Source organism: Varanus komodoensis, unplaced genomic scaffold, assembly GCF_004798865.1.
Source record: "Varanus komodoensis strain SLA01 unplaced genomic scaffold, ASM479886v1 scaffold206, whole genome shotgun sequence".
Classification (NCBI taxonomy): Eukaryota; Metazoa; Chordata; class Lepidosauria; order Squamata; family Varanidae; genus Varanus; species Varanus komodoensis.
Window position 1 is genome coordinate 1 of NW_025335581.1, and position 132,203 is coordinate 132,203.

The following is a 132,203-nucleotide window of genomic DNA, read 5'->3' on the forward strand; positions in this document are numbered from 1 at the left end:
CCCCGATGAGCAAAAGCCCTGCTGGGAGTCCAGAGGAAGGCTGGAAAGGAAAGAGCCACAAATGCTTGGTGGGCGGAAAGAGATTCAGGTGGCACTCACACCTACTATACCATCAACGAGGGCACTCAGGAGAGAAATCTTATCAGTGTGATGTTTGTGGAAAGAGTTTTAGGTATATTTCCAATCTTGCACATCATAAATACCTGCACTCAGGAGAGAAGCCGTATAAATGTAATGAATGTGGAAAGAGCTTCAAGACGGGCGCACACCTGACACAACATCAGCAAATTCACTCAGAAGAGAGGCCTTTTTCATGTAATGTTTGTGGAAAGAGCTTCAGAAGGCTTTCTGTTCAAATACAACATCAATACCTGCACTCAGGAGAGAAGCCGTATAAGTGTAACGAATGTGGAAAGAGCTTTGCTTGGAGTTCTAATCTTAGTAAACATAAATACTTTCACTCAGAAGAGATGCCATATAAATGCAATGAATGTGGAAAGGGTTTCAAGAGGAGCTCATCCCTCACCAAACATCAGCGAATTCACTCAGGGGAGAGGCCCTTTCAGTGTAACATTTGTGGAAAGAGCTTCAGGTGGGCCAGCAATCTGAGGGAACATGAGCTCTTGCACTCCCAGGAGAAACTATGCAAGTGTGAAGAATGTGGGAAGAGCTTTGCTCAGAAGAATGGCCTTGCACAGCATCGGCTAATTCACTCAGGGAAGAAACCCTTTGAGTGCAACGTTTGTGGGAAAAGATTCCGACAGGGTAACCTCCTTAGAAAACATCAGGCCCTGCACTCAAGTGAGAAACTGTACAAGTGTAAAGAGCGTGGAAAGAGCTTTGCACAGAATGCAGGCCTTGCACGGCACCAGCGAATTCACACAGGGGAGAAGCCCCATAAGTGCAATGAATGTGGAAAGAGCTTCAGTCACAGGACAGACCTGGAACAACATCAGCAAGTTCATGCAGGGGAGAAGCCTCATGAGGTGAGTAATGCAGAAAGGACTTAAGTCATTGCTCCAAACTGCCTGAAATTCAGTGAATTTACCCTAATGTGGAAAGCGGTACAGTCTGGTCTTCAAACTTCCTCAGGATGAACAATTTCACCCAGGAGAAACACCTTTTCTATCCTCTTCTAATTAGCTTTGGCATCCCTTTAATCACTGCATTAGGACAAATCGCAGTATTTGAAAAGAGGAGGCTTCATATACACACTGAGGGCCAGAGAAGATGTTCATCCACTAGCAAAGCTTCCAACCCGTAACATAAAGATTGGAGATCCAACACAGGCACAGCCTGAAGGGCGTGTTTGGCCGGGGAATCAGGCCTCCATGGACGTGAGAATGCACACTGCAGGGAAACCTCCGGGCTGCCTGGAATGTGGTCCAGCATTCGGCCCCTGTACACTCTTCCATGCCATGTGAGGATGCATTTTCCCCAATTTTGGTCTTCCAAGATCCAGAGGGTACCTGCTTAGGCCATGCGAAAGTGTCTGTGTTTGAGTTGGAAAGTGACCTCATGAAGGGGGGCTCTTGGACTGGACGTGTGCTGTGGAGCTCCCTGAATTGGGTGCTGAGGCTCATTGACTGGACTGATTGAATGTTTTACCAGGATGGTTTTAATGCTACCGTTTTATGAAGGCTGCATCAAAGAATAGGCCATACGAATTCACTGTGTGCAGGGACAAATATAGCGCTTACTGCAAATCAGAGAATTTACGCAAGGACAATTCTGGGACCAGGATTTGGGGAGGCCAGATGTGACATGTGCATTCCTGCTTCAGGCTTTGTGTCCTGTTGTCTCTTTTAAGCATTTTAGGGGAGCTGATTTTAACAGTTGTGGGGCAACCCTTTTTATATGGCGGACTGGTGCTATTAATTGCATGTTTTACCTGGATGTTCCTAATTGCTTTATTGGACTTGTCCCAGTGCATGGACATTGTCTTTGGGAAAATCGGGAGAGGGGGATTCCTGTCTGCCAAAGGCCTCTGTATTCTTTTTATATGGGGCATCTCTGCAGCTGCAGTTGTATCAAGATATGCCAGGCTTGTGCTGAGGGGTCCTTTGAACTTTAGGCGAGTTGCAGAAATTGGACATGAACCCAAAGGATCTTGATCCACCCAGAAGACAGACAACGAAGCAAAAATCTCTAAGGCCTGCAGAGCTTTCTCCTGAATGGATTACAAGAACGTAATTGGTGAAGTTCCTGTTGCTACTTTTTCAGTATCTCGTGTAACTGTCAGTGCATTTGTTGAGTAATAAAACCACGTATGTTTTCATCTTATATCCTGTATTTGCTCCTCAGAACAAGATGAATCACAGGTGGGAAACTGAGGCTGTAGCACCCCCACCCCCGGTGACTGTCAGAGGCATTTGGACCCCACTTCCAGAATTTCCATCCAGCAGGGCCATTGACTGTGTATTTAGGGTGTTGCAGTCCAAACTTGTCTGGAAGGCACGAGGGGTGGGGAAGGCTGGGCTGGAGGCTTCCTGGGGTTCGCCAGGCCATTCGGCACATGGGACAGGGTGGGAGTGGATTCTGGGACTGGAGTGCCAGCACACGTCTCTCATTGAAGGATCCTCCCTGCGTGGAATGAGGAGGCCATCGCCCGGCCGTGCCATGTCAAGAGTGCAAGGGAGGCCAGCCGGCCAGCCCACTCTCCCGCAGGGTCTCTCTGTTTGCCTGCACCAGAATATTCTTAATCCCTTCTCCCCCCGACCCCCCATGTCTGCATTCCAGGCTATATGGGGCTGCCCGTAAGCAGAAGTCTGAATGTACAAGCAGAAAAGACAAAACACCCAAAGGGTTCTTGATGCTCAGCTGAGGTCCCAACCAGGGATCTGTGCATCCAGACAAACCAGGTGAACCATGTCTGTTTTTCTGCATGTAATGTCACCAGTCTGGCTTTGCCAATCAGTTCCCCCTCCCTTTTCTCCCTCTTTTTCTCATGCCTTCATCTCCTGCATCTTTCTACTTGTTCTCTCCCTTAGGATTTTCCCTTCTAACTATATTCTCCTTTCTCCCCAACTTCTTGCCCTCCATTTTCTAGATAAGCATTTGACTTCTAAACTCTTCCTATTTATACTGAATTTCTTCATCTATTTCTTCCTCCCTTCCCTCCTGTTACTCATTCACACACATGATGACCTGAATGCCTGAACTGGGGGAGAGCTTTCTTGCTTCACAAGTACAAATCGGAAAATAGAGATGAGGTTTTTCTTGCAATGTCTTTGTGTGTGCGTTCATGCACAGACCTAAAGAGAGCACCTCCCGGAGCAAGTCCTTCGGGGAGCTTTTCCCCCATTTCAGTTTTAAGCAGAAACTTCAGGATACCCACAGTGGATGTTGATCAGGAATATTTGCTGGGGGCAGCAATTCAAAGTGGAGGGACTGGGAGGAAAAACAGCCCTTTCAGCTTTTCTCTCTCATGATTCATCCAGCTACTCCTACCTGTGCCTTACCTGGAAATCCAGCTGAGGCAGGAGGGCAGAGAGTATTAAACCAATGAGATAAATGCACCTGCATCTCATCTCTTGTCTATTTCTCAGGCTGTCTCCACGAAACCAGCCTTTCGATCAATCAAGGTTTCCTGCAACCCCATTCAGATATGGGGAAGTTGCCACATGGGATGGATGACCCAACCAGCTGTGAAAGTATCAGTGATAGCAAAAGAGTTTTATACTTGGACAGATTCAACACAAACACATACCAGTATTAAACCAATGAGATAAATGCACCTGATTTAAATGTACCCAGCCAGCCTAGAAAAGCTGTGTCCCTACTCTATCCAAGTTCCTGAAAGATCGGGTGAAGCCTGAGCAGCAAAATGAATACAAGCAAAACCAAAAAGATGTACGTCCCTTGTTGTGGATCAGGCATCTCCCCCACTGTTATCCTCCTGCTGTGAACTACAGTTCACAACATGCCTTGCAAATCCCACTCAAATGTCCCACAGCTGGGCCTGCTTCACCCAGCCTAAAGCACAGCTGGAAGGGAGAAGGGGATTGGGAGGCAGAAGGGAGGGAAGGAGCAAATCCCCCTTCTTCAGATCTTCCCTCGCATCTTGCAGGGCCTCCCAGAGAAACAAGGCTTTGGGTTCCTGGAACAAGTGGAGCTGGCAGAATTGCTGGCAAAATTCTGGAACACACAATTGTGAGCCTCCAGAAAATAATGTATTGCTTACTGGAAATCAACAGGGATTGTCAGGAAATCATGGCAAAAATATCTTACCTCCATCTTCAATGGTTTCAGTAGATTGTGGGAATGCTGTGTACATAGTATATCTTGTTTTCAACAAGGAATTTGAAATCTATCCTTGTTGCTGTGAAGAACAGTGCTGTAATTGCATGGATCCACAGTAGGTTATCAACAGCATGCAAGTGATAATCAGCAAGATGTTTTGTGTGGAGTGCCACAAAGCTCTGCCCTAAGTCCTGAGATATTGAATACACATATAGATAAGGGAGCAGAGTGTTGCTTATATTTGCAGATGAAACAAGGCTAGAACAATACTCACTGCTGCGGGAGAGAAAATCAGGATTCATAACTTTCTAAGTGGGATGGAATCCTGGGCTGCATCTGACAGGATGAGAGTCAGCAGAGATAACGGTAAAGCTTTACATTTAATGCAAAAAAGTCAAAGACACAGTCACTGGACGGGGAGAGCTGGTTTGACAAGGTCAAATGTGAAAAGGTCCTCAGCCTTCTGCAGTGCCCAGAGAAGGGTTTTAGGCAACATGATTTCCCAGCTGCCCTCCAGTTCTGTGGTTTCATGATGATGGGAAAGAGACTAAATGGAATCAGTTATTGTGAAGAAGCACAATGGAAACCTCCAAGCTGCCAATACATTTTACTATATTTTTGTCTGTAAGGGAGGAACTGTTCTACCTTCTATGCTTAGCCAACAACTAGAGCCGAATTGGATATCTGAACAGGAGCTGGCAGTGTGATGTAATGGTTAAGAAGGCAAACACCATCCTTGGATGTACAGTTGAAGCTTGGCTTCCAGATCTAGGGACGTGTTGATACTGCTTTACAGGACTGTGGTGCTTCCAAAGCTAGAGTCCTGCATCCACTTCTGGGATCCACATTATAGGAGAGACTTAGTTAGGTTAGAATTGGTTCAGTGCAGGGTCACAAGAATGGTAGTCTGGTCAGGAGGGATGGTGTATGAGGAGAGATTGAGGCAACTGGGTCTTTTCAGCCTAGAGAGGAGGAAACTCTGAAGGGATCTTTTAGTGACTTATCAGTATGTGATGAGATGACATGTGGAAGAGGGTCATGACCTGTTCTCCCCTGTGGTGGAAGAAAGGACATGCTCCAATGGGGCAAAGCTCAAGAAACTGGGATTCAGGGTGGATGTCAGGAAGTACTTCCTGAAAGTTAGGACCACTAGGAGATGGAATGGGCTTCCAAGGGTGGTGGTGGAGGCCCCATCAGTGAGGATGTTCAAGGAAAGATTGGACAACCACATGTTGGGGATTGCATGAGTGGAGCCAGCTGGAGCTGTGGGTCAGACTAGATGGCCTGGGTGGCCCAGGGGACCCCTTATGACTTGCTTTGTTTTTATGTCTGTGTTTGATCTGCTAAATAAATAATAGTGTCCCTTTTCTAAAAGAGCCACAGCTCAGGAGGGGTTGCAGGTTTCCCAGATATCACGCATAAGCAGTATATCCCTCCTTATCCAGGAGGATAACTCTCCCATCATCCCCTTCCTGGCAGAATCTGTTAGAGAGCAGCTGATCCTCGGTGACAGACAGGGGCTGGTCTGCCTCTCCAGAAAGTTCACGGCCTGCCTCAGACTCCACCTGCCATGGCAAACAGGGAGGCCTTCCAGATGGATCCGCAGCACTGCAGTGGGGAGGGCCCAAATTAAGGACTGGCCCCTTTTTTCCCCCACATATGGAGCAGCCCCGTAACTCTCACAATGGAGAAAACAGGCTGTGTTCCCTTAGAAATCCCCATGCCATGGCAGCTCTGGATCTTCGAGGGCCCTTGGGCAAGACCACCTCACTGTGCCCCCTTCCTCAGCACGTCTGAGGTTTCCCCACCACTGTCTAGTACTGTTTTCGAATACTCCTCATCACCATTCATATCATGGCTACTATGTGCCCACTAGAAACCAGAAGCTGGCAGAAACCAGGGAGCAAGTAGGCTGTGGTATCCACTCTTTCGCCTCCTCCTGAATGTCACAAGTATTCAGATAAGAGCAAATGAGCAGGTTCCATTGGTGAAGAGGTGGAGGAAACCTACAGGGTATTCCAAGTGGGCCTTGCTGTGGGGTGGGCCTTAGCATCAACTATCCTTGATGCTGGAGCTCTCCAGAAGCATCTTTTTTTTTTTTTTTTTAGAAATTTTATTAGGATTTTAAACTAATACTACAAACATCAATCATCGCACACATTGGGTTTACTGGGTCAACCCCCTACTACCTATCTTTTAACATTCTATGATCATACTAAAATCCATATATAATAACTTGAAAACATCTTTAGATCAAAACCAAGTCCCGTTTCTCCAGCCAATAAAAAAAAAAGTAATTCCAAATTTGATAGAAGTCACTATCTTCCTTCTTTTTCATCAGTGAAATCAGTCCCATCATTTCTTGCAAAGTCCTGTTTCTCTTGACCAATGTTAAAGGGAAGCATCTCCAAGTTGAGTAAAATTGCAATAGACAGATGACTTCCTCATTACCAGTTACAAATAACATCAAAAACAACCATTTAACATCTCTAAAGGCATCTTAACTACTCTGTTTGGTGGTAACTAATACTCACAATATCTTTTAAACCAATTTTCTTTAAGCTAAATTACTAATGTTTCATTTCCTTAAACACCATTTAATCAAATACAGTTAACTCCATACAAAAGCCCAGCTGTTTACAGTCTTCAACATACCTCATTTATATCCATCCCTTATATCCCCAACAACAGTAGCTTAACCTTCCCATATCACGTATAGACTTGCCAACCCATTTAAATCATTACTTTTTAAGATAGTAAGTTCTCCTATTTTCAATTACAGATAAAGTCAGAGACAGCCATTTAACAGTATTTCATTAAGCTAGGTTGCTAAAGTTTCACCAGCCATACTAATTATAATATCTTTTAAACAGATTTTCAAAATAATAAATTCTCTTATTTTCAGATACAAATAAAGTCAGAAACATTCACATAATATCTTTAAAAACGTCTTAACTCATCTATTTAGTGGCAACTGATACCTATAGCACCTTTTAGACAGAATTTCATTAAGCTAAATTACTAATGTTTCACCAGCAATAATAGCTTAGCCTTGCTGCATCACATATGAACATACCAACCTATCTGGATCATCCCTTTTTGGAATAAAAAGAAAGTTCTCTTATTTTTTCTTTGCACCTCTGCCATATTTTTCATTTTCTTTACACCTCTATCGAATCTTTCCTCTCTTTTTTCATTAAAACATCGTAATATCTGTAATGGAATCTTCAATTGTAGCCACATAAACAAAACCTCTCTTAAATGGTTAACTGTTTTCTCCTTCTCCAACATAACAAGCAAATCCCATGAAGGCTTGCTTATTAGATTCACTGGTTGTGTTAATTTTTCCACTGTTTTGAACTTTCCATCTATTTGTTGCTTATTTACAAGCCAATCCCATGGTAGCTTGCTTATTGTCTTTCCTGTTTCGGATTTTCCTTCTGCTTGTTGAGTATTTTGTATATTCTGCTCAGGTACCAATCGCTTGCCCAAAGCCTTATTAAGGGAAGTGTCCAATTTGTCAAAGCGACCTTTTCGTTCAATTAAAAAATGATCAAATTGTTCAATTAAAATAGTCTTCTACTGTATTATTATCACCTGTTGGGATAATTGCAAAGTTGTTAAAGAAGTCTGAATCTCAGAGAGTGTCTTCTGTAATTCTTCCATAATAATAGCAATTAACTTGAGAAGAAAGCCTTGGCACGTGTCCAGATATTTTTGGCAGGATTCCCAAGAGCAAGAAGTGAAATGGCAGCTTCTATAATCAAGTTATGTCCTTCTTGGCAATAGTCCAACATACACGAAAAATCCTTCTATCTTTCAATTCCACAATTATTTATTTTAATTCTTCGGCCCAAAAAATCATCACAGTAGAAAGAAAAACATCACTCAGCATCTAAGTTTTCTGGCAGGTAACCAATTAATTTTCACAAAGATCCAACATACAAGAAAGATCCTTCTATCATTCAATTCCACAATAATTATTATTTTGATTCTTCGCCCTTGGAGAGATTAAAGAAGAAAAGTCTTTTCCTTACTTACAAAGAGCTCTGTCTCTCTCTTCTCATGTAATTTGCCACTTTCCAACTTCTCCATCCGAAGGGCTTTTTTCTTTTTCTTTTGTATCACTTAGCAACGAGTACAGCTTTTTCCATGGGTAGCATTGCAAAAAAGCAATAAAAATATTTCCCAATGAATCCGATGTGCTTATAGCTAAGTCTAATCTAAACGGTGGTATGTCGAGGACTTGCAGAGCGCTAATTTTTCCCTCCTGTGTTGCCCAGCTGAGAAATGCTTGATTTTCTCCCAGTAGATGTGGGATTGCTGTTCCACATCATCTAGGAGATTCCCCAAGCACTCTATCTTTGCACCGACAGGGCTTAGATTGAGCCCCCACAGCCCACCACTGGGCAATTACCAGCGTGATAATGAAGTCTCGTTAATCATGTCTGTGTTGTCCCAACACCATACCGGAAGTCTCCCAAGCTCTCCAGAAGTATCTGAGGGCCTCCATTTGGAGACACCATTTCTTCTAAAAATAATTTGAATCAACCTTTTGGTCATGAAGCTGACCAAGCTGGAGGGTGGGTGGAGAGACATCCTCATGGGATGGTTGGTTAAGTAAAATTTAAAAATCTGAAAGACAGATCCCACAAAATAAATACAGGTAGAAAGTTCCTTGGTGCCTGCTTTAGATTGCTAGGTAGACCTTGGGGGAAGGATGGAGACTTCCCTACCATATAGAAATGTGTGGAAAAAATAATGCACTAATGTCAAGATGAAACTTTTCTTCCCAAGGCGATAACCCTAGGCTTTGTAGAAGTACAAGACCTCAGAGGCGGAGAAGCTCCATGCGTTGGACTTTCTCCAGCCAGGCTCATTTAGAGAAGCCCAGTCTCAACATGAGAGGAAGAATCTTCCCCTCCAAGCCCAGCAACACATGGAGGTCCCCAGCTTGCCATATCAAGAGCATAAATCAAATCCCCTGTCTCACCAGAGTAACCAAGGTGTCACCTGGAGGACATGAGGTCTCTTGTTTCTTCTACTCCTCCCTCCAAACTGCTGCTTGTAGGATTGGGCTTCTCCAGAGGCAGCATTATGGGAAAATTTCACTGAAGAATAAACATGAATGATTTAGTAGATTATGTGGGGTCAAAAAGATTGGAAAGAAGAATGGGAAGGAACACTGTAAAGTGGACTACTTATTATTATTGATAATAAATATTAATTATGCACACATGCACATAACTGTTATTATATTACATTTCTATACCACCCCACAGCTGGAGCTCTGTATGAGAGGCATCACTTATTTTTTAGAAAAATGGGTGTATATTTTCAATATTATACAATTATATGTAAACTTTAATCTGTAGTCATTTATTATTTTTATTCCTTACATTTCTAACCAGCCCAGTAACACATATTGTCAGATTTTGCTTATGGCCAGAGCATGGTTCCCATAGGCAACCGGTCGGCCACCGTGTGAACAGATGCTTGCTAGGGAAGCCTCGGTCCGATTCAGCAGGGCTCTTCTCAGGCCGTGGCCAGTGACAGGGAGAGCCCTGTCTCTGCACATTCTCTGGGGAGGAAACGTCTTCACCTGCCTTTTCCTAGGATCTATTGGGTGACCCTGAGAGTCTAGGACTAGACAACATTGTGCCTGACATTTGTTTGGGACCACAACTCCCATAATCCCCACCCACTGGTCATTCTGCTTGGTACTGATGGGAGTTGTAGTTCAACACTGTGGGGGCACCAGTTATCCTGCTCCAGCTTTAGATGACACCTGGATGGGGGAACAGCTGGGAAACTGTGGCTCCATCACTATTCTAAATACTTGGTTTGCCTTCTTGTCTGGAGAGTCCTGGGGAATTCAAAAGCTTGCACAATATTTGGTGACTTTCCAGATGTACTCACAAAGGTATTGTGAGGATTTTGGAGGAATTGTGCTTGTCCAATACAGCTGCCTAAGCTTTTGATAAAAATCATCTGCTTTAAAACATCCACAAGGAAACTCAATTAATCAAATAACTGCATATCTTTCAATTAATCCTGAGCAAACTGGAATATGGTGGCAACCGATGTCAAGTGAAGCATACTGCGGAGAAAAAGCCCCACTTCAAGCATGAAGTGGTCTCGCAGGGCCCGTTATTGGGGCTAGGCCAACAGAGCGTCTATGCACAGGGGGCACACCAAATCCTGGCCCATACACAAGAGAAGTCCTGCATGAACTCTGCACTGGATTACCTGCAGGACGTCTCTAGCTGGTCCCTCCTGGACCCAGAGATTGGTGGACTTTGGCCTGATCCAGCAGGGCTCCTCTCACCTCCTTCATCTTTGTACAAGCATCTGCAAACAACATGGGAGAGCATGAAGAAGCAAGAGATGTTGGGAATTGATCTAGGGAAGAATGGGGAGAAATAACAACCCCTGTCCCTTTATCTGACCTTTTTCCTTTCCCAGATTCAAGAGGAATGAGCAACACCTGATCCCACTGCAGGGAACAAGGTGGAGTAAAGGTGTGCAAAGGGCAGCACTTAAATCCCTCTTGGTAGGCAGCAGGACCCAAGCAGCCACACAGCCAGGGAGAGCCCCAAGGTTGGACTTCCCCACCCCAGACTGAAGTTGCTGCTGCTTTTCTGCACCTCTTCAGCCTGCCCAGTTACAGCTCCATCTGGTGTCTGCCTTTGCTTTGCAGAGACCCTGGTGAGTTGGAGGAAGGCTACACCTCAGAGTAGAAAGAAGCAGAGATAGAGAAGGGATGCAGATGACTTAGCAAGGTGAGGAAATGTAGGAGAAAGCCTGCAAGGGATTGGGGGTGGGGGTGGGGGAGTGTATTTCTTGCCCAGCTGGAAGGTGTGGGGGATCCAGCACACGGGCAGACATGTGGAAGTGCTGTGCCTCATGGGCCAAATTGCCTCCATGTTGGAATGCACAGACTGCATTTGGTTTGGGGCCGTGGGGATTCAGCAGTGGGGCTTTTGGCTGCCCCTCTCATTCCTGTGTCAAAATGCCAATTCTTCTGTCTCCTGCAGGCATTGAGAGCTACAGAAAGGGGGCAGGTGTGCTTACACACAGGTAGAGAAGCCACTTAAAATGATGCAAAATGTTTCTCACCTGCCTAAATGGGAGGGATTTTAGCTGCTTTAGCATGCAGAATAGAAAGAGAAAGGAAATAATTGTAGAGTTTGTATTTTTAGTTATTCAATGCCAGCACTGTTTTGTTCATCCTCTGCCATCCTCTTCTTTTGCCATCTATTGTTCCCAGCATTAGACTCTTCTCCAGGGAGTCCTTTCTCCTCATTAGGTGGCCAAAGTATTTGAGTTTCATCTTCAGGATCTGGCCTTCTAAAGAGCAGTCAGGGTTGATCTCCTCTAGGACTGACCAGTTTGATCGCCTTGCTGTCCAAGGGACTCGCAGGAGTCTCCACCAGCACCACAATTCAAAGGCCTCAATTCTTCGGCGCTCAGTCTTCCTTATGGTCCAACTTTCACAACCATACATTGCAACTGGGAAAACCATAGCCTTGACTATACACACTTTTGTTAGCAGGGTGATGTCTCTGCTTTTTAGTATGCTATCTAGATTTGCCATAGCTTTCCTCCCAAGGAGCAAGAGTCTTTTAATTTCTTGGCTGCAGTCCCCATCTGCAGTGATCATGGAGCCCAGGAAAATAAAAGCTGTCTCTACCTCCATTTCTTCCCCATCTATGTGCCAGGAAGTGATAGCACTGGTTGCCATGATCTTAGTTTTCTTTATGTTGAGTTTCAAACCAACTTTTGCACTCTCTTCCTTCACCCACATCAAGAGGCTCTTTAGTTCCTCTTCACTTTCTGCCATTAGAGTGGTATCATCTGCATATCTGAGGTTGTTGCTATTTCTCCCAGCAATCTTAATTCCAACTGGTGATTCATCTAGGCCCACCTTTCTCATGATGTGCTCTGCTTATAAGTTAAATAGGCTGGGTGACAGTATACAGCCTTGCCGAACTCCTTTCTCAATTTTGAGTCTATGAAGCAGAAGTGCATGTTTTTCTGGAACTTCCTAGCTTTCTCCATGATCCAGCGCATGTTGGCAATTTGATCTCTAGTTCCTCTCCCTCTTCGAAACCTTGCCTGTACTTCTGGTAGTTCTCGGTTCACATACTGCTGGAGCCTAGCTTGTAGGATTTTGAGCATCACTTTGCTAGCATGTGAAATGAGTGCAATGATGCGGTAGTTTGAACATTCTTAGCATTGCCCTTCTTTGGGATTGGAATGTAAACTGACTTTTCCAATCCTGTGGCCACTGTTGAGTTTTCCAAATTTGCTGGCATAATGAGTATAGCACTTTTACTGCATCATCTTTTAAGATTTTGAATAGCTCAGCTGGAATACTGTCATCTCCACTAGCTTTGTTGTTGCTCAGACTTCCTGAGGCCCATTTGACTTCACATTCCAGGATGTCTGGCTCAAGGTCAGTGACCACCCCATCGTAGTTATCAGGGATGTTAAGCTCTTTCTTGTATAGTTCCTCTGTGCAATCTTGCCATCTCTTCTTAATCTCTTCTGCCTCTGTTAGGTCCTTGCCATTTTGGTCTTTTATCATGCCCATCTTTGCATGAAACATTCCCTTCATAGCTCCAATTTTCTTGAAGAGATCTCTGGTCCTCCCTATTCTATCGTTTTATTCTATTTCTTTGCACTGTTCATTGAAGAAGGCATTATTATCTCTTCTAACTATTCTCTGGAATTCTGCATTCAATTGGGTGTATCTTTCTCTTTCTCCCTTGCCTTTCACTTCCCTTCTTTCCTCAGCTATTTGTAAAGCTTCCTCAGACAGTCATTTTGCTTTCTTGCATTTCTTTTTCTTTGGGATGGTTCTAGTTGCTACCTTTTGTACAATGTTGCGAACCTCCATCCATAGTTCTTCAGGCACTCCGTCTATCAGATCTAATTCCTTAAATCTATTTGTCACCTCTATATCAGGAATATTATTTAGGTCATACCTGAGTGGCCTAGTGCTTTTTCCTACTTTCTTCAATTTAAGCCTAAATTTTGCAACGAGAAGCTCATGATCTGAGCCACAGTCAGCTCCTGGTCTAGTTTTTACTGACTGTATAGAGCTTTTCCATCTTTGGCTGCAGAGCACATAGTCAATCTGATTTCTGTGTTGACCATCTGGTGATGTCCATGTGTAGAATCGTCTCTTGGGTTGTTGGAAAAGAATGTTTGCTATGACCATCGTATTCTCTTGACAAAATTCTTCCAGCCTGTGCCCTGCTTCATTTTGGCCACTCCAAGGCCAAACTTGCCTGTTATTCCAGTTATCTTTTGGCTTCCTACTTTAGCATTCCAATCCCCCATGATGATAAGGACATCATTTTTTGGTGTTATTTCTAGAAGGTGTTATAGGCCTTCATAGAACCGGTCAGCTTCAGCCTCTTCAGCACCAGTGGTTGGGGCATAGACTTGGACTACTGTGATGTTGAATGGCTTGCCTTGGATTCAAACTGAGATCATTCTGTCATTTTGGAGATTGTATCCCAGTACTGCTTTTCCCACTCTTTAATTGACTATGAAGGCTCCTCCATTTCTTCTGAGGGATTCTTGCCCGCAGTAGTATACCTGATGACCATCTGAATTAAATTCAGCCATTCCTGTCCATTTTAGTTCACTGATTCCTAAGATGTCGATGTTCAGTCTTGTCATCTCTTGTTTGACCACATCCAGCTTGCCTTGATTCATGGATCTTATACTCCATGTTCCTATGGAGTATAGATCTTTACAGCATCGGACTTTCCTTTCCCCACCAGATACAACTGCAACTGAGTGTCCTTTCGGCTTTGACCCAGTTGCTTCTTTCTTTCTGGCACTACTAGTACTAGCTTTCCGCTCTTCCCCAGTAGCATATTGGACACCTTCCGACCTGAGGGGCTCATCTTCTGCTGTCATATCTTTTTGCCTTTTGGTACTGTCCATGGGGTTTTCATGGCAAAGACACTGGGGTGGGTTGCCATTACCTTCTCCAGTAGATCACGTTTTGTCAGAGCTCTCTGCTATGACCTGTCCATCTTCAGTGGCCCTGCACGGCATAGCACATAGCTTCATTGTGCAAACAGTGACTTGTTCGGAATTAGGTGTAGAGATTTTCCAAATTGCCCCACATGATTGGTAGGAGAAAACTTCCTGCAGAACCCCATTCTTACATGGCCCCTAGGACAAAAATGGTGTCCCTTCCCTGGTTCATCTTCTGTATTCCTCCAGTGCAGGTGCTGAGTTCCTTGGAGGCTCTTTTCTCTCCCACAAAGCAGTATTCGATGAGTGGAGATGAGCAGAAGAAACATCTGGCAAAGCAAGCGCTGGCGGGACCCCCTCAGTCACTCTTGGGAGTGCGAGGGAAGGTCTGCCGGCGTGGGCAGCAGGGAACATCATCAAATTCGGAGGGAGCAGAGCCGCAGCGTGAGATCCAGCCCATGGAGGAAGGAGGAGATCCTGTTCCTGCTGGCAAAGGTCAGGAAGCCCCCTGTGAAAGCCCCACCAGGAACATGGACTAGAAAAAGCGGGCACTGAGACGCCTTCTCCCTGGGCACCTTCCCCAGCAGATTGAAGGGTGTCTCCATTTTGTCTTTCTTCAGTTTGGCTGGTCTTTAGGTCCATTCAGTGTGCAGCACACACACGATTGTGTTGCCCAATAATTAGGATAAGTTTTTCTGTCTCCCACTTTGCCTCCTCTTTCTGCCCAGAATAAGGGCTCCCAAGGGTATTAGGCATCCTAAATCAGGTTTGGTTAAGACAGTGCGCAAATGAGACCTCAGCCCACACCGCTGGGGACCTCCCCCGGCTTCCCAGGCAGGTCTTAAGCAGCATGGGGGTTCAGAGGGAGCTCTGTGGGACTCTGTGGCATCACTGCCATTGCGCAAAGCAAGAATTCCCCATAACCACCTTCTGGACCTGGCTGGCCAAGTCGGAGCAGAACCGCTGCAAAGCAGTGCCTGCAACCTGACCATCCTGTCCAGAAGGACACTGGGGTTGATGACACTGAAAGCCACTGGTAGTGATGCTGCTTGTGACCTGGAATGAGGTTCCTGGTTGCACAAGCAGAGTTCCATGAGCGTTTGTGGACCTCCCCTCAGCCCAGGTGCCTTCTAAAAGGGGTTTGTACATGAGAGGAATCCTAGGAACTGGGAAGAGAGGGATTCTGGGGTGCTTTGTCACAATACTACCCACAGGATCTGAAATTGGTCCCTGCAGGATCTGAAGACTCCCCCACATGCTCAGAGAGAGCGGGACAGCAGCAGGAAATCTGCCCCTTGGAGGAAGGAGGAGACCCAGTTCCCGCCAGCAAAGGTCACAAAGCACCCCGTCAAAGTCTCATCAGAAATGTCCACTGGAGGAAGACGATGCTGGGACGCTCTCACTGTGGTCGCCCTTCCCACCACTTTCACGGTAAAGTTGCTCGGTTGTATCCTCTTCATATTGCACAATCTTAGCTTGAGTTCAGCTCCATTCACTGTGCTGTATACATAATGTTGCATTGCACAATGAACCCAACCAATGCAATTATAAACCAGACAGTGGGAGAATAAAACTGTCTCCACCCCAACAAAGCTGCTCACAAATTGAACACCTGCTTGGAACAATTACAATGGTAGCAGAGTGGGACAGAGGGAAAGGAGCCCCTCTTAATCCAGCAGGACTGGGAAAGGGTCAGGAGCATGGCCTGTCTCAATGGCCCCTGGATTTTCTCCAGAATTTGAGTGTCGTCAGTCCTGGGCATCGGGTGGGGGGAAAGAGGCAGCCAGTCCTCAACTGCAGAACTGGAGAACGTGCAGGAGAAGCTGTCTGCAGCTGCCGTTCCTTTCTTTGGTGTTCGTGTCCTGGAAAGGAGCGAGGCCAGGAACATGCTGTGAGGTGGAGAACAGTTTTGTAGGGGGAGATGATGGTGAGAGGAGCCTATGCCATGGAGGAGGGAATGCCAACACGCTTGGGGGCCAACAGAGGTTGGTCATGAGGGGCTCCCCAGGGCAGACGCACCACATGGCCACTGGCTCCCCTCTCACATGTCAAGCGCTGTTACTGCTTAGGGGGCTGCCCACAAAGTCACAGATTAGTAGAGGTGGAGGAGCCAAAAGGCCCTCAGGTCACCAGTTTGCACCATCCCAGTCAGATGAATGTCCAGTTTAACTTCCAATGTCTCCAGTGTGGGAGAGGCAGCTGGTTCCACTGTTGTATTGCTCTGACAGTGTAGAAACTTTCCTGATATCTAATCTGAATCTGGGTTTTTGCAACCTGATCTGATTCTTTCATGTCCTACACTTTGGTCTCAGCAAGAGGAGACCTTGACCTTCCTCTCTGTGGCAGCTCTTGAGGTACTTCCAGAGGGACACCATGTCCCCCCCCCCCCCAGTCTTCCCTTCTCAAGGCTGAACATGCCCAGTTCCCTCAGTCCCTCCTCAATCATAGGGCAGTGTTTGCAATCCCTGGATCATTTTTTTGTTGCCTTACTCTGGAACTTTTCTAAATTTTCTGCATTTTTCCTAAATCTTGGTGCCCAGAACTGGACAGTATCCCAGATGTGGTTTTACTAGTTAGGAGTACAGAGGATCTACTACTTCTCGTGATAAGGGAGTAATACGTCTATTAATGCATTCCAAAATAGCATTTGCTCTTTTTATAGCTGCATCCCCCTGTTGGCTCATATTGAGAATTGTTCAGAATAACTCCAAGGTCTTTTTCCTTCTCAGTTATGTTGAGCCACATATTCTCCATCTTTTATTGATGCATTTCATTTCTTTTTCCTAGATGGAGGACTTGTCCTTTGTCTCCATTGGATCTCATTCTGTTGCTTTCAACCCAGTGTTCAAGCTTTCTCAAGATCGCCCTGCATCTTCATTCTGCCTTCCAGGCTGTTTGCTCTTCCATCCATTTTTGTATCGTCTTCAAGTCTGATTATCTTTCCTTGTACTTCCTTATCTGAACCATGAATGATGTTGAAGAGCATTGGGCCCAGGACTGAACTCTGTTGCACCCCCTAGATACCTCCCTCCAGTTTGAGAAGGGGCCATTGATGAACACTCTGTGTCCAATTTAGCAGCCAATTCTGGATCCACCTCATAGGGTTTCTATCTAGTCCAGTTTTTCCCAATGCCGTGAGCTATCCAGTTTTTCAGAATGCCCTGGGTCTCTATGTCAAAAACTTTGCTAAAGTCCAGGTAGATTATGTCCACAGTGGTCTCTCTGTCCGTTGGGAGGATACCCAACCAAAAAAGGAGATATTAATCTGACAGGATTTATTTTTGATAAATCCATGATGCATTTTCTTTGAGGAGCTGGCATTCTGATTTTTAAATAATTTGCTCCGGAGCAGCAGCGGGCACAGGACAGTGAAGCTTCTGCAGTGCGGGGCTTTGCATTCTGGTGAGTGGCCTCAAATACAGGGAGCTCCTGCCAGGACCTTGGATTCTGTGCCACTATAAATGGTCCAGAAGCTGGAAAGCCAAAGCTAGGAAAACTGGCAGAGCTTGTGCACAAAAGTGATTCCTTGCAGGTCCCCCACTTGGGAGACTGCACAGAATTTCTGGAGCCTTCCTGCAAGCAGTGACCCTGCACAGGCTGGGATGATGGCCAGCAAGGGCAGGGCTTTCTTTGTGGTGGTCCCTCTTTGGAATGGCCTGCCCACTGTGGCCCACCTGGCACCCACCCTGGCTTCTTTTTGGCACCCCAATAAGATAGCTCTTTAAGCTGAGACCATTCAAGATTTCCTTAGATATTCAGGGGATTCAGAGGATGCCACATCCCAGGTAGTTTTTTTCTTTTCTTTTTACAAGGTAATTTTACTGCATATTTTAGTTATTTCAAAATCTTGTAATGCTGCTTTGCTTTGACAGGTGTAATGTTGTTTTATTGCTTTGTGTTTCTCAATTCTTCTTAACCACCCAGGGAGTTTCAGCCATGAGGTGGTATGGAAATGAAATTATTTTGATCATCTGCATGTGAGACGCTTCTCTTGTCTTGTAGATGCAAGCTTGCATTACGTGTGGACCAGGCCAATGTCATATGCCAATCCAATGGACCCTGAAATTGCCTTTGGAGAGCTCATTCTCTCCTGTCTATTTCTATTAAATGTCAAATACAGGATGTTGGTTTATCCATCAGGCTGCTGAACAGACATAGACTTAGGACATCCAGGTTTTCAGGCTACATTGTAACTGGTGGTTGGAAAATGGCAGTTTTGTTGCAAAACGACAGTTTTGTTAACTGCCCCATGACACCAGTAGATGGATGGTCTAGAAAAGCAGGAAGGAAGGAAGGAAGGAAGGAAGGAAGGAAGGAAGGAAGGAAGGAAGGGAGACCAAATGATTCCAGGATTTGAGGTGGGCAAGTTCAGGAATTGAATGAACAAATGAAACCTTGTTTGCGCATTGATACTTTTCTGTCATTCATCTACCAAGTTTTCAACCCATGTTTCTACTATCTTTTCTTTGTTCCATCAGATGCATGGGTGAGGCAGGTCAAGGAAAAACACCGGACATCAGTGACAAGATTGCAGGACAGAGAAGGGAAAGAGGTGCCACGACTTCAGGAGTCATCAAAGAGGCGGGATGGAAACCGAAAATGTGATAAGAAGGCTGGCTCCACTCCAGTTCTGCGTCGGGTCCTCCCTGAACAAAGTCAACGAGCAGGAGAGAGTGATAGGAAGAACCTTGAAGGTAATTTGAGAAGCCACACAGAGGAGGGAGCCAGTCAAAGCTCAGCATCTGTGAAAAGCGCTCACCTGAGGAAGAGCCCTGCTGAGCATTCACAGGTGGACTGGAGAAGAAAAAGGTTTAAATGCATCAAGTGTGGAAAGAGGTTCAGGTGGTATTCACGCCTTCTATACCATCAACGAGCGCATTCAGGGGCGAGACCTTACCCATGTACTGAGTGTGGAAAGAGCTTCAAATTGAGATTCCATCTTAAACAACATCAGCAAATCCACTCAGGGGAGAAATCCTATGAGTGTAATGTTTGCAGAAAGAGCTTCAGACAGAGGGCCCACCTGACACAGCATCAATTCCTGCACTCAGAGGAGAAACAGTACAAGTGTGATGAATGCGGAAAGAGCTTCAGCCAGCGTGCGATCCTGTGGAACCATCAGAAAATTCACTCAGGGAAGTCCTATCTGTGTAAGGAATGCGGAAAGAGCTTCGCTCAGAGAGCAGGCCTTAGATGTCACCAGCAAATTCACTCACGAGAGAAAGCCATTCAACAAGAAGTTAGTGGGAAAAGCTTAGGAGAGAGTTCCCATCTTCCACGGCATAAGGACCAGCACTCAGGTGAGAGATCCTGTCATTGCCATGAATGTGATTCCGGTTGAGTGTAAACAGCACGGCAGGTGTGTTTCCTGCTGGATGTGCCTGAAGCAGCCATTGAGATTGTCTTGTGCATGTGTGTGACCCTCGCAGTACGAAGAACTTGAAGCCATTCAGAAATGTGGCTGTGCTTTGTCATGACCTGCATATTCTGCAGACAGATCCTTGAAAACGAGGCCTGGATGGAGCAGAGGGGAGAGAGGAGGCAGGCTGCCATGGGGAAGAGGAGGAGGAGGTCTGGCGGGCTCTTGCTAGTGGGTGTCCCCACCAGGCCTGCCTTTGGAGCCCCTTCTGTCCAAGGGGTGTGACACAGTTGCTTGAAGCCCCTGGAAGAAAAGGAACGGCTCTCTCTGGGTCCGTCGGGCATTCCTGAAGGGCTGGTGTGTGAAGTCTGTCTCAACATGGTTTTCACAGCCTGTCTCTTCCCATCCTGCCACTGGGAGCCCCCAGTTGCCAGCAGGCTGGTTTTTCCATGCATTGGCCTAAAGAAGTGGGGAAATAGGGGCAAACGGCTGTGGGATCCCCGAGGACACTGTGGGACTGCTTTGTGCAGACCTTCTCGTCCTCAAGGGGCAGGAAAACTTGAGAAGAGCCAGGGCAGTGTTACGAGTCTCCAGTCCTCGCTGGTAAAATCCAGCTTACTCTTGGCTCATTCCTGGTCAGCTTCCCCTTAGAGAGCTCCTTGCTCTCTAAGGGGAAGTGTGGTTCCTAGCAGCGTGTCCTGCAGAATCAAAGCAATTCTATCATGGAATTTGGCCAGTGCACATGGATGTCAAATTGGTGGGGTTCAGCTTCCATAAAACTCCATGAAATTTCCCCCATCTTCCTAAATGGGATGGAAACTGTCTGAGATTAATGAGTGTTAAACCTGGAAGTCTAAAAGTGGCAGATACATCCATCTCTGCAGATGAGTGATCGACAGTGCAAAACAACTATTGGAGCCCAGACTTTTCCCTGTGCATGGGACCAGAAGGAAAAGAACTCACTCCTGTAATATTTTAACCCCCTGTCAGTACTTAACCCAGACATTAAATGAGCAGAGATTATTTTTGTTGCATAAGCTTAGGCCCGAGATGTTTTCATGGCCCCAGTGATGACCCTCCAGCAGCCAGTTCAGTGCGGGCTGCAGAAACTCTGTCCTGTTTAGGGGAAATGCACAAACATGCTGGGGGTTGGGGGACATGCTGGGGCTTCCCCATCTTCAGCCATGACTGCTCTGTCCTGGAAGGGCTCCTTTCTCCCATCGCAGGGGAAAGCTGCAGGTGTGGGGAGGGGGAAGCCATGGCAGGTCGGGCAGTGCCTGAAGTGGGAGAGGGAGCCTATTTGCAAATTGATACCTACTTTCCTGTCATTCATCCTCCATGTTCTCAACTCAGTTTCTTTTATATTTTTTCTTTTTCATTCTGCCAGATGCACAGGTGAGTCCAGACAAGGAAAGACAACACCAGGCATCAGTGACAAGAGTAAAGGATGAAGAGGAGAAAGAAGTGTTGTGCCTTCGGGATTCATCAGGAAGGCAGGATGGAAACCAACCACAAGAGATAAAGGATGAACCCAGCCAAGTTCTGTATGAGGTCCTCCTTGTACAAGTAGGAGAGAGTCCTACAAAGATCCCTGAAGGTGATTTGAGAAGCTACACAGAGGAGGAGCCTGGTCAAAGCTCAGCATCTGAGCTAAGCGCCCACCTGAGGAAAAGCTCTGCTGAGTGTTCAGAGGATGGACAGGAAGGAAAAAGGCATGAATGCTTGGATTGTGGAAAAACATTTGGCTGGTATTCAAAGCTTCTGCTCCATAAACGAATTCACTCTAGGGAGAAACCCCACCAGTGTAAGCAATGCGGAAAGGGCTTCAGATGGAGTTCCAATCTTAAAAAACATCAGCGACTTCACTCAGAGAAAAGCTATGAGTGTAAAATTTGTGGAAAAAGCTTTGCTCAGGACTCGGGACTTAAACAACATGAGCAAATCCACTCAGGAGAGAAACCGTATCAGTGCAATGTTTGTGGAAAGAGTTTCAACCGGGCTTCCAATCTTGAACAACATCAAAGAATTCATTCAGGTGAGAAATTGTATGAGTGTAAAGAATGTGGAAAGAGCTTTGTTCAGAGCTCGAGCCTTTCACGTCATCAGCGAATTCACTTGGAGGAGAAGCCCCATAAGTGTGACAAATGCGGGAAGAGCTTCAGTCACAAGTCATACCTGAAAAGACATCAACAAATTCATGACAAGGAGAAACCTCATAAAGGAGAAGAATGTAGAAAGGACTTAAGTCAGAGCTTGGACTTGACTGAAAGTCAGTGAATTCACCGTATGTTGAAGGTATCACAGGGGAGAAAGAGTAGAGAACCAACAATGGCACTGTCTGAAGGACATGTTCGGCTGAGGAATCTGGCTTCCATGAACATGAGCATGCACACAGCAGGGAAACCTCCGGGCTGCCTGGAATGTGGTCCAACTTTCTGTCCTTGCACACACTTCAGTGTAATGTAAGAATGCATTTTTCTCCATTTGGTTCTCACAAGATCTGGAAGTTACCAGCTTGAGCTGTGCTTAAGCAATGCTTTTGTGTCTTGGAAGGAAAGCTTTTTGAGGGGAGATGACTTGCAGAGCTCCCTAAATTGTGTGCCATTGTTTATTAACTGTACTGATTAGAAGTTTTACCAGGATGGTTTTAATTGCTTAATATGTTACTGTTTGCTGAAGATTGCATCAAAGGATAGGCAATAGGAATAGTCTGTGTGCAGAGATACGTGGGGAACTTAATAGAAGTCAAAGAATTCACACAGGGAAGATTCTGTATAAATAATTATTACCCTATGCACCACTATTGTAATCTGAATGATGCATCTACAGGGAAAGATGAAAGAAATACACTGTGGAAGAGTTTGAAGCCTTCATGAACTAGAGAATGCACATGGGAGGGAATTCTCATGAGTCACTGGCAGGCCACAACAGTGAGCCTCTGCACACAGACTGGCCACTGTGTGGATGCTTTGATGAGAAACAGAGTCCCATTACATATTTCAAAGAAAAAGAAGTGATCTGTGATCACGATTTTGGGAGGGCAGATGTGGCGTGTGCATTCTTGCACCAGGCTTTGTGTCCTGTTGTCTCTTTTAAGCAGTTTAGGGGAGTTGATTTTAATACTTGGGGGTCAACCCTTTCCTATATGGTGGATTGATGCGATTACTTGCATGTTTTACCTGGATGCTTTTATTATCTTTATTGTACTTTTTATTACCTTCATTGTGGATGGACATTGTCTTTTTAAAAACCTGGTGGGGGGACGTGGGGAGAACCTTTCCTGTCTGCCAAGGCCCCCCTTTATTCTCTTGATATAGGGCAGCCCCAGAGCAGCAGCCCCATCAGGAACTGCTGGGCTTGTGGTGAGGGGTCTTCAGAACATTAGGTGAGTTGCAGAAATTGGACAAGAAACTAGAGGATCTTGTACCACCCAGATGACAAAGAAGCAAAAATTTCCAGGGTCTGTTCTCCTGGATAGATTGTAAAAGCATAATTGGTGAAGTTCCTGTTGCTGCTTTTTTGATGGCTCCTGTAACTGTCAGCGCATTTATTGACTAATAAAACCATGTGTGTTTCTGTTTTATTTTCTGCATTGTATCTGCTCAGAACAAGATGCATCACAGGTGGGAAACTGAGGCTGTAGCATCCTTTTCCAACCAGGCATCCGTCAGAGGTATTTGGACCACAACTCCCAGAATTCCCATCCAGCAGGGCCATCACCTGGGAATGTTGGGTGTTGCAGTCCAAACTCATCTAGAAGGCACAAGGGGGGGGGGAGGCTGGGCTGGAGGCTTCCAGAGGTTTGCCAGGCCCTTTGGCACATGGCACAGGGTGGGAGCGGATTCTGGGACTGGAGCGCCAGTCTTGTCGAAGGATCCTCCCTGTGTGGAGCGAGGCCATCGCCTGGCCATGCCACGCCAGGAGTGCAAGGGAGGCCGACCGGCCCTCTCCCCACCAGGAGCCTCTCCTGCTTTCCTGCACAGGAATATTCTTAAGCCTTCCTGCCTCCCATGTCTGCACCCCAGGCTATGTGGGGCTGCCTGTAAGCAGAGGCTGGCCGTACACACACAAAAGACAAAACACCCAAAGGGTTCTTGCCGCTCAGCGGATGCACCATGCAGGGATCTGTGCATCCAGATCATCTGACCATGTCTGTTTTTCTCCAGGTAATGTTGTGGTCCAGCTTTGTCCATCAGTTCTCCCTCCCTTTCCGTTATCCCTCTCATTTGCATGCCTTCATCTCCTGCATCTTTCTGCTCATTCTCCCCCTCAGGATTTCCCTTTCTGATCATGTTTTCCTTTCTCCCCAACTGCTTGCCCTCCATTTTCTAGCTAACCATTTGACTTCTACACTTTTCCTATTTAGACTAAATCTCTTGCCTCCTCTCCTCCGTCTGTCACCCATTCACACACACGCTGACCTGAATGCTGAACTGGGGGAGAGCTTCCTTCCTTCGCAGGTGCAGCTTGGAAGAGCTCTGCTGGGAGCAGCGTGGCAAAGTGGGGGGCCTGCCAGGAACGGGACCGTCACTCAGCTTTTCTCTCCCCACTCAACAAACCTCCTCCAAGGCTCCTCCCTGCACCTTAGGCCAAAATGCGGCCGGGGCAGGGTGTCCAGGGGCGGCTGCTGTCCTTGTTTCTCAGGACTCCTCCACCAGGCCCGCATTTATGAAAACTACAAGTCTGTGTGTCTTGTCAGCACTTTAAAGGGGAGAAGGGGCTATGAGACAGGGGGTGGGTAGCCCAACAAGCAAAGGGATTGGAAACCTTTCAAGAGGACAGTGGAAACATACGCCGGAAACAATTGGTAATCGCAAAAGCGGTTTATAGCTGGACAGATTCAACCCACAAACACATGCCCACAACCACTGGGGCAATGGGGGGAATTTGAATGCCCTATTTGAATGCCCCCAGGCAGCCTATCTGCATGGTATCCCCCCACTATCAAGGTTTCTTCCCAGGAGTATCCTTCAAGGACACCAAGGAAACATCCATGACCCTCCAACATTGTATAATCAAAGCAACAGCCCTGTAAGGTAGAGCAGGTAAAGCCCCACCAAGAGCTTCATGGTCAGGAGTGCATTTGAACTCAGCCTCCCCAGTTCTCGTCCAGCTCTTACTTCACGGGACGCTCAAGGCATGGAAGCTGCAGCACTTTGGAGAGGCAAACGCCAAGCCACAATACGAAATGGGGTGCCGTGCTCTGCATCGTCGCGGCATTTCCAGTCCCACTTTCCACACCAAGCATGGCCTCTGAACTCAAGACCCAGTAGGAGGCCCTGGCCCAGAGCTGCTTCTTGAAGGGGGACCGTGTAGGAAGGCTGGAGGAAACGTAGAAACAGAATGGGTCAGAAGGGGTCTCCTGGGTCATCTAGTCTGACCCCCGGCTCCGCTCATGACATGCCTACCATGTGCATGTCCAGCCTCTCCTTGTCCATCACCCTCACCAATGGGGCTTCAGCCAACCCCCCATGGAAGCCCGTTCCATACCCTATGGGTCCTGACTGTCAGGAAGTTCCTCCTGGTGTCCAAATTGAACCTTGGTTCCCTGAGCTTTGCTCTGTTGGAGCATGTCCTGCCTTCCCCTGCAGGGGAGAACAGGTCTCTACCCACCTCCGTGTGACACCCCTTCACAAACCTGTATGTCGCCAACAGATCCCCTTAGAGTCTCCTCTTCTCCAGGCTGAAAAGACCCAGTTCCCTCAGTCCTGCCTCATACGGCTTTCCCTGCAATCGGGCCACCATCCTTGTGGAAAGCCCCAAGGGAAACCTGTCCCGGATTCAGAGCACAACGAGAAAGAGGGTTTGGGCCGTGAGGGCCTTGGGAGGACCCGTGTTCATGGCTGACCAGATACAGAAGGGCAGGTGAAGCCTGGGCAGCAAAATGACTGCAGCAAGACTGAAGGGGGAGCCTTCCTTGTTCTAGTCTAGTCGTAGTTGACTTTGGAAGCTCAAATGTTGGCAGTGGCAAGGAGCGCTTTCCATCAGCTTCAGCTAATCCTTCAGCTGCGTCCCTACCTGGAGGACGACTGCCTAGCGACAGTGATGCATGCATTGGTTACTTCCCAGTTAGACTTCTGCAACGTGCTCTATGTGGGGCTGCCCTTAAAGACGGTCTGGATACTTCAGATGGTGCAAAATAGAGCTGCCAGGTTGCTGACGGGGACTGGGCATTGTTCTCATATAACCCCAGTCCTTCGTCAGCTTCACTGGCTCCCCATTGAAGTCCGGGCCCAATTCAAGGTGCTGGTGATTACCTATAAAGCCCTAAATGGCTTGGTACCTGGGTATCTAAAGGAGCTCCTGCGTCCATACTTGCTCTCCCATCCTCTAAGATCAGTGGCAGAGGCCCTTCTCCGGGAACCCTCCGTGAAAGATATTAGGAGACGGAGTACCCGGAGGAGGGCCTTCTCTATGGTGGCGCCCAACTTATGGAATGCACTCCCCAGAGAGGTCCACCTGGCGCTGTCGTTATTTGTTTTTTGGTGCCAGGCCAAGACCTTTTTATTTAAATGTTATTTTAATTAACTGTTAATTTATTTATTGGTTTTATTGATTGACAGATGTGTCCAGTTTTTATATTTTTGTATTGTTATTTATTTGTTGGAAGCCACCCCGAGGCTTATGCGAATGGGGCAGCATACAAGAACCCCAAATAAATAAATAAATAGTCATGCATCTCCCTCACTGTCAGCCTCTTGCTGTGGACTACACTTCCCAGTATGCCTTGCGGGTCCCACCCAAATGGGCCACAGCTGGGCCTGCTTCACCCAGTCAAAGCCCAGCTGGGAGGCAGAAGGAGGGAAGAGCAAACCGCCCTTCCTCAGACCTGCCCTGGCCTCTCGCGGGCCTTGAGGAGACCCGGCTCTGCACTCCTGCGACAGGAATGCCCCCTCGACCTGCTCCCAGCTTGGGGGCTGCTGGCCCGAGTCTCCCTGCTCCACGCAGTGGCTGCTCCTTGGCAACTGAGCCCAGGAGCACCTTGGCGTTGTTGGGGAACCGGGTGAGTCTTGTCCCTCCAGAGCAAGAGGGGAGGGCTAGACAGGGCAGATGCTGGATGTGAGCGAAAGAGAGGGGCAGGAAGGGAAAGGACAGGAAGGCTTGGAGGGGAAATGCCCCCCAAACAACCCGGTGGGGCAAGCAAGCAAGGAGAGCAAGCGCAATGCTCTCCCCATTCCCTCTCAGGGGCGTGGGGTGGACTTCAGATTCAGTGGGTAGGAGGCTGCATGGTTCTAGTTCCTCTCTCTTAGAAAAGGGCTGCTGCTCATACTGGGCTTTGCTTGTTTTAACTGCAGAAGACGTTCTTCCGCCCGCAGACTGTCTTCTGTGACCAGATAGCCTGGACTTGAACTCAGCAGCCCTTGCAATGGCCGAACTCTGAATTTCAAGGACTCTGGGTGGCTTGACCCAGCAGCAAGTGAAAGTAGGACCAGGCATGCACCCCTGAGCTAGAGGTGACAGGCACCTGTGGGAACCTCAGGCTTTTCCACTCATTTCAATGCCATGCACACTGAAAACTAATTGCTTAGAATATAAGAGGCCATGCCCAGCCTTTCACTTTCTGTCAGCTCCACTTAGTGGCCTGAGTCCACTGCTGACTGATCTTGCATGCAAATAATCAATTCAGATCTCACGTGAGAATTGCTTCTCTTTCTCTGAGAACTGAGAGCCTCTGGGAAAAAGACCAAGGCCATTTTTTGCCACAGCTTGGAGTGTCAATTGGGCATGGCAGGAGGAGCAAGGAGACCTGGCATGATTTCTGTGGCCTCTTCCTTCCCCTCATGCCCACGTCAGCTGACCCACAGAGCGCTCTCCCCGCCTGGTTGGTCTCTACATGCAGCGGCCTAAAGTGAGGGGAAAATGGGGACAACCAGTCAGGAAACCAGACGGACTCTGCGGGCCTGCTCAGGGTAGACCTCCTCAGGTCTCCCGCTGTCACTGGAGCTCCACTCTCGTACTCACTGCCCACTATACTTGCAGAATGGGGCTTGTAGTCCCAAACCGCCTGGGCAGCACTGCTTTCATGATTCCTGCTCTAGAAATTTGAAAGTCATTCTCACAAGGAGCAACGTGTTGAAATAGTCCACACAGCCAGGAAGCCTTCATTCTTAACCTGAATTTTCACAAGAATGGTTTTGTGGTTTTTAGGTGGGGTTGGGATGTGGATGGAAGCCCACAGGCTTCAGGCCATACTGACCCTGTTTGGATGAGAGGTGGGGACTCCCTGCTCCCTGGCTTCTCTTTGTGCCCAAACTGATCTCCCCAGGCAGGGAATATCCATTCTCTGGGCAGCCCAAACCCTCCCCAGGCTGCATGTGGCCCTTACAAGGCACCTTTGCTACCCAAATGTGCATCCAAAGTGAGAGGCCAAATCTTGTCTTCTTCCAGCTGCACATACGTACCTTGAGCAGGGCAACGAAGCCTGGATTGGACCAAGCATGGATTAGCATAACATGTGAACCATGCCATGTTTTTATCCCGGTGCTAAGCCCTCGAAGCTCACCGTTGGCTTCTCCATGCTATGCAAGATCCACTGCACTGGCAATCAGACAGTAGCCTAACATGGGCAGACCTCCGGGAGCAAAGTTGCCTAGCTAAACCGGGGCTGAAGACTGGAAAAATACATGCTCAACAGAACCGGTTTTCTGCTTTGGGGAAGTCTCCTGTGCGATAGACCAAATATCCCTCTATAAGTACCTCAAGGGCTGTCACATGGAGGAAGGTCAAGATCTCTTCTTGCTGATGCCAGAATGTGGGACACGGAATAATCCATTCAAGCTCTGACAACCCAGATTCAGGCTGGACATCAGGAAAAGCTTCCTCACTGTCAGAGCTATACGGCAGTGGAACCAGCTGCCTAGAGAGGTGGTGGGCTTCCCCACACTAGAGACGTTCAAGGGGAAACTGGGCAGCCATCTGAGTAGGATGGTGCAACTTGGAGTCCTGCAACAGCAGGGGGTTGGACTTGATGGCCTTCACGGCCCCTTTCAACTCTGCTATTCTGTGATTCTATGAAATGATTTCAGGGTTTGAGGCAGGCAACATTGAAACAAGGAGGGCTGCAACTTGTTGCCCATTAAAGAAGGCAGGCAGGGAGGAAGGAGAGACCCAGCTCTTGGATGGGATAGACATGAAATGAAATGAAATGAAATGAAATAAATAACAACCTATTTGCAAACTGATACCCATTAACATTGACCTACCAAATTCTCAGCTCTCTTCTATCTTTTCTTCTACCTCCCATCAGATGCATGAGTGAGGCAGGACATGGAAAAACAACAGCAGACATCTGTGAAAAGAGTGAGGGACAGAGAGGTGAAAGAGGTGGTGTGCCTTCAGGAGTCATCAGGAAGGCAGGATGAAAACCAAAAACAAGAGGAAAAAGATGAACCCATTCCCATTCTGCATCAGGTTCTCCTTGAACAAGGACAAGGAGGAGGAGAGAGTCACAGGAAGGTCCTTGAACGTGATTTGAGAAGATACATTGAAGAGGGGCCAGATCTGAGCAAAGCACCCACCTGAGGAAAAGCTCTGCTGATTGTCCAGAGGGTGGCTGGAGAGGGAAAAGGTACAAATACTTGCAGTGTGGAAAGAGGTTCGGGTGAGATTCACAGCTTATATACCATCAACCAAGTCACTCAGGGAAGAAACCCTATAAGTGTAATGAATGTGGAAAAAACTTTAGTCAAAACTCAGGCATTAGAAAACATCTGCAAATTCACTCAGGGGAGAAACCCTATCAGTGTCAAGTATGTGGAAGGAAATTCAGACAAAGTTCCCATCTAACACTACATCGAACCATTCACTCAGGGGAGAAACCCTTTGAGTGACAAGACTATGGACAAAGCTTCACTCAAGAGTTCAAGCCTCACACAACATGAGCAAATGCACTCAGGAGAGAAACCCTATCAATTCGAAATTTGTGGAAAGAGTTTCAGACAGTGTTTCCATCTTAAACAACATCAGCACATGCAGTCAGGGGAGAAATGCTATCAGCGTGAAGTTTGTGGAAAGTGCTTCCGTTGGAGTTCTCATCTCAAACAACATCAGCAGCTGCACTTGGGTGAGAACTCATATAAATGTAGTGAATCATTGTAACAATGTTAAATGTCCCACAGTGAGAACCCCTATACACGCCAAGAATGTAAGATTGTTTCTGTCCAAGATCAAAAACACATGTGACTGGATTCACCCAGGAAAGAAAACTTCAAAGTGCAATGAATGTGGAAAGTGGTAGATCTGGTCTCTGAACTTGCTCGGGATGAACAAATTCACTCAGGAGAAACACCTTGTCAATCCTCTGTGGCCAGAAAAGTATCTAATTAGACCAGGCATCCCTGATTGTTCAAATGCAGTCCAATGAGTTCAAGAAAGACAGAATTTGGCCTGAATTCATTGTTGATACACTTGTGCACTGCATACATTTGCCAGACTGAATGAGCAAAAGAGGGCTGTCAATGGGCGAGTCCAGGAGAAGCATTGTGTTCACACGGGTCTCTCCTTAGGACGAACAAGACCAGAGGAAGACATGGTGGAGAAGCACAAATTTTGTGATGCATGGGTCACTCTTGGTTCAAACTCTTCCATAAACAGCCAAGCACTTCCCACACTGCAGTGCTTTACATGTATCTGGAAGAGGGCCAGCAAAATCGTGATGAAAGTGAAAGCTGCTGCTCTACCTATTTCAACGACACCTGCAGGGTTCATTCATATTCTACAACTGCTGCAGAGAGTAGACTGGGGTACATATTGTAGTGGTTAAGAGGGTGGGCCTGGGACTGGGTGATTTGGGTTCAAGTCACTATGTGGCCATGAAGTTGCAAGCCACCTTGGGTTCCTTGCAAGAGCAAAAAAGGCATGTTGGTGCAATGTAGTAGTAGTAGTAGTAGTAATACACCAATGTTTTACAGGTGCATCAGAGAAGAAAATATAAGTAGAGCATCCATGGCAAAGCACTTCCTGGCACACAGATCAAGAACACCAGGACACATCCACCAACCACAGGCCTGTGATGAATATCTCAGCAACAGGTTTGTTGCTTTTAATGCTGAGTTGATCCTGCTGTTCTTGTTTATATCCTGCCTATTCCCAGTGATTGGGACTCAGGGCAGCTCCCAACATTACATTCACAGAAATAGATACAAGTTAAATGTATAATTAAATCAATAGAGAATTGAAATTATACTAATCCTCCAAATTAAAAGCACTAAAAAGAATGAGGTAGAACTGATCCAGTGTAAACCCACATGGTCAGATCATTTTGAAATGCCTGCCAGAACAAAAAAATAATTGCCTGCCTTCAGAAACATAACAGGGAGGGAAGGTGCCAATGTAACAGGGAGGGAAGGTGCCAATGTAGCTTGCTTGGGAAGGGAATTCCAGAGCACTGGGATAGCCACCAAGAAGGCCCTCTCCCATGTTTCCACCAAGCATGCTTGTGAGGGTGGTGGGACCTCATCACAGTTCACTGTTCCCAGAATGGAATCAATGTGGAGGTAGCTTTCACTTGCAGAGTAAAAGCGCTTTGCTGTGTGATGGCCACACTGGTGATCTTTGACCCATTCACTCCCACACGAACTGCTACACTTATAGTAGGCCTGACGGAAAAGAGGAACTTGCTGTTAGGCACAAGTGTCCACTTCATTTGCTGTCTGGCCCTGAGCTGGGCAACCCCAACAGAGTTGTTTTATAAAAAGAAATACTTGCAGTACACACCAGCAATACAGAGTGAGCCCATCTGGTGGGGACTGGCTCCCCTTTCAGCCGTCCAGCCCACCTAATATATTTGTTGAGCTTTTGTAATTATTGATTCTAATGGCAGAAAGTGAAGAGGAACTAAGGAGCCTCTTGATGCGGGTGAAGGAGGAGAGCACAAAAGTTGGCTTGAAACTCAACATTAAGAAAATGGGTGAGGGGGCCTCAGCAATGGCCCCACTCTGCTTCTAAACCTTGGTTTGATTGGAATGTGTTCAAGCAAAAAGAGCCTTACAGAATGCCTATCAAATTCATAAAGTCTTGATTAGAAGATGGACCAAGATCTTCTTGAACAGAAAAAATCCTTTAAACGGCTAGTTCTAACTTAATTCGCTTCGGGAGCCTGTTTGAACTCTGAATCGTTTGAAGTCCGAATCAATTTTCCTCATTAGAAATAATGGAAAGTGAATTGAACTGTTCCCAGACTCTAAACAATACCCATTTCAACAAACTTCCCCTCAGCTCTGCTTGCTTTGCAAATACATCCTCCTGGAGTGATTTCAGTTCGAGGTTTTATACAAGGTGTGATTTTAAAAAATGGTGAATGTTTAATTTAAAAAAAAATGACTTCTTGTCCTGAATCGATTTGTCATGTCTTGAAGTGATTCGTTTTCTCTTATGTCAATTGGTCTTGAATTGATTCAGGATGTTGAGACAGCCACGAGAGCGCAACCAAAGACACTCACGAAAGAGGACTTCCAGAACTGTTTCAGAAAGTGGCAAGAATGGTGGGGTAAGTGAGCTCGAAGCAACGGGGAGTATTTCAAGGGGGAGTAATGGCAATGTGCCTGTTAATGTAATGATTTTTTTTCAACTTGTGAGCATAACCAATGACTTTTCTCTCCAGTCGTATTTTTTCCACTTCGCTCCTGGTTTGAACTTAGAAAAGCAGGTTGCTTACCTGTAACTGTTCTTCAAGTGGCCATCTGTGCAGTCACACATATGGGTTCTGCACTTGCGCAGTGCCTTTGGCCGGAAGATTGATAGCTAACGGTTTTTGGCGGGAAGCTCCGCTCCCCTCCCCCATGGCCTATAAAGAGCGGAGCGTCCGCCATTTGTTCAGTCTTCGACGACCGAATGTGCGCCCCCTTGTGGAAAAATTTCCAAACGTGCGCCCCCTTGTGGAAAAATTTTCAGTATGAGATAGGAAAAAAGGGATCAGTACCAAGAAAAAATGGGAAACTTTCAGTACCGATGAATGTGTCCACTCACCAACACCGAGCGGGGCCGGCGGGTGGGTTGTGTGACTGCACAGATGGCCACTCGAAGAACATCAGTTACAGGTAAGCAACCTGCTTTTCTTCGTTGTGATCTCTGTGCATCACACATATGGGTAGATTAACAAGCTTACCATCAAAGGAGGAGGGAAGGTGTCCTCATTGTAGGACGGAGGAGAGAACAGCTCTACCGAAGGAGCAGTCCTGTCGAGCCCGAACATCGAGATGGTAATGCTTGGCAAAAGTGCAGGGATTCACCCAAGTAGCAACTCGGCAGACGTCATCAATTGGAACTCCGGATGCGAATACAGAAGACGTAGTGACAGCTCTAGTAGAATGGCCTCGGGGAACTGTAGGCAGTTCGAGCTTAGCTAACTGATAACACAAGATAATAGTGTGGACTATCCACTTAGAAAGCCTTTGTGGAGTGACTGGGTCGCCCTGATCTCTAGCCGAATATTTGATGAACAGTTGATTGGATCGCCGAATAGACTCCGTTCGCGATCGATAAAAGGCTAAACAACGCCGAACGTCAAGGGAGTGCAAGGATCTTTCCAAGGGATTCGATGGCGATGGAAAAAAGGCAGGCAGTACAATGTCTTGTCCTGTATGGAAAGGTGTAGAGACTTTGGGCAAGAAAGATGGGTCAAGACGTAAAACGACCTTTTCCCTGTGGAAGTTTAGATAAGGAGGGTCGATGCGGAGGGCACAAAGTTCACTGGCCCTCCAGGCTGACGTGACAGCTACAAGGAACGCCGTCTTCCACGAAAATGATCGGAGATCCACAGTCGCCAAAGGTTCAAAGGGGGCCTTCATAAGGGCCTGCAGAACTACAGAAAGGCTCCACGTGGGCATAACCGGTCTAATCGATGGATTAAGATTATACAGTCCTTTCAAAAATCTCTTGAGGATAGGATGAGAAAATAGGGGTGATCCGTCGACTAAGCCACGGTAGTAGGCTATTGCGGCCGTATACACTTTAATAGAAAACGGCTTCAGTCCAGAGTGATGCAACTCCAGAAGGAACTGAAGAATTTGTTCGATTGATGAGATAAGTGGGGAGAATGAATGAGACTCGGCGAAGGTGGAAAAACATTTCCATTTAGCCGTATATGACTTCCTTGTGGACGGCTTTAGGGCAGAGTCGATAATATGCTGAATCTCAGGGTGCAAGAGCGTTGGGTTCGAATTCGACGGGGTCTGTCTTGAACCGGTGGTACGGAGAGACTATGGCAGTGAGAGGCACCCGCACGGTTGGATTCGAGAATCGGAACCGAAGCGGTCAAAGTAATCGTCGATACCGATGGATTAATAGAAGCTACCGGATTCGAGGCTCTCGAATCCGTCGTCAGTCCCAATGGAAGGTCAATCATCGAATCCACCACACTGTCAGGTTCAATGAGAGCAAGTCCGGGTGACGAAGTGTGCCGTCCATTTGCGTTATAAGGTATGGAAGCGCTGAAAGATGAAGAAACTCCCCGCGGGAGATGTCGAGCAGTTTCGCAAACCACGCTTGGCATGGCCACCAAGGGGCAACTTGTATCCCCAATGCACGGTCGCTCACTATCTTTGCTACAACCTTCATCAAAAGAGGGATCGGAGGAAAAGCAAAGAAGTTGATGTTGCCCCAAGGGATCATGAATGCGTCCCCTAGGGATGCTTGTCCAATTCCTGCTCTGGAACAGTAAGTCTCGCATACCCTGTTCTGTTGGGTAGCGAATAAGTCCACATCGGGGAACCCCCAGCGCCTGAAAAGGTGGTTGCGCGTGCGAGGGTCCAGTTCCCACTCGTGAGAAGTGAAGATGTGCCTGCTCAGAAGATCCGCATGCACATTGTCTGTGCCAGCCAGATGAACGGCCATCAGAGTGATGTGTCTCTGAATGCACCAGTCCAAAATTCTCATAGAAAGCCTGGCTAAGGTCAGTGACTTCGTCCCTCCCTGCTTGTTCAGATAAAAAACGGTCACTATATTGTCCGAAGTTATCTGAATGATCTGAGGATGAAGGAGGTCTTCGAAAGAACGAAGGGCCTTGAAGACTGCCAGTAGCTCCAGGAAGTTGATATGATTCATGGATTCTAGACGAGTCCGCATATCGCTCCCCATCCTAGAAAAGATGCGTTGGTACCGAGAGTTATCGTAGGAGGTCGCGCCCTGAAGGGGACTCCCATCACTAGATTGGTCGGCTTCAGCCACCAGCACAGGGAGTGGAGCACGCAAGACGGGATCCGAATCAGTTTCGATTGTGGGTCCCTTTGAGGATGATACACCTTGTTGAACAATAGTTGTAATGGGCAAAGCCGAAGTCTGGCATGTGGAACTACGGCAACCGAGGAGGCCATATACCCCAGGACCCCCTGGATGGATCTCACCGTAACTGTTCCCTGTCGACGGATTCGATGGATATGGTGAGCGAGGGTCTGCTGTCTGTCCCGAGGAAGAAAGGCTTTCTCCAATGTCGAATCCAAGTGGGCTCCAATAAAGGTGAGCGTCTATGTCGGGAGAAGAGAAGATTTCTCTGTATTAATACGCAGGCCCAGACTATCTAGTAAGGTACATGTTGAATGGATGGCATCCAAGAGTCCTTCTCTGGACTGCGAGACCAACAGCCAGTCATCGAAGTATGGGTAAATTTGTATGCCCTGAAGGCGTAGGAAGGCACAGACAGGAGCCACGCATTTGGTAAAAACTCTCGGAGCCGTAGCCAATCTGAAGGGTAAAACTTTGAACTCATAAAGTTGGTTTGCAACAGCAAAACGAAGGAAACGCCTGTAAGTTGGATGAATTGAAATATGAAAGTAGGCGTCCTTCAGGTCCAGTGAGGCGAACCAATCCCCTCTCCTTAACAACGGCAAAATGTTTTGAAGGGTGGTCATACGAAACTTTCTCGGTATAATAAACTTATTCAAGTCCCGTAAATCCAAAATCGGACGTAGACCACCGTCCCGCTTGGGGACCGTAAAGTATCCGGAATAGAATCCGTGGAGTCCGTCAGATGGGAATACTTGGCGAATTGCTCCTTTTCGGAGAAGTTGGTGTATTTCGTTGAGAAGTACCGGCGAACATGAAGTAGACCGGATCGGACTCGATGGAGGAACGATGTCGAATTCTATTCGATAGCTGTGTTGAACGATGGATAATACCCACCGGTCAGATGTGATGGACTCCCAAATGGGAAGTCGGCTCCGGAGCCGATCCCCAGATGAGAGAGGGGTGGGTATTTGAGGAGTATGAGGAGTGGTTCGCCAATCCCGTCAGCGCTGCCTCCGATCGTCGAATCAGCGACGGCCCTGCTGGTATCTTTGTTGAGGTTGCTGACGGCAGCGTTGTTGTTGCTGTTGCTGCCTATATTGAGGCTGTTGCCTGGGGTAATATTGCTGCCTGTAGGGCGGACGGTTCCATGGCCACTTACGTTTGGGCAGCGACTGAAGCTCCATTCGTCAGGCCGTCATCCGAGTCTCATGGAGTTTCTTGAGCTTGTGGTCTGTCTTAGCATGGAATAGCCCAGCCCCATCGAAGGGCATTTCTTCGATGTGCCGTTTGGCCTCTTCAGGGAAATTGGCGCTCCGTAGCCACGCATGTCTCCGAAGAGAGACAGCACCAACCAGTGCCCTCTAATTGGTGTCCACATGGTGCCTGGCTGTGGACAATTGTTGCATCGCCACGTGAATCGCCTCTTTGATGAGGACCTTGGCCAATTCGCCCTGTTGATCCGGGAGGGCCGAGACGACGTTGTTGAGACGCTGCATTATGAAATACTGGTATCTCGCCAACGTTGCCTCGTAATTAGAGATACGCAATCCCAAGCCTGAGGCTGCGTAAACCCTCCTGGCCAGTGAATCTATCTTGCAGCCCTCCTTGTCTCTCGGCGCGGTATGACCCCTTGCCTCTCTTCCCTGGGAGGACTCCACCACGACCGAGTTCGGCTTGGGGTGTCGGAGGAGGAATGGAATGTCCTCCTCCTGAACCCGGTACATGGCTTCGTACCTCCGGGATGTAGGTTGAGGATGGGATGGCAAGTCCCAGGGTTGGGTCATTGCCTGCCGCAAAGTGGTAATCAGTGGCAGGACGATGGAGGTGGACTGCTCCCCGCGGACGACGTCGTATATTTTGTCCGTAGACAGCCCTGGCCGTTGGACGGCATCGATGTCCAAAGATTGGACGAGCCTGCCCATCAGCTCCGCAAAGGACACATGTGACTCGTCCGGTGATGCGGGGCCCTGGAAGGTAACCGCAGCATCAGGAGAGGTCGAATCCAAATCGGAGTCGTCGGAATCCACGCCGTAATAAGGAGGAGCCGAAGAGGAAGACTCCGCTGGCGAGACAGAGCAGCTGCTATCATCCCGTGGTACCGGGGATGAGCGCCTTGGATCCGGATGGGGCGGGCGGTCACGAAGGTGGAATTGTGGTTGATCCCTTGGAGCGGGATAGTATCCGGTCGAGTATGGCTCATCCCAAGGTGGATAGTAGGGACGACACCAGTCCTCGACCCTCTCGGACCACTGCTCCCTAGAATGGCTTCTGCGGGTCCTAGGCAGCGTAGCCGAGGGCATAGGGGTTGGTGACCTAGCCCTGGGGGGAGAGTCCTGGATCTCTCCATCCGAGATCGAGCCCCGTTGGACAGCTGGCAGCGGTTCAACCAGGGGGTCAGCCACATGGCGAGGAGACCCTTGAGGGGTGACCTTCATGTCTGCCTGGAGCGCCGGCTCGGGTGGTGTCGGCACGGTAGGAGGCGCCAGTACCAACGCTGTCGAACCTGAGGTACGGTGTCGGGGTCGATCTGGATCCTTAGCCTTTGGGGTCAACTTAGAAGGCTTCTCCTTCCTGGCCTTTTTGGCAGGTTTTACAGCCTCGGCATGCTTGCGCTTCTCCCTTTTTTTCTTAGGAGAAGCTGGTGGGGCCCTCAAAGCAGAGGTACCTTCATCCGATGGACAGGAGGGCGGTACCACCGCAGCCGGGCAAGGCTTTGCAGCAGTGACCAATGGGTCAGACTGCATGAGAGCCCAATCCCACAGGAGTCTCCGGAGGCGGTTCTCCCGGTTTTTTCTGGCCTGTTTGGAGAAGGCCAGACAGTGGGAGCACCTGTCAGTTCTATGCCCCTCCCCCAAGCAGAGGAGGCATAGATCGTGCGGGTCGGACAGAGACATTTTCGATCCGCACTCCGCACACTTGCAGAAGGCCGCTCGCCATGCCATCGCAGAAATAACAAGAAAAGGAGACAGTGCAGAGGGTAAGAATATATTTTTGGTTTTGGTTTTTTTTAGAAGGAGAGATGGAACACAGAACGATAGAAGAAACTACAAGTAACAAGAGTTTTAGGGATATAAAACTGGGAATGAGAAGAAGACAATAGCTACGAGGAAACGGTCAAGCGAAAGACGAAAGCGGCACGAGGCACAGTGAACAGTGGTCGCAAAGACTGAACAAATGGCAGACGCTCCGCTCTTTATAGGCCATGGGGGAGGGGAGGGGAGCTTCCTGCCAAAAACCGTTAGCTGTCAATCTTCCAGCCAAAGGCACTGCGCAGGCGCAGAACCCATATGTGTGATGCACAGAGGCCACGACGAAGCAGCACTGTTTGAACTGTGGAGTGATTTTATCTCGGAATCTGGATTGTTCGAAGTTAGAGTCATTCAGACCACGAGGCACCACTGTATTATGCGGCCACTTCTACTCTATCTCCTGCCTAAAAAGCCAAATGACCCTGCATGGGTTGGAGAAGGAGAATGCTTGGAGATGCCTTCTTCCCTGCGGCATTGCTCGCTGGACCAAGTTAAGAGCCAGGGGCATCATTCTGTCCACTGCTGGTAGGGAGAAACCCTTGCAGGATCCATGCCTCTGGTACTTGGAGAGACTTCCTCCGTCTTCTTCTTGGCTTGATCTTGCAAAGCAAGCAGAGCTCCGAAGAAGTCTGCACACACTTTGCAAAACAATGGTTGTGTACCTGGCAATCTTATTCCATATCACATGCTGCAGCCCAAATGGCATGAAAGAGGGATGCTGCTAGCAGTCACCTTTGGTCTATGCAGGGGGCAGGGAAGAGGGGCACTGCCTGTGCAACATGAGGGGCTTGATTCCTGGTGAATTCTGCTTGTGCAACATGAAGGACTTGATTCCTGGTGAATTCTGCTTGTGCAACATGAAGGGCTTGATTCCTGGTGAGGGCCCCATGAATTCTGGGTACGCTCACCAGAAACTTGGGCTCAGGGCTGCTGCAAGGCGGAGTGGAATCTGGGGAGCCAAGCTCAAGGAATTGGATGGATTCCCACCCCTACACAGATTCCTCACAGATCCATAACTTTTGGAGGTGGAGAAGCATTGCTGTGATGTGTGAATAATCCTAGATTCATCTCAGACTCATGTATGTGAAATAAGTAAAATACTCCCATTCATTAAGAGAGCATTTTAAGAGTCAGGAAAGTGTGTGATAATTCCACTTGCAATTTGCACAATTTGGATCAATTCTCATCCACGGTTTGAGCATATACTGCCAGCAAATCATAGCTGAATTTTATGCATGGATTAGTAGAAATACATACACATTTTGTGAGAATTAAAATATTTGTGGTACAGTGGTGAGAATGCTAGATTGGGGACCAGATCTGGATTCAAGTTCCCACTCGACCATGAAACTCTATGGGTGACTTTGGACCAGTCACAGACTCTCAGCCAAACCTACCTTGCAGGGTGGTTGTTCTGAGGATAACATGGCACTATGTAAGCTGGCGTACATTCCTCACAAGAGGAATAGAGGCAACATACAAATGCAATGTAATAGTAATAATGTAATAATAATATAGATATCAAAGTTTGGGATGAACCAAATGTATAATGAGAAAAATTGTCAAATTATCCAACCCTAATCAAGAATGAATGAACAAAGTCATGATGCAATAAGTAGGCCCACTGTTGTACAAATCAGGATATAATTAATATATAATTCTGGAAACAGATTAAACAGGAAGAAAAGGAGGCTCATGTTAAAGACAAATACTCACCTCAATATGAACAAAGCGCATGGTAAAGTTAGTCGTGTCTACGGAAATCTCTGCTTGTCCCCAGGCATCGGTTGTATATTCGACCTCCCTCACAAATGGCCCAATGCTCAGTGTGATGTTTGCATTGGCAATGGGCATGTCCGTACCGTCCACCAGCTTGATCTGGATTTGCAAAACCCAGCAAAGAAATCAGGCTGTTTCACTACAAAGGAAATCACTACCCTTTGGTGTGATTTGGTAGCCAGGGGAATGGTGGCAGGTGATAGCTGAAGGGGCAGAGCAGAGGCACCCCAGAGGCTTGGAGGCGTAAGGACACCAGCAGAGGCTGGGATGAAACTCACTGGAGCCTCTCCCTCCAGCATTCTGTGGACTCCGTCTCGTGCTTGCCCTGGTCTTGCATAGCAAAACCAGCTGAGAGGGACTCCGCAAACGCTTATGGAAAGAAGCTTGTGCAATGGCAGCTTTCTTCCATGTCAAGCACAGCAGCACGTAGGCACCGTTCCTGCAATACCCGCACGGCCACTGCCCAAGCGGTGTCCCTCTTCCACGCCACGTGCAGCAATCACTGCACAGTGCCTGGGGCTCAAGTGCAGGTGAGCACCCTGCAAACACTACGCTTGCTTGCCAGGAACTCGGACTCAGGGCCTGCAACAAAGCGGGCCAGTGTCCAGGAAGCTGAGCCCAGGGAGTCTAAGCAATTCCAGCCCCATAGCAGATTCCTCCACTTCTCTAGCTTTGGCCACCCTTGCCAACTATGCCCATTCCTGGAGAGGGGCAGCCCAGCCTCAGTGATCCAGCCACTGGGGACCTCAACATCTGAGCATGAGAACTGCTCCCTGCGGGGCGGCCGTTGGACTGGTTCGGAAGTTGCAGCTGGTGCAAAAGGCAGTGGCCGGGGTGCCCTCTGGGAAACTCAGCAGTGCCATGGACAAATGGTAGCCAAAGCACTGCATGGCCGCCCTGTGGCAAAGAGCCACGCTCCATAAATCACAGGCATCAGAAAACATTCCTTGCCTTGGAGAAGCACTGGTACAGCCAGGTTTTCCCTGGCTTATAACAAAGAGAAATCAACCGTGCCACTCCTATTCTTCTTGTAATTTTTCTGCACTATTATTGCATCCGGCGTTGTTTTGGAGAAAGTACTTTAAATGTGGTTTTGATATTGACAGGGATACCGCTTAGAGGTGGTATTCTATTACGGCATGTTGTTAGATCGCAGCTGGCGTGTTGAACCTTTTTTAGCCTCAGCTATTTGGGAGTTCCTCTTGGGGCCACTTTCCAGGGATGGAGCTGAAAATGAGCTGGTAGAGCCGAAGATCGTAGGTAAAAAAAGGCACTCTCCTTCATTGCATGGGCCCTCCTGGGGCAGCAAATGGCCCCTGCTGCGGTCAAGGAGGGGCAATTTTGGAAGGAGGGGTCCTGGCACTGGAAGGGGGATCATTCATCTTTTTCTCCCTAGCCATGAGAGTGCTCTCTGGAATATGCTGTCCCTTGCCCTGCATTGAGTACCTAAGCAGCTTCCACTGGCAAAAATGAAGGCTTTAAAAAAATCTCCATGCGTGCACATGGTCCTTTGGGGGAAATCTCTCTTCTCCAGTCCATGACTGGAGAGAGGAGATTTGCCACTGGGAATACTTTTGTCCTTGATCTTGGGGAAAGGGGCTGGGGTTTGGGAAAGGCTCATCTGGAAGGGAGGGGGATTTTGGGGGGAGAACTTAAGGGATCAAGGGGGATCCGCTTTGCCCTGCAGACTGGGAATTCCCCTTCCCAGTCACACAGGTGATGTTTCCCGATAATTACACTGCCACAGAATGATAGACTCAAATCTCTTCTTATGCTCCAGCCCTTCAAGGGTAACTCTGGTGAGAGTGGCCGTGATATCGGTGATGCCAGTACCTGTTAATTCCACCCCTGCCAAAAGACATAGCAAGTTGGTCAGCAGAAAAGCACTTCTGTTTCCTTTCCGCCCTCAGGTCTCCTGCAGGGTACTGAGGGGAGTGAGGAGGGCATTCTCCAGGGATGTTGGCTGGTCTCCAAAAAATCAGGAAGAGTAGGGCGGGTGTGGGTAAAGGCTGGGGAATATGGGCAATCCCCCAGCTCTGAGGTGTGAGAAGCGCAAACACTCATCTCAAGGACAGACTTCCAGGTGGATGGGTGGCCTCTGGGAATAACCAAGATGTACAGTTGACAGGCCCCTTCATGGATCACTGCACTGTCGTGGCGAAGGGGCTTCTGTAGCTCAATGAATTTATGAGCTATGCGGTGCAGGGTCACCCAAGATGGACAGGTCATAGCAGAGAGCTCTGACATAACATGATCCACTGGAGAAGGAAATGGCAACCCACTCCACTATCTTTGCCATGAAAACCCCATGGACAGTACCAAAAGGCAAACAGATATGACACCAGAAGATGAGCTCCTCAGGTCAGGAGGTGTCCAATATGCTACTGGGGAAGAGTGGAGGGCTAGTACTTGTAGCACCAGCATGAGTGAAGCAACTGGGTTGAAGCCGAAAGGACACTCAGTTGCAGATGTATCTGGTAGTGAAAGGAAAGTCCGATGCTGTAAAGATCTATACTCCATAGGAACATGGAGTGTAAGATCCATGAATCAAGGCAAGCTGGATGTGGTCAAAAGATATGACAAGACTGAACATCGACATCTTAGGAATCAGTGAACTAAAATGGACAGGAATGGGTGAATTTAATTCAGATGACCATCAGGTAAACTACTGCAGGCAAGAATCCTTCAGAAGAAATGGAGGAGTCTTCATAGTCAAGAAAAGAGTAGGAAAAGCAGTACTGGGATACAATCTCCAAAATGACAGAATGATCTCAGTTTGAATCCAAGGCAAACCATTCATCATCATAGTAGTCCAAGTCTATGCTCCAACCACTGGTGCTGAAGAGGCTGAAGTTGACCAGTTCTATGAAGGCCTACAATACCTTCTAGAATTAACACCAAGAAATGATGTCCTTATCATCATGGGGGATCGGAATGCTAAAGAAGGAAGCCAAAAGATAGCTGGAATAACAGGCAAGTTTGGCCTTGGAGTACAAAATGAAACAGGGCTTCTTGTTGCAAAATTTAGGCTTAAATTGAAGAAAGTAGGAAACACACTAGGCCACTCAGGTATGACCTAAATCATATTTCTAATGAATATTCTGTACATGTGACAAATAGATTTACGGAACTAGATCTGATAGGCAGAGTGCCTGAAGAACTATGGATGGAGGTTCACAACATTGTACAAGAGGTAGCAACTAAAACCATCCCAAAGAAAAAGAAATGCAAGAAAGCAAAATGGCTGTCTGAGAAGCTTTACAAATAGCTGAGGAAAGATGGGAAGTGAAAGGCAAGGGAGAAAAAGAAAGATGTACCCAATTGAATGCAGAATTCCAGAGAATAGCTAGAAGAGATAAGAATACCTTAAATGTACAGTGCAAAGAAACAGAAGGAAACAATAGAAGAGGGAGGACCAGAGATCTCTTCAAGAAAATTGTAGATATGAAGGGAACGTTTCACTGAAAGATGGGCATGATAAAGGACCAAAATGGCAGGGACCTAACAGAGGCAGAAGAGATTAAGAGGTGGCAAGGTTACACAGAAGAACTATACAAGGAAGAGCTTAACGTCCCTGATAAGTACGATGGGGTTATCACTGGCCTCGTGCCAGACATCCTGGAATGTGAAGTCAAATGGGCCTTAGGAAGTCTGAGCAACAACAAAACTAGTGGAGGCGACAGTATTCCAGCTGAGCTATTCAAAATCTTAAAAGACGATGCAATAAAAGTGCTACACTCAATATGCCATCAAACTTTGAAAACTCAACAGTGGCCGCAGGATTGGAAAAGGTCAATTTACATTCCAATCCCAAAGAAGGGCAATGCCAAAGAATGTTCAAACTACCGCGCCACTGCACTCATTTCACATGCTAGCAAAGTTATGCTCAAAATTCTACAAGCTAGGCCCCAGCAGTATATGGACTGAGAACTACCAGAAGTACAGGCAGGGTTTCAGAGCGGCAGAAGAACTAGAGATCAAATTGCCAACATGCACTGGATCATGGAGAAAGCTAGAGTTCCAGAAAAACATCTATTTCTGCTTCATTGACTATGTTAAAGCCTTTGATTGTGTGGATCACAACAAATTGTGGCAATTTCTTAAAGGGATGGGAGTACCAGCCCATCTTATTTGTCTCTTGAGAAACCTATATGCGGGTCAAGAAGCAACAGTGAGAACTGGATACGGAACCACTGATTGGTTCAAACTTGAGAAAGGAGTTCGGCAAGGCTGTATACTATCGCCCTTCCTATTTAACTGATATGCAGAGCACATCATGAGAATGGCGGGGCTAGATAAATCACCAGTTGGAATTAAGACTGCTAGGAGAAATATCAACAACCTCAGATATGCAGATGATACCACTCTAATGGCAGAAAGTGAAGAGGAACTAAAGAGCCTCTTGATGCGGGTGAAGGAGGAAAGTGCAAAAGCTGGCTTGAAACTCAACATTAAGAAAACTAAGATCATGGTACCCGGGCCTCTCGTTTCCTGGCAAATAGATGGGGAAGAAATGGAGGTAGTGACAAATTTTATTTTCCTGGGCTCCAAGATCACTGCAGACGGGGACTGCAGCCAAGAAATTAAAAGATGCTTGCCCTATGGCAAATCTAGACAGCATACAAAAAAGCAGAGACATCCCCCTGGAGGCAAAAGTGCATATAGTCAAAGCTATGGTTTTCCCAGTTGCAATGTATGGTTTTGAAAGTTGGACCATAAGGCTGAGCGCTGAAGAATTGAGGCCTTTGAATTGTGGTGCTGGAGGAGACTCCTGAGAGTCGCCTGGACTGCAAGGAGATCAACCCTGACTGCTCTTTAGAAGACCAGATCCTGAAGATGAAACTCAAATACTTTGGCCACCTAATGAGAAGGAAGGACTCACTGGAGAAGAGCCTAAGGCTGGGAACAATTGACGGCAAAAGAAGAAGGGGACAGCAGAGGATGAGGTGGCCAGATGGAATCACTGAAGCAGTTGGTATGAGATTAAGTGTACTCTGGGGGATGGTGGTGAACAGGAAGGCCTGGAGAAAAGTTGTCCATGGGCTTACAATGGGTCAGACACGACTTTGCAACCAGCAACAACACAGTTGACAGGAGGGAACTTTAGCAGGGAGTTACTCAGACCCAGGCAAGGTATCCCCAGCTCTTGACCCCATTACACAGCCCCAGCAGAGGAGGGTAGCCTTATTAGAGGACTGGCACATGGAGAGGAGGCATGCTAACTTTCAGAAGGCCCCTCCCAAAGGGATGGGGCACAGGCATTCTGGTAAGGGGAGTTATCAGAAGGGAATACTAGCCTGGGTTCAGTGCACCGCTCTGTGAGTGCGCCAAGATTTATTCTGCGTGTTTCGGCATCTGGAAAACGCTTTGACCCATAAAGGACATTTTGCAAGTATTTCAATGTATTTTATTGTGTTGTAAGCCGCCCCGAGGCTTCGGCAAGGGGCGGCATAGAAATGTTATTATAATAATAATAATAAAAGTACAAGGTCTGTGGCTTTTGAATGCATGAAGGAGTTACCCCCTCTCTTGACTGATGCCATGCATGTATTCTTACCAGACTCCAATTCATAAGAAGCTGCCTCATGCCAGACGGGACAATTTCTCCTTCTTTAGACTGGGGTGTTTACTTCATTCAGCATAAGCGAAACATTACATTTTGGAGAAGCTCCATGGGGTGCATGGCAGGGATGGGAAAGTCCAAAGACAAAAGGGTTCGGCCAACATACCCAAACCTCACTGTATTTTTGATTAAACTTTTCCTACTCATAACTACAAGTAAGTCTGAGAAGAAGCCTCCCAGCCTTTTAGAATGGGGAGAACAGGAAAAAGCGAGGACACCTCTGCACAAGGATGGTCAGGGGAAAAGAGAAGGCATCTGAGGGAAAGGATGGGGCTGGGGGGATGGATTTGCCCCACTGGCCTGAGGTTCTGCACCTCTGACCTAGCGAGAGATGTGGAGGGATCCATTTTGGGGGTGGGAATCCACTGCTTTCCCTGGGTTCAGCCCCCTGGACTCAGTTCCACTTGTTGCAGCCCCGAGTCCTGTTTCTGGCAAACATGTCGAGCAGCAAGCCAGGGATTGAACTCCACGTGCTGCACCCAACGCAGCCTTTATTCTGCGAGCTTTTGTGAACTCTCTTTCACTTTCCAAGTGAGCACAAGAGGAGGGACAGATTCCGTGGAGTTTTGTCCTGACACTAGTCCTAGCCCTGCGATCTCCCACAAAGAGGAAACCAATTTCCCATTGCTCACCCCCAAATCTCTTTAATGAGAGAACCCGGGGCCTTCTGTAGGCAAAGCAAGTTCTCTGCAAGCTAGTAGGCCTTTCTTGACCATTCTGTCAGAAGCATACCTGTGCCTTCCTCCGTGATCTTGCCTTCCACGTGGATTCTCTCCTCATACCCCCTCTGCCTCCGGTGAAAGGCCCTTGTCTTCACCGCCTGGGAGATACAGCCGTTCCCATCAGCCTGCAGAAGAATAGGAAGCTGCTGTGGCAATGGTGGTCTTGTTGTCCAAGTCACAGAACCAGGATTCCACCCTCCAGCTACACCTTCTCTGACACAAGGACATCTAATGAAAGAGGGTCTGCCTTCTTCTGAACCAATCTGTGCCTATGCCAAGACTGGTGGTAGAGCTTTCTTAACATTTAGTTCAGGTCCTAAATGTTGGAGAAGGAGAAAACAAAACATTTCAATCTTCTGTGGAACTGAAAACAGATATTTTATTGCTCCAAAAGGTTTCTTCTCATGGCTTTTCCTTCAATGGCTCCTCCTAGGAATTAGTCTCAGGGCTAGCATCAAGGAAGAGCTGCTCCTCTGCCTCTCCATAGCAGCTTGATATTTCCCCACCTCATTTGCTTTGATGCAGACAACAGCGGTGGTGAGATGGTTGAGTGGTAGATGAGATGGCCTCCGTGCTCCCTGGATCTCTGCTCATCAAGGAGGAAAATAGTTAGAACAGGAGGAGAAAGAGCACTGAGAAGGCAGTCTCAATGTGAGAGAAGGGCCATTGAAGCTAGGGATGCATGACGAATCTGCTTCGGATGTGGAAGTCTGCTGGATTCCCATGGGCTCAGGGCCCCAGACTCTGGTCCACTTTGTTGCCACTGTGAGTCAGAGATGCCAGAGAGGCCACCCAGCATTTGAGCGCCGAGTGCCTTTTCAGAAATTCCAGAGGAAGAGGAACAAAGGCAAAAGGAACAGGCTAAAATCCAAACCTACATACTCAATCATGAACATCCCACCTTTTAATTAGAGGAAGAACCTGCCCAGCAGCCCAGAAACTGTCAACGCCCGGGGCATGGAAGTCGGAGACGGAGACCTCAAGCTGCCCCAGATCTTGGCAGAAACTAACCAATGATTGGTGGCAGGGATGAAGGGGCCATGGGGAGGGTGTGCAATCGACTGGATATGGGCTTGGGCTCCCCTAGACCTGCTATCGAGCTTCAGTCTCACATCTGGGACTTACCTTTCCACTGAATTCTTCGCACACTGCCTCTGACTCTTTTCCATAGCCATGGGCCCTGGAATTATCATATCGACGACAAACTTGAACATGGATCAGGCCAGGGATGGCCTTCCCATAGGTGTACCTGCAGCCGGGGGACATGCCATTGAGCGAAAGAGGGGATGGCGACAGAGGAAAGAACGCAGCTGGTTTTGGTGTGGTCGCAAATGTTTTCACAGTTGTTTGCTGTCCAGAGCATGGGAAGTAGGTTTTGGGAGTGCTCTTTGACCCAGAGCTGTGGTTAAGCTCATTCCATCACACTTCTGCATCAGCTGGCAATTTATTATCTAATTAAAACAATCAGTTAATGCAACACATGTAATGCACATTTTTCCTAATGGGTGCAGTCCTTGCATGCTTTTTAATGCAACATGTGCACATTTTTCAGGTGCTTTATACTGCAGGAATGCAATTGGTGTGAACTTTCCCCCAATAGATGCAATTGGTTTGCAGCATTTGGGCTGCTCATTTTTCCTGCACCGAGCTGTAAAACTGAAGCTTTCCATATGCAACTCCTATTTAGCTTGATTTTTGGATTGTATTTCCATCCCACCTTTTTTCCTCTCTTGTGAAGAACCAAACAGCTAACAAATCTGTTTTCTCCTCACCACAACAACCCTGCGAGGTAGGCTAGGCTGAGAGGGTGTGACTGGCCTGGAGTCACCAGTTAGCTTCAGGGTCAGTGGGGGCTAGAACCTCGATCTCCTGGGTCCCCAGCCCAGTGCTCTAACCACCACGCCACACTGGCGAAATTTCCCAGTAGCTTTACTGTTGGGAACGAGGAGAGAAGCTTCTGGGATGTTGTGCCCAAAAACTTGCCTGGCCTTGGAAATGCTGCTTCTTGGCTTGGCAGCAGGAGCCATTTGCTGCTTCAACCCAGACAGGAAAACAGATCCGTGTGCAGTCCGCCCTGCAAAGCGAACCAAGAGCTTTGTAGCAGCTCAAAGGCAAATAAATTTATGGCCTGACTATTATTGATGATTAAAAAGAGAGCATCTTCCAAAACATTTCTTCCTTATGTTTACATCCTACCATTTATCCTGCAAGGAGCCCAAGGCAGTTTACATAATCCTGCTCACCTCTGTTTTGACCTCACAACAACCCTGTGAGGAAGGTCAGGCTGAGAATCAGTGACAGGCCAAAAGTCACCCACAGAGCTGCATGGTACAGCAAGAACTGAAATCCGGGTCTCCTGAGTCCCAGGCAAACACACTAACCACTAGGCCATGCTGCTGCTCTTAAGCGACATCAAGTCATTTCTGATTCAAGGCAAGGCCTAACCACCAGAATTAACAGTCTATTTGCATTTGAAGCTTTTGCTTCAATTCCTGTTTAAGGTAAGACAGGATGGTGCAAATTGGTGACCTGCAACAGCAGGGGGTTGGACCTGATGGCCTTCTTGGCCCTTTCCCACTATTCTATGAAAGTGTGAGTCTAGTAACCCTAAGATAGCTCACACCTCTTTGTCCATGGATAGGCCCGTGTTTCGCTGGATCCCTCCCCCGACTTCACGGCCTCCCTTGTGGACAACGAGGAGGAAGACTCTCATTGTCTCTGTGCAAATGAAAGGAAAACATTGTCTTGGACGGTGGTCCCGAAATCTCTGGGTAAGAGCGATCCCGATGCGCTGCCAAATCCTGGCTTCCATCACTGCACATGCACCCACTTCCCTCACCCAACTTGGCACGGCAGACGATTGGACTACACTTCCCACAGTTCCAGGCCCTTAGCCATGCTGCTTGGGCTTATGGGAGTTGAAGTCCAAAACACCCGGGGGCGGTCACGCTCTCAGAGAAAGTTGATGGGGCACACCTGAGTGCCGGAAAGCCAAGGGAGGAGAAGGGGAATTAGAGTAAGAGACGGTCAGAAATACATCGAGCTTCAATTCAGCACGGCACTAAGTTCTTCGTCCTGGTCTCTGTGCTGCACACATACGGGAGCTGCGCCTGCGCAGTGCTTGTTTTCGGAACGCTCCCTCAGCTCTAACCGTTTTTGGCGGGAACTCCGCTCCCCCTCCCCCTCCCCTCGAATAAACGGGCAGAGTCCGTTCCCTCTCGCCAGTCGGCTTTCAGCCGTCGTTAGCTGTACCTCAGGCTTTCTCTTTACTACACTTATATCAATTTACTTTACTCCATTTATCTTTAAAACTTATCTTACAACTTTACCCGAAATACTATCTCCTCAATGCCCAATCCTTCAACAGAAACAACCTTTCCACACGCTCCCTTTACCCCCCTCCTCCCCTCACACCCCTCCAAAAATAAAAATGAAATACAAACAAGCCCCACTATAGTCTCTCTTACTCTATTTCCTTTTCATTTCCTCAATGCTGCAGCCTGCAGCCTTCTGAAAGAGCCCTCAGTGCGGAGCAAAGATGTCGCCTCATTCGCCCTGCCTGATTTGGCTCGGTGAGGTCCATCGCGTGGGCAAATGTGTGCATTGAACATCCTGGTTCCTCCAGGAACTCCACACACATTGGCCTGATTATGTTTTTACATTTTTTAATAGTATCCAGATTTGGGGTGGGCACGCAGGTTATTCTCTATGTGAGGATAAAGTGGAAATTAAAAAGCACACACAACTGCTTGTAAAATACAGACAGTCCCCAGGTTAAGAATGAGTTCCATTCTTGAGAAAGCAGATATTAGTATTTTAAGTTGAATTTGAATGGCAGTTGGATCATATATACTCAGCTCTCCACATTCACCAGGGTTGGGGGCACTACCCAGGAAGTGAAAAAATTGCAAATATCTCTACCACCCCCCCCCCACTAGTGCCTCCCCTTTGCAGCCAGTAAATGCTTTGGTAGGCCTCCCTCTCTCCTCTTCTGCTTTTTCTCTCTCTATGGTGATGATGATATTAGGAATGGATTTTAAAAATTAATAGGCTTTCTGACAGTTCATAAGTATGGGTTTTTCATAACTTGGACATTTGTAACTCATGGACTGATTGTAGGTATTTTATGGTCTTGTATTTTATATAATTAGTCATGCCGGCCACATGTTGCAAATACAATTTAAATAAAACAATATTTTGATTCAGAAGTAAACATGTCATACTCATACTCCTTGGAGAAAAGGCAGGGATGAGTTCAGTAAACATAAATGTACGCTAAAAACATGGTGCAATCCTTGCTTTTGTCCTAGGCGAAATCAACTTCATAGCAAGTGCAGAAACTCTGGGCTCAGACCAGCCATGTGAGAATGTATTAGTGGAGAAGCCCATAAAACGACAAAAGGACACTGTCATCAGATCAGTTTTGGTTGAGGTACAGGAGCAGCACCGAATACAGGACTCTGGCTTATGTGAAGTCTAACCGTTGGACCAACCAACTCTGCCCTGTCTACAACAGAGGTGCATAACCTCTGAGGCCCTGTGGCCTCCCTCAGTGCTTATTTATTTATTTATTATTATCTTTATATCCCACCCTTTCTGCCCCCTAAAGAACTCAGAGTGGCTTACATCATTCTCCTCCTGCTTTTCATCCCCACCACAAGAACCCTGAGAGGTAGGCTAGGCTAAGAGTCTGCGACTGGCCCAAATCACCCAGCCAGCTCCATGGCTGAGTGGAGACTAGAACCCCGATCACCTGAGTCCCAGACCCTTGCTCTTCACCATTACACCACCCTGGCTGTCTAAGATCAATTTTCCCCATTTCTCTTTCCACTATGGGCCTACCACATATGTTAGAATCTTACACACTATTATTATTATTAACATTATAGTTATTGTTATACTATTAAATTTCTATATTGTCCATAGCTGAAACTCTCTGGTAGGTTCACAACATTTTAAGTCACCCATCCTGATTTTACCCATCCCTGCTTACCTTCCAAGATTTGGCAGGATCAGGCACTTCTGGCTTGCTCTAGCATTGAGGATCTCCTGTTCATACATTCAAACAGATGCACATAGACATCTGCGTGAATGTGTGCAAATGTGAACACTTGGGTTACTCAGCTCTAGCTGAAAGAAGCCATAACTGCACACAAGATCCCACATGCAGGGTATAAATACAAAGGCACCCACCATCCCGTCTACCTCAGCAACTGGTGCACCTAGGCTTTCTGCCTCTGATACTGGCAGAAGCCTAGGACCATGAGGACTAGAAGCCATGAATAGCCTTCTCCACGAATTGTTCCAATCCCTGTTTCAAACCATCCAAATTGGTGGTCATCACTGCATCTTTGGGCAGCAAACTGCAGAGTTTCACTTTGGCTTGCATGGGTAAGGCCTTCCAGAATCTCCTACCCACCAGATTTATGGCATGACCCCTTATTTATTTCTTTTTTTAAGCTCAACAGCCCATGCAACGGATCCCTACAGTTTTCACACAAGTCTTCAGAGCAGCTGCTCTTGGAATATGGTGTTTGCTTTGCCTTGCCTGAAAAAGGGCGTGACTGAGTTGGAAAGGGTGCAGACAAAGGCAACAAAAATGATCAGGGGGCTGGAGCAGTTCCTTCTATGCGGAGCAACTGCAAAAACTGGAACTGTTTAGCTTAGAAACAAGGCAAGGAAGGAGAGACGTGATAGAGATGTTTAAGATTATGCAAGATATGGAGAAAGTAGAGGGACATTTTGCTCCCTCTCTCATAAAATCTGGACACTTTCATTTATTTTTATTTCATTTACGAGCAATGCTGATGCATGGCTTCATATTCTAAAATCCCTACAAAGATGACATATAAATACCAAATCCCACAAGAACCCCAAACAACATGGAAAATGGCGGGATGGAGTGACATATGCTTAATTTCTCCTTTTCCTTTCTCTCGTCCAGAAGCCTGAAGGGATTCAGAAGCAAGTGGTCTTCAACTCCATCCTCTCTGCAAGCGGTGAGTGCCGACTGAGGTCCATTTCCTCCATTTACCTGGGCAGGTGGAACGTTGTTTACTTGTCTGAGATGAGCACCTGGCTAAAACCCATTTGTAGTTCCTCTGTGGTGTAGCAGTACAGAGAAGGGGCAATGAAAATGATGAAGGGGCTGGAGCAGTGCCCCTTGAGGAGCACCTACAACAGCTGGAACTGTTCAACTTAGAAAAAGGGCGAGTGAGCGGAGATATGATAGAGGTGTCCTGATTTAGGCCTGGTGTGGTGAAAGCGGAGAGGGGGGCATTCTTCTCCCTCTGCCATAACACTTGGACCCAAAGGGGTCACTGATGGGAGGGAGATAAAACGAAGTCCTTCTTCACACAACATTTAGCTAACCAATGGAATTCACTGCCATTGGGTCTGTTGATGGGCACCAGTCTGGATGGCTTTCAAAAAGGAATAGGTGAATTCTGGGAGAAGGAGGAGGAGGAGGAGGAGGAGGCTCTCCATGGCTACTAGACCTGCTGGGCATGTGCTCCCTACTTCACCAGTGGCGGCCTGCTTGCACGTGCCAGTTGCTGAGGAGCTGAGCAGGCCAAGGTCTTGCATTCATCCTGCTGAAGGGTTTGCCACTGTGTGTGCAGAATGCTGAACCAGATGCATAGCTTGGTCCCCATGGTTGTTCTTATGTTTTTATGATGCATTTGGAGTGTGGCCACTCATCATGGCAGTCCCACAGCCAAAACCCCAAAAAATGCAAACTGCTGGGAGCATTTGCCACTATCACTTCCCCCAAGCATGCACACACAGAGCTACTGTGAGGATTGCAGCTAAACCTAGAAAAATTCTCCACAGAATTCTGGGAGAAGGGCATGGCAGATGATCCCATGCTCCCTTTTCCTTGAAATTTATTTATTTTTTATTCATTAAGAGCATATTTATGCTGCCCCATTCGCAAAAAGCCTCGAAGGGGCTTTGTGCTTTGACCTCAGAAGCCCTGGCTCTGTTACCACACCACACAAGGCAGTGATTGGGTTCACATGTCACATTAAGCAACTGTGTGTGGAGGTGTTTACTGTTTAGGACTTGTCATGTTCTCTTGACTTAGTCATGCTATTTCTCCACAGCTTCTTTTCGGCTCCATAGCTTCTTTTCCGCTATCACAATGATGAGATTAAGAAGCCCTGTCCAAGCAGGCAAAGAAAACATAATGAGGGCAGGGAAGGAGCACATTTGCCAGCACTGCCTCCAGCACTGCCATGCGTGCAGACTGCACTCCGATCTTCGCACACTGAGTAGGAAGGTCTGAATGGGGCTCCACTGGGCCTTCAGCTGAGGGGGCTTGGAATCCTTTCTCGGACCAGAAACCTGGGTAGCAGTGGCCAGGAAAATCCTACCCTGAGTAGGCATTTGGCTGACATGACCTCCAAGATGCCCTCCAGCATTATGATCTTAAGAATAAAAGTTGGATGGGGAATGCGGAGGGAGAGGCAAGGTGTTACTGGAGAGTAAGCAATCAGCAGGAACAAAACTCTGTTTCTCTTGCAGAAAATGCCCAGTCGACACCCAGCTCTCTGGAGCTACCCAAAAATGTTGTGGAGGGCTCTGCCAGGGCTTCCTTCTGTGTGCTGGGTAAGTGAGGCTACTCCCAACGCTACTACTGGTCTTGTCCCCACACTCTGAATCCACCTCAATCCCTTTGTTTACCTACCACACACCAATTGCTTTCCTTTCGCTTTTCCTTTGCACCAATCCAGCACTTTTATTTCCCAACTTCAGTTGATCTCCATTCCCAAAATGGAGCTCCAAGGAGAGCTCATAGAAAGTTCATAAGAAAAGCTGCAGTGGATAAGGAGCCCCTGTACCATAGGCGTGGAAGACTGCCTTATTCTTGGTCCTTTTTGGTACCTTGATGCCCAAAATAGAAACAAACAAATGATTCACACAGCATCAGTAGTACAGCTTATATAGAGGGAAGGAGGGAGGGGGAAGTGATACATTCTACCCTCAAGTTGTTAACAAAAGAGCATGATCAGTTAGCCCCTATTGAAGCCTCAGTGTGAAACCCCTAAGAGCTGCTGTCAATCTAGGCACAAAACACCAGTCTAGACAGACAAATAGATTGGCTGGGTGTAGAATTGTTGTCGTGAGCTGGGGTTATCCTACTCCAAAACTCCTTTTCCCAATAGGCTTACTGTTACATGCCTCTGAGTTCACCCAGAGTTGAAATGTTGAACCCTCGTTAACATCAATCATTTCCCCTTGTGCTTTTATACTCCTTCAGCACCTCCCTCCGGAAGGCAGGACTCTATGAAATCATGTTCTCCTGCATTCTCCCCATCTTTGACCCAATTGACCCTTCCACTAGTACTCGCACATAGTGACCAGTTTGACCTCCTCTGGAGGAAGGACTTCAGTGTCTGACAAACTACCGAGTTCTCTATCCTCACTCCCCTGTTGCGGGACACTTTCAGGCTCTGGCTCTAGTACCTCTCCATGGATTGGTATACTGGGGCTCCCACCAGTTCAATCTGTCAACTCCTCCTCCTTTTCCCCTATTTCCCCATTCCTGTGGTGTATCAACCCACACTCTCCTCAGCCCAAACTACCAACTGCGTCCCCCATAACTACTCGGACATCCCCTGACTTTGGTCTCCTGCTTGGGCATGTAAAATTCCACAGCAATCTCCTTCTGTCTATCTGAGGTCGAGTTCCCATCTGCCTGCTTGTGTCTGGCTACCTTAGCCACATTCTTGTGGTGGGTGGGGCGAAAGGCAAAGGGGGTGGGGCAAGAATGCCAGGATATTTTAGCTTAAAGGTCTTGCAGCCAGTAACAGAGCCTTAGGAGAAGGCATTCCGACGGAGTAGAGTGGAATGCTCAGGGTAAGTCATGCACAAAACTTTAGAAACCACCAAATGATCCACTGCTGGGGAAAACAGGTGAGGATAGAGAACAGGAGTGTTGCCATGTGGGAAACTGGGATCCCAGGTGGGCCATACTTGATGCACAAAGTGGAGATTCAACACCATTGGCTCAGGGTGGCAAAAGCAAAGGTGGTTCTCTGGCCCAAAGGATGTAAGGAGCATCCTCAAAGGACAATTTGTTTGCTATTCTTTAGCAGCACAACATGGATATATGCATTCTTGTAATTTGGGTTTTACAAGCTCTGCAGCATGTACAAGCGTGATGCAGCTGCCTCGGCCAGGTAGACACCCACATGGGCTTCCCACATAGCCCAGATTTGGTCTGTGAGCTTGTGAGCTGTGCATTAGAGACCAGCACCTGAGGCAGCCACTGCTGTCGTATTGCTTACCCCAATCTCCAATCTTCCAGATCATTCCATTTCTGACACCCTACTTGTGCTGCCTCTGTCCTCCTCATCATGTATTTTCTGACCTTCCCTGTTTTGTACACATTTGTAGGTGCCTTTCTTTATGTGTTTATGACATTCCCAACATACTTTTCCCCCACTACAGAGTTCAAAGTGGTTACATGGGGTTCCCAGGTGGTCTTTCCTCTAAGCACTGGCCAGACCCAGACCTGCTTAGCTTCAGGAAGGTGGCTCCTTCAAGTGCCTTCAAACCAGACTCTCCAGCACATTCTTCCTCCTCGCCCTTTGGCTTTTTATCCCCAAACTCTCTTCTCACTCTCTAGCTGGTGGGGTTCAGCACTTCAGTTGCCTAGCCTACAGCGTGTTCCAGTCACCAACAGTTCTGCTCTGACCGACGGTGTCCCCTTCCTTTTCTTCCCCTACCCCAACCCAGGAGACATGCTGGGCTCAGCCATACAGAACCTGCACCAGCTTCTCCAGATGCCACATGGCTGCGGGGAGCAGAACATGGCCCTCTTTGCCCCCAACATCTACTTCCTGGACTGAGTAAGACCGGGCAGCTGACGGAAAAAATCAGATCCAATGCCCTCAAATATTTAGTGACTGGTGAGAAAGCGCGGTGAGGATTCTAGTCTTGGCATTTTGCTTGGTAGGTTCATAGATTCCCTCAGGCAGCTTTAATGGGCAGCCAGTAGATTAATCAACTAAACTGTTAGAGGATTAACTGGAAGGGCCTCTTTTAATCATGGGGGAGTGCAAATTCAGGGCATACTGATGGACAGGCTTTGACATCTGGGAGTCCTTCCAGCTGCTATAGTGGTATGGGAGGGAGCAGATTAATCAACATAACAGGAGAATTGCCCTGCTGGGTCAGGCCAAGGAGAGACCATCTAATCAAGCTTTCCATTCACACATTAGTCAGCCATGTGTCTACAGGAAACCCACAAGTAGGACAAGAATGCAATTTCCCCGTGACGAGTGTACAAGCACACTGCCTCTGATCCTGAGGTCGTATATGTCCGTGAGGACTAGTAGCTCTGAATAGCCTTCTCCTCCATGAAAGTGTCTAATCCCCTTTTCAAACCCATCCAAATTGGTGGACATCACCGATTTGTGGATGTGAATTCCGCAGTTTCATTCTGATGTGTGTGAAGAAATCCTTCTTTGGATTGAGAAGACCTTTTGCATTTTAGGGTTCTGAGAGAAGGCAAATAGGTCTCCTTGCCCCCTTTCGCTGCACCATGCACAATTTTGTTCACATTTCTCCTGTTTTCCCTTACTTATTTTTTTTAGGCTAAGCAATCCTAGATGTTGTAACCTTTCCTCACAGGGAAGTTGTGCCAGTCCCTAAAGTTTCTGTTGATAACTTAGTTGACTAATTGGTGGACATATTTTCAAGTTCAGGACACACCTAAGAGCCTGGTTCCCCCAGTTGCAATGTATGGCTGTGAAAACTGGACCATTAGGAAGCCTGAGCGCCGAAGAATTCAGGCCTTTGAATTGTGGTGCTGGAGGAGACTCCTGCGAGTCCCTTGGACTGCAAGGTGTTCAAACCGGTCAGTCCTAGAGGAGATCAACCCTGACTGCTCTTTAGAAGGCCAGATACTGAAGATGAAACTCAAATACTTTGGCCACCTAATGAGAAGGAAGGACTCCCTGGAGAAGAGCCTAATGCTGGGAACAATAGGTGGCAAAAGAAGAAGGGGGCGGCAGAGGATGAGGTGGCTGGATGGAGTCACTGAAGCAGTTGGTGTGAACTTAAGTGGACTTCGGGGGATGGTGGAGGACAGGAAGGCCCGGAAGGGGTCGCAAAGGGTAGGATGCAACTTCGCAACTAGCCAAAGCAAGAACTTACACTTCTAGCTGTCCTTTCAGCTCTGAGCACTTTTTGGACTGAACACAGATTCAGATCTGTGGTGACAGTCCCCAAATTTCCAAACTTGCAATGTGGCTTGCAGCCAGGAAAAAAAGGGAAGTGTTGTTCATCGGCATAAGCACAATCAAAACAACTACATGGAAAATAATGCCTATATTTCCAGAAGGTACCCAACTGATAGGTAAATTTGCAAAAAACTCATGGAAATAGGCATCGATGTTTGTGCAAGGAATAGAAAAGCAAAGCTCGCAATCTGCAGTGGTCTTGAATCAGAATGAGCTTCAAGCCCATATCAGAATGCACTTTGACAAGCCTGAGGTGGGAGGGTTTGTACTTTCCTTAGGTCACAGCGCTCTCCAAGAGCAGACTACCAGTGCAACTCTGAGCCAGCAGTGTCCTGGAGATGATATACAGGAAAATGAGGCATGTTGGAAACACCTCTTTCCAAATGTGAAGGATACATGTACACAGACTGGGGAGGGGGGTGGGCTTCCCGTGTGATTCTAAGGTGGGATACTCCTTCTGTGGGGTATAGTTGTGGCAATCAAACAGAAAAATTAGCATTCAAACTCTATTTCAGGCTACCAGACGCAGCTGAGATATAAACACCCGGATGGATCTTACAGTACTTTTGGACCACTGGGTGAGGAGACAGGGAACACCTGGTGAGTTCTACACTGCCAGTCTCACCATTCAGAGGTCTGGGTGTGGATGCATTGTGAGGAGGCCTGACAAGCTGCGGTCTTTCTTTTTAAAATAGCAAGTTGCTCGCCCTTATGACCGTGAAGCTTGGAATGAAGGAGCTGGACTTTCACTGATTCAAACCATCAGTCCATTTACCTGAGAGTAGATAAAACTCACACAATTTAAAATATCGTAATAAAATAGGTCAAAATCATAAGATACAATTAAGAAAAAATAAAAATATATTTTTAAAACAGTGCAACTGATCTAATGTTAGCACCATAAGTGTGCCAAAAAGTAAGGTTTTTGCCAGGCACCTAAAACTCAATAAAGGGGCTGGTGAACCACAAGAGGCAATGCATTCCATAATTAGGGTGCCACCACAGAGAAGGCCCTCCTCCTTGCAGTTTGCCCCTTAACCTCCTTGTGGGGAGGAACGTGGAGGAGGATCGCAGTTGATGATCTTAAGAAAAGGGCAGGAATATATGGAATAAGGTGCTCCCTAAGATAATGTCGCCGCAAGCCATTTAGGGCTTTGTATGTCATAGTCAGTTATATGTTTATTTTTACTTAATTATGTATATTTTGAATTTATCCTGTTCTATTTTATGAGATTTTTAAATTGTGTTGCTTTTATATAATGATACTTTATTGGTATATATTATTGTAATGGCCACCCAGGGAGCATGATGCTAGTAAATAAATCTAGTATTTGTCAAAGGCTCAGTCCAGACAGCAGAACAGCCCACATTCAGGAGGTTGGGTTGTCATTGAAATGTGTGTCATTATGCCATTTGATTCCAGCAGAAGAACAAATCGTGGTGAACACTTCACAACCCAATCCCAAACCATGGGTTCTCTTCATCAGCTGGCTGTAATTCACAAGCACAGCTGGGTTCAGACCACACAGCAACCCATGTTCCACCAACAACCCATGATTCAATGAAAATGCACTCTCAAACAATACTCAACCCCTGAGTGTGGGTTACCTTACTATCTGAAGTTAGTTGGGGTCTGCAGAAGCAAGCACAAGGTCAAAATCTGCCAGGGATCCAAAATATCAATGTGTGGATCTTCCACTGAACTATCTTGACAGCCATAAAAGGATGGCTTAGAAAGACGGGGCAACAAGCCACTCAGGTCTGGACTTCTCTTGCAGGCTGACAGCTTTTGTGCTCAAGTCCTTTGGCCAGGCACGTTGCCACATCTTTGTGGATGGACAGCACATTGCAGATGCTCAGGCCTCCCTGGCTGCCCAGCAGAAGGAGAACGGCTGCTTCCGGAGCTTCGGCTCCCTCCTGAACAACGCGCTCAAGGTAGGGAAGGAGGTGTTGTGAGCGGAGCCGATCGCCACTCTCTGTGTGTGTTGCAGAGTTAGCATGATGGGGATTCTGAAGAGGCAGAGGAAGTTGGTGCTTGCGCACACATTGGGCTCCTCCCCGTCATGTGCAAATCATGGCCAGTTGTCTGCATAAGCAGGTCTGCCCCACCCAAACACTGGAAATCAGAGGGAAGATGGTGGGTCTTGGGAGGGACCCTAGGAAAGGAAAGGATGAACTTCTCGTGTCCTTCCTGCCTTCTTCCTTACAGGGTGGGCTTGATGATGAGGTCAAACACTCGGCATATATCACCTCTGCTTTGCTGGAGATCTCCCTACCTGTCACGGTAAGAATCTGTCTACTCCCCTCTGCAGCCAGTCAGGAACAGTCTCCTGCCCAGGCTGGAAAAACCACCCACAAAACAAAAGTAACCTCTCCTGGAGCCATCTTGAATCTGCTTCTCCTAGATTTGGCTTCCCTTAACCAAAAGATCTGCGATAGCTAGACAAATGGCCCTTCGCATTGATGGAAAGGGAAGATTTCCTTCATGTTTGTTTCCTTCTCAAACAAATCCACTAGCTGTATTTATTTAGCAAGAGGCTGTGTGTTTGGAGGCATTATCTTTTACACAGCACCCATCTGGGGTACATTGTGACAACCAGTTTGGATAAGATTTATATTAACTGTGAAGATCCTTCCCTCTTGCTTCATGAGATGCCTCATTTCTGCTCACATGTGATAACGATGTGAGCCGGAGGGCCAAAATTCAGTTCTAGGAAGACCAAGAGAACCAAATTCCAGAGGCTGGTGAAACAGAAGGAGAGGGGAGCAAAGCAGAAAAGGTGGGGCAATTTTACAAGAATAACCCACCTCTTTTAGCCAAAACTTCTTACCACTGTAAGTAACTGAGCCTTAGGAGAAGCATTTCAGTATTTGGGAATCTTCAGATCAGTTAATTCAAGATGGCAACAGTCATGCTAACAACCTGACCTGTTACTTCACCTATGATATTTTTGACCATGCTGGTACAAGCCCGCCCAACACAGCATGCCAGCCTCATAAGGAAAAAATAATGTTGTGTCCAGTGCAGTGCACCAGTTCAGAATAGATGTCATTCAAGCCCAATTTGCATAGGTTTGCAAAGGTTTTCAGAAGCTGCCACAAAGATGGATTGAGTTGATCGTCTTTCTTTTCCAGCAATCCCTGGTGCGTAATGCTTTGTTCTGCCTGGAGAGGGAAGCACAGACAGATGAGGTCGACATTTACACCCAGGCATTGTTAGCTTATGTCTTCACCCTTGCTGAGAAGGAGGATAAGAGGAAAGAGATGTTGCAGCTTCTGGAAGCAAATGCTGTCAAGGAAGGTGAGAAGTCAGCTCCCCGTGGCTGATGGAGCTTCATCTCTCCATCCAACCTCACTGGCTCTTCGTTTCCCTCTTAGTGAAGGGATGCACTCCTTCTAATACTTTTTCTACACAACCTAACATACATTACTCATTTGCCGTAGAAATGAGAAGTGGAGTAGGTATTATTTTTATTTACCTTATGCTTGCTTTTTGCATTCTGCTTTTCTTTAGCTATGATGAAGACAAAGTGACGTACAATTCAAAACACCCAAACACAATTAAAAACACATTCAATGGCTGCATCCACACAACAGGAGAATCCCACGTGGTTACCATGATCTACCCAGCAGACGATCAAGTGGTTTCTATATTACCATGGTTTCCATCCCCTGCACTCAGTCCTCCCACTGGAGGCATGGATCCCATCATGCACTGAACCTGATATTAATCCCAAGGTGCATCGTTCCATGCCTATATTACCGGCCCCTTCCTCAATGGGTTGCACACAGAAGATGAATGGCTGGAGCCGCTACAGTGGCACTCTTTCTAGAAGACCCTGTTGCATACCAGGACAGTAGAAACCATGATAATAAGTCCAGACAACACAAAAAGCCATGGTGGTACAAAGAAACCATAGAACAAACAATTGTTTCTTATTGTGGTTTCTAAAGACCAAACTTACCATGGTGAAATACAATTACTGGGTTCAGACAGCAGAATAGACCAGTGGTTCTCAACCTTTCCTTTACCACAGACCACCTTTAAATAACTTTTGTGGCCGCAGACCACCAAGACTTAACTCAAGATTTAAAGCACAAGACTGCATCAAACATTTATTTCAATTTTCTCATGAAGGGCCTTCAAATTTGAAGAGAAGGGGAAATAAGTTAATCTGTTAATGCACACACTCCTGCTATAATATCTGTATTGCAATGATTCCATACAAGTTTCAAATATTTGTATCAAAACTCTTTTCACTCAAATGGCCCATCTTATAGTATTTTAATGTTCTAATTCCAAATTTGATGTCAATTTTTACACTAAAATTTGATGAAAAGTTTTAGCAATTCTTCTTGCCTCCATGGACTACAGGTTGTGAATCACTGGAATAGACCATCAATGGTTTAAAAGAAAAGTTACATGGCTTGTTATGTTGTCTGTATTCAGCCACAAACCATAAATTATGGTTTTGAACAGTGAGTATGGGCAAGATTCAGATCTTGCTTAGGTTGGATGCCTTCAAACAGGGGCACCCGTGAGATAAATATGGATTGCCTAGAATTCTAGCCCAGCCTTCAAGGTTCTCCAAAGAGGACACATACTTATCCCATCGCCCTGTAACCTTACCCTCAACCTCCAATCATCTGGTGATGTAACAGGTCCTGGCCAGCTTTCCCCTATTCTAAAAATCTGGACTGCCTTTCCTAAGGAGTAGTTATTGTAAGTAAACACTTTCCGAGCTGGTATTTTGGGGTGCTTTGTACCAGCAGCTTGCCATTTGGCCAGCCCCTTCCCTGCCTGCCACTGGAATGTGTGCCCCAAGAGGTTCTCTGAAATTGAATGCAGCCTCTTGAGTTGGAAGAAGTTGGACAGTCCTGACGAGGGATGCCTGAGGAATCTGTCTGAGGGTGGAAATCCATCAGATTCCCTGTGATCAATTCCCTTGATGCCAGCCCACTTTGCAGCAGCCTTCAGTCCAAGAAGCTGGCAAATGCGCCTTGCATCCGCAAGGCATTTGCCAGGAATGGAGCCCTTTGGGCTGCTGCACTTTATGCAGAAGAAGGCTGGTTGCACAACACTGCCCAGAAGGAGCTGGCTGCTGCACCTACCAAAGAAGCAGATTGCTGGTTCCGCAACCTTCATTGCACAAGCATTCGCTGGCTTCTTCTCAGCTCGGCTTGGTTTGCAAGACCAGGCCAAGTCTGCAAATGCCAGAGGGACAGACTTAACCGGGGTTCATTCTCACCCTGCCCCTGACCTGTAAAGATTGTTTCCTTACTTTGATCAATACCCCGAGTTCAACGAGAAAGCAAAATATGTGCATTCTGAGCCTCTCACACACCCATTATGTTGAAGTCTGTGGTTTTACACTGTTTGGCCAATGTAGGTTCTACCGCCTTTGTCTCGAACATTTTGGGAAAAGAGAATCACTTTGCAGCTTCTGTAGAAAGCCTCTTTAGCCTTGGCAGGGTTGTCAGAGTACCTCTTCCAACCACAATTTACTCGGAAACTACGCTCAACCTCTGGGGCCTTCCTCCAAGTGCCAACCCTACAGAAAACTGGGAGAGTGGAGACACAGTGGAGGGCCTTCTCTGTGCTGGCCCCCTATCTTCAGAGAACTCCCTGGTGCAGCCTGCCTGGTACCAAACTTACCATCTTTTCAGTGCCAGCTCAAGACAGTCCTTTATTCAGAGGTCTATAATTATCCCCTCAGTCACACAGGGGTCTGAGCAGATTCCCCAAGTGCTTCTTTTCCTTTGCAAGATGTCTTTACTGTATTTCAAAGCAATTTTATATTCATTGTAACATTGTTGTTTTTATACTATTTCTATTTGCATTTTATTTCTATTTGTCTTGTTATACATGGTTGTTACAGTGAGATAAATAACAACAACAATAATTCCTTCTTCCTCTGAAGAGGATGGTTCTATTCACTGGCAGCAGCCTAGGGAGCAAGAGAAGAAGGCCTTCAGTCCATTGAACAACCATCAGACTCGGTCCGTAGACATTGTGATGACGTCCTACGTTCTCCTTGCTCATGTTGAAAAGAAGCCAGCGCCATCCCCAGAAGAAATGTCGATATCGTCCCGCATTGCCAAGTGGCTAACCGGGCAACAGAATCCTACTGGGGGATTCCTTTCCACTCAGGTAATTCCCAGCCTACCAAGATCTGGGCATTGGAGGATGGTGGAAGGGGCAGGTATCTGAAAATTTGATGGCAAAATCTTGAACTTGCAGCCATACAATAGCTCTTGGAGAGCCAACAGAAAAACTCTCTTGTCTTGAGGGGTGATCTGTCGGGGGGACATGCTGGAATTTACTGAACAAATCCAAAGCCAACATTTGACATAGCCTCTACCTTTTCTCTTTCTTTCTAAGATCTCCTTTCCCCTCTAATCTCTCTGTCGATCACCCCCTTTGCTTTCACTTCCAACAATGGATTCCCCTTCTCTCTGTGGTGCTCCCATTTTTCCTCTCTCTCTTTAGCCCACCGTCTTCTTTCTGCTCCCTCTCTCTTTCAGGCACGTTTTATTTTTTCCTCTCTCCCTCCCTTTTCTCCACTGTCCAGTGGGTTGCCAGAAGGCTTTCACAATTAGGCTGGTCTTAATTTCAGCTTCCCACTCTGGCTCTAGAAGAACAAAAAGTCAAGAGGGGTAACGACCAAGCCAGTAGGGATGTTGGCAAATATCCGATTCTTTGACCCATTGCACTTGCTGCAAATTTATGAAGGCTCCTTGGCTAAGGTCTTTTCTGGCTTGCTGCTCTAGTTTAAGGACAGACACAGGTAGAGATAGTGCAATCCCCTTGTCTCCGAGATGTTTTCACTTTGGTCTTTGTTCCAGGACACTGTCGTGGCCCTTCAGGCTCTTTCCAAGTACAGCACCTTGGACTATTCGCAGAGCAGAGCAGTCAGCAAAGTGTCCCTGAGTTCAGGAGCGGATTTCCAGAAGGAATTCCACGTGGACAGCACTAACTCTTTGTTGCTGCAGAGCCAAGCTCTGCCCAAAGTGCCCGGGAACTACCAGGCAGAAGTGACGGGAGGACGTTCTGTCTTGTTACAGGTGAGCCAGCTCTAGGCCCACTCTGGTGCCAGGGGGAAAGGCAAAACTGATCTCAGATCAAGTTGGAGACTGCAGGGCACAGAGGGAGGAGAACTCAGGAAGGGAGAGGAAGGATGGAGAAGGTCTGGGGTGAAACAGGTGGAGCTGTCGGGGGTAGAGGGAGACTGGGGGAAGGAGAAAGCTCTAGGCACACAGGCCCCACCAATGTCCTACCTGTCCATCTCAGCAGCACTCTGGCAGTTTTTTATGGACAAGTGAAACCCATCCTGATTCTGCATGAGTTTGTGACTTATTTTTTAAAATTCCGTACTGCAAAGACTTGCTTTTGCATGTGTGCGTTTTTCCTAACATAGGCATTATTCCATGTGACTTGTTTGCATTTTTAAATCTATGTACTTTTTCCAAGTACTTTTTGTGATTGAAATATGGTTTTCTGCAGACATTTCTCAAATGTATACCTTCTGGACAAAGTATGGCACGGTGCTGGACTGGAGACCTGGGAGATTCAGGTTCAGGTCCTTACTAGGGGTATGTGAGGAATCCATTTTTAGGGTGGGGATCTGTCAGATTCCCTGGGCTTAGCTCCTTGGCTGTTTTCTCATAGCCACAAGTCTGACTTGGTGCTGAGCACTCCTGGTGTTCTTGTGGATGCCCACTGGGAAGCCAGTCCTCATGAATGCTGCACAAGAGGCACAACCAGCAAATTCTTCCGTGCTCACAACTAATGGCTTTTGTACACCATGAGCTGCAGAAGAAGCTTGCTAGCTGCATAAACAGCATTCCACGAGTGTTCACAGACTTCCCCTTGAGTTGACTCTCTTCCTAAGCAAGGGCCGAGCATGAGAAAAAGTTCAATGAGCAAAGAAGGGACAGATTCTTGGGAGGATCACTGCAACCCAAGTCCCCACTTTGGGCCAATCAGGAACTCTCAGACTAACCTACCTCACAGGGTTGTTGTGAGGATGATAGCATGAACACAGGCTCTTCCCTTCACACATTCAAAGCCACATGTCTTTCTAGTAAAATGTTCTTTATTGACCAAGGCATTTTCCAGATGCACAAACATCCAGAATGAATCTCTGAGCATGCACAGAGTGGTTTGTTGAATCCAATCTAGTATTCACCTCCAGGAAGTCTCCTTGTGGGCCTGCCTGGGCCCCATCCCTTTGGGAGGGACCTTCTGAAAGCAAGCACGCCTCCTCCCTGCATGCTGACCCTCTAACTGGGCTACCCTCCTCTGCTGATGCCACTTCACGGGGTCAAGAGCTGTCCTGCCTTGCCTGGGTCAGAGAAACTTCCCTGCCCCAAGTCCCCTCCCACCAGCTGTACATCTTGGTTATTCTCAGAGGCCACCCACCCACCTGGAAGTCTGGCCTTGAGATAAGCATCTCCACTTCTCCCATCTCAGAGTCTCGCGATGGCCCATATTCCCTGCCCACCTCCTGAATCCTCCCCTTCCTCCTCTGCACCCACCCTCCTCCTTGTCCTGATTCTTCTGGAGACCAGCCAGCAACCCTGGGGAACATGGGCCCAAAAAATCCATTTTTCTCTCTCCCAACAGATGAAACAAAGTGGTAGAAGACTAAGTAAGCTACTTTGGGTTCCCAACATGAAGAGAAACGGTGGGCCATAAATGCCATCCCATGGCAATAGCAATTAGGGTTGGGATTGGTCCTTTTGTAATCTGTCCCTCAAGCATCTACAGACTTTGTCTCATGCTCAGCCCAGTCCTGCAAAGTGAGTCGAGCCAAGAGGGAGTCTGCAAACAGTCACAGCCCCCCAGCTACACAACCGGCAACCTTCTCCATTGAGTGCAGCAGCCCAAAGAGCAGCTGCAGGATGCAAAAGAGCACCGCTGCAAGCTGATGCACCAGGCAGCATTCCCAGCAGCAGAAGGGGCCCAATTTGGGGTGAGCCCCCTCCAAATACAGAGAGCACTTGTTAGGAACTCAACCTTAGAATCCAGACTTTGCAACAGCCTGGACTGCAGGGTGTCAAGCCCAGGGAATCCAATGGATTCCCACCCCCAAATGGATTCCCTGCACATTTCTTATAGCAATTTTTAGTAGCAAGCAATGATAATTTTGCCCCTGAGAAGATACGCCTTGGAAAGCTCATGGGAACAAGGATGTTCTTTTCTGTCCCATCAAAAGATGCACGTGAAACGATACATCTTTTGAACGTTTTTAATAGTATTATGTATTATGTTTATTTATTTATGTGAGCCGTTCCGAGGCTATAAGCGATGGGACAGCATACAAAAATTCTAAATAAATAAACAATGCACATAAAGACTCTTTGATGGGAGAAGAAAGTGAATATTTCAAAGATGCATAAAACTGAAGCATGCATTTGGGAAAAGATGCGCAAAAGATGTGCTGCTTTTCATGCAAAAGGAAATACACACAGCTCTCAATCTGACACAGACCCGAGTTGAAGGGAGCATGGAGATGGGATGCGGGGAACTCCACCCAACTTATGTTTGGCTGATTTACATCCCCCTAACACAGAGTGCCATTTCCTTTCCAGACCACTTTGAAGTATAATGTGCATCCAGACCAGGAAGAACCACCTTTTAAACTGGATCTGCATACAGTTCCTGAGGCTTGCATGGATCCCAAGGCCCAGACAAAATTTGCTCTTGCTCTAAATCTCAGGTAATATATTGACAGCCACCTGGGAATCTGGTCCACCATGGGAGCACCAGAATTGACCCCCATCCTTCCTGGGCTTGTGCTATTTTATACATTTATCTAGGATTGGGCAAACAAGAAATGGTAATGATTGCTCAGATTCTTGGAACATTATCTTGCTGCTGGTCTCATGCCCAATTCCTGTTTGCTGTTCCTCAAAAACAGAGGAAACAGCACAAATCAAACTGGCACAGACTGTGAGATTTGCACAAATTTCTCCCACATTGTACAAACTTCCAGGACTAAAGCAGGGCTGAATCTGCCTACTAGGAAACTTCTGCAAGAAGAATGGCATTAGGGTTGTGCAATTCAGATATGAACACAAATCCATCAACTGCCACACATTTTGAGGGGAAAAGGTAGTCTAAAAAAGCTCTGTTGTAATAATCCTCATTAATGATGTGCGGAGAAAATGGGATAGACTCGTAATTTACCTTATTTATTTATTTGTTTATCTTATTTATTTAAAACTTTTGTATACCGTCCCATCACTGACATCTTGGGATGGTTTACAACAACACTAAAATAAGATAGATAAATAAAAGTAGCACAGCATCCAATAATAATATAAAAACCATAATTTAAGACAAATAATGATTAAAATAGTAGAAAAATAAAAAGGTTTTCACCTGGAGCCAAAAGGAAAAAAGTGTTGGTGCCAGGCAAACCTCTCTGGGCTGCGTATTCCATAGTTGGGGCGCCACCGCAAAGAAAGCCGTCCTCCAGGTAATCACCCTCCTGATCTCTTTCAAGGAGGGCTCCTGGAGGAGGGCCTCTACCTCAGATCCCAAGGGGCAGGAGGACACATAGGGAAGAAGGTGCTCCTTCAGGACCCAAGCCATTTAGGGCTTTATAGGTCATCACCAGCACCTTAAATTGGGCCTGGACTTCAATTGGTAGCCACCATAGGCCCAATGCAGCAATATTAAATGAAATGTAACTGATGGTTCTTCGTCGTGGCCTCTGTGCATCACACATATGGGTGCTGCGCCTGCACAGTGCCTTTGGCCGGAAGATTACAAGCTAACAGTTTATTTTGGTGGGAAAAAGCTCCGCTCCTCCTCCCCCACAGCCTATAAAGAGCAGACCGTCCGCCATTTTGTTCAGTCTTTGCGACCGCCGTTCACTGTGCCTCGTGCCGCTTTTGACTATCACTTTGATCATTACTCGTAGCCTGTTTTTTCTCCTTTTACTCCCAGTTTTATATCCCTGATAGTTCTTGTTAGCTCTAGTTATTTCTACAGTTCTTGTTAGCTCTAGTTATTTCTACAGTTCTTGTTAGCTCTAGTTATTCTGCAGTTCTATCATTCTACCATTCTATTTTCTTCTTCTAAACATATATATATATATATATATATATATATATATATATATATTCTTACCCTCTGCACTGTCTCCCTTCTTCTTCTTGTGATGGCACAGCGAGCGGGCTTCCGCAAATGTGCGGAGTGCGGGTCGAAGATGTCACCATCTGACCCACACGACCTATGCCTCCTCTGCTTGGGGCAGGGACATAGGACCGACAGGTGCTCCCACTGTCTGGCCTTCTCCAAGCAGGCCAGAAAAAATCAGGAGAACCGCCTCCGGAGGCTCCTGTGGGATCGGGCTCTTATGCAGTCCGACCCACTGGTCGCCGCTCCGAAGCCTGGCCCGGCTGCGGTGGTCCCACCCTCCTGCCCGTCGGACGAAGGTGCCTCTACTTTGAGGGCCCCACCAGCTTCTCCCAAAAAGAAAAGCGAGAAGCGCAAGCATGCCGATGCTGACAAATCGGTCAAAAAGGCCAGGAAAGAGAAGCCCTCTAAGCCGGCCCGAAAGGCGAAGGATCCGGACCAACCCCGATACCGTGTCTCAGGTTCGACGGCAGCATCAGTACCGGCGCCAACCACCGTACCAACCCCACCTGAGCTGGCACTCCAGGCAGCCATGAGGGTTACCCCTCAAGGGTCTCCCCGTCGTGTGGCTGACCCCCCGACCAAACCACTTCCATCTCTCCAGCGGGGCTCAATCTCTGACGGAGAGATTCAGGACTCTCCCCCCAGGGCTAGGTCACCAACACCTATGCCCATGGCCACACTGGAGGCGGATGTCGTCGAATCCCCGCCCAGGGCCCGCCGGAGCAACTCCAGGGAGCAGCGATCCGAGCGATTCGAGGACTGGCGTTGCTCCTACTACCCATCTTGGGGCGAGCCATACTCGACTGGGTACTATCCCACGCTGAGGGATCGGTCCCCACCACACTCGTGATCGCCCGCTGCCTCTGGATCCAAGGCGCACATCCCTGGTACCCCGGGATGAAAGCAGCCGGTCCGCTTCGCCAGTGGAGTCTTCTTCGGCCGCTCCATACTATGGCGCAGACTCCAATGACTCGGACGTCGATTCTACCTCTCCCGACGTCGCGGTGACCTCCCAGGACCCCGCATCACCGGACAAGTCGCACATTTCTTTTGCGGAGCTGATGTCCAGGCTCGTCCAATCCCTGGACATCAATGCCGTCCAGCGGCCAGGACCGTCTACAGATAAAATCTATGACGTCTTCCGCGGGGAGCAGTCCACCTCCATCGTCCTGCCCTTGATCACCACCCTACGGCAGCCGATGACCCAGCCCTGGGACTTGCCCTCTCACCCTCAACCAACATCGCAGAGGTACGAAGCCATGTACCGGGTTCGGGAGGAGGACATACCATTCCTCCTCTGACACCCCAAGCCGAACTCGGTTGTGGTGGAGTCCTCCCAGGGAAGAGAGGCAAGGGGTCACACCGTGCCGCGAGATAAGGAGGGCCGCAAGATCGATTCCCTGGCCAGGAGGGTCTATGCAGCTTCAGGCTTGGGGCTGCGTATCTCAAACTACGAGGCTACGTTGGCAAGATACCAGTATTTTATAATGCAACGCCTCCACAACATCGTCTCAGCCCTCCCAGACCAACAAGGTGAATTGGCCAAAGTCTTGATTAAGGAGACGATGCACGTCGTGGTGCAACAGTTGTCCACAGCCAGGCACCATGTGGACACTAACTCGAGGGCATTGGTCGGTGCCGTTTCTCTTTGCAGGCATGCGTGGCTGAGGAGTGCCAACTTCCCCGAAGAGACCAAGCGGCGCATCGAGGAAATGCCCTTCGACAGGTCCGGGCTTTTCCATTCAAAGACGGACCATAAACTTAAAAAACTTCATGAGTCCCGCATGGCGGCCCAACGAATGGAGCTCCAGTCGCTTCCGAGGCATAAGTGGCCATGGAACCATCCGCCCTACAGACAGCTGTATCATCCCAGGCAACAGCCTCAGCACAGGCAACAGCAGTAGCACCGTCGACAACAGCCCCTGCAATGCTACCAGCAGGGCCGTCGCCGATATGATGACAGGAGGCAGCGTTGATGGGACTGGCGAACCATTCCTCTACCCTATCCTATACCCACCCCCCTCTCATCTGGGGACCGGCTGCAAAGCCGACTCCCCATCTGGGAGTCCATCATATCTGATGGATGAGTATTATCTATCATACAGCACGGCTATAGGATAGAATTCGACACCATTTCTCCATTGAGTCCGATTCGGTTTACATCTTGCACACCAGTACTGCTCAATGAAATACAACGACTTCTTCATAAAGGAGCGATTTGTCAAGTAACTCAATATGATGGGCATCACGGATTCTATTCTAGATACTTTACCGTTCCCAAATGGGACGGTGGCCTACGTCCGATTTTGGATTTACGTGGTGTGAATCAATTCATCCTGACGAGGAAGTTTCGAATGACCACCCTCCAAAATATTTTGCCGCTGCTTAGGAAAGAGGACTGGTTCACCTCATTGGACTTGAAGGATGCCTATTTTCACATTGCAATCCATCCCAAATATAGACGTTTCCTTCATTTTGCTGTTGCCCCCAATTTCTACGAATTCATGGTTCTACCTTTCGGTTTGGCTACCGCTCCGAGGGTGTTTACTAAATGCATGGCCCCTGTCTGTGCTTATCTACGCCTCCAGGGTATACAAGTTTATCCTTACCTCAACGACTGGCTCCTAGTCTCCAGGTCCAGGGAAGCGCTCCTCACTTCTATCCGTATTACCTGCGCCTTATTGGACGACCTGGGCCTTTGCATTAATACTGAGAAATCTTCTCTCCTTCCGGTACAGAAGCTTACATTCATCGGAGCCCACTTGGATTCGACGTTGGAAAAGGCGTTCCTCCCTCGGGACAGACAACTGACTCTCGCTTGCCATGTTCATCAAATGCGACGAGACAGATTGGTTCCGGCGAAGTCCATCCAGAGACTTCTATGACATATGGCTTCCGCCGTTGCAGTGGTGCCACACGCCAGACTGTGACTCCGTCCGTTGCAGCTGTTTTTCAACAAAGTGTTCCACCCACAGAGGGATCCACCGTCGAAACTCCTTCGAGTCCCATCCTCGGTCCTCCATTCGCTAATATGGTGGTCGAACCCGACCAATCTGACTGTTGGGGTCCCCTTCAGGTCCCGAGGCCCATCGATTACAGTCGGTACCAACGCATCTCTTCTAGGCTGGGGAGCGATATGCTCCGGCCTGTATACTCAAGGCACGTGGACTCGTCAAGAATCCACGAAGCATATCAACTTCCTGGAATTGTTGGTCGTGTTCAAAGCCCTACGCTCTTCCGAAGATGTTCTTCAACATTTTTTATCTGAACAAGCAAGGCGGAACGAAGTCTCCAACCCTGGCCAGACTTTCTATGGGACTGGTGCATTTCGAGAGATATTACGAAAATAGCAGTCCATCTGGCCGGTACGGACAACGTGGAAGCAGATCTTCTCAGCAGGCGCATGCTCATCTCTCACGAATGGGAACTGGACCCCCAGACACACGACAATCTTTTCCATCGCTGGGGGTTCCCCGACGTGGACTTGTTCGCCACACAACAGAACAAGGTGTGTGCGACTTTCTGCTTGAGAGCAGGAATCGGATACGAATCCCTAGGGGACGCCTTCATGATTCCATGGAACAATCTGAATTTCTACGCCTTTCCACTGATTCCGCTGGTGATGAGAGTCATAGCGAAGATCATTTGCGATCAGGCCACAGGGATACTAATTACTCCTTGGTGGCCACGCCAACCTTGGTTTTCCATGCTGCTGGACATTTCTCATGGAGAATACCTACATCTTCCACCGCTCCCGTTCTTGATAACCCAGAAAGATGGCGCACTTTGTCACCCAGATATATTATCATTAAAACTAACAGCGTGGCGAATCTGATAGCTGACTTCACTACCTCTCTATCAGTCACTACTCCAAGGGGTTCGAATCTGACCTTCAAATCCACTACTGTCCTCGTTACGTCTACACTGACAACTACTTCAAAAGGTTCGAACTCTACTTTCGAACCCAATACAGTTGCAACCTCCGAATCCGCTGGGGACGGCACTGCACCAGCACTGTCAGATCCGACTACTGTGCCATCGAATCCAACAGCCTTTCACCCGGACATTCAATACATATTGGACTCCGCTTTAAAGCCTTCTACACAGAGGTCTTACGAAGCTAAATGGAAGCGTTTCTCCACCTTTGCTGACTCTCATTCATTCTCTCCATTTACATCGTCAATTCCTCAAATTCTTCAGTTCCTCCTGGAATTACGCCACTCTGGACTGAAACCATCTTCGATTAAAGTATATACGGCAGCCATCACCTATCATCAGGGTATGGTGGACAGTTCGTCTATTTTCTCCCAACCTACTATTAAAAGGTTTTTGAAGGGGCTTTATAATCTGAATTTGTCAATCAGACCAGTAATGCCCACCTGGAGTCTCTCTGTTGTTCTGCAAGCGCTTACGAGAGCTCCTTTTGAACCGTTGGCCACAGTCGATTTACGTCTTGTCTCATGGAAGACAGCATTCCTAGTTGCGGTTACCTCAGCCCAGAGGGCCAGTGAACTCTGCGCTTTGCGCGTAGACCCACCTTATCTCAATTTTCATAGATAAAAGGTTGTCCTGCAGCTCGATCCATCTTTTCTGCCTAAGGTATCCACACCCTTTCACATGGGGCAAGATATTATTTTACCTGCCTTTTTTCTGGCTCCGTCTACTCCGTTAGAAAGGACATTACATTCACTTGACGTTCGACATTGTTTAGCATTCTACAGATCCAGGACTGAGTCTATCCGACATTCACATAGACTTTTCATTAAATATGCTACCAGGGGCCAAGGTACCCCTGTCACTCCGCAGAGACTTTCTAAGTGGATAGTTCATACCATCACCCTGTCTTACCAACTGGCCAATATCAACTTGCCCACTACCCCTCGAGGCCATTCGACTAGGGCTGTGGCTACCTCATCGGCCTTCGCATCAGGAATACCGATGGATGATGTATGTAGAGCTGCTACTTGGGTGAATCCTTGCACTTTCGCCAAACATTACAGCTTAGATGTCTGCGTTCGACAAGATTGTTCCTTCGGCAGAGCCGTTCTTTCATCTGTTCTTCGTTGAGGACACCTTCCCTCCTCCGTTATGGTAAGCTTGTTAATCTACCCATATGTGTGATGCACAGAGGCCACGACGAAGAAAAGCAGGTTGCTTACCTGTAACTGATGTTCTTCAAGTGGCCATCTGTGCAGTCACACAACCCACCCACCGGCCCCGCTTGGTGTCGGTGAGTGGACCTCTGTCGTTATTGAATGTTATCATTGTTTCTTGGTACCGATATTCATTGTTCTCTTGGTACCGATACTGTTCACAGTAGAACTCATTTACAAGTCATTTTTTCCACAAGAGGGCATCCGTTCGGTCGTCAAAGACTGAACAAAATGGTGGACGCTCCGCTCTTTATAGGCTGTGGGGGAGGGGGAGCGGAACTTTTTCCCGCCAAAATAAACCGTTAGCTTGTAATCTTCCAGCCAAAGGCACTGTGCAGGCGCAGCACCCATATGTGTGACTGCACAGATGGCCTCTCGAAGAACATCAGTTACAGGTAAGCAACCTGCTTTTACACTTAAGGATGCTTAAAAGTTCCCCCTCCCACATCATCATCATCATCACTATGATCCATTTATAATGGGGGCATTGAGCCTCCTTCATCCCAGGGACCAAATTCTACATTGGAGAAATTCTTGGGGTCCTCATTCCAGAGAAGGGTGTGGTGAAAAGGCACAACCAAAAGTACATTAAATACCGTTCCTTTCTAACTTAGAGCTCTTGCTGCCTTAAGCAAGCCTTGGGAGCGACTTTTAAGAATGGAGAGCGGAACCTTTCAAAAGCTGGGAAAACACACAGTTATCAGCACATAGGGAAAAGGGATATGGCCAAGAAAGGGGCCATGGCCTCCTAGGGAACCCCACAGGGCCAGAAGCTTCCCATCCCTGGACCACAGCATGGCTCTATTTGGACCCTTATCTGTTTTCCTGCAATAACCAACTAGATCTCTCTAAGAAACCGTCACTGAGCAGGATGTGGGCACCAACTGTGGCTCTCCAGCAAATGCAGCTGCAGAGGTAATATAAATAACCATCCCAGCTAGCGGCAAGTTGCCACCAAGATCCTGATTGTCCAGGAATTTGTCCCATCCCCTGCTAAAGCCAACTGAAGTTGGTGGGCAGCATCACCTCTGCTAGGAGACCTCGGTGACTCCTGTGTCCTCAGGCATCACAACGTTTCTTTGAAGGAGCTATCCACAGTGCTGAATTCCATCCCCAAGCTAAGTTCGCCACCATGAAGGTCCTGTGAAGCTCAGAAGAAAAGCTGCAATGGATGAGGAGCCCCGCTGGTAAAGGAGTCGGCACCTTCTCCTGGGTAGCCCACTCTGGAGCAGAACTGTGCTCTGCCATCTTTATTTCTCCTTATCCACACAGCAAGCCCATTAAAGAGTCTCCCCTGCCAAAGTGTGACTTCCCCACGGCAGCAATACAAGGAAGTGTGAAAAGGTTGCTCTCTCAGCATGTGCAAGGAATCTGTGGGTGTGAATCTGTTGGACTCCCTGGGCTGGCTTTTCTGCCTCTTTGCAGAGACCAAGTTCCTGAGGAGTGCGCCCAGCTTTTGGGGGTCACTTGAAAGGAATGGAGCCCCAAATGAAGCGTCAGTACCAACACAGTTTGGTTGCCGGGAGTGGTGCTTGCCACACGTGTTCCAAGCATGCCTCTTCCATACTGTTGCCACTGCCAGCAGCTCCAGGCAGGGAAGAAGGTTGGTTGTCAGGAATGGCACATGGCGCACACGCTGGCAGCGGATGCGTGAAGTTGCCAGTTGCACAACAGGGGCTTTGGGTGCATCCACAGACTTCCTCTTGGCTCTGCTCGCTTTGCAGGACCAGCCAACCACAAGGGGAAGCCCGCAGCTACTGGAGAGGCAGACCCCAAAAGACAGATTCCCAACCCTCGGCCTCCCCGCTGCATTGCTGGAGACTCAGCAGCTGGATTGGTTCTGATGGGTTGGTGATTTGGGGGTAAAGTGCTGGGTTAGGGTTCCAGCTTGTGACTTAGGTTCTGAGGCAGCACCAGGCTTCCTCTTCTGTCCAGGGCCCAGAATAGCAGCACTGGTGGTTGCAGGACTGGGCCCACAGTCAGTCATGGCCACCTGGGCTGAGCATCACCTGCGAGCCCTGAGGGAAGAGCTATATAAGAACCTGCTCTTCCCTCCAGATGCTGCCTCAGCAATGAAGGTTTTTGATGTTGCTGGAGTGTTCTGTCCCTTCTGGAGCCTCTTTCTGGAAACGCTGCCTGCCACCTTGCTCCTGCCTCCATTTCTGGACCCTGCTCAGCTTCTGTTCCCGTGCCTGGTGCCTGCTTCTCCTTGGCTTGTCTCTCTGGTTTTTGACTCCTGACTGGCTTTGGCTGCTCTTTGCCATTCAGACAGACTTACCTTGTCCTTCAGTTAGCGGCCTCAACTTCTGGACTGCTTGCCTGTGATTTGGAATAGGGCCTTGTACTGTATCGGTTGTCTGGGTCCTCGTGCCCCAATCCGATACCCAGCTGCCCACACCCTGGATGCTGACAGTGACTTCCTTTCCCTCCTTGTCTTGCAGCTATACTGGCCAGCGTGCAAACTCCAATATGGTGATTGTCGATGTTAAGATGCTGTCAGGATTCATCCCAGTGAAATCATCTGTGCAGAAGGTAACAGTTCTGTCTGTGCATCAGGCCATGGTCCCACTTTAGCCTAGCATTGCCAGCACTAAATGGCAGTAGATCTCTAGATTTCTAGGCAGAATTTTTTCCAGCCCTACCTGGAGGTGTTGAGGGTTGAACCTGGAACCTCTGGCATGCAAAGCAAGCACCCAACCATGGTGTTATTGTCCTTCTCCAAAAAAACAGAGTAAGATTCTAGTCCTCATGAGTCTGAATAAAGGGCAGGAGTCAATCTGAACACAGGAAGCTGCCTTCTGTGGAGGCAGATCCTGGACCCATCCTGCCTGGCATTGTTGCTGCTGATTTGCACTGGCTGTCCAGGGTTTCAGGAGGGATTTCTTTCTGTCCCTACCTAGGAATGTGCGAGGAATCTGCCTTGTGCAGAAAATCCACCAGGTTTCCTTGTTTTGGCTTCCCCGACTCCAGTTCACTTTCATGGAGTGCTCAGCAGGAATTGAGCTGGGAAGAAGATTGGCTGCCAGGAATGGCAGCTGGGGTGTGTGCCCAGTACTCCCCTTGCCACATGCGTGGCACCAGCAGCACGTGCCCATGCCCCACAGTAGCCTCTCCGTGCACTGAGAAAGGCCAGTTGCAGGGTACTCTGTCACAGGGCTCCCCCACAACCTGTAGCAACACACATGTGGCCTTCTCCAGTGCAGTGAGCAAGCAGGTGCTTCTACCAGTCACAAGGGCTGCTTTCTTGGCAGGTACCCCACAACAAGTTATGGAACGTGCTCCCCAGAGAGGTCCTCCTGGCGCCGTTGTTATTTGTTTTTCGGCGCCAGGCGAAGACCTTTTTATTTAAGCAGCATTTTAAATGTTAATATTATTGAATTTTATCTGGCCAGGGCGGCTTATTTTATTCTAGTGTATATATTTTAATTTTTATTTATGTGAATCTAATTTATTGTTGTAAGCCGCCCCGAGGCTTTGGCGAATGGGGTGGCATAAAAATGTTATAATAAATAAATAAACAAACAAACAAAAAGCTTCCAGGAGAGCAGCCACACACACACCCTTGACTGCTGCATGGGCCACTACTCTCTTCCATGCCAGCCAAAGGCTCAATGAGCATGTGTGGACTTCCTCTTGGCTCAGTTTCTTTGGAAGACCAAGTTGAGCACCAGTAGAAGCCCTTGAGTGCTTGGAGGGACAGATCTCAACAGGTTCATTCCATCCCTTCCTCTGCCTGGGGACCAAACCTGGGACTTTTCCCATGGGAAGCAGGAGCTCTACCTGAGCCAAGACTCCTGCCTTTGATGGCACAAGAAGGAGTAAGAAAATTAAGACTCCTCTAGCTGGCTCCTGCTGCCACCTTCTCCCTCTCCAGGTGTTTTCCTTAAAATAGACCAATTTTTGGAGACTCGTTTCCCTCCAGATTCCAAATCTTCAGCCAAGTGAGAGCCACACTTCAATTCAGACTAGAGCTGGGGAGACTCCGTCTCTCTCCTGCCAGTAGAATCTGTCCATTCTGTAGCATTCTTGGACTTCCTCCATTCTCAGTCCAGTCTTAGAAAGTGAGGCAAACTGAAAGGCAGTCAGTGAGCACTCACAGAGTGACCTTTACAGAATCAGCAACTGCGTCCCGTGTCACATGCAGCAGCACAAACAAAGGCAGCTGCATGACACGGGACAATGCTTTGCACATTGCGTGGGGCTCACCAGGAAGTTGGGCTCAGGGCTGCATCAAGGTGGACCAGAATCCGGAGAGCTGAGCAAAGAGAATCTGATGGATTCCCAACCCCAAAGCACACACACCCCTAATTTGGACATCTCCCAAATTTGTCCAGATCAGCCCAGTTCGGTTTCTAGATGCATGTCCCTACATGGATATCATTGCTCAGTAACAGTGAATCTGTCTCCACTTTGCCCCCTCCAGCTACAAAAGCAAGGGCAAGTGAAGCGAACTGAAGTGAGCACCGATCGTGTCCTGCTGTATTTGGAAGAGGTGAGTGTGGGTGGGGGCCAAGAGGGAAGATGAGAGAATGGTTCCTTTTGGAGGGCCATTGGGCACCGTGAGTTGAGGCTGTTTTCCACCTTCCTCCTTTCCAAAACTGGGTAGGAGTGCTAATACGCTGGAAGACAGAAAGAAGATTTAAAGTGATCTTAATAAATTGGAGCACTGGCCTGAAAACAAGTGAATGAAATTCAATAGGGACAAATGCCAAGTTCTACACTTAGCAAAAAGAAACCTACTGCACTGTTACAAGATGGGGAATGCTTGGCTCAACAATACTGCAAGTGAGAAGGATCCTGGAATTGTTGTAGATGACAAGCTGGATATGACTCAACCATTTGATGTGGCTGCAAAAAGGCCAAACGCTTCTTAGGCTGCATCACTTCCAAATCATGTGAAGGACAAATTCCCCTCTACTCAGCACTGGTTAGGTCTAATCTGGAGTGCTGTGTCCAGTTCGGGGCACCTGGCTAGAACTCCATGCTACTGAGGCTTTAGAAGGATGTTGTCTCAGCAGGTAGCCAAAGCCAACTGTAGCTTCATGCAGGGCAAGACCAGTTGCATGGTCAGCTCTGCCCCTGACTGGACCGTTAAATGTCCCTCTCCTGAAACTTCTAAAAGGATGGTGGAAATGAAGGTTCTGCCAGGGACTCATCTTCTCGACTGGAGGATGCTGACAGGGCTACACCCTCTAAGTTCAGATGGCCTAGAATAAGCTCACCCCCAAGAAGGGACCTGTACCTCATCCTTGTTAGACTGTCCTGCAAATGAGAAGATCTGGGGGCTGAGGGACAGCGTGAGTAGCAGCTCCACAGATTTCAGGCACACTTTTCCAGCTGTACCTGGAGAATCACACCTGAGACCTCCTGTCTACACACCATGTGCTCTGCCACTGAGTTATGGCCTTCTCAGCAGTGTGTTCCTACAGTGGCCAACCTGGTGCCTCTGGAAAGTTCACAAGCAGAACAGCAGTACCATGGGTGGTGGCTCATGAACATCCAATAAAAGGCACTTAATAAATTCCTAAATAAGTAAGAATAGGATTGGATTGACTAAGGCCATGGATTGGGATGGTTAGACCCAGACTTCAAATTAGATTTTGAATTTGAATCATTAGGCAACAATGGCTTTATAGGATTTGCTTCTCTTACCAAGATTTTTCTGTCCCCAGGCATATTTTATGGAAAGTTGTCAGTATGAACATTTTCAATGAAATAATAAATATTCTGTTTGCTTTCACTCCTGTCCCAGAATGACTTTCCCCAGCCTGGTGTCTCCCAGCTGTTTTGACAGCTCCCAGGATTTCTGACCCTTGACCAAGCTGACTGTGGCTGATGGGAGTTGAGGTCCAAGAGGCCTGGAAGGCCCCAGGTTGGAAAGGCACATGCATTGGAAAGGAGCTTGGAGGGCACCTCCTCTAACCCTTTAGAGTGTCCCTGAGAGATGACTTGCCTGACCCTGGGAGGACTTGCCCAGTGAGATCCCAGCTGACTCCAAATGCTTGTCCACAGGTGACCAGTGTGACTCAGCACTACTCCTTCATGGTGGAGCAGGAGGTGCCAGTGCAGGGCCTGAAACCTGCCTTCGTGACGGTCTACGATTACTATGAACCTGGTGAGAAAGGGATGCTCATGGCAGACCTCAGAATCATCGCTAATAATATTCGTTAATAAATAAGGATTGTATGTTCACCACCACCACCATCATCATCCCAACTGTCAGTTAACTCCTGAAGCCATTTAGGAAAAATAAAAATGGCATTGACAAATACAGGAAGGGGGGCACTTACACATGGAGGGAGAGAGAGAGAAGGATGGAGAGACAGACAGGGAAAGACAGACTGAGGAAGGAAGGCAGGCAGGTGGGAAGGATGGAAGGAGACACACAGCAAAAGGCTCCTAGAGAAGGAGCAACGGAGGGAGAGAGAGACCAACTGATGGATAGAGAAAGCTGCACAGAAGAAGAGAGAGAAAAACCAACACAAACACACAGAGAGAATCAGGCAAAGACACACTCGAGAGAAAGAACCACACGCACACATACCAAAAAAGGTACTCAGAGAAAGACAGAAAGACAGGTAGACAAAAACACAGAGAAACAAAGAGAAACAGTGAAAGAGAGACACTGGGAGAGACTGAGAGATTGTAAAGCCCACCCCTTTGAGAAAACACGAATCGACATGGGCTTGCAGAAGATTGAAAGCACTGTGCAAAAATGATGTGGGCACAGGTAAGGTGGAGGGGGTGACACGAAGATGCCCCGCAGTCTGATCCCAGCCACTGAGAAACACAAGCATAGACAGAGGGGAAGTGGGAAGAGCCGGAGAGAGACGCTGAATAGGTGAGGCAGAGAAAGGTGTGCAAACTGCTCCTTTAAGACAAAATTCAAAAAGACATGGGCAAACAGATGGTGGTGGAGGAGGAAGCTGCAGGAGGCAGAGTTGGGGAAATACCACATCTGTTCCTGACTCTCTTTCTCCCATCTCCCCCTGCCCCATTTTGTATTTCCAGATGAAAAGGCAGTTGCTGCGTACAGCGCCCCCTGCAGTACAGGTACAGTATGACCAAAATATGTTCCCCACAGAATTCCAATACTGCAGGTTGCTAGAGAATTGGGGCAGGAAGGGGGCTACTCCAGGCTTGTGTTGCTCTTCCATGGGATTGCCCATAATCCCTTAATATTTATATCTATAAATATACCTGTGCACTACAATTGACATCTCAGGCATTCCTTGGGAGGGTACTTCCAAGGGAGGCTCAGAGGGTGGCAACACAGGAAGAGGCCTTCCCAGTGGAGGCCCCTGATTAGAGAATGATCTCCCCATGGAGGCCCACCTGGTGCCAACCCTGTCATCTTTTTGTTGCCAGGTTCATTCTGCCCTCCACTCCCAGGAATGTCATGGTGCTTACCGACCTGGGATGGGACATTTATATCAGTAGTCTTTTTAATATAGTCAGTATTTTTTACTTCCGTTGTTTTAATCTGTTTAAGAAGTTTTGTTTTTTGTATTCTGGAATTTTTATATTGTATGTTATTATTTCTGGTTGTTTGCCCTGTCATGAATTGTTGTGACCCACCCAGGCAGCTTCAGGTATTGGCAGAACCAAAATGAAAATAGTACATTTTTTCAGAGTTTTGCATTGCTGAGGGCTTTTATCTTGTTTTTGTTTTCCCCTTAGGATTTCTTCTGTGCTCCATTTAAAAATTTGCATTAGGTTTTGCTACTTACTCTGCTTCATGGCATTAGGTGTTGTCTTGTAAACTGTCCAGAGAGCTTCAACTGATGGATGGATGGTACATAACTAAAATAGGCCTTAAGGGAGTGGGGTTTTTTTAATACTCTTTTCTCCACTGCAGATGAAACTAAACTGGGGAGCGCATGAAGAATGAAGATTTTTTTTCCATTGTGGTTTCTTTCCATGGAAAGCAGAAATTAATCTAACCAGTTGTTAATTAGTGAGTGATAAATCTAAGAAATGAACACACACTGAAGAGAATAATTTTTCTCCCCAAGCTTTAGCAACTGAACAATGGCTTCTGGTCCCTTCCACTTATTCCCAAATTTGCTCCATAGCTTTGTACATCCCAAACTCCGTGGCTCCATCTGTATTGAGAATAACCAGGCGAAGAGATTTGGAAGAACAGAATAATGTGAGCAAAAGTTTGTCAGAATTCCTGAAATTATTGCCTATGCATCCTTTCACCAGAGGCCAGAAAAAAGAGAGATTCTTCTGTATGACTGTTTCTTCTGTCTGGTAGGATTAAAAAGTAAAATGTGTTTTCTGTCCCTATATGTGTCTCAAGTGTATTTCTAACTGCTAGCAGTTTGGGGGAGTTGGAAGAAACTCTTTCTGAAAAAACTATTTTGTCTTATGATTTCTGGTTTTTTTCTGGTCAGACTCTAACCCAGAGGTAGGGCCAAATTTGCTAGGCCGGCAGCAAGAATGAAAGCCACACTGGATATGTTGAGTAGTTTTAAAGCAAAGGGGTGAGTTCTTTATTATAATTTATTATTTGTTTATTAGATGCGTAGCCCTCCATTTTTCTTTTAAAGAACTCAAAGTGGCTTATACTTCCTCCTGCTCCACATTTTATCCCCACAACAACAGCCCTGTGAGGTAGGTTAGGCTGAGAGTCTGTGACTCAGTCATCCAGTTGGCTCCATGGCTAAGTGGGGACTAGAACTTCAGGTAAAGAAAGTAGTGGATAAGAGAACCTTTCCTCTACTTTTAAACGCAGCTGACAAAGTGCTATAAACAGTCTGAAACAATATTTAAATAATTGAGAAAAACACTGATTACAACTAACACCCACATTCAGAAAAGGCCAGTGAAAATAGGTGAGGCCTCAGATCTTTCTGGAAGACCTCTGAAGAAAGGAGAGGATGAACTCCCACTTCCCCAACAGAAGTTCATTTCAGAGATGTGGGACCACTACCAAAAAGTCACCAACTCAGTGATGAGCAAGCAAAGCAGTTCTCCAAGTTTCTTGATTCCAAACTATTTACAAGGCTTTAAAAGATTCATGTCAGCACTTTAGATTGGTTTCAGAAATGGCAGCTGGAGCTGAGATCCTTGATATTGGATGGGATATAAATGTTTTAAATGAACAAATATTAATGTTACAGGGCCATCCACCCCCACCTCCCACCAATAACTGCACCAGCAGAAGTTTTCCAGTTGCCACTAGGAATGTGCTGAGCATCTCCAAAAACCACTTTGCACCTGCCCATCATAGTTCTTTCAGTGCTCATCCCTCCCCAAGGAAGCGAGCTGAGCCCAGAAGTCCACAAGTATTTCCAGACCCTCCGTTGCGCAACCAGCAACTCTTCCCAGCCACCTCTTGCTTCTGTCTCCACCCGCGCACAGGTGAAAGGGGTGCAGTGAGCAGGTGCGCCAACCAGTGTTCCTGGCAGTCAGACTTCTTCAAGGGCAGCAGTAAGCATAGAATCAAAGAAGAGTAGAATTGGAAGGGACCACAAAGGCCATTGGGTCCAACCCCCTGCTGTTGCAGGACACCACATTGCACCATCCCACTCAGACGGCTGTCCAGTTTCTTTTAGAATGTCTCTAGTGTGCGAGAGCCCACCACCTCCACAGGCAGCTGGTTCCACTGTCGTGTTGCTCTGACGGTGAGGAAGCCTTTCCTGATGTCCAGCCTGAATCTGGGTTGTCACAACTTAACTTGATTATTCCATGTCCTACATTCTGGTATCCTACATTCTGAGTTTTCACAATTTGAATGGATTATTCTTTGTCCCACCCTCTGGTATGGGTGAGAGATCTTGACCTTCCTCTTTGTGACAGCCCTTGAGGTACTTCTAGAGGGATATCATGTCCCCCCTCAGTCTTCTCAAGGCTGAGCATGTCCAGTTCTCTCAGTCTCTCCTCATAGCGCAGTGTTTCCAAACCCTGGCTCATTTTTTTCTTCTGTCTCACATGTGGCACAAGCAAAAGCTGAAAATGACAGCGGAATAGGGACACTGCTTGCTCAGCAGTCATGCAGGGCAAGATTCCTGGGGAAGGTGTGCACAGGTTTGGCACACTCCTCAGGAAGTGTAAGGAATGAAATCCAAGCAGTGACGATACGGGAGGCAAAGTACCAAGCAGTAATAGTTTAATACGTTCTTGCAAGAGCCGGCGCCCACCACACAGGCAGCGTGCCATTTTCACACAAGACATTGCCTTTTATTCCCTTTTCCCGGCTCGCAGACCCTGCCTCTTTCCTCCCACTGGCTGGGTTGCTAAGAGTTCACAATCTTCTCCGTCCACCTACATCATACCACACTCCTTGATATGTTCCCCCTCCTGCTCATCCGTCCCATGTTCATGCTAATGAGCCCATTACCTATGAGAGGTGTGTCAGTTATTATTCATGATCCTGTTAAGCGTGTGCACTACCTTCTAAGAATTCAACAGGTCAGCTTGGCCTTGTAGCCTCTCACTTGATGCCCACTCATTTCCTAAATCTTGTGGGAGGATGAGATAGGACGAACAGGCCTTCCTACAAGCTCATTATGGCCAGTTGTAAGAGGCAATCAATTTCCTACTCCCTTCCACAAAAGGTGACAGTTTTACCACTGCCCCCAACCTCACCCCCCTCTCTGGTGTTCTTCAGGACTTTGATGTAAGAAGCACTATTTCCTTTGTTACAACTCTCTACATGGTTCTGTCCTCAGGCCCTTTGGCCTTAAGAGGTTTCAATGATCCTACCCTAGCCCTTTATTCCACCCTTTCTTCAGTTTTCACCTTACCACTTAGTAACAGTAATTTTTCATTTCTCACAGGAAGTCAGGCTCAAAACCACAAGAAAGCAGGCCGGAGTCAGGGGAGCCAGGCCAAGGAATCCAGGATATTCCCAAACCCAAAATAGATTCCTTGGGCATCCCTAAAAGAAATGGAAACATTTTCTAACTAATTGAAAACACGATGTGGCACAATACAAAAGACTGTCAGAATGTATTACATGACATAATAACCCATGCACTTAGGCAACAAACTTACCGAATTGCTAGGAAGTAGCTCCCCACTAAACATCATAGGGTTTACCAAGGTATAGTTTGGATGCTAGGAAGTATTTCCTGACAGTTAGGACCCCAAGGGTATAGAATGGGCTTCCATGGGAGGTGGTTGAGGCCCCATCGGTGAAGGTGTTCAAGGATAGGCTGGACATGCACATGGCAGGCATATCATGAGTAAGCTGACTGGAGCCGAGGGTCAGACTAGATGACCGAGGAGACCCCTTCTGATTCGCTCTGTGTCTATATTTCTAGTTCTAAGTAAATCCTCAGTAGATCTTCCCCTACCCTATTATCAACATGCATAACAGTACAGAGTCCTGCTCCTTGGACCGGATGAAGCAGCAAAAAGAGCAAAAATAATCGTAGAAAAATCTCATGTATAACTTTATTAGGAAGCAAACAGATTGTGTTAATTACACAGAAGCATAAATAATCACCCATTAAAAATGTTTGTTTAAAAAACAGCTGGAGTTGCTGGCCCAGTTTGGCCTTTATGCGTACGATTAAGAAACAGAAGACTTGGAAACTTTTCCCGTTGCCTTTCACTTTATCTTCTGTCTGGGTGTAAGTTCTCAGTGCAGAGGTTTCCTTTGGTTCCCTAATACAAAAGTCTGTGATCAATGAAATGTGTTCCTTTATCGAGTGCCACTACCACCTCTTCCCACCACCATGCATTTTTTTCATAAAATAGCAGGCTTAAAAGTGAACTTCTAAAACTGATGTTTCCATCTAACTGTAAAATGTAATTAAAACTACAAATGGGCCACAAAGGAATTCCACTCAGGACAACCAACAGACAAGATTTACAAGGCTCAAAGTGGGACCCCAGTTCAGATGGGAGCTGGACCACAGTTGGGTTGATTGGTGCAAAATAAGATGCGCACTGTTTCCACACTCAAAGCGATTAGCCAGTTGTCTCTCTTGTGTGTGTTTTCTCATGCTTATTACAGCTGGCTTCATCAGCAATCCTCTTGCTCCCATGTGAATATTTCTAATGTCTTTAATTGTGATGCATTTTTTAAATGTATCTTTAATGGTCTCTGACTATGGAAGCTTCTCTCACACAGTGAGCATTGGAAAAGTCTCTCCTCAGTGTGATTTTTTTTCATGGACTTCAAGTTGCAGAAAGCTTAAAAATGACTTTCCACAGTATGAACAATAGTTCATGTTCTTTTTCTTATGGATTTTTTGATGCACTGTTAGGTATTGCATTCGAGCAAAGGCTTTGCTGCATATGGAACATCGGTACGGTTTCTCATTTGTATGGACACTTCCATGTAACTTAAGACCTCTTTTTGAAGTGAAGTGCTTTCCACACTTCAAACACATTAGTTTTTCTTCCTTCCCCTGGCATGCTGGAGTATCGGCAGGGATTGTTCTCTGAGAATCACTCTTTCCAGACTCTAACATTTCATTTGGATTGTCTTCTGCAGGGGTTCCCCCAGATGCAATGGGTTGCTTGTCACCTCTGTGTTCAAAAGGATTTTGTTGCTGAATTGGGGGAAGACACAATGGTCTATTTGAACAATGAGCAGTTTGATCTCCCATCTCCCCCTCTTCTGTCTGAGGGACGTTTTGAGCCCAGGCATTCTCCATCGCTTTATACTTGGCTCCTTTGGATGATCTTAAAATCAGCCAGCCTTGGTTCTCACTCGCCCAACAATCTCCTCCTGGAATTGAGAGATAACAGATGAGAGAACATAATAGAAGAATAATGGTATACAGCTCATTCCTAAATAGGGAGGGGTAACGCCAAAGAATTCAACCCACTTCTGCCTGGTGAACTTTGGAACACCTTTCTGACTCAGGAGCCAGAAATGGACCAAGTGAAGGGGGTTTGTGGCTTCTGAATGAAAGCAGGGTGTGATCTGCTTTTCTTAAAAATGGGTAAAGAAATGTGTGTAAATGTTCGGGTTTTGCAGCGCATCTGTGCAGCTTCTCAGCAGCCATGCTAGAGTCAAGAACCAAGAGACCCTGTGACAAGACACAGAGTTGAACAGAGAGGTACCAGCTGCTATCTCAAGCACTTATCCTTGAGATAAGAAGGTCCACCCACCACCTACGTGGTGTCCTGCAACAGCAGGGGGTTGGACTCGATGGCCTTCAGGGCCCCTTCCAACTCTACTATTCTATGATTCCATTGTTCATTGAAATTTCTGGCTCTTCTCTTCCTTCCCTCCCTTTTTCCCCACTGGCAGCTTCACACATCTTCTAGCGCTTTCTAGAATTTAGGGAGCCATCCATCAAATCTGTAACTTGCTTGCCTTTTGGCTTTCTGCATGGGACAAGGAGCATCCACTCAATGAAACTAGTGCTCCAGGAGTGATGTCTATCATATTAAGAAGCCCTGCAACTGGAGGAACATGTGAGAGTTATTTTCTTGCTGATTCAGTGATCATTTGCATCTCTAGCCAGCATGACCAATGGTGGGAGCTGCTGCCATAAAGCTCTAGAGGGCAACAGATGGGGGAAGGATGTGATAAAATGTAAAACCTGACAAAGATGAAAATTTCCATCTGGTTTTGGATTTACTGATGTTGTCTCTGATGCAGAACTAAATAGGAACTTTCCATTGTTCCATTTTCCTATTCCCAACTTTTGTAGAGAGCACTGTACATTTGCAATTTGCTGCAGCTTTCAGTCTTTTCATGTTTCCTTCATCTGTATTACTTATGTTCATATGTGTATTGATAAAGCACTGCTCCAGCAGGGGGGGGAGGAGGAGGAGGAGGAGGAGACAACGATGACAACGACAACAACATCAAGAGCTTCAGTCCACAAAGAAAGCCATTCCAACACCCCAAATGTCTGTGTGCTTTCTCCATCAGCTAGTTAGTTTAAGAGATGAAGGATTTCTGCCAGACACTTTCCCAATATGGAGCTCAGGAGCTGTGATACTTACCAGTCTCGGTGACTGCCCAGGCCGTGGTTTCTCTGGGGACTATGTGACCACCCCATGAAGCAACCGACTCACCCCATTGTTCAACTGGATGGGTTTCTTGTTGACACATGGCTCTTTCTTGACTTTCTGGAATCATTTTGTAACCACTAAAGGGAGATGCACCCTCTCGCACTTCCTGAAGAAGGGTCCCCTGCAATTTAAACTGCTCCGATTCTAGGAACAGCAGCTTCTCAACGTCCATCATGTAATTCAACTCCTGCCCTGTTGGATAAGAAAGAGAAACTCTTTTTTATTAAAATAACAGCCAAATAGTTTGCTAATAAGTTTTTTTAAAATATATCAACCAGCTAAGTACATAAGCTTATGTCATTGCTACCAACTATAAGGGGAGTGTGAAGGTTGTTTTCCAAAGAGGAGAAAGTAGAAAAGTTTTCGGAGAATCTGACTTCCCAGCTCTCCTAGAGCAGAAGAAACTGGTCTGGATCTTGCCATGTGCTGCTGCAGCACAGCGTCCCCCTCCTCCTCCTTGGTCAATAAAGGTGGGAAAAGGTGACCAAATGTGCTCAAACGTGCAAATGCTTAGATGGCCCATTCAGTATCTGACTTGCTGGATCAGCTTCCCCAGCAGAGCCCTTCCCCACTTTCCCACACTGGTCACTCAGATGGAGGATTCTATCGCCTTTCTAGCTTTGGGCAAGACCTTGCCTAGCAGCCAATAACAGAAAGGAAATCAAATCTTTCTGCAAATATTTCATGTTGAATTCCTTAGTTAAATTAAGTAAAGCCTAACCTGGTACATTGAGTGATTGGTTAGTGATTTTATTAATTTTATTTTTAATCTCTCCCCAGAAGTGCTGAGCGCATGGAAATGTCTATCAATGGTGAAAGTAGCTCCATATTCCCTCCAAGATAATGGAGAGAGACTCATCAGAGACACTCCTTCCTCTGATAAGCAAAGACTTGTTCAACAAAGAGGCAATAGGGACAATTTGCAGAAATGTTCTGCTCAAGAAGTTTTGTGTAAAAAATACACCAAGAACAAGCTGAGCCAAGCCCAGGAGATTCCCACCATTCCTAACTTTGGGCAAAATAGAATAAGAAAAATTAAGTGCCATCAGCTCCAGCCAGTAAGATCAGTGATGAGGGGAGTTGTAATCTAGAACACCTGATTCCCTACCCTGGATCTAGTATATATAACAGAAGATACTCTTCTGCCAACTCTACCAGTCCTGTGCCAGTCACTGGCTGAGCTTTTAGGATGTCATAGAATGTCCTCAAACATTCTACCTTTGTTCCTTCAACTGGGATGATAATTTTTAAAAGTCCAACAAGCAAAGTCCAAAAGAAGATTATGGCATGACTGGCTGAGAACCACAGGAATAATTTCTACATTTTCTACCTTTCTAAAATTTTTCTTAAAAGGAGGCTAACTTTGGACAGAACAACCTCAGCCCAAACACAGAATTTCCTGGAGGCTTTAATTAAAAATTATCTGGGATCTTTATCCATACAATGCTTCCGATACGGTTCCTTACCAGGGGCAATTCTTGCCATAGCTGTAGCTTCACTGGGGGCCGGGTGACCACTTCCAGAAGGAATGGATTTGCCTGCTGGAAGGTTTTGCACCTGCAGTACATTTACTCCGTCCAAACTTTCTGGGAAAAGCTTCTCTTCTGTTCCTGACACAAATGGCTTCTCCAGTTCTGTTAAGGGCGGCAAGTATTTTGCTAACTCTTCCAGGGGTTCCAGCTCCCACTCTGTCAGAGAAAGGAGAAAAACCCAAGCCTCAGATGAGCAAGGCAGGATTGTGGAATAATAAGGGCTGGAACAATTTATAGAAGACAGGCATGTTCTCTCCAAAGACTCCTGCATGAAAAAAATACAGCAAATCTCTGCCAGAGGCATTGCAAGAGGCCCGTTCTGTGCATTAGATCCACACCTGGCTTAACACTGAGCAGAATATTATTTATTTACTTACTTTATACTGATAAATTTAATTTTATATTATTATGTTTGTAACTCAATGTATTTTTTGTATTTTTGTATTTAATGGTAATTTATTATGTTCTATTGTATTTCAATGTATTTTATTGTGTTGTAAGCCACCCCGAGGCTTTGGCAAGGGGCGGCATAGAAATGTTATAATAATAATAATAATAGTCAAGGATGATGGGAATTGTAGCACAAACATCTAGAGAGCACCAGACTGCTTACACATGATCTGGACTCTATAAATTAAGCTGGGAACTTATTTCTGGGCCAAGTGCATTACCTCAAGTCACCAGGATGCTACAGAATGTCCTCAAACACTCTACCTTTACTTCCCTTGATCTGGAAGATAATTTAGAAGAGTCCAACAAGCAAAGTCCCAAAGAATATTATGGCATGATTGGCTAAGAACCATGAGAATAATTTCTACATTTTTCCCTTACCTTTATTTTCTTATACAGAGACTGTCTTTGGACAGAACAACCTAACTCCGAACAGAGAATCTCCTGGAAGCTTGACTCTAAAATCCTCCAGGATCTTCAGTCAGAAAATTCCTCCAACACACTCACTGCAATTTGAGTGATTTGATTTGCACACTTCCTACACACTGTGATTTGAGTGTAGTTTGATTGCACATTTCTTACTCTGGTCTATTCCTCCACCACATGAAGCTTTTCTGTGAAAAGCTTCCCTGGATGCAGCTCATGTTTGGTTATTTATTTATTTCTAGACCTGTTGTGAGCCCGACCCTTCCTTTCTTGCCCCAGGCCCCAAAACACCAGACATTCCTTTGCGGTGTAGGTCTTTATTGGCACAACTAGCCATGCAACTCTGAAAGTCCCCTAGCAAGCTGAACAACAGCCTCTGCTCATGCAAAAAGGGAGTGAATGTGGAACCCAAATTGGAAACTGCCCCTGCAATCCTTCCCCTTCATTCTTGCTCCAGGTCCCATCTTTACAGTGGCTCTCACTGGTGGAGAGCTCATTGGCGAGACCTACGCAAGCCCTCCAACTGGGTAGCTCGCCTCTCTCTCAGTGCCTAATCACAGGGTCAGGAACTGGGCAAGGCAAGCTCTCCCTCCTCCCCTGTGTCCCCTCCTGTCTCTTCCAAAACACGTCTGCTCTCACAGTCAACCTAGAAAATGGTGGGCAACAACCTCAATGAGGCTTCGGAGACTCCTTCTGCCCCCCTTTAACCCCCCTGGGCTCCCATCACCACTTCCGTGGGGCCCTCCCTGTCCTGAGTACCCTCCTATAACTTCTTGATATTTCCTTCTCTCTCCCTGCATGTAATGCTGCCACCGGGATTTAATTTCAATTCTCTTAACCTCTCCTGCAATACTCCAGTACCCAAGCTCCTTCATTGGACTATGTGGTCCTGATGACAAGGGACCAGCGTTTAATCTGCCTATAATTCTGAGTTAACAATAAGCAAAGTAAAACTTTGTACAATAAGTGCATTGGTTTCAAGATATTTAGTAACTTTTCCTTATTGAATAAAATGATGTACAGTAGCAACTTCAGACAGAGGTATCCTACTCTTTCCCTTCACAAAAACTCCTCACTCTCCTGAATGTGCTATGACCAGTCCTTATTTCTCTGTTTAATCTTTCCCTTCTGCACTCGGGTTTCTATCAGCATCCATCTCTTACACCCTTATAATTCTTAACAGTATTAGGTTTGATTCTCCCTAGTTGCAAAAACGTCCTCCAGCTATTCTACTTCCTTCCCTTTCCTTTCAAATATTAAATGCCTTTCACAGCACTATCTGGGATCCTAATGAGAGGGCTGCATCTTCAGGTTCTGTCATTTTGCCGACCACAGATCTGTCCGTCAACCACCGACAGACCAATAATATCTCTTTCTTGCTCCTTGTGCACTTCCAAGCTCCACCCACACATTCCCAATCATCAACCATTCACCTCGCTCACCCACCCTTTTTATCCCCCTTGCTCTCCCCAAACTTGCCAACATTTAAAGGCACACACTCACTGCGCTTTAAATCATTACGCTCCCCTTCAGGATCAGATAACACCAGCCCTCGGAAAGTCCGCACGAGTGAGTCCCTGGACCACTTGCTACAATGCCACCTGAGGCTTTCCGGGCAGTTTAAAACGGTTCATGAAAACAATCCCATAAAATCCTATCAAGCTACCGACATTTTACAGCAAAAAAATAGAAACAGCAAAAACATTCATTGAAGAGTAGCCCTGTGAAAACAGCCATGTGTGGTGTACTGGTGAAGAGTGCGGGACTGGGACTCAGATGATCTGGGTTCTAGTTCCTGCTCAGCCACGGAGCCAACTGGGAGACTTTGGGCCAGTCACAGACTCTCAGCCCAACCTACCTCACAGGGTTGTTGTTGTGGGGATAAGATGGAGGAGGAGAATGATGTAAGCTGCCTTGAGCCCTTTGCAGGAAAAAGGCAGGATATAAATAGAAAAATAAATAAATAAATAAAATGATGGGTAATCCCCTCAAGCCCTAGGAGATCCAAATGTATTGTTTAAAGCCTTGGTATTTAGAAAGGGCCATCTTGACCTGGTGCTGAGCAGATGACAAGTTTGGTGCCAGGTGGGTCTCAGTGGGGATGTTGTTCTGGAGATGGAGGGGCCACCACAAGGAAAGTCCTCCTCTTTGTTGCTGCCTTCCAAGCATCCCATAGAGCTGGCACTCAGAGGAAGGTCCTGGATGCTGAGCATCGTGACTGAGTAGACTGTGGTTAGGAGAGGGACACTTCAGGGATTGTGGCCCCAATACTTCAAGGGCATTGCTTTCTGTCACGTTTGGCCCCCTGCATTCTCCATTTGTAACTGCTCCACTTTTCCTTATACAGTTGGAGCCAGTTGGAGCTGGGGGTCAGACTAGATGGCCTAGGAGACCCCTCCTGACTCTGTTTCTATGTTTCTATTTTTATACAATACGGTCACCTTATTAATATTGACAATAAAACAATTAATATAATCAATTATTATATGGTATATTTCTATGCTATTAAAACCTACTAGTCCAGAAATCAAGGTGATCCACTCCATCAAGCTCTAAGAAATAGATTGAGACTGGATACCAAATTCTAACCAATTCATGTTTCTTCATTCTTTATTTCCCCTCTAGCCAAACAAAAATGGTCAACTTTTCTTTATGGAGCTGCTAGCTAGAGATCAGAGCTTGCTGTCCTGTGAAGGTTCACTGCCCCTAGAAAGAACCTCACATCTCTGAAACCTGCCTAAGCCTGAGTCTGCTTCTGCTCTGGATTCTGCTCTGCCCAACGGACTGACCCAGCCTCCGCCTCATCCAAACCTAATCCGAAGCCTAATTCTTCCTTTCACCTCCTCCTTGCCTCCTCCTCACCACATCTCCTCCTTCCATAGTTTTTCTCCTTGTGCTTCAGCAAAGATGAAGGTGCGCAAGGAAAAAGTAGCTGCCTCAAAAGACACACAGCCCAACAGGGGCTGGGGCCAGAACTGTTTAGGTGCCAGGGTCCTTACCAGGGTTGTCCATTCTTGCCACGGCTGTAGTTTCACTGAGGGCCGGGTGACCACTTCCAAAATGAATGGATTTGCCTGCTGAAAGGTCTCGCACCTGCAGTACATCTCCCCCATCCAAACTTTCCAGGGAAATGTTCTCTTTTCTTCCTGCCGCAGATGCCTCCTCCATTTCTGTTAAGGGCGGCAAGTATTTCGCCAGCTCTTCCAGGGGTTCCAGCTCCCACTCTGTCAGAGAAATGAGAAAAACCTGAGCCTCAGATGAACAAGGTAGTATTGTGGAATAATCAGGGGCTGGAGCAATTTATAGAAGACAGGCATGTTCTCTCCAAAGACTCCTGCATGAAAAAATACAGCAAATCTCTGCCAGAGGCATTGCAAGAGGCCCATTCTGTGCATTAGATGCACACCTAGCCTAACACTGAGCATAATAATTCAGTCCTGCCAGCGCCAGCTAGCATGGCCAATAGTCAGGGATGATGGGAATTGTAGCACAAACATCTAGCGAGCACCAGACTGCATACCCATGATCTGGGCTCTATAACTTAAGCTGAGAAGCTATTCTGGGTCAGATGCATCAGCTCAAGCTCTTGGCACATTCCTGGATTGCTATAAAATTTCCTCAAACACTGTACCTGCCTTTCCTCCAATCTGGAAGGCAGCTTTTTAAAAAATGAAAGCAATTTCCAGCCCTTGAAGATGGTCCGGATACTTCAATTGGTTCAGAATAGAGCTGCCAGGTGGTTAACAGGGACCAGCAGGTATGAATGTATAGCGCCAGTCCTTTTCCACCTGCACTGGCTACCAGTTGAAGTCTGGGCCCAATTTAAGGTGCTCGTGATGACCTATAAAGCCCTAAACGGCTTAGGACCCGGTTACCTGAAGGAGTGCCTCCTTCCATATGTGCCTGCCTGCCCCTTGAGATCTGGGGCAGAGGCCCTTCCCCAGGAGCCCTCCTTGAAAGAGATCAGGAGGGCGACTACCCGGAGAAGGGCCTTCTTTGTGGTGGCGCTCCAATAGTGGAATATGCTCCCCAGAGAGGTTTGTCTTGCGTTGTCACTTTATTCTTTTCAGTGCCAGGCTAAAACCTTTTCATTTTCCCAATGTTTTAAGGTTTGACTATTTTTAATATGGGCTTTATTGTTGATTGGTTAAGAATTTGATTAGGATGCTGTGTTTTATTCTATTTTGTCTTATTGTTAAACCATCCCAAGACTACAGTAAGGGACGGTCTAAAAAAGTTTTAAATAATGATAAGAATTACTATACACAATGGGATTTTTTCCCCACGGTTTAACCCTGCTGTTTATTCCAGATGCTGGGAAAAGACTAGGCAGTTATTCTTGGTGCACCCACCAAAGTCAGGGTTGCACCGATTCTTTGGGTGAGGATGGTGAAGGTGGGAATCAAGTGGGTAGAGTTGGTGAGGTTACCTTAAGGCCATTCCCCCCAGCTGCTCAGACCAACCATGGGGACAGGTGAGGGTGGGAAGAGAAGGGAGGGGACAAAGGAGAGGAGGAAGGTGGACCCATCCCCATCTGGTCCCTGCTCCCATGACACATTTTTGGGATAGAAGAGTGACCCAGTTAGTGGCCCTGCATAGATCTCGGAGCCCTTCTCCAGAGGGACCCACCCAAAGGGATGGAGTCCAGCATTGCTGAAAGGGAGGATTTTACAAAGTAGTTTCTAGTTTGGATTCAACAAATCAGTCTGTTTATGCTTAGCGACTAGTCTTCCAGTAGCTTGCTAGTTGTGAATTGGCAACAAAGAGCTATTTTGCAAAGACACTGTCTGTTGTTTTGAAAGCTTGGAGTAAATAAGGGGGAAACCAGATCCTGGCACTGATAATCTGTAAATGCACAAAATATGTCTACCGAGTTGAAAACATTTCAAACGTGAATGCTTCTTTGGGAGCCTGTTAATTTTTTAAACTTACTGTGGAAAATCATCACCACAGAGAGAAAGCAAAAGGGGGGAAAGGGAAGCCTCCAAAGCAGCATGATAGAGAGAGAAGTGAAAAGGGAGAGAGAGGCCTCCAAAGCATCACCATAGAGAGCAAAGAACTGAAAGGGTAGAGAGGGAGGCCTCCAAAGTATCATCACTGGGAGGGAAGAAGCGGAAGGGGAGAGGGGGAGAGAGGGAGGGCCATACGCCAGCAAGATGCACTCACCGCTGTCACCTAGAAAACTGACTGGTGTCCCCAGCTGACTCCAGTCTATGTCAGACGCAACCCAATCGGCGAAGGAGGAGACTATGCCCTCAGAGGCCACCTGCGACAGCAGAGAGGGATGCTTGCAAGCCAGTGCAGTGGTGCCTGCTACAAATAAAGCCTTCATCATGGCCTCCATCTTGTACTTAGCTGCACAAAAAGCCCAAATCACCCTGGCTTGCATGTCAGTGACTGAAGGGGTGGGTGGGGAGCGTGGGAGGCAAGATCCTGGTGGGTGTTTCCTGGGCTGGGAAGCTGAGGGCCGCTGCGAAGGGACCCAGGGTGCCTCTTCAGGGCTGAAGGTGGAACAGCCCCGTAGACAAAGCACGTCCTTTAAACCAGGGCTGCCGGTCCTCTCAGCCCAAGTGCCAAATGCCTTTTCGAGGAAGCTCTCCTGGGCAAAAGTCCCAGCAGGTTTAGCCAGGAGGTAGGGGCATTTTTACCAGGGGGATTCATGGTGCTGTGAAGCACTGCATCAACTTCTGGTTTCATCTCAGCGTCGAGATCTGAGCGATGCACAAAGTGCTCTTCCTTTCCCGCTGCGTAACCCCCAAGTGGAGCTGGGCTGCAGCAGAATGCGCTTGTTTTCAGAATGAAATGGATTGACTCTGTAAAGGGTGTCAAGGACAGGACATTTGGAGGGGAATTTCCCCCATTCCTGGGGCCACCATAAGTCAGGCTGACAGCAGCAACAAAAAGTGGGAGGGAGTGTTGTGCAAAAAATAGACGCAACACTACAGGATTGTGTCTACCATGCTAGTTTATGGGCTCATTTGACAATATGAACCTCCAGTTTTGTGTCTGCTTTTTCAGATTTATATCCCACTTTTTTCCTTTTTTAAAGAACTCAAAGCAGCTTATATCATTCTCCTCCTGCTGCTTATAACCTTATCCCCAACACAACAACCCTGTGAGGTAGGCTAGGCTGAGAGGCTGTGACTGGCCCAAAGTCACCCAGTGGGCTCCATGGCTGAGCAGGGATTCGAACCCTGGTCGCCTGAGTCCCAGTCTGGCACTCCAATATACCACAGTGGCTCTCCAGAATATTTTTCTGCTTATTTTGTTCTGTTTCAGAATTAAGAAATCCACACCATGCATTATTTTAAACCCTTCTGTCATCTCTCCCCTTACTCACTTTTTCTCTAAGCTAAATAGTCTCAGTTGCTGAAGCTGCTCTTCAGAGGGGTTAATTTTCATTTTCTGTTCATCATATTACTAGTCTGCCCAATTGCTGAAGTCCTCTGGGCAGTTTACAAAGATTTTAAAACTTGCCTCATCAAACAAATTAATGCAATATTGAGCAGAATATAAAAATAATTTACATGCTGACATTATGAGACAATACCTACCTTCAACATATACATGCACACACAGTTTTAACATTCAGCAACAGGATATTCCAGGATCCAATTAAATACCTTCTCATAGGCAGCCCAGTTTCTGAGAATATCCTTGGAGAGATTTAATCTGATGCCAGAGAGATGACAAAGTTGGTACCAGCAGGACTTCACTGGGGATATTGTCCCAAAACTGGGGGGCTTCCACCAAGAAGACCATCCCTATATTGCTGCCCCTCAAAGCTCCCCTGGAGGAAGGCTTTTGATTATGAGTTTAGCCAATGGGCAGGCGCATGCCAAAAGAGCTGCTTCATCAGGTATTTATTTTGTTTGTTTGTTTGTTTTTATATTTATAAGCTGTCAAGTAGCCCAATAGCCTCTCTAGGCAGCATACAAGAGCCAGAAAACTAACAAATACTCAATAAAACACTAAAAACCATGAATAAAATATAAACAACAACAATTTAAAAAGGATTGTTCTGTAACATATCCAGGTAAGATAGACAACCATTATTAACTTACTAAAAACCCTTAAATTTTGATAAATATGTCTTTAAATCAAGTATTAATATGGGTGGAAAAGAGAAATGTTTTCACCTGGCGCCAAAATGAGCAGAGTCGGCATCAAGCAAGCTTCTCTGGGGAGCCTGTCCCACAGGTGTGGGGGGCGGGGGGGCAGCCACCCAGAAGGCCTTTCTTCTATTCCCCACCCCTCTCACCTCTTTGAGGCATGGCTCTTTCAGAAGAGCCTCCCGCCCAGATCTTAACAGAAGGGGAGGTACAGAGATGTTAGAGGTAACAGAACTAGGCTGGTCCTTCCCTCTGCCCACACTCTGCTTCCTTTAAGGTGCATTAAAACCCTAAATGACTCGGGCCCAAAATGCCTGATGGGGCGCTTCCCCCCTCGCCCAAGCTATCCTGCCCTTGCATTACAGATAAGCAGACAGTCCTTTGTCCGAGTTCCATCTGGAGCAGCGTGAAGGGAAGGCGAAGGTTTGGTCTCAGGAGCAGACAAGAAGCCCAAGCCCCAGGTGTTCATACCAGGCCTGGCCTATGCAGGGGGTTAATACTACATATCTCTTAGAGCACGGTCAGGAGAGAAGCAGCGTTAGAGGCTGGCTTGCTAGGGTTGGAACCCTGTGCCTTTCATTTGGACCCCTGAACCTTTGGGATGCCACCTTGCCTCCACCCTGCCTCCAAGGGCACTTGCAGTATCTAACACCACCCTGGGGCCAAGCTAGGGTTGGAATGAACCCTCTCAGAATCCTTCTCCCTGGCACCCATGACAACTTCTTGCACTCCACTAATCCTGCAAAGCAAGGCAAGGCAAGGCAAGGCGGAATCTGCGGACACTTTGCAACTTCTCCATCAGGAGTGCCTGCAGGATGCAGACGAGGGGCACTGTGAGCAGCATGCCAGGCACCATCCCCGTCAACCAACCTTCTTCCCCACCATTGCTGCCAGTGGCAGTGGCAAGCTCAGAAGAGGGTGTGCTCACCAGGACCCCGGATTCAGAGCTTCTGCAAGAAGACCAAGGTCCGTGCAGCTGAACCCAGGGATTCCCAGCCCCAAAGAGATGATTGGCAATCCCTAACCCAAGCAAGCTTCATGCAAGCCAAGGATTCTTCAAGCAAGCTGGCCTTGCAATTCATGCTGAGTTGATCCAGCTTTCGGGAAATTGTGAATGACATGCTGCAAAGATCAAAGGAACACGTTCTGGAGGAAACTGGTCTCCTTCTGGGTCCTATGAAGGATGGAGAGCTCAAATTGTCTACACATCACAAGGAAAACTTCTCACCTGAAGAACATGAGGGGCTTCTCCATTCTCTTCTGACTCCCCCACTGAAGAGGAGATTGTGGGGTCTTGGTCAGCCATGTATCACTCCAGAAGACCAGCAAGACAGAACAGAAGACCAGAAGAAATGAGGGCAGCCCAGATCATGCGCAGAACTTTGGCCTGGCTGGTGGCAGACAGAGAAGCAGAACCAAGAATGAGAGAGAAGCGACATCAAATGGGTCCCAGCCTCCCATTCAGCATCCTTGGTATTTAAGAGTCACAGTCAGGAGCGGCTCAATAGATGCAAATTATTTCATGTAAAAATGCATATTTTAATTATTTCTGTTCTTTCATGTATAGAATGATAGACTCCTAGAATAATAGAGTTGGAAGGGGCCAAGAAGGCCATCAAATCCAACCCCCTGCTCAGTGCAGGACTCCAGTTAAAGTGTTCCTCTTAGATGGCCGTCCAGTTGCAACTGGACTACCTCTAATGTGGGAGAGCCCACCATCTCCCCAGGTCATGGGTTCCATCCTTGTACTGCTCTAACAGTCAGGAAATTTTTCCTGAGATCTAGCTGGAATCTGACTTCCTGTAACTGGATCCCATTGTTCCGTGACCTGCACCGTGGAGTGATCGAGAAGAGATCCAGCCCTTCCCCTCTTTGACAATTTTTCCGGTACTTGAAGAATGCTATCCTATCTCCCTTCTCTTTTCTCTTCTCAAGGCCTTGAGCAGAGCAGAGCAGAGCTAGGACAGAAACAAAATCCAAAACATTCTTCATAGGCTGGAATCTCGGGCTGAAAGCAACAGAATGAAAATCAAATGCCAAGTTCTACAGCTAGGAGAAGGGAAGGGAAGGCACTGTTGCAAGATGGGCAATAGTTGGCTCAACGATTCTGCAAGTGAGAATGATCTTGGAATTGTCAAAGATCCCAGACTGAGTATGAGTCAACCATGTGACCTGGCTGCAAAATAATTAATTCTATAGGGGGCGGCATTAAGAGAAGTATGGCTTCCAAATCAGACGAGGTACCGGCTTCCCACTATTCAGCACTAGTTAGCCCCCATCTTGAATGCTGTGCCCAGTTCTGCAAGAAAGATGCAGACAAATGGGAAACATTCAGAGCAGAGCAACAAAGACAATCAGGGCACTGGCTCAAAGGCCTGCAAGGAGAAATTGAAAGCACCGAGCATGTTTGGCCTCAAGACAACTGCAGAAATAGCACTTTCCAAATACTTGAACGGGTGTCAAATGGAGGAGGGCCGGGACCATTTCTAGATCATCCCAGAGTGCAGGATGTGGAATGATGGGCTAAGGTTACAGGAAGGAAGATTCTGGCTGGACATCAGGAAGAACTTCCGGACTGTTGGAGCAGCAGGACAGTGGGACCCATAGCCCAAGGGGGTGGTGGGCTCTCCCACACTGGAGGCCTCCAAGATGCAACTGGACAGCTTTCTGCTAGGGGTGCTTTAACTGGAGTCCTGCAGTGAGCAGGGGGATGGTCCTGATAGCCTTCTCGGCCCCCTCCAACTCTACTCTTTCATGATTCAGTTATTCTGTAAGTTCAGAGTCTCACATGCCTTGAGGGAAGTGGACACAGGTCTGCACCCTAAACCCTCTAAGGTGCCCCAAAACTCATGTCTGTTTTGCTGTTCATTTATAACAGTGCAATCCTACACATGTCTACCTAAAATTAAACCCCATGGTGTCCAATGGGACTGGGTGACCAATAAGGGTGGTGACATTTGCTGCCTAAAGGGATCGATTGCCTCCCACAATCAAAAGAATTCCTGGAGCAGCTGATAACACAAGAGGCACTGGTAGTGACATTGAGAGCAGTGTTGTCCAGTGGTTAGAGCTCTGGATGAAGACCAAGGACAAAAGGAGGGGATCATTTCTTTTCTTTTCTTTTTTTTTTTAGTCCAGTTTAATCATGAAGGCAGCTGAATGCCTTAGACCACTAGTGAATCTCAGCCTAACCTGCCTCACAGGGTTGTTGTATGCAAAAGGGAAAGAAGGAGCAAAAATAAATTGGAATAATGGAGGAAGACTTGGGCTCCTTGAAGGAAACATGGATATGAAAGTAATAAACTCATTCACTAATACTTGCAGAGAGTGTTTGTGTCTGTTGTGGCAGATTAGAAGAAACCCCAATAAAAGCTGTTTCTTTTCAGGTTTGGGGTTACCAGGTGCATCTGCTCAGGCATTCTGGACATGACTGGCCGTGCCATGCTCTGAACACTGAGGAAGGCCAAGAACCTGCCCGGCCAGGTGGGGTGCTTCTCCTTTGGCTTGCCTGCTTGATTCTCTTCTTCCCAGCCAAGTTATTTCTCCTTCCAACTTCTGCTGTCCCTCTGGAGGGAAAAGGTCTCCACTTACCTTCCCTGACCTCCCAATGTCTCCCCAAAGTCCAGGAAAATGCCCAGTCCAGTCCCAAAGCAGCAAGAGATTCTGATGGGGAGGTCCAGCAAGTACCTTCAAAAAAAGAAATGGGGGGAAGAACCTATACTTGAATCTCTTTTCTGACTTTTAACAACCCTTAATTTTTGCTAAGCCCCCTCCTGCAACGGGCAGAGCATTTAATGCTTTCCTCCTGGCTCCCTCTCAAGTTTCATCTCCCTCTCTTTCTGCCCCAGCTGTGCATTTGCTTCCTGAAATGGGGCCAGGTGCTGACCATTTCCTTGGGATTTTTGCAAGGCTGCTGAGAATTGAAGTTTCCTGGAAGAAGATATTTTCTCTCCAAAGAGATAGTAAGTGCTTGAGGCTCTCTAATTTCACTTATGCTTCCATTCCATCCACCAGTTTTCACCTATAAGAATAAATGAGGGTGGATGGATGTTGTTGTCACCATAGTGCCAAGATGATGGAACCTAGACTCCTGAGACTTGGCATGCACGCTAAGGGGACCCTGGCAGTGTGCGCCTGAAGGCTGTTTTCACCATTACATGTTTTCATTTTCATCCATGTTAATGTGTTCATATTGAAGAAGCCTGATTAGCTTAACTAACACCATTTGCTTTTGTAAAAAGCCGTTTGCATAGGAGCTTGATTAGCTGAACAAATGCCATTTGCTTTTTGTAAAACTGCTTGTTTTGGAGAGGAAAAAGGAAAGGCAAAAGAATGTTGATTAAGTGAGACAAAAAGGTAGTGAGTTGAGAAGATCCCCCATGCAAGGTCTGGCATGCAGTGATCACGCTCTGCTCCCCCTGTGAGGGGACTGGACATAGAGAAGCACCGGCATGAGGTCAGGCAAGCAGTGGGCAAGCGGACCCCACAAGGGGATTGGGTGAAGGGTCAGGCAGACCCTGAGAGGGGACTGGGTGAGGGAACAATGGGGCGAGATTGAGTGAAAGAAGGCAAGAAGAGTAAGAAGGGTCCGTTGGAGGAATGTGTGTGTCGCTTCCTGCCTGCGTGTAGGGAGCAGTCACCGGTTGCTTTGCTCAGCTGAATAAAGAAACTGAACGCATCTCCACCTGACTGAACCTCATTGATGCCTGGTTTAGTGGGTCTGTAAGTCACCTGGCTAGCAAGGACCTCAACAATATAGCTGAAGTCCAGAGTAACACCCTGAGAAGGTCAGACTCACTGGAGAAGACATAGAGACATAGAAACAGAGCGAGTCAGAAGGGGACTCCTGGCCATCTAGTCTGACCCTCGGCTCCAGTCAGCTCACTCATGATATGCCTGCCATGTGCATGTCCAGCCTATCCTTGAACACCCGCACCGATGGGGCTTCAGCCACCTTCTGTGGAAGCCCATTCCATACCCTTGGGGTCCTGACCATCAGGAAATACTTCCTGGCATCCACCCTAAATCTCAGTTCCCTGAGCTTTGCTCCATTGGACCATGTCCAGCCCTCCACTGCAGGGGAAAACAGGTCTCTACGCACCTCTGTATGACATCCCCTCACATACCTTTATATCACTAACAGATCCCCTCTGAGTCTCCTCTTCTCAAGGCTGAAGAGACCCAGTTCCCTCAATCTCACCTCATATGGCTTCCCCTGCAATCCGGCCGCCATCCTTGTGGCCCTTTGCTTCACCGATTCCAACCTGGCTATACCCTTCCTGTAATGTGGAGCCCAGAACTGAACACAGTACTCCAGTTGTGGGCGCACCAGAGTGGCAGTAGCACCTCTCTCAATCTAGAAGCCATGCTAGGAAAAGCCACAGGCAGAAGAAGGAAAGGGAGACCAGATATGACTCCCTGAAGGAAGCTACAACCTGGAAATTCCAAGGGCAGGGCATTTTGGAGGGTGCCCATAAGTCAGAAACAACTTGATGGCACACAAAGACAACCAAGGGGGAAGTGCAGGGCAGGAGGATGGAGGGGCAAGGTCTTCTCCACGGTTTCTCCTGTTCTGCGCTGCTGGTCTGTAAACTTCACACACATCTCCATAAGGTTGCTCCATGCAAAAATACAAGCATTCAAAAATCACTGGTCACGCTAGCTGAGCTGGACACTGAAGAGCATGCGGGTGCGCTCAGGAGCGGGTGACGGAACTGAGAGTGGTTTTAACCTAAGTTATGGAATGCGCTCCCCAGAGAGGTCCACCTGGCACCATCGTTATTTGTTTTTCGGCGCCAGGCGAAGACCTTTTTATTTAAGCGGCATTTTAATTGTTAATATTATTGGATTTTATCTGGCCAGGGCGGCTTATTTTATATTGGTATTTTTGTATTTTTAACTTAATGTTTATATTCTTTAATTTAATGTTATAATTATTTTTTAACTTATTGTTAAAGGCTTCGGCGAATGGGGCAGCATAAAAATGTTTTAATAAATAAAATAAAATAAAATAAAAACCGAAGCCGTGAGCAAAAGGCTGTGATTGCAGATGCTTTCCTATTATAGGGTGCGTGTGCCAAAACAAGGCGAAGTGGAGGAGAGCGCTGGGAAGGAAAGAACCAAGTTTAAGCTTGGGAATGAGAGCAAAACAGGAAAGTGTGCCGGAGGAACTGGTGCAATTGCAGGGGTGTTTTGGAAGGATATAGATGGAGAGCTTGAAGCGAGGATCAGGAATCTCCAAAGGCAAAGTCAGAGATGACTTGATCACACACAACAGGAGCCACAAACAGGAACATCTCAGTCACTAGGGAAGAGCTGCCTCAGTTCAGACCCGAGCTTTGCAATCCATAAAGTTTGAAGCCAGGGGAGAGGAAAAGGCTCAGAGGCAGAGTTGAACAGCGTGGCTGCCCCCTTCCCTCTTGCCGGTGTGACAGACCCCACCCTTAGGGGACCATCCTTCAGAGATCACCATGGCAGGGAATGGGCCTCGCGATGCCAGTAGGGACCGAAATGCGGGGCAGGCAAAATGTGCCCAGCTCTGTCCACATTCGCTTGAAAACTTTCCTGGATCAAACTTTTCCAAACTGTATGAAAATATTACTTGTTCTCTGTGCCTTTCTCATACATTGCTACACTCTCCTACACTACAACTTTCCTAGAGAAGCAAATGTAAATTGATATATTCTTTTTTTTAAGTTTGGACCAGTTTTATTCTCGTATTGTAACAGAAGCATTTCTGCTGTTCTCTGACCAAGGAGTTGGCTATGATTTAAAGGATTTTTAAAGACCAAAGTTGCCTGGGTGAACTCAAGAAAAGCTGGTCTGGTGTGGTGATTTGAGTGTAGTCTTAGAATCCAGGTTTGGGCTCCTCTCCATCAGGAAGCTTGTTGGGTGACTTTGGGCCAGTCACAGGCTCTTAGTGTGGCCTACCTCACAGGGCTCTTGTTCTGAGGATAAAATGGAGCCATATAACCCCCCCCTTAGGTTCCTCCCATGAGGAAAAAAGGAGAGATATGAACGCAATGCAGGAATAATAATGTTCCACACAGAATAGTAGCATTGGAAGGGGCCAAGAAGTCCATCAGGTCCAACCCCCTGCTGTTCAAATAAATGAACAACACATTCTGGGAAGTAAATAAAGCTAAAAGACACTTCAAGTAAAAATAGCCCAAGAGCTTAAACCAGCGGAAGAAAATGAAGGTTGTCTCCTCAGCAAAACTTCCAGAAATGTGTGACTCAGAAGAGCTGACAAGTGGATATATCATTCCAAAACATAGCTGGGAACTTTGGGAAATGGAATGAATCTCTGTTAGGGTAGTTTCTTTCTGCAGAAAGGAAACACCATGCAGTGGCATTAAGAAAATATTTTGATATGAGAGGCAAAATACAGGGGCTACAGAACCAGTCACCAGTTACCTTCTCTGTGGTGGTGCCCCAATTGTGGAAATCGCCCCCCAGAGAGATTCGCCTGGCACCGTCACTTTATTTTCGGCACCAGGCCAAAACCTTTTTATCTTCCCAATGTTTTAAGACCTGACTGTTTTAACTGGAGTTTTATTGTCAGTTGAATTTTTAGGACACCGTGTTTTAAACTTTTTACATTTTGTATTGTTAAACCATCCGGAGACTTCGGTAATGGGATGATCTAGAAAAGTTTTAAATAAATAAATAATATAAAACAGTTTATATAAATCTATAGTTTTCTCTTTTGAAGGCCTGCCAACCAGATGGACTGCCCCCTATTTTGAGGGGCATCCCCACCTGGCAACGTTTGTAGCCTTCCGAACGCCTGGGGATGATGGACGCTGGAGTCCAGCGGCATCTAGGCGGCTGCCGCTTCCACATTGCAGCGTTCCTCGTCCCGTTTTGGCTCCCGCTTCCTGCTTTCTCTCTTTTCCGTGTGCGCGCGTCTCGTATGAACGCACGTCCCCGCTTCTTTCTGGTAGCGAGTCTTGGCAAGGGTTAAATGCACCGAGCGGGCGGTGCCTTGCTAGAGAGGCCGGAGAAGGAGGGTCCTTTGAGCTCCCTGAGAGGGGGCGAAGCGTTTGAATTTGCGAGCAGCAGGAGAAAAAGCCGGAGGAGAGAGCGGGGGGCAGAAGCATCCGGCCTGGCGAGGTGTGCAGAGCGACCTTGGGTGGGACGCATTTGCAAGACGGGGAGGGGGGAAATAGCAGCAGCTGCTCCCCCGGGATCCCAGGGGTGCAAGCATTTTGCAAGGGTGGGTCTCCCCTCTGCCCCGTTCCCGGGAGCAGTGCGTGAGATTTCCGCAAGATGCACCTGTCTGCAGGTGTTCCCCGCCCCGGAGCTCTTTGGCCGTCCACCTTGTTATTCCCGCAGCATCCGCGGAGGGGAGGGCTCCCTCCACTTGCTCAGCGTGCGGAGGGAGGGGCGAGGAAAAGGGAGAGAGTGCACTCTGCACCTGCTCAGGGGTATGTGCATCCGTTTGGTTTTTGTTGTCTGCTTCTTTGGAGCTTGGGTAAGATCTCTGCGCGATCAGACCAAAGATCCAGGTCATCCAATAACTGGGCCATTTCCCAAATCATTGTCGTCGTCGTCGTCGTCACATTGCATATCCCTCCTTTTTTGTCTTATAAAGGACCCAAGGTAGCTTCCATGGTTCCATTTGATCCTCACAACAACCCTGTGAGGTGAGTTGGGACGAGAGGCAGAGACTGACCTGAAGTCACCCAGTGAGCTCCATGGCTGAGAAGGGACTGGAACCAGATCTCCCAGTCAAACACTGGAACTACCAAAGAGTTCTCCAGTGCCCTTGAAGATGCTCACAAAATCAGGATGAGGAGAACGTGGTCACTTTCCCTGTAGTCACTGCAGAATCTCAGCTTAAACTACCTCACCGGGTTGTTGTGAAGAAATGGAGATGAGGAGGATTATCCAAGCAACTTGGGTGCCTTGCTGGGAAAAAGGTGGGATATTAATATAATAAATAAATGAGTGCATAAATCAATGGTGTTTGGGGGTGTTTGGCCTCTGATCTTGGAATAAATGGGCAGCAGCTGCCATGGCTAAATAGACAACCTTCCATGGATTGGTCTCATCTCTCCCCCCACCTTTAAAGACATCTAAGGACACAGCTGTTATCACATCTGGTGGCAGTGGATTCTGTAAGTCACCCTTCCCCAAAGTGACTTCCCCCAGATGTGATAGACTACAACTCCTATAGTCCTCGGCCAGCACAGGAATGTGTTGCAGTCTAACACAACTGCTGAGGTGCCCATTTGTGGAAGGCTGCCCTGCATTACATTTTGCCATGTCTGGAGATGGACCACCAGCTGTCCCAAATCTCCTTGGCAGTTCATCTCATCAAAGGACCCCCAAATGTTACACTGGGGAAAAGACTTTTCTCTCCACACTTTCTCTGCAGCACCTATAACTTTATAAACTCCTTGTTATGTTTCTCCTGCAACTTGCCTTTTTTCTAAACTGACCTCTTTTGGTTACAGTTCCTGATATTCCTGACCATTGGCTGTGCTGGCTGAGGCTGATGGGAGTTGCAGTCCCCAGCACATCTGGAGGGAAACTGAGAGGCTCCAAACATTGTCATCTTTCCACATAGAGGAGTTGCTTCCTGCTCCTTGATCATTTTTGAGGTCTTTCTCTGCACTTTTCACTGCTCTATTACTCTAGCTCCCAGAAGCCCCTGCCAGCAGAGCCAATTGTCAGGAATGCTGGGAGTTGGAGTAAAAAGCTCTAGCAAGCGACTTTCTGCCTACCCCTGCACTGTTAAAAGTGACTGCAACCAGTATCCCAAATATGTTCATGTCATAGATTTCATGTGTTCATGTCATAGATAGAAATAATCACTTTCTTAATAATCCCAAGCATAGCATTTGCATTTTTATACCCATTGCATGATGGAAAAACGCGGTTGCTCTTTTAATTGCACACCCCTCCACAACTTGGCTTCTCTTTAAGCAGTTATTTACATCCTCAACCCCTCTGTGTATGTGGAGAGTTTGGATTTTTTAACAGTCATTATTGCTTGCTTCCCCCTGCTATCTTAAGCACTGCTACTCAGAAGTAAGTAGCTTTGAAGTGAGCGTGACTTTCCTCCACTGAAGTCAAAAACAACAAAGAAATGTGTGGCAGCAAAGGGTGGAGTTGCTGTGGCTTCCACACACTGTCTAGATGACCAGAGGAAAATTTGGAGCCTCAGCTCCAGCCTTGGGAAAATGCCCCAGCTCCGATTTCGGAGCACCCTGTGCCCTTGCAGCTGCAGGTTTTTTTCTGCTCCAGCTGCAGCTCCGAAAATGCAAGTGGGACTTTGGAGCCAGGGCTGCAAGGGGAGAAGTGAGGCTTTGCCAGGACAGGAGAGGGCGCCTTGTCCCCACTTTATTGCAAGCGTGGGCAAAAGACAGGGCCCGTTGAAACTGGCTGTCTATCCCTCTGTGGAGCACGGGAAGTGTAGAGGCAAATTCGAAGAGCCAGTGTGGCGTAGTGGTTAAGAGTGTGGGACTGGGACTCAGATGATCTGGGTTCGAGTCCCCACTCAGCCATGGAGCCAACTGGGTGGCTTTGGGCCAGTCACAGACTCTCAGCCCAACCTACCTCACAGGGTTGTTGTTGTGGGGATAAGATGGAGGAGAATGGTGTAAGCTGCCTTGAGCCCTTTGTAGGAAAAAGGCAGGATATAAATCGAAAAATCAAAATATATAAATCGAAGGATTGTGCACAACTACATGGGATGGAATCCTAATGAATTTATTGTTGCCGCTATGTGCCTTCAAGCCATCTCTGACCTTTGGCAACCCCATGAGTACAAGCCCTCCATAATGTCTTATCTATGACAGCCTTGCTCAGCTGTTCTAAACACAAGGCCATGGCTTCCTTTATGGATTCAATCTGTCTCCTATTTGGTCTTCCATTTTGTCTTCTGTCTCTGACTTTCCTCAGCTTGATAGGCTTCTCCAGAGTCTCACCTTCTCAGGATGTGTCCAAAGTAGCACCGCTTCATTTTTTCATTTTTGCCTCCAAGGAAAGCTTTGGTTTGATTTGTTCTAGGACACACATGTTCATCTTCCTGTTGGTCCGGGGCATTCGCCAAGCTCTCTTCCAGTACCATCTTTCAAACATCTTTTTCTTCCTGCCCGCTTCCTTCCCTGCCCAGCTTTCACACCCATACATGGTGATCCATTGTAATCCTTTTACATTGTAATTTTATATTTTGTAAGCTGTCCTGACTGCTTGATGGAAGGACAGGATATAAATGCTTGTGATAATCAGTGCTTTTTTTGTAAGAAAAACGGTGCCAGAACTCATGAGATCATTTACCTTTCGCATGTAGTCAATCACTGTACACACACCCACACACATCAGTTGTGTAACGAGACATAACGGTCGCGGCCCACAGCAAGCACTCAGTGTGCAACCACATGACCGATCACAAGCCGAGCAGCACCATCACAACCAGCATGGACAAAGTACGCATGCATCAGACTCGACACACAAGCATCCCGCATGCACCATTTTAATGATTTTGCCGCCGACCTGCTACGCTCGACAGGGCAATTCAAGTCTACATGGACCAAACATCAAATATTCAAAAGTTACTTTTAAAACTTGAAAAATCTGTCGAAAAAAGGTGCCAGAACTCTGTTCCGGTGCGTTCTACGACAAAAAAAGCACTGGTAATAATAATCATCATCATGGGTGAAACACATCATCATGGGTGAAACACATTTATTATGATGTGCTCATTCATGACCTGTCACTACTTGATTCAATTTTGTGCCAATCCTGTTAACAGGCATTTTCTATATAATACACACTTTATACATTATTACTCGACTTGAGCACCACTACTTAGGCAGTGAACGAGAATTCATACTATAATCATCTAGGCAGAACTTTGCTGCAACAGCAGAAATTTATACAAACTTTACAGACATGGAAATGCTCTTCCCTGAAAGTTTCCAAAGTTGGGGTTGCTCACACATTTTATATATTTAGTTTCACTATCATTATAACTTTGCGGGGTAGAGAGGGGCGACTTCCATGCACAACCTGGTTTTTAATACATTCTATAACTTTTCCCCCGTTGTCATAATGTAAAATTGTGCATTTGCTGACACATCAGAGCTGCAAAGCAAAATGCAGTGTTATATGTAACATCTGGCGTGGATTTCTAAAAGAAAAATGTGGCTAGTGTGTCGGAGGTTTGCCCGTGTGTTGGGATCCATTCTCTCTCTCCCTTCTGTCTCTTTCCTCAGGCAGAAGATTGGCACAGACCACAACTTTCTCTTTTGGATTTTTTTCTCGAGGGCGGCATTAGTTTTGTGAAGTTGCTCAAGGATGAAAAGGGGGGACCAAAACCCTGCAGGCCTCACATCAATGGACTTTGCTCAGGGAGCAGGAAACACCCCTCCTGTCTTCCAGGCTGGGAATATCCGAGAATTCCTGAAAAAGATCCCAGGAGACCAAATGAAGCAAGAACCAGGAGAAAGCCCTCTCCAGCTGTGGGAAGTCCAGTGGCAGGAGTTCCTGAAGACAGTGGAGGCTCCTCATGCAGGATGGGGTGTGTCAACGTTTCCGGAGAAGTCCTCGCCGTGGGACGACGCCAAGGCCTTCCTGGCCTCCTTCGAGCAAGTGGCCGAGGCCTGCCGGTGGCCCAGGGAAGAGTGGGCGGCCCAGCTCCTGCCAGCCCTCAGTGGAGAAGCCGAGCAGGCCTTTCGCAGGCTGCCGTCCCGAGACAGAGAGGATTACGGGAAGGTGAAGGCGGCCATCTTGCGCGGGGACGCCCTGAGCAGGGAGAAGGTTCGCCAGCACTTCCGGCGCTTCTGCTACCAGGAGGCCGAGGGGCCACGAGTGGCTTATGTCCGGCTCCAGGAGCTGTGCTGCCGATGGCTGAAGGCCGAGCGGCACTCCAAGGAGCAGATCCTGGAGCAGCTGATCCTGGAGCAGCTGTTGACCATCCTGCCCTCCCCGATCCAGAGCTGGGTCCGGGAGCATGGCCCGGAGACCTGCGCGCAGGCCGTGGCCCTGGCTGAGGACTTCCTTGTGAGGCAGGACTCGAACCAGCGACAGGCCGACCAGGTGAGACGACATCACTGGCTGGGTCAGACAGAGCCTGAGCTGGCTTTCCATTCAAAGGTCAACCATCACCAGCCTGGTGCCCTCCAGAAATGTTGGACTACAACTCCCAGCATCCCCCAGGTAGCAAGGCCTGGAGCCAGGGCAGTGTCCCTGCCAAGGAACTTGTTTTGAGACAGGAAATAGAGTAGGGAACAGAACACCAGATGAGGCCATCTCACTCTTATTCCAGGCCTGTTTCAGCCTACATGTCCCATCATCCCCCTCTGCTGGCTAGGGCTGATGGGATTTGTAGGTCAGCACATCTGGAGGACTCCTAATTGCCCATTCTTGAGGAGCTGACTAAAAGGGAAAATTTCTGATCTTCCGACATACATTTTTAAAAACAATTCCAATAATTTGGATTAGGTGGGATGATAATAACAACAATAATAATGCACATCTGGAGCTCCTGGCTGAAAGGGCTGTGGCAATGGAAAGGAAGAGTATGTTTAGCCAGAAGGAAAGGGCAGGATGAAAACTGGATGATGGAAAGCTGCACCAAAGCAGATTTGGTTAAACTTTAGGCATAGCCTCCTATCAGAAAGCGTTCAGCAGCCAGGAGCAGATTTCCTGCTTTCTAACACTGTTGGAGCTCTCCGGTCAGCCAGCAGAGCCTGTATGTGAATCACAGAGTTGGAAGGGGCCAGAGGGCCCTCAGGGCCAAGCCCCTATCCCGTGCAGGACTCCCAGTGAAACCATCCCTCTTAGACTGAGCAAAGGGTTGGACCAAATGACTGCCGAGACCCCTTCCGGCCGTCATTCCAGGCCCCCAGGAGTGCACTTGATCCCCATGCCATGTTCTGCTTAGAGAAGGGCCCTTCAGCCTGCTTGATCTGGAACAGCCAAACCCACCCTGCGCCTACCCTATCCTATTGGCTCTCCTGGTTTGAACCGGACTCTCCCAGAATCCGAAGAGATGACATATTTCTTAGAGAAACGTGGGTTTTGTGCCTCCCAGAGCCCTGGTCCTGAGTGGCTGGGGTCAGGTTTGAGGACTCACACATGACATTTGCTTTCTTAGCCCCATCCAAGAGTGCCTTTAGCTCCCACTTGGGGTCCCAACCCAGTTTGCCCTCACTTGGCCCTGTCCTCTTCCCTTTCCCCATGTTTAATTATATCAACAGAGACTTTTCCTTCCAAAGAACTCAAGGTAGCTTACATAATTCCCCTCCTCTCCACTTTATCCTTACAACAACCCTGTGAGGTAGGTTAGGCTGAGAGTCGGTATCCAGCCCAAAGTCACTCACTGAGCTCCATGGCCAAGTGGGGGCTTGAACCCAGCTCATCTGAGTCCCAGTCTTAATCTCCTTAACTCTTAACCTCCACATCATACTGGTTCTCTGGTTGTTCTCAGGCTTTCGTCTAAAAGATTGAAATGCCTCTTCTAAATTTCAGTTACAGGCAGTGAAACTGTCATTGCTGGTATTTTGGGTCCCTGAGCCATGCCTCGTTTTCCTTCAGCACCACCCATCAAGGAAACATGGCCCCCAAGAATGTCTCCCAAATTAAATATGGCTTTGGAACTCAAAGAGGTTCACTATCTGTGCTCTGAACTGGAGATTTTTCTTGCTTTTCCAGCTAGCTTCTGAGGAGATGATTGGAGGTCCTTCCGAAGCTGGCCTGCGTCCTTCCATGGCTGACCGGAGGCAACTCTGCATGGCAACGAAGGAAGAAGTAGATGATGGAGATACCAACTTGTTGGGTAAGGAGGGAAGTAGCAATATCTGAAGAATCCAGTTTGGGGGTAGGAATCCGTCAGATCTCCGTGGCTCAGCTTCCTGGACTCCATCCTGCGTTCTTGCTGCCCGAAGTCTGCCTTATGCTGGAGGTTTGCGTGGGAGCCTGGCAGGAAGTGAGTGTGCAAGGTGGTTTGCACACTGCCCACATGCCCGCTGTGCAAGCTGAGTCCCGCTTCCACACACATGACTTGGGGGCTTTGTGTACTTGGCACAGAGAAGCCGCTGGCGTTGCTGAGTGTTTGCGGACTTGATCCCAGCTCAGCAAACTGTGAGGCCAGTAAGCTTCCCCTTCACAGTCACCCAGCTCAGCCAGGGCCGACCATGGGAAAGAAGTCTGGCAAGTACAAGATAGCCGGATTCTGGCCTGATCTTCATGCCACTAAAGAGAATCACCATCTGTGTGTCTTGAGTTCTTATTCTCTCCAGAGTCCTTGATATCCTATGGAAAAGGGGAGTGGAGAAAAACGAAGAATCACTCACGAGTTTCTGTGGAATGTATTTGCGCTGGCGCATGTTTATTACTCAATTTGCAACAGAGGCAAATATCTGCTGCCATCTTAGACTATTCGAGTACATTCTCTGATATCAGAGTAGCTTACCTAATGATTAATGTTGCCTTCCACACATTGGATTAGGAACAAGTTAATTCTAGCTGTTGGTATAGACAGCAGTATTTTTACCTTTTATATGCTAAGAGAAAAGCCATTTGCACATAGCAATAAGCCACATATTCTGACATGCTAACTCTCAGTGCCAACTGGAAGTTGTGGGTGTTGTGCAGTGTGTGCGTACATGCACACACACGTCACATCTTCACTCCTACCTCACACTTCCCTCCATGAAAAGCAAGAGCTTCCCATGGCATCCCAGCTTAAGAGTATGGTTTATTGCATCCAAATAAGCCATGATCCTAAGCCAGCTTTAAAACAGAGTTTATTCTTGGCTTAGGATCCTTTAAAAATGGGGAATATCATGTTTTTCTTCATTGCTCAAAGTTCCCAGAGAGCCTTACTTTATATATGCATGGACTGTCCTCAAACTCAGAGGTAGGGTTAGAGTTATCAGAGTCCATCTGTCTAGGATCTGTGGACTTCCCTTTAAGCTCAGCCCAGTCCTGCAAAGCAAGCTGAGCTGAGAGATCTGTGGAGCCCTGGTTGCAAGTAACCTTCCCCATCACAGTCACCCAAAGAGCAGAAGAGCGACACTGCAAGTGGCTGCTGACCCAGTCACCAACCTTCTTCCACATCTGGTGCAGTCACCAGCAGCTGTGCTGGGCACGGATGCGGCATGCTGCTTGTGTGGTTCATGGGCCTCGATTCTTGGCGAGCACGCTGTGAACTCTGGGAGAGCAATCTGGGAACGTGGACTCCAAGCCACTGCAAAGTCTAGTGGAGGCAAGCTCTGGGGATCCTGCTCAGAGGTTCCCAAAACACCGACGCTGGGCTGGGCTGGGCTGGGCTGACACCCCCAGGACAGAAACTGCAGTGAAGGTAACCTTTGCCTTCTGTTTCTCAATCATGATTTTTTTTTGTCCTGAAGGCCTTTTATGCCTTTCTTTCTTTCTTTCTATCTATCTATCTATCTATCTATCTATCTATCTATCTATCTATCATATCCTGCCTTTTTCCTACAAAGGGCTCAAGGCAGCTTACATCATTCTTCTCCTCCTCCATCTTATCCCCACAACAACAACCCTGTGAGGTAGGTTGGGCTGAGAGTCTGTGACTGGCCCAGAGTCACCCAGTTGGCTCCATGGCTGAGCGGGGACTCGAACCCGGATCGCCTGAGTCCCAGTCCCATGCTCTTCACCACTACACCACACCGGCTCACACTTTCATACACCTCCTTATTCTGTTCCTCATCAACATTCTGGATCTTCACCTTAGAACAAGCCAGCTTTTTATAAAAAGCCATTGCGAGCGTAATTCCTGCAGCGGCATAGGAAGCGCTGAAGCCCACATTGCCCAGAGTCCTAAGGTTGGCTTTGTCAGGGCAACAAGAGGAGAGGGCAAGATCTGCATTGGGTAGCAGTAGAAAAGAGCCCAGGAAAACCAAATGGGCCACAGAATAGCCTTTTGTCTCTTTTTGCTTCTGCCCATGGAACAGTGCGTTGCAAGTTTTTGTCCCCTGTGCCAAGTTCCATTCTACTCCAAAGACTGAGTTGTTTGGGGCTTTCTCATTTATTTCTCAGCAGGCGATGGGTGGATGACTATAAACGAAGAGGAGGAATGTGCACCAGAAATTCCTGAAATAGGACACCCGCGTGGGGCGTCACTGTGGAAAATAGAGGAGACCATTTCCCAGCGCTGCGTACAGGAAAATGCCTCGGCGGGTCAAGAAAGGCCAGAGGGTCAAGAGGAAGCGCACCTGGTGGAGGAGAGCAATGAATCCGTTCCTTGTGGGGGAAGCTGCCCGATCCCAAGTGATGCCACAGCCCCAGTAGGAACTGACCCCGGAAGGAAACGAAACCCCTATGGCGCCTACACCAGAAATTCCGGCATCCCTCCAAGATCTCGCACTGGGGGAAAACCGGTCAGATGCCACATCTGTGGGAAGTATTTTCTTTGTAGCGCAAAGCTTCTCGTCCATCAGAGAAGCCACACTGGGGAGAAGGCGTACAAGCGACTGTATTTCGGCAACACTCAGCATGTGGGTCCGCCCACCCTCGGCACAAATTGCCCCAGCCAGGCGACCATGCTCCACAAAATGGTCCCTCGGATCCGTGGCCAGCGGTGGGAAGGCAAGGAGGTGGTGGCCCTGCTGAACGGCATCAAAGCCAGCCCCGCCTTGGCCCTCCTCATGAGCAGCAGTTCCCAGAAGGGGCAGCAACACTGGGAGAAAATCAAGGACCAGCTCCAGGCTCAGGGGTACACCAGGAACATCGACCAGCTGAGATCCAAGTGGAAGCAACTGAAAACAGATTTCTTTGCCGCTGGCCGACCTGCAGCGGAAGGGAAAGAAAGGCCTAGCATAATTCCACCATATTTTAACCGGATACGGGGAGTGTGGGATGCAGCAGGGAGGCCCCCCTTCAAAGATCGACACCTGCCAGGTGAGTTGAAGTGTTTCTTTAAGCAAGGGGAGCAACGGAATTCATTGCACAGTTCAATTCTGCAAGCGGTGGACTCTTTTAATGGGGGTAGCTTTCCATGCTTGTGTGTTTTATTTTTGCGGCTCTTTGTGGCAGAAGCCTCAACTTTTTCACTCTGCAGAGCACCATGATGGGAAAATATCCATATCTTTACAGAATTTTCCAACCCAAATTTAAAATTTTGAGCAATTCTTGGGGAACGCATTTTAATTGTGGGCTGGACTAAGAGCAAAAACTGTGGGGCCCAAATATCAGAAATAACACAATGCCAATACCTTTTAGCCTAAACCTGCTTCTGCCAGTAGTTAAGGCTTAAAAGTGAGAATTGTGACTATTTTGAAAGCAAGCTTTAGGACCAGCTTTCCTTTTAGGATGGAAGGGGAAAAAACTCTGCAAAAGCCAGATATCCACTAAAGAAATCACAACACACATCTTGATTTTGGCTTTTTCCTGTCTTGTTTCTTAGCCTTCTGTGTTGCATCAATGAAAAATAAGATGGGATCTGAGAACTTAAATTATTCCAAATTGCTTCTGAGCACTAGCAACACCCTTTTCTCTTGATATCTCTGTCCCTCTAACTGCAGACTCAGGTGGTGAGGTACCAACAGAAGTAAGACCAGCCAGAAACAAAAAGGAGATATCTGTAGACCCTATGATATCTGTACAGATTTCAAGCACAGAAATCTGCTTTTAAAAAAGCAAGTCCTAAGCAGGTAAACAAAGAGAAACATAGCAAATCAGAAGGGGCCTCCCACGCCATCTAGTCTGACCCCCCGGCTCCAGCCAGCTCCACTTATGTAATCCCCAACATATGATTGTCTACTCTTTCCTTAAACAGCCCACTGATGGGGCCACCACCACCTCCCACGGGAGCCCATTCCATATCCTAGGGGACCTGAAGATTGATTGATTGATTGATATCCTGCCTTTATCCGACAAAGGGCTCAAGGCAGCTTACATCATTCTCCTCCTCCTTCTTAGATCAGGAACTACCTCCTGACATCCAACCTGGAAACCAGTTCCTTGATCTTTGTCCCACTGGACCATAACAGGTTATGACCCAATTCAAGGTGTTGATTATGACCTACAAAGCCCTAAACGGCTTGGGTCCTGGCTACCTGAACGAGCGCTTACGTCCGTATATGCCCGACCGCCCCTTGAGATCTGCAGGAGAGTCCCTTCTCCGGGAACCCTCCATGAAAGAAATTAGGAGAGTAAGTACCCGGAGGAGGGCTTTCTCTGCAGTGGCACCCAACCTATGGAATTCACTCCCCAAAGAGGTCCGCCTGGCACTGTCGTTACTGGTTTTTCGGCGCCAGGTAAAGACCTTTTTATTTAAACATCATTTCAATTGTTAAAACATATGATCTGGCCAGGGCAACTTCTTCTTCCTTCTCTTTCTCCTCCTATATTTTTATTTTATACTGATAATTTTAATTTTATTTTTGTAAATCAATGTATTTTTTGTATTTTTATATTTAATGGTAATTTATTATGTACTATTGTATTCCAATGTATTTTATCGTGTTGTAAGCCGCCCCGAGGTTTCGGCAAGGGGCGGCATAGAAATGCTATAATAATAATAATAATAATAATGATGATAATAATAATAATAATAATAATGATAATAATAATAATACCATGTGACACCTCTTCACACCTGTATGTCACTAAAAGATCCCCTCATAGTCTCCTCCAGGCTGCAGAGGCCCAGCTCCCTGAATTTCATCTCATCTGTCACCCACCCAATCTGGCTGCCATCCTTGTGACCTTGCGCTGTCCTGATTCCAGCCCCGCTATGTCCCTCTGTAATGTGGAGTCCATAATTGGAGACAGCATTCCAGTTGTGGACGCACCAGAGTCTTACAGAGTGGTACTAACACCATCTCAAACTGGAAGCCACGCTTCTGGCTGCACCTCCAAGGGTGGCATTTGCCCTCTTACCCACTAGGGGAATAATACCATTGTAGCAGTTTATATTTTTGCTTTAGCAGACGTAGTTTCCATTAAGCCTCAGCAAAGGCAGTCCAGGATTTCAAATATATATCCATCTGAGAGTAGAGCCTGGATATCATCTGCTGAAAAACTGAGAGAGTTGTTAGGTCTTCAGTCCATTGTGTTACAGGAGGAGGGTTTTTATCTTTCCAGTGCTGCAGTGTTAGGTTGTTGTCATTATACTTTTATCCTGCCTTTCTTCCTTTTTCATGGGAACCAAGGCAGCTTATGAAGTGCTCCTCTGGATATTATACTCGCAGTGACAACAGAGCTGTTGACTGGCCCAAAGCCACCCAGTGAGATTCATGGCTGGGTGGGGACTAGAACCCGGATCAACCAGGCCTCCAGTCCAGCCCTCCAATCACTACTGGATACATGAGGGCTTTCCCTCTATCAGCTGTTGCCAGCAGCATCCATTGTGGCACATTGTACTGAGAGGAGGAAGCAGAGCCATTCCACTAGCCCTCATGAAAGAGTGCTTTGTTTTTCCTCTCCCTTCCCTATTCCTTTACCTCATGTGTCATGCCTTACAGGCAGGGACCGGCTTCATTTTACTGATTACCTGTATGTTACTCCTTTGGCTGAATAACCTAAGGGCATCTTCAGAAGTCCTTCTCTGGGAGCCCCTTCCAAAGGAAGTGAGGAGGGTGGCTACCAAGAGGAGGGCCTTTTTGGTTGTGGCACCCTGACTTTGGAATAAGCCCCCAAAGACATGTGCATGGTGTCTGCTTTTTATTTTACCAGTATTTTAACAGTTTAACTTGTATATATTCCATTTTTTTCTGTAGCACTGCTATGCTTCTATGCTGAATCATCACAATTGCTATTATGGTTTTGTTCCTTTGAATTAATGTGTGTGTTTTCAATATTTGTTTCATTTTAACTTCTGTTAACTGGCCAGAGAGCCCCAAAGTGAAACAAATAACTGGCAAGACTCTCAAGGAATAAACACTACACTGCAACATTTAGTTGCAGTATCCCGCTAGATCAGGGATGCAGAACCTTTGCCCTCATGGCTCATATCAGGTGTCTGCTGGGGGGGGCGGGGTACCACATGCAGGCCCATTCACATGTTTGCTAACACACCCCACTTAACACACTCATGTTGCACTTTTACGTAGAGTCTAACGTTTTTAAAAAGTTAATTTAAGGCAGGAAGGGGCATCTGGGGCCACCTATCCTTGGGGAAGAGCTCCCTGGAGTCCCTCTGCCCCCCTCACACAGGTATACAAACAGGAGAAGTTTGCATCTCCTCACTTCTCGATCCCCCACATTCACTCACTGCTTGAGCCCCGCTGCTTTCCTTTGCCTTCACCAAAAAATGACAACCGAACCCTCTAGGAATGGGCTCTATGGTTGCCACCATCAATGCTTCCTTCTTCCTCCCTGCTGTTGGGAAGGAAAGAGGCCACTGTTCTTGGTGTGTATCTCAGGGCCAGGGAGATTTGGACTCTTTGGACAAGGAGGATGGGCCCTGGGAAATGGGGCCTCCAGAGATAGAGACAGAGAAGCCAGAAGATGGAGGGCAGATCTGAGAATCATACCGGGAGAGGGTGTGGGGCAGGAGCCGGGCAAGACTTGTTCCCATGCCACCTCCTGATGGGCCTTCCCAGAGGTCAGGGACCAGAGCTACTCAGAAGAGAGTTTTTGGAAGTAGTGTCTTGGTTGGCCTCAGCAAACTATTCTCTGCATGCTTAGGGACTCTTTCTTGGCTGGTTGTGGTTTGCTGGGTGTGCACTGGGAAATAGAGCGCTTCTGCAAAAGAAAGGTGTGTTGTTTTGCAATTTGAGAGCCAGTGTGGTGTGGAGCGCAGGTCTGGGACTCGGGCAATCCGGGTTCTAGTCCCTGTTCAGCCATAGAGCCAACTTGGGTGACTTCGGGCCAGTCACAAACTCTCAGCTCAACCTACCTCACAGGGGTGGTGTTGTGGGGAAGAGACTGAGAGAAGAAGAATGATGTAAGCTGCTTTGAGTTCTTAAAAAAAAGAAAAAAAGACAGGATATCATAGATAGATAGATAGATAGATAGATAGATAGATAGATAGATAGTGAGAAGGCAGCAGCCTAGCTCCAGACACCTGCCTTTCAGGTTCTGGGGAACTGGAGTCAGCCAGACAGGGCTTGGGGACCGCCTGAGCCTGGGATCTGCACATTTTGGACCCCTGAGCTAGTCCTACATTTTATTTATTTAAAGTTTTTATATGTCGTCCAATACCAGAGTCCCTGGATGGCTTTCCAAAAAAAAAAAAACCCATACCAACAAACAACACACTGAATCCAACCATTTATGATAAAAACAAAGATAAAACCAATTAAATGTTAACATGTTGGGAAACTAAAATGGTTTTCGCCTAACACTGAAAAGAATAAAGCGCCAGGCAAAACTCCCTGGAGAGTGTGTTCCAAAGCCGGGGTGCCACTGCCGAAAAGGCCCTTCTCTGGGTGGCTACCCCTCTAATCTCCTTCAAAGAGGGCTCCTGGAGCAGGACCTCTGCCTCAGATCTCAAGGGACGGACGGCCACACAGGGAAGAAGGTGCTCCTTCAAGTATCCAGGACCCAAGCTGTGGGTACAGCAGATGCCGCCCCATGTACCCTGGCCAGGTAATGAGTCCATGACAAATTCTCCAACAAGCATTCCAGATTTTGGCCAACCAGAACTGCTTTTTCCCCCTGCCCTCTTGCAGCCTCCTACCGAGCCCGGCGACGTGAACTGGAGCGATGCGAGGAAGACGATGAGGACGACAATGTGGAGATGCAAGGCCCTTCCTGCTGAAGACAAGCAGCCAGACCTGTGGAATAGCCACCTGCGTGGCTGGTGTGTGTGTGCGCGCTCCCGTAGCCCAGCAGCCATGCAAACGGGGGGGTTCCGTCTGGAACATGATTGGCCAACGTAAGGATTGCAGACCGAGCATCATAATACTGAATAGTTACGCATGGCTCTTTTTAGCCATCAGTGTGCATAACATCCTGTGCCTGCCGAGGCTGACAACAGCCCTGCGAGGTAGGCCAGTGTTATCTGTTGATGTGCTTTGTTTTTCTAGTGATGTGACGCAAATGACACATCACTCCAACCCACAGTAAATCATGAGCGATTGTGCATCCTGTTTAGAAATATTTAAAGGATTTTTAATCAGCAGATTGTAAAATAGGTTTTATGCCAAAATGTTTCATGTTTTAAAAAATGTTTGTTTATAGGAAAATATCCTTTGAAAATGTATGAACTGGATGCACAACAGGCTGGTTTTTGTTGTGGTTGGAAGTTTCTAGCCAGTGACACCTTCCATTAATTCGCTCTGACTATGCATCACCTTTCTGCCAATGAAAGGCATTTGTCCTCTGATATAATGACTTGCAGTCAAATAGGCTGGACCCAGACTTTGCCTAGGCCCATTGAAATCCATGGGACTTCATGTCATCATATGAGGCTCAAGTCCCATGGATTTCAATGGGTCAGCCATTTTGTTTCATTTATTAGATTTCCGGTCCCATTCCAAATCTGAAACAACCTACATGTTTTACAGAGATTAAAACCCTGAAAGGACATTCTAAAAACATATACCTTTGAACACGCAATACTCAGAAAAACACAAATGCCTAAAACCAGCCTTAAACAATCAAGAAAAATTCAAGATCTGCTTTTATTTATTTATTATTTATTTATTTAGAATTTTTGTATGCCGTCCCATTGTTTATAGCCTTGGGATGGCTCACATAAATAAATACACATAATACAAATACAATTAAAACCCAGAAACACCCTGGCTGCACAGTTAAAACCTATAGATATTATTAAAATGTTAAATAAATAAAATTAAAATAATTATTTTATTTAATAATTTAATAATTTTAATCCTTAAAATAATTAAAATTATTAAAATGTTATCACATACAGTCAAAAGCCTGAGAGAAGTAGGTCTTGATCTGGCATTGAAAAAGGCCTCATCAGAGACATCACTCATTGGGGCCATCACTGAAAAGTCTTCCTCTTTTTTGCTACCTTCCAAGCCTCTCCAGGAAGAGGCAACCTGAGGAGAGTGTTTGATTTGGGTCTGTTCTAAGTAAGATTAAATGTGGGACCTACCTTTAATAATAGGGACCCCCCAAGTATTGTTGGATGGTACCTTTCACCCTATCATATTGGCTATGCTCTGTAGCGCTAATTCGTTCATTCATTCATTCATTCATTCATTCATTCATTAGCTTTCTATGCCCCCTAACTGGCAAATGCCCTCAAAGCAACTGGCAATCGTAAAATCAAATCAAAACAACAGCATGGCAACATCAAAAACCCAACAGTGATAAAAATGCCAAAATCACATCATTTCAGCCCAACGTCACCTGCAAGTCCACATGTTCCCCGCCTCTGCCGTACACACAGAGATGTTGGAGAAACTCGCCACAGGTCCAAACATTCAGATTTCTACGGTCTGGACCTGAAGCAGAACTTTTTCTGAGTCACACAGAGGCTGCAGACTGGCAGGAGGATTTTTCATCTTGTGGGGGAATTAGGTGCTAATTTACATTGCTGGTAATTTACAGTATATGAGCTGGAATGTATTGCAATAGATATGTATAAAAAAGAAGATCTGATTCTGTCAATGAACCAAAAAGGGAACAAAAGACACCTGACAATTCATGAAGCACAGATGGAACGGAATTAAAATCTGGGACACGCACCCTAAACAAAGGGATGGATAGCTTAGCTTTCTTGGGGGTGCCTGAAGCATATGTTACAGTTAAGTACCCAAGTTAATCCAGTGTACTTTAAAAATTACTGTTTGACATCTGTTCTTTCCTAACTCTGCTGTTTCTCTTGCCTTGGCAGTTGACAAGTTGGTGGTCAAGATGTATGGGGCTCAAGAAGCAGGTGAATTTCCTGAGATGAGGAAAACAGTCCATCAAAAGCTCTCTGTTAATCTCATGGATCAGGCTATTGGCCACCTTCGCCCCTATAGGGGATGAAGGAAGAGGCCATCTCTAAACAGGAAGACGTTTTCCTGATCTCTCCCACACCGTGTGGTCCCATTCTCTTTTCTTCAAACGACACATCCCCAGCCCTACGTTTGCCCTTATCAGAAATCATGTCACACTTTTCCAAAGGCTCCTATATGTTATTTATATGAATATAAAATAAAGCATTTAAAAATGCTGGTTTTGAACCTGTATTTACCTATTTCTGTGGCTGCTGCAAGAATTATGTCCTCCATTTCCTGCTAGGGAAAGAATTCTTGAACCTGTAAAATGTGGAGCTGTTCGGATCTTCAGTCTGGTGTAGGAAAAGAGGAGACAACTCGGGCGTTGTCCCTGGCAGCTCTCCTCGGTCTTCACTGTGGATTTCATCAACCTTCGTTGACTCCCTAGGGTTGATGGGAATTTTGGAGGGCTTCCATTCATAGGGTCGCCATAAGTCAGAGATGGTTTGACAGCACAAAACAACAACAACCCTGCAATGTCTGCAAGGACAAACACCAAAGAAGTTTGCTACTGGACCTTACCTCTGCCTGAGCCAGGGAACTCCCAGATCTTACAACTGGAGTCATCGGCATAGTCCCCAAAAGAGCCACAGTACCTCCCTGCCTGCATAGCCATACAGCAAGCTAGCACATGGAGCAAGCTTTGCTAAGCTAGAAAGGCTCAGTACTGCAGCTGGATGGGAGACCACATGTGGAAGTAGAGCAAGGGGTTGGACTCAATGGCCTTTTGTTGTTGTTTGATCTCAAAATCATGTCCTTCATGACCCCACGGACAGCATTCCTCCAGGCTCTCCTGTCCTCCACCATCCCTCGGAGTCCACCCAAGCCCACACCCACTGCCCTAGTGGCTCCATCCAGCCACCTCAACCTCTGCCTTCCCTTTCTCCTTTGGCCTTCAATGATTCCCAGCATCAGAATCTTCTCCAATGAGTATTTCCTTCTCATTAGGTGGTCAAAGAATTTGGGCTTCAGCTTCAGTCCAGGATTGTTCAGTCCAGAACAGCCAGATTGATTTCCTTTAGGATTGACTGGTTTGATCTCCTTGCAGTCCAAGGGACTCTCCGGCATCTTCTCCAACACCACAATTCAAAAGTGTCAATTCTTCGGTGCTCAGCATCCTTATGGTCCAACTCTCACAGCCATACATTACAACTGGGAAAACCCCTTAAGACCCCTTCTAACTCTACTTCTATTCCATCCTCTTCTGCAGACACTTCCAATGGGGCCTGTGAAGGTTCCCCAACACGAGCGCCATGGGCACCCAAAAATTGTTTTTATATTTTGGCCGGTTGTTAAAAAAACATCCACATGGACTTGTGTGATGTGCCCACAACTTTCTCACACTGATGCGTAGGTTTCAAGAAACGCAGACCAAATATCCAAATACATCTCCAATTCAAGTTGGCACCTCTTTATGCCACCTGTTCTTGTACCAAAAGCTTTGTAAGGTCCTCAGTCCATTGCGTGATTGGAGGTGTTTCTCCTTCCACTGTTAAAATATCTGCCTTTTGGCTTTCCAAAGGTCACAGAGGCCCATTTCCCCTTCCATTTGCCAATTGCCATGAAACAGGCACACAATTAAAAGAATGCGCCCCATCAATGAATAGTAAAGATTGTACCAATAGAAAATGTATCTGTATAATAACCTCCCAAATTAAAGCAATGACTGGAGATAGCCAAAACATACACGTAAAGGAAGATGAATTGTTCTGCACTGACAGAGGAATTAAACAAAACCCCTTATTATGATGTATTTATTAGGTGTTTTATATTGTAAGCTGTCCAGAGACAAACCATAATGGACAAGTTAGAAATACCCTAATCAATAAATAAAATAAAGAGAAGTTGTTGTGTCTGACAGACACAAAAGAGGAGTTTTTGCTGAACGTGACTCTGTGATCCGCAGGTGCAAGTAACAGACGCCAGAGTAGTGGCTCGTGCTAAGCCTTTGTGGTCGTGCCCACTGCAGTTTCTCAAATCCCCAAATGTGCTCGCAGTTTGAAAAGGGTTGCCTCTACCTGAATAAGACTCCAAACCGGGGTCATGAGGTCTTCCCTCCCCAGCCAGGCAGATTCTCCAGCACTTCTTGTAAGCATCTTTATTCTACAAAGAAGACTCGAAACATGCACAAGTCTCTGAGCATACACAAAGTGAGATGTTGAACCCTCTCTGCCCCCCTTTACCCAAAACTCTACTTATGAACCCTTCAGGGACTTTCTCTGAAAGGAGGGGCCCTGTGGGGGCACGCCTGCGTTCTGCACTCTGAGCCCCCATTTCGGCCAGCCTGCAGCTGTGACGATGGGCCCTTGGGTCCTGGAGTTCTCCATCCAAGAGACGACCCATTTCCCAATCCCCTACCTCCAGATGTTGTTCGTTTTCTTCCTCATTCCCATGGGAGGGTGGTCTGGGCCCCATGGCTGTCCTTGAACTAATCTCATTTTGAGCAGACACAGACGAACTGAGAAACGGGCTGCAGCGGGAGGGCTGCCCATTACAGCAACCATTCCATTATCAGAGTCTGAGCTCTTAGCCCTGTCTGGGTCAGCCAGCTCCCCATCATTCCCAGACTCGGAGCTATCAATCCCACCCAAACTCAGCTTCTCGTCAAGGCCTGAAATTGTAAACTGCAGCAATTAAACCAAATAGCTCTGTTTTTAGTACTAAAACTTAATGAGAAGGAAGGACAGAGAAACGTTGGAATTGGTGTAATGTTTATTTGCAGTGGCAAGAGGGAAAAGAGGAAATGAAAAGGGATGCAAGGAGGGGAGCATGTTGGAAAACAACGTTAGGCAAAGAAATAGCAAACGTTCAGTCAACCTGCCATTGACCTGAGTCTTCCAAGCAGGCAGGACCCAAATGGCAGCCTTGGTGAGCTTCACAAGGCCAAACCAAGGCAGAGAACTGAATGAAAAGGAAAAAATGGCTCTAGCCAGCCACCCATCCCTGGTAGTATATCCAAAAGATTTTCAGAAAAGTCAGCAGAGCTGTCCTCTGACCTTGTGACTAAAAATGCATGAGTCCTGTTGGATAAGGGCAAAGGCCCATCCACACTGCCTATGAAAAGCAAACCAGACAGGAACACAAAAGCACCCTACCTCCCATGTTCCCCAACAGCTGATATCCATAGATATGCTACCTCTGCCGCTGCAGGTGGTCCATAGCCATGAGGTCTAGAAGCTTGTTCTTCATTTAAGATCAAATGCACTGGCAGGGGAGGGGGAGATTTGGAGATGCCCCAAGATAAGGGCAATTATTTGAGAACACAATAGATTATTGTGCATTAGAAAAACTGCATGATAAACAGCATATATGTATGATAAACAGCATATTGGTTGCACACAATGACGCTACTTGAGCTAGTGTAACTTTGGAAGCTGCCTTACTATAAAGGCACTTGATGAGACGGGCTGATCAAAGCGAAGTTCAACAGGGGCAGCCTTCCATTCCCACAGGGGCAGCCAGCTGTCCTCAGGATCCCATAAGCAAGAGATGAGCAGATGAACGCAACTTGACTCTTGCATCAGCTAGGGGTGCATAGGCATACCGCTTTAGGTACTGGAGGCACCATACAGCCATGAGAACTAGCCCCTTATTTAAAAGCAGGAGGTTATTGTTGTTGATGTTATTCTTTTACCTGTTTTAATAGGTTTTAATATGTTGTTACTTGTAAGCCACCTAGGAAGGCCTTTGTCAGTTAAAGGTGGCATATGAATGAATGAATGAATGAATGAATGAATGGACATGCTGGATCAGAGAGAGATCCATCCAGTCCAGCAAAGCAGGTGCGCACAGGAAATCCACAAGCAAGACAGCAGTGCAACAGCACCCTCCCACCCAACTTCCCCCACCCTACTTCCCCATATACACGTGGCTTCTGATTCCATGAGGACTAGTGCCTTTCTGAAGCGCGTTAGAAGAGCTCTGCAGCATCAGACCAGGCTTCTGCTCAAACTGTGGCCACCGGGCTGCGCCTGGGACGCCCATACGCACGACCTGAGTGCAACTGCGCCCTCCCGCCCATGTTCCCCAGCAACTAGCACACAGAGGAGGTTCACAACAGCACCAGAAGAAATAGCTACTAAAAGTGGTTACAACTGGCAGCCTGCCCGGCCAGCCTGTCCTTCCTCGCCCCCTTCTCTCTCCCCCCCCACTTCTCCCCCCCCGCCCCCCTTCCTCTGCACAGGCTTAGCTTGGCACTCTAAGCTCCGAGCCCTGCCTTGGGAGGAAAGGGTTAAGCAGAAGGAGCTGCCCTTCCTAGAGAGGCCCGCCGGGAGGTGGGAAAGGCGCTCCCCCCTCGCCCCCCACTTCCAAGCGGAAGCGCGAGCCGGGGCTGGGGGCGCCTGGAGGCGGTGAGCGTGCGGGGCCGCGGGGGGGGGGCGTCTCCAAGAGAGGCCGGGAGGGAAAGGAGCACCGGGAAGGGGGGCAGGAAAGGGGAGAGGAGCCCCCCCCGGGCCGGGCTTTGCTTCTACCCTGACCCCGCAGGCCTGGCCTGCTTCCCTTGTCCCTCCTCCAGACGCCTCTGCAGCCTGGAGAGTGGGGTCGGGGGGGGGGCGGCCCCCCACTCAGGCCGCCCTCGATCCGGGCGGGCACCACCGCCCCTCGCTTTCTTCCAGGGTCTCGACGGGGCTTTTCATCCATTGCAGCTTTTCTCCTGAGCGTCAGCGCTGCAGTGGGATCAGCAGCCCCCTTGCCGCGAGAGGCACCAGCATCCCCTGCACCCCTTTCTGGCTCTCCTGCAAGGGTGAGGCTTAGGGTGAGGCTGAGGGTGAGGGTCTGAAGGGGGCTGTTCACCAGTCGTGACAGAGCTCCAAGCAAGCACAGGACTGGAAGCAGCGGGTGAAAAGCGGGGAAGAAGGCGGACTGGTGTTGGGACCATTCCCAGGGGGGAAGAGGCTCAGCATTCGTGGGGCAGGGTTCCTCCAAGGCGATGGCTTCTGTCTTCCTTCAGAGGGTGGAGAGACGCCCCTGTGCCAGCGATGCTTTTTTGGCACCTTGCATTGCAGAGCCTGGGTTAAGCAGAGGTTGAACTAAGGGAGAAGGTTCATGGCTTGGGGGGCTCTTGAACCCTCAGCTCTCACTTGTTCCCAGGTGGCCAGGAGCCCCTTCTATCAGCTTAGCCTGATTTTCCAGCCACGTTCCTACTTGGATGAGCGGAGCGGAGCCACAGTTATCCATGCTCTGGTTACCTCTCATGTGGATTACCATAATGCGCTCTCCGTGGGGCTGCCTTTGAAGACATCCGGGCTCTTCAAATAATCCAAAACAGAGCAGCACAGTTACTAACTAAGACCGGCTCTAGAGAATACATCACACCGGTCCTCCACCAGTTGCATTGCTGCCTGTCATTGCCTGGGCCCAGTTCGAAGTGCTCACACTAAACATATAAAGCTTTAAACGGACCAGGAATGCCTGTCTCCATATACCCCTATCGGACCACTCAGGTCACTCCTTTGCAAACCCTCCCCATATGACGTGAAGGGGGATTAGCGAGGAAAAGGGCCTTCTCGGTTGTCATACCTCACCTTTGCAATTCCCTTCCAAGGCAGGTGCGACTGGCACCCGCTTTACCTTGCCTTTGGCACCAAGTTAAGCCCTTTTTATTTAGTATTTTAGGTTATGTTTATTGGTCTTGCTGCTGTTTTCTTGTTTATACTGTGTTTAACCTCCTGTTGTATTATATTGTATTTTTAATCTATTATGTTTTATGGTTTTGGTTATTATACTCATTTATTTTTACCTGCATTTTCTATTTTTACCTGCATTTATTGTTTATGATTGCACTGTCAGTTGCCTAGAGCGCCTTCTGGCTACAGAGCAGCATACAAATGCAACAAATAAATAAATAGGGGTATCTTTAGGAGACGGGACCCTTTAAGCACACAGAGACTACAGCATCTGTAGATTACAGATGTGTACTTCTTTTTTCCTTTTGCTCCAGTCCCTGTTGATAAGATGGTGGGTCCTTTCTCTCTGAGGCATTTATTTATTTATTACATTTCTATACCAGCCAACAACCGAACCTCTTCGGGAGGTTTACACAATCCTTAAAGACAAATAATAAAAATCCAGTAAAAATGTTAGAAAATTTAAAAAGTTTAAAACAGCTAAAACTGATGATAAAGACAAACCATACCAAGAATAATTTAAAAAGAGTGACTCTGCAACACCTGGATGTCTTTAAATGCCTCATCACACAGTGCCATCTTAACCTGGGCCAAATGGATGACATGGTTAGTGTGAGGCTGGCCTGGGCAGGGGTGTCGTTCTAAAGTTAAGGGGCCAGCACAGAGAAGACCATTCCTGTGGCTGCCTTCTGCGCCTCCCTTGGAGGTGGCACTCAGAGGAAGGCCCTAGATGTTGACCATAGTGTCTGGGCAGAGTGTGGCCGGGAGAGGCGTGTCAGCAAGTATTGTGGTCCTGAGCCATGTAAGGCATTCACAAATGTAGGACAGGTGCAAACTGCTAATTTAAATGTGCATAGAATTTGGATCAATGTATGAGACAACCAGCATCTTTTCTTCCCCTGCATTTCTATTTTTAAGCAAAGGTCAGGCCAACATGAAGATGAGCATTTCCTTCTGTCTGTTAACATTGTTAACATGTTTCCTTCTCTTCAACCAGACAGAAGCTTGGCACACCACTTTTTAAAATAAATGGCTCTTTGTGAGTCACCTGGAGATACAACCATGGAGGCCCGAGATGACACGAGCTTCAAACTAGAGAAGTCTCCAGGGAGACGAAGAGAAGCCCCACATGTGCTCCAAGCAGGGAGTATTGCAGAATTTCTCAGGAGACCAGGAGAAGAGGTAAAACAAGAACCGGATGAGTGGGAAAGTCAGTGGCAGGAGTTCCTGAAGACCGTGGAGTCTGCTCATTTCCACTGGGGAAGCCCACCCATGTCTGAGGAGCCTGTAATCTGGGACGACGCCAAGGCCTTCCTGGCCTCCTTCGAGCAGGTGGCTGAGGCCTGCCGGTGGCCCAAGGAGGAGTGGGCGGCCCGGCTCCTGCCAGCCCTCAGCGGAGAAGCTGAGCAGGCCTTTCACAGTCTGGATGCCCGAGACAAAGAGGATTATGGGAAAGTGAAGGCGGCCATCTTGCGCGGGGACGCCCTGAGCAGGGAGAAGGTTCGCCAGCACTTCCGGCGCTTCTGCTACCAGGAGGCCGAGGGGCCGCGAGTGGCTTACGTCCGGCTCCAGGAGCTGTGCTGCCGATGGCTGAAGGCCGAGCGGCACTCCAAGGAGCAGATCCTGGAGCAGCTGATCCTGGAGCAGCTGCTGACCATCCTGCCCTCCCCGATCCAGAGCTGGGTCCGGGAGCGTGGCCCGGAGACCTGCGCGCAGGCCGTGGCCCTGGCTGAGGACTTCCTTGTGAGGCAGGACTCGAACCAGCGACAGGCCGACCAGGTGAGACGGCATCACTGGCTGGGTCAGACAGAGCCTGAGCTGGCCTTCCATTCATAAGTCAGCCTGGTGCCCCACAGTAGGGCTGGACTACAACTCCCAGCATCCCCCAGGACAGCAAGAGCCAAAGCCTGGGCAGTGTCCTTGGCCAAGGACTTCCCCTTGAGGCAGGAAGTAGACTGGAGAAGAGAATGCCAGGTGAGGCCATGTGGTTCCCATTCTGGTGATTCAATGCTGAGAGACCTCCCATGCCCGATGGTGCTCTCTGCTGCACCATGCCATTGCCGTTGCTCTTAAGTTGACCCTTTTGGCATTTAGGCCCTGTCATCTCCACCCACCACTAAGATGTGGCCCCCAAAAGCTTCTCCAAAATGGAACTTGGCCCTCGGACCAAGAAGAGGTGCAGCACTCCTAGTCCAGCCCTCCCACAACTAGGGGTGGGGGAATCCGGTCTGGAGCTGGGAATCCATAGGATTTGCCGCCAGCTGGACTGCTCTGTTGCAGCCCCACGTCTGAGTTCCTGATGAAAATCCCCACCACTTGCAGGGCATGTGCCAAGAACCAGACCACACTGGCTGCGGAAGCAGCGCCCCTCTTCCAGCCATTTGTGCAGCTGCAGCTGATGCAGAGGAAGGTTCCCATCGCACAGCCTTCATTCTGCAAGCATGCGCGTGCCTCCTGTCAGTTCAATTTGCTTTACTAACCAGGCCAAGCACAGGAGGAAGCCTGCAGAATCCTGGAGGGACAGGCTCCGGTGAGGTCCGTCCTGGTTCCGCCCAGGATTTTCGCTTTCCGTGAGGTGGACCCTCTCTGCTGTTGCAGGTGACGTTGGAGGAGGAGGCAGGGTGTTGCCCCGTGGTCGACCCGACTTTGCCCGGTGCCGAAGGGAGGCAGCTCTGCGTGGGAACCAAGCAAGAAGACAGCCACCTGGAGACTGCCCTGCTGGGTAAGGGGAAGGTGCATTTTTGTGCCTGAGATCTTGGACTCTCTGAAGTGCCTTGCTTGGTGGCCGGTGCATTGCTGAGGCCGGGCCATGCAGCCTCGGCCCCAAGTCTCTTTCCCCGGGACCCAGATCCATTCCTGGCCACCTAGAGTCAGTGCTGGGGAGGAGAAGGCTGGGCACAGACTGGAATTTCCCTAACTCCACAGCTCTAGCATTCCCTCCCTGCAGTAACAGACTCACCAGTACATCTTGATAAATGTCTTTATTTTACACAAGTCTCTGAGCATACACAGAGCAAAAGATGGACCCTCTCCTGCCCCCTTCACCCAAAGCTTTGCTTAAGAGTCCTTCTGTGCCTGTCTCAGGAGGGGAGGGAGGAGCGCTGTGGAACCGGGCACGCCTGCGTTCCTCCCTCTGCGATCCGAACTGGGCCACTCTACAACTGTGTCAGTGGACTTTTGGGTCCACTTCCTTAAAGGCTGCAGTACTTCGTGCCAGAGACTCCCCATCTTTAAATCTCCCCCCTTGCAATGCTGCTGCTCTTCCTCGTTCCCAAGGGTGGGTTGACTGGGCCCCTCGGCTGCCATTGAACTAATCTCTCCCACAGCAGGTAAAGGCAAGTACCCAGGGGAGCTGCGTCCATTTCAGCAGCCTTCTCCTTATCGGAGCCTGAGCTATCCGCCCTGCCCGGACCGGCCCGCTCCCCTCTGTACAGCTCACCCGCCAAGTCTGAGCTGCCAGTCCCACCAAAATGGTCAGCTTCTCATATGCACCTGGGAATCCTGCCAGGACGCATGTGCACAGCACTAGCTGTTTGCCCTCCCGGAACTCCCTGCTTTTGCCTCTCCAGGGTCTCCTCAAGACCCCGGAAGGTGCAGCCCGCACGGTCCATTCCTTGCTGACTTGGAGTGAGTGGGCTGGGAGCTTGTCCTTTCAAGACTTCGCTCGACATCCCATTTATTCATTTGCTTATTGGTTTCATTTCTGAAGCTCTCTGGGCAGTTCACACCAATTAATCCACGTGCAAAAGATACAATCAAAATACAAATATAATAAAGCACAGCCTAAAATTCCAATATACAAAAAGAGAAAACTGTTTGACTGTTTAAAGTTATTATATGCCATCCCAATACTAAAAGTCTCTGGATGGCTTTCAAAAAAAACCCATTTAGTTTAGCATCTAAAAGATTTTAAAGAACACTAGATCTCATGAAAGCATAGAATTCCACCTTCAATTGTTTAATCCCTCTTTTCAAATACCATTATTCCCTTTATCTCCTGTCTTCAACTCTGCAGTGGTGAAACTTCTATAGCCAAAATGGTGGTACTCATGTGCAAGAGAGAGGTATCACTAGCCTTGGGGGAATGCCAAAGTTTGCCGATCTGCTGAACAGTTAAAAAAATAAAAAACCCTAAGGGAAAAATAACCTGCAAAACAGCCCCATGAGCTGCAGCGAGGGGTCTTGCCAGTGGTGGCCCCACAGTCTTCCAGACGAGGCCCATCAGATGCCAACATTGTTATCTTTTCAGCATCTTCTTCTCTGGCATTTGGCAGCATATGATGAGGTCTTTCATCAGGTCCTGAATGTTTCTCTTATGCTTTATATAAAATTGTTTTTAGATCCATGTCTGTCTCTTTATGCACTGGATATGTTTATGTTTCTCTATCTATGGTTTTTAAGTGAGCATTTTCACCTGAGTCTGCTGCCCAGAGAGCTTTGGCTATCAAGGAGTATAGAAATATAAGTCATGAAATGTTGAGGACTGAACACAAAATTTTGAGTACGCGTGCATGTTGGGCGGCAGAATGGAAAAGCGGGTGGTGATGAGAGGAATCAGAATGGAGAGAACAAAAGTACAATTTAATTGTTAACAATATTTACTTATTTATCTGGCCAGGGCGACTTCTTTTCTTTTATAACTTTTCTTTTA

At 47.5% G+C, this 132,203-nt stretch overlaps 4 protein-coding genes and 1 long non-coding RNA gene across 5 annotated transcripts; 3 read left to right on the forward strand and 2 right to left on the reverse strand.

Annotated features, from left to right (window-relative positions):
* Positions 1–470: 470 nt before the first annotated feature.
* On the forward strand, positions 471–21,877 carry LOC123023290 (zinc finger protein 420-like). The gene is made up of 3 exons (XM_044429783.1): positions 471–986; positions 14,538–14,736; positions 20,988–21,877. Exons 1-3 carry the CDS (start codon positions 471–473, stop codon positions 21,875–21,877), a joined length of 1,605 nt encoding a protein of 534 aa, XP_044285718.1.
* An 8,342-nt stretch (positions 21,878–30,219) lies between these two features.
* On the reverse strand, positions 30,220–39,727 carry LOC123023285 (alpha-1-macroglobulin-like). The gene is made up of 3 exons (XM_044429780.1): positions 39,568–39,727; positions 30,965–31,197; positions 30,220–30,229 (listed from the first exon to the last, which is right to left on the reverse strand). The coding sequence occupies exons 1-3, from the start codon at positions 39,703–39,705 to the stop codon at positions 30,220–30,222; spliced, it is 381 nt and encodes a 126-aa protein (XP_044285715.1). The 5' UTR covers positions 39,706–39,727.
* Positions 39,728–41,405: 1,678 nt separating this feature from the next.
* Positions 41,406–47,218, reverse strand: LOC123023289. The gene is made up of 3 exons (XR_006414692.1): positions 47,101–47,218; positions 45,986–46,100; positions 41,406–41,478 (listed from the first exon to the last, which is right to left on the reverse strand). It is a non-coding gene; the product is annotated as an uncharacterized LOC123023289 (long non-coding RNA).
* Positions 47,219–47,261: 43 nt separating this feature from the next.
* LOC123023286 (alpha-2-macroglobulin-like) lies at positions 47,262–81,808 on the forward strand. The gene is given in 19 exon segments (XM_044429781.1): positions 47,262–47,294; positions 48,617–48,746; positions 50,286–50,407; positions 51,923–51,974; positions 53,500–53,583; positions 55,717–55,824; positions 55,827–55,889; positions 57,740–57,824; positions 59,003–59,159; positions 59,434–59,508; positions 60,360–60,525; positions 63,146–63,375; positions 64,071–64,289; positions 66,819–66,946; positions 75,971–76,061; positions 77,953–78,021; positions 79,542–79,644; positions 80,541–80,582; positions 81,388–81,808. Coding segments are annotated over 19 exon segments (1,983 nt in total). The 3' UTR covers positions 81,414–81,808.
* Positions 81,809–126,641: 44,833 nt separating this feature from the next.
* LOC123023288 (zinc finger protein 397-like) lies at positions 126,642–130,274 on the forward strand (the record flags this gene model as incomplete). The annotated part of the gene is made up of 3 exons (XM_044429782.1): positions 126,642–126,669; positions 128,550–129,331; positions 130,151–130,274. Coding segments are annotated over exons 2-3 (874 nt in total), but the record flags the coding sequence as incomplete, so codon positions are not given.
* Positions 130,275–132,203: the final 1,929 nt, after the last annotated feature.

Excerpts from the sequence above, each read along its gene's own strand:
- LOC123023290 (XM_044429783.1), top strand. The coding sequence starts at position 471 with ATGCCATATAAATGCAATGAATGTGGAAAGGGTTTCAAGAGGAGCTCA. Across the intron at positions 987-14,537 it reads CAGGGGAGAAGCCTCATGAG|TATTCGATGAGTGGAGATGA; the intron begins GTGAGTAATGCA and ends CCCACAAAGCAG. Across the intron at positions 14,737-20,987 it reads TCCTGTTCCTGCTGGCAAAG|ATGCACAGGTGAGTCCAGAC; the intron begins GTCAGGAAGCCC and ends TCATTCTGCCAG.
- LOC123023285 (XM_044429780.1), bottom strand. The coding sequence starts at position 39,705 with ATGCCCATTGCCAATGCAAACATCACACTGAGCATTGGGCCATTTGTG. Across the intron at positions 31,198-39,567 it reads TGCGCTTTGTTCATATTGAG|GCCTACTATAAGTGTAGCAG; the intron begins GTGAGTATTTGT and ends CTTTTCCGTCAG.